Source organism: Cnephaeus nilssonii, assembly GCF_951640355.1.
Source record: "Cnephaeus nilssonii genome assembly, chromosome: 12".
NCBI lineage: Eukaryota > Metazoa > Chordata > Mammalia > Chiroptera > Vespertilionidae > Cnephaeus > Cnephaeus nilssonii.
Genome location: NC_137083.1, coordinates 23,196,183 through 23,340,361, shown reverse-complemented (window position 1 = coordinate 23,340,361; position 144,179 = coordinate 23,196,183). Strand labels below are relative to the sequence as shown.

General features: G+C 38.8%; 1 protein-coding gene across 2 annotated transcripts; it reads left to right on the top strand.

The window, feature by feature from the left end:
* Nucleotides 1-62,714: 62,714 nt before the first annotated feature.
* Nucleotides 62,715-142,744, top strand: GLCCI1 (glucocorticoid induced 1). 2 transcript variants are annotated; one of them, XM_079785744.1, is made up of 8 exons: nt 62,715-63,444; nt 94,594-94,745; nt 107,427-107,513; nt 122,477-122,590; nt 127,679-127,831; nt 129,385-129,595; nt 138,387-138,507; nt 139,648-142,744. In XM_079785744.1, exons 1-8 carry the CDS (start codon nt 62,994-62,996, stop codon nt 139,994-139,996), a joined length of 1,638 nt encoding a protein of 545 aa, XP_079641870.1. In that variant the 5' UTR covers nt 62,715-62,993; the 3' UTR covers nt 139,997-142,744. The 2 variants fall into 2 exon arrangements, with proteins under 2 accessions (XP_079641870.1, XP_079641869.1); XM_079785743.1 differs by having other exon boundaries at nt 122,474-122,590.
* Nucleotides 142,745-144,179: the final 1,435 nt, after the last annotated feature.

Sequence of the window (144,179 nt, the reverse complement as noted above, 5' to 3'; positions counted from 1 at the left end):
TACTATTAGACACCAACTTCTCCCACTAAGTCACTCAGAATTGACTGATTTCCTTTATTAAGTGAAACTATTAATTACCACTGAAAAAATAAAAATAATAATACAAGACAACTTAGAGTGCAAAGGATGTTTAAGTTGATAGTTTCTCATTTCACAGCCCTCTAGGGGCAGGTAATGTGATGGGGGACCCATTCACACCCAGACCCAGAGACCACCAGCTCCAGAGGGAATGGCTTTGTGGGAAATTTCAGGGCAATGAAAGATACCAGTGATTTCACTCTTAAACTTTATAGCAGATTTGAAAGTATGTGTAATATAAATAATTTAAATTCATGTACTGTCACATTCCATGTTATTATAGAAAAGATAGAAGTTGAAAAGAAACTAAGGTTCTGAGCAATCCAATGAACGGATAATCATGAACTGAAAAGTTACAAGTTGACTCTGAGAATGCCAGTTACAGGCTGGGCTTGTTGAAACCACCTTTGTCCTTCCATGTCCCCTTCCCTCTAAATGGACTGAGTGTCTCATTCTATTTTAGAGGTGATACAGGCTCTGCCACTCCAAGCTCCACACCTTAATCCTCACCCATAAAATTCATACATATCTTCATCTGTTAGTGTTTTTCAAGAGTAGTCACAGATGTGGCCCAGGCTGTGAACAATTGTAGCAGAACAGATTTTTAAAAAGTTTGCAATCCCCTCAAATAAACTATCTGACAAATAGAGCTATATGCCACAGGTTTTGGGGGGTTGGAGGCTGGGGGAATGGAGGTAGAGCATCAAAACCCGAATAGGAGAGAAAGCCAGGGAGAAAAATACAACCTGTAAGTACATCATCTTCCCTTGGTGAGCTAACATGGAAATAAAAATTAAAGGCACTAAAATGCCCCTGAGGAAAGCAAATCTATGAAAACTTATAAAAGGGATATATAATGATTTATATGGCCATGACATCTAGAAAGAACTTTAAGAAACATCTCTCCACCCTGACATTCAAAATATCTAAAAACGAAGGTTAGGACATTAACCCAATTATTTTAACTTTAAAAATACTTCTCCTGAACAAAAGTAATGCAATAGAATATCAGACTGGATGTACAAAATGCTAAAGTTGCTTCTAGCAGCTATTCATAACTTCCTTGGAATGCTGGTGTATCAGCAGGTGTACTTCTAATCCTTTCCTCCCAGGTTCTCTGAGAGCAGGCTTCCCTAACACAAAATGACTCCTCTACTGACTGTGTATAGTTTTGCCCCTTGCTCTCCCTGAACTATGGTATTAATTTTGCACTAGCTAGTGACTGTTTATGTTGACAGATTTCCTGTAGACTATTGAAGAGCACTTCCCTCAAGGAATACCACGTTTTCTCTTCATTGGTGTATTCTTGTAATTTATCATTTTAACCTATGAGTTTACTCAATGAAGAGATTATTTAAAAGCCTACTTGAGATACAGTTTAACATAGCGAATCCAGGTCATTATAATTTTTTTTACCAGAAATTACTTGCTTTTCTGCATAAGTAAAAACAAATGTCCTATGTGTACAATTATTTTGATTTTAAAGGCCATACTTCTTAGATAAAGACAAGCTTAGGATTCTGTAGTTCCTTTTAGCGATCACAAGCTATCTTCCTTATAGTCATGCCTGTCTATATATTCAATTGTATTTATAATAGTTTTATATAGGCTTGGATTTATTTCCGTATATATGTGATTATATATGATTATATACAGTATATATCTAGACTTGGGTACAAATAGACATAAAATAAAACTACAGACCTTGTTATAATACAAACAATTACAGGTAGAATTTAATATAATACGTCTTAAAATCATGCCTAAAAAATAGTAGATTTATTGAAAAAAACTACTGAATTGGATATAAAACATGGTTTCTAGTCACCCGTTTATCACAAATTGGGTTAAGTTACTTAACCTTTTCGAGCCACAGTTTTCTTATTTGTAAACTTAAAATACACACACACACACACACACACACACACACACACACACACACACAAAGATAAATACTTTACCCTTTAAATGGTAATAGGATACCTTGTGCTGGGAAAGCTGAGGCAGAATTTTCCGCATGTATGTTTCATTTATTGACCTTTACAGATTAAGAAAAGGACTTCCACTTCCAGTAGCAATGCCGACAAGGCATTATACTGGAAACCAACTGGATCCTATATTAAACATTTGGGTTTGGTGTTGGATTCCCTGGAACTGGGCACAATAATCTCCAAGCCCTTTCCTCCTCTCTCTCACCCCCCAAAATAAAAAGGAACAAGCTGAGTCAACACTGGAGCTTGGAGCAACAAACAGATAAATATGTTGAGCAAGAAACAAAGGAGAGAAACTATATTATACTAAGAGACAATACCAGTAGGAAACTGAAGCTAGGGTTAACAGCAAGGAAGGGGAATTGAACTTGAGATGCTGTATTAAGTCAGATTGGTAGTCTCCCCAGCTCCTCTCAGAACAGATCAAATCTCTATAAGAAAGCATCCTACGATATATCCCATCAGAGTCCTACAATTATCATTAGGCAAGTATTAGTTCAAAATTAAAGACATCAAGCACATGAGGAGGTAAGCCATCTATATTAGAACTGTCAGAAATAGAATAGCTGCTTATGAAGTACTTAAAGAAACAAAGTATGGAATCAGAAGAATGAGCAAGCAACAGAAAACTACCAGGGATAATCAGGCAGTTCTGAAAAATAACTAAGTGGAATATTTTACGTATTTATGTAAAATACGTAAATGTTGAAAGGACAAAACATGTTAAGAGGCACATTAGCCACATGTGAAAATAGATTTAGTGAAGATAGAAATGGATAAATTAACTAAAATATAATTCAGAAATAAAACACCTGGAAAATATAAGAATAATGCAAAACATTGAGGATAAAATGAGAAGGTCTAATAATGTTAAATGAGAGCCATAGAAGGAGAGAATCAAGCTAGTGATAACAGCTGAGAAATTTCCAGAAATGCTGAAAGCTATTAAACCACAATTTCAGAAAGCGTGCATACACACAAAAATCAATGCCTAGATATCACCTAGTAGTGATCTGTAGAGCACCAAAGACAAAAGTTTTTAAGGCACTTAGAGGAAAGACATCCCAAAGTAATGATCATTTTATGGATAGCAGATTGCTCAAGAATCTCTGATACCACTGCATCTACCTATAACCTCTTCCCCTGTCCCATTTCCCTCTCTTCTCTGAGGCAGGAGCTCTCCTGTATGTTTACCCTTCCTTTTCAATATTCCAAATACTTTTATGATATATGTATATATCCATAAATATATTATTTCTACTTGCTTGTTTTTTTTAATTATGTAAAAGAGATATAATATATCCAGCAGTCCCTCTTTATCCAGGGTTTCACTTTCCAAGGTTTGTTACCCAGAGCCAACTGAAGTCTGAAATATTACCAGTAAATGGAAAATTCCAGAATTCAACACTAATAAAATTTTAAATTGTGTGCTGTTCTGAGTAGTGTGATCAAATCTTGCCCTATCCTGCTCTGTCCTGTTAGGACATGAATCATCCCTTTGTTCAGCATATTCACTCTGTATGCCTTTAGTCGTTGAGTGACCATCTTTGTTAGTAGTTTGATTAGCAGAAACTTATGGGTACTTAGTTCATTTCCAGACTTTTTATTTATTTATTTGTGTGTGTGTGTGTGTGTGTGTGTGTGTGTGTGTGTGTGTGTGTAGGTGTTAGAGAGAGGAAGAGAGCACATTCACTAACTTTATTATTGTATTTTGTTATAATTGTCCTATTTTATTATGTGTTGTTATTCTCCTACTGTGTCTAATTTATAAATTAAACTTTATTGTAGGAAAAAACATAGTATATAGGGTGAGGCAAAAGTAGGTTTACAGTTGTGAGTATGTGAAAGTTTATTCTTGTATTATTATTTATTAATTATTGTATTATTTTTCATATGAACAACCATAAACTTACTGTTGCCCCACCCTATATATAGGGCTCATTATTTTTAATGGTTTCAGACTCTACTGGAGATCTTGGAATATATCCCTCCCAAGAATAAGGGGGTGGGACTCTTTTTCTTCATTCAACTTAAGATTTTTAAATATTCAACCCCATTGTTTTGTGTTATTACAGAACACTCATTTTAATATCATTATTTATATATAATTTACATATAACAAAGCATATATATAGTTCAACAGCTTTCAGTATATTTATAGAGTTGTGCTATCATCACTATCTTCTAATTTTATTCTCCCTCAAAAAGAAACCTTATAGCCATTAGCAGTCATTCCCAAACCCCTCCTCCCCTCATCTTTCAATGCCCTTTGTCTCACCATCTCTGATCTGCAATTGCACCACTATTCTATGTCAGTTTTCCTTATATGTTTGGGCATATTCTCTATTATTTTTATTATTTATAATTTACATATGTTTTACTTAATAGTTTGAATGTATCAAATATTATATAAAAAAGATTAAAAAGACCTTTAAAATTTTAATGATGTAAATATACCAGCAAAAAGTCACTTACAAAGGAGGAAATCAGATAGACCCCAGACTTCCCCACACCACCCTCTAACCAAACAGTGAAGCAGTGTCTATAAAGTTCTGAGGGGAAAAATGCATGACTTGAAAATTTTAAGCCCAATCAATCTCCTGGGATAAATGCAAGATGAGGTAGTACACATGAAATATAAAGAAATAAAAATCCATGAGCTTTTCTTGGAATGAAAAATAAACTAAAAACTACTGTATGACAAGTTTCTAAGCAAGCTGGGTGAGAAAATCAACAACCTATGCAAGAATCAAGTGGAAATAAAGAATGATATAGCTACAATAAAAAACACAATGGAATGTTTCAACAGTAGACTAGAAGAAGCGGAGGCAAATTAGAAGACAGGGCAGAAAAACACACCCAATGGGAGGAGAGTCTAAAGAAGCTTTGGGACAACATGAACTAAAGTAACATATGTATAATAGGGGTGCCAGAAAGACAAGAAGAAGAGCAAGGAATAGAAAACCTATTTGAAAAAATAATGACAAAACTTCCCTGATTTGGGGAAGAAAAAAATCACAAGCACAGAGAGTCCCAAACAAGATGAACACAAAAAGACCCACACCAAGACACATCGTAATCACAATGACAAACGTTAATGACAAAGAGAGAATCTTAAAGGCTGCAAGAGAGAGACAAAGAGTTACCTACAAGAGATCTCCCATTTGATTATCAAATGATTTCTCAACAGAAACATACCAGGCCAGAAGGGAGTGGAATGAAGTATACAAAGTGTTGCAAAGCAAGGGACTGAATCAAATAATACTCTAACCAGCAAGGCTGTCATTCAAAATTGAAGTGGAAATCAAGAGCTTCACAGACAAAAAAAATGCTAAGGGAGTTTGTCACTATCAAGCCAGCAATGCAAGAAATGCTAAAGGGACTATTGTAAAAAGAAGAAATAAAAAGGGAAGAAGGAACACAGGCACAAAGAATAAAAATGGCTACAAACAAGTACCTATTAATAATAACCTTAAACATAAATGGATTAAATGCTCCAATCAAAAGACATCAAGTGGCTGAATGGATAAGAAAACATGACACATATCCCAGTATATGCTGTCTACAAGAGACCCACCTCAGAACAAGGAACTCACACAGACTGAGAGTGAAGGTATGGAAAAATATCTTTCAGGCAAATAGAAATGAAAAAAAAAGCTGGGGTAGCAATTCTTATATCTGATAAAATATGTAGACCTCAAAGTGAAGGCCATAATAAGAGAGAAGGAAGGCCACTTTGTAATACTAAAGGGATCACTACAACATGAGGATATAACTCTGGTAAACATATATGCACACAATGCAGGAGCACCCAAATACATTAAAAAAACTTCTGGAAGATATCAAGGGAGAGATCAACAGCAATACAATCATAGTAGGGAACTTTAATACCCATTGACATCACTGGATAAATCCTCTAGACAAAAAGTCAACAAAGAAACAGCAATCCTAAATGACTCACTAAATCAGATGGACTTAATTGACCATCTTCAAAACATTTCACCCCAAAGCTACGGAATATACATTCTTCTCAAATGCACATGGGACATTTTCAAAGATAGACCACATATTGGGACACAGGCAAAGTCTCTCCAAATTTAAGAAGATCAAGCATCTTCTCAGAACACAGTGGAATAATATTAGAAATATACTACAATAAAAATAATTTTAAAAATTCAAACACTTAGAGGCTAAATAGCAACCTATGCAACAATGAATGGGTTACCAAAGAGATCAAAGAAGAAATTAAAAACATCCTGGAAACTAATGACAATGAAAACACAACAATCCAAAATCTATGGGACACAGTGAAAGCAGTCATGAGAGGGAAGGCCATAGCATTACAGGCCTATCTAAAAAAGAAGAAAAACTCAATAAATTATCTAACTCTACAACTTAAAGAATTAGAAAGAGAGCAACAAGAAAAGCCCAGAATGAGCAGAAGGAAGGAGATAATAAAGATCAGAGCAGAAATAAATGACAGAGACCAAAAAAACAATAAAAAGATCAATAAAACCAAGAGCTGATTTGTTGAAAGGATAAACAAGATTGATGAACCTCTAGCCAGGCTCACCAAGAAGCAAAGTGAGTGGACCCAAATAAACAAAATCAGAAGTGAAAGAGGTGAAATAACAATAGACCCCACAGAAATACAAAGGATTGTAAAAAAAATACCATGAACAACTCTATTCCACAAACTGGTCAACCTAGAAGAAATGGACATATTCCTTGATAAATCTGACCTTCCAAAACTCAATCAGGAATAATAAAAAAATCTGAGTAGGCCAATAACTATGGCGGAAATTGAAGCAGCAATCAAAAAACTTACAGCAAACAAAAGCCCTGGGCCAGATGGCTTCACAGGAGAGTTTTACCAAACATTCAAAGAACTAAAACCTATCCTCTTCACACAAAAGGAATCATTTACCTGAAATTCATTCAATTTCATGTGTGGGTCCCTTCTATTAAATTAAAATAAATTGCATACAGAAAAGTCTGCTTATCTAATGTAACCATTTGTAAGTTAACAAAAAGCATTTGTTTAAACAAGAAATCTGAAGAAATATACATATTTAATTTTTATTTTCATTGTGTACAGACATGAATTTTACTATTTTAACCATTTTTGGCATACAGTTCTGTGACATTAATATATGCGCATTGTTGTGCAACTATCACCACTTTCCATCTCCAGAATTTTTTCATCTTCCCCAGCTGTGTATTTTAACATAAACCATATAAAGAATATTTGCCAATCTTTTGATTTGGGGCCAAGAATTTTTCTTTGAGAGTCCTCTGATTGGAATTCCTCCTGGCCATCTTTTTTGCATGAATTACACCAATAATGAGCTCTCTAGGATTTCCGGTTTCAATTTCTTTAAAATGAAACAAGAACTGAAAAACATTTGGGAAAGAATCTCAATGCAGAATCCTCCTAGATCCCCTGCCCCCACCACCCGGTATTTTACCCCTAATTTGAAAACACATTTTGAATTACCTTACATTTACCAATTTCCTAGCACACTCAATTTATTCTTTACAGAAGCAATTCATTCTTTTGCATTTATAATTTATCAATTTGCATAAAATTTAATTAAGTTATATGATTTAAAGGTTTGGGTTTAAACACAGTTGATTTATGGTAAGTATCCAGCTGAACTGAAGCGAACAAAAGTGTAGGCCCGTGTAGAGAGCTGTTAAGTGAAATAATGTCACTTATGAAATAATCTGGCAAGTTGGATGTTATATTAAATTTTAAGACGTATGTATGCCTGTGATGGTGAATTTGTGTGTCAACTTGACTAGGCCTAGGGGTACCCAGACTTTTGGTCAAACACTATTCTGCGAGTGTCTGTGTGTTTCTGGATGAAATTTACATTTAAAAAAAAATGAGTGGGTAGATTGAATAAAGCAGATTGTCTGCTCTAATGTGGGTGGGCCTCACCCAATCAATTGAAGACGTGAATAAAACAAAAAGGCTAAATAAGGAGGACTCCTCTGCTTTGAGCTAGACATTCTTTTCTTCCCCCCCCCCACCCCCCAGACTTTGGACTTGAACTGAAACATCAGTTATTCTTGGGTATCCAGAGTGGAACTATCCATCAGCTCCCCTGGGTCTCTAACTTACTGACTGCAGACCTTGGTACTTCATAGACTCTAAAATCATGTGAGCCAAGTCCTTATAATAAACCTCTTTCTTATGTGTACATCCTATTGGTTCTGCTCTTCTGGAGAATCCTGATACTACAAATAAAAGTGTTTAGTGCTCACTCTCTTTATCCTCTTATTTCTCCTTTTTTATCTTCTCTTCATCCTGATGACCAACTTCTCCCTTCGACTTTGTTCCGTGGTATTCATAAATTCTCAAGGGAACCATTTCTCTCCCTTTTCACTAACACTGTGCACTCTTTGCAGACAGGGAGAGGCTCTTCTTCACTTCCCTGTCCCCATCACCTAGCACAGTCCCACCCATCAATCATGGAGAAAGTTGCTGTATGAATAACTTTGAGACTGGAGGTGGTGGTGATGTCTATGGGCTTAGTCACTGCTGTAAATGGAATCTGCAGTTTTCTAGTTCCTCTTACTCACCAAAGTTCTATCTCTTTCCCCATCATTTTTCTCTCTCAGCCCTATATCTTCTTGTAAAATATAGCTAGAGCAGTGGTCGGCAAACCACGGTTCGTGAGCCACATGCAGCTCTTTGGCCCCTTGAGTGTGGCTCTTCCACAAAATACCACGTGTGGGTGCACACGTACAGTGCGATTGAAACTTCGTGGCCCATGCGCAGAAGTCAGTTTTCAGCCTGGGCGAGTCTATTTTGAAGAAGTGGCATTAGAACACTCAATGAGCCAAAGAGCCGCATGTGGCTCGGGAGCCGCAGTTTGCCGACCACTTAGCTAGAGGATTATTGCCTTTATTCTGCAAACTCTAGGAGTCATTCTGTTCTTTGAGTGAAGTCAGGTCTTCCCTTTAACTGTGTTTCTAGAAAGTAATACTCTACACTAAGCCCTCACTTAACATCACCAATAGGTTCTGCAACTTTAAGCAAAACAGCATATAAGGAAACCAATTTTACCATAAACTAACTGATACAAACAAGAGTTAAGTTCCCATGGCATCTCATCAATGTTATATTGAAACAAGGTTGAATGAAATGACGTTTATCCAAGGACTGGCTTTGTATACTGTGGTTCTTAAACTTTATTGGACATCAGAAAGACCTAAAGGGGTTCTTAAAACATGAACTGCTGGGCCCCATCCCCAGGGCTTCTATTCAGCTGGTCTGCGTAGGGCTAGAGGATCTGCATCTCTAATAAGCTTTCAGGTGATGCTGAACTGATGTTACTGGTCCAGAGACTTCACTTTAGAGAATCACTAATCTGTACACCAAGAAGTACCAGCCCATTAGTTATCTAATTCCCTCCACTAAGGACAAAAAGGAAGAGATGTGTTCATTGTCTGGAACTTAACCATGAAATAAAAATAACAGGAAGAAAATGCATGTTTTGTTTTAAACCAAAAGTACAAAGGATTTTTTCTTATAATCGTTCTTTAATTCAAATCATTCCATAGTCCATAAGTAAAGTTATGCTAAAACTGCTAAAAGAGAAAAGACTATTGATATTTCTATCAGAGTATATAAAAAGTTAATTATGGTGTGCACATCTTAAAGATCTCTTTGCCGTGTGAGCTATCCCCAGAAATACTTGCCATAGAACTGAAATAGAAATGATTGTATGAGTAAATTAGCACCCACACTCCTTGCATGCATCATTTCATAGCGCAAGCCTTTTCTCTTTTCAGGGAATAATGGTTTTACATTTTACTTTGTGATGGCACTCTAATTGCTAAGTATAATAGGGACATTATGCTACAAAGTTAAAAGATTCCAAGTGAAAAGGTAAGTCAAATATAGTCATTTCATCCAGCTAAGGATTCTTTAAAGTGTGCTCCTCTTTTTTCCCAGCTATCTCCCAATTCTGAACTCTTGATGGAATGATCAAGACAGAATATAACGGCAGAAAAAAACCCACAAAACCCTTTAAAGGATCCTAGGATTCATCTAGTCCAGGCATCTGCAACTATGACCCACTGGCCAACTCTGGCCTCACGCCTGTTTCTGTAAATAACATTTTAGTGGAAAGCAAGCATGCCTGATTAAGTATTTGTAGGGCTGCTTTCACACCACAATAACAGTTAAGTGGCTGTAATTCAGACAATGAGGTCCAAGGCCAAAATATTTACTATCTCATCCTTTACCAAAAAGGTTTGCTGAGCCCTGCTCTAGTTCAACCTGACCACTCAGGAGGTGAGAAAACATATCCCATAGAGAGAACCAAGTACTAGTAGTTCAGGGTTATACACTCAGACAAAAGAAAACAGAACGCCAGGCATTGTCCTCAGCATCTCCCGTAAGAACTTTGGTTCCCTGAGAGTCAAAGCCATCCTTCATGTATTAGTAGAGAAGCGGACGCTGCAGCAAGTTTGTATCTCATTACAATTTTCAAAGAGTCCTCCATATGAGAAACCCAAAAAGAACAGTGTGACAGAAGTGTGCTTTGATGTTAGTCCAAAATGAATAAATGGCATTTTTTTCACACTTGTACCAAACACATGAGCAGCCTAACATTTAGGCCCCGTTTCTAATAATGGAAAAGTCCTTTTTCATTAATGAGAGAATCGTAAGGATCATCTTGTCTTTCAAAAAATATACTAATTATCTGTCATGTAATATTATCCCCATTGTCCAGAGATTGTGCCTGATGGTGTAAATTCTTATTTTCTCAAGTTATTGGATTCACCAAATTGACAAAAGCATATAGGTGAGTGAGTGTGTGTGTGTTTGCATAGTATTTTATGTACTTTATACATGTGTCTAAAATAAAATGATATGATGATGCTAGGTGTCATTAGACTCCCAGTCTCTCTTAATTGTATGTTAAGGAAAAATATGAATATTATAAAAATGAACAAATATGTCTATTCCGTAAATAAACCCAAATTCCTGGTTTCAGGTAAGTGTGCAGCTGAGTACAACGAATTGAAAAGGATTTGAAGGTTGAATTAAAACGGAACCAAGCAGTCTGCATCCCGAGCCCACGGGCATCCATGATTAAGATTGCTTCAGTGAATCAGTGAGCTTCCAAGGGCAGGGCAGAGCTTGTACCTCCAGAGCCTAACACAACCAAGATGGAACTCTGGGAGAAGAGGAATCCAGAGGAAACTGAACAGAAGTAATCAAAGAAATCAGTTCAAAACTAGATGTTGATATCACAGAAACCAAGGGAGGAGAAAGGAAGAGGAAGGATGATATGGCCAAAATAATCAAATCCTAGTTTTTTAATTCTCACCCAAAGATATTTTTTCCACTGATATTTTAGAGAGAGTGAGAGGAGAAGAGTGGGAAGAGGGGAGGAGGAGGAGACAGACAGAGACATCAATTGGTTGCCTCCCGCTCAAGCCCTGACCAGGGTCCGAATGGAACCTGCAAGGAGGTACATGCCCTTGACTGGGAATCGAAGCTGTGATCCTTTCATGCTCGGGCCAACACTCTAACCATTTAGAAACACTTGCCAGGGCTCCTGTTTCATTTTTAATAAGAACTAAGAATGAGCCACTGGATTTAGCAATTATGATAACTCTCAACAGGGTCATCTAAAACTCTCCTAGGCCCCGATATTTGGAGATTCCATTCCTTATTATAGCAAATATTAAAATGTACCAAATTCCACATAAAATTTGTCTTGAGAAATGATGCCTTTGAAAATAGTACTAATTAAATTTCCTACTTTTTTGGTATTTAAGCCAATTACTTTCTCTGTAACTCTCATGTTATAGGTTCTTATAAACCCAGAGGACTTAGGGTCTAATCAATGCTGACTATATTCAGATAGGGCTACAGTGGATCACAGAATAAGTAAGTGATGAAGAGAAGAGAGTAAATATGGACTTTCCCTTCACAGTGTTAACTAGGAAAGCAAGAAAAGATAAAGAGAGGCAAAACCGAGCATAAAGTTCAGGGAGGGTATGATTTATTTAAAATTAGAGCTTTTCACACAGTTTGGAAGAAAAAAAGGGTTAATGATGCAAGAGAGACTAGGAATATTTGATCAAACTGCTATTGGAGGATATGGCAGAGAGCAAGGGATCCCGAACATAAGTAGCTTCACCTTCTTCTTTTTTTAAATTAATCCTCACTTGAGAATATTTTTCCATTGATTTTTTAGAGAGAGTGGAAGAGAGAGAGAAATATCGATGTGAGAGAAACACATCAATTGGTTGCCTCCTAGAGGAGCCCTGACCAGGGCCCTGGCGAGGGAGGAACCTGCAATGGAGGTACGTGCCCTCATCCAGAATCGAACCCAGGATCCTTTGGTCCACAGGCTGATGCTCTACCCACTGAGCAAAACTGGCTAGGGCAGGATTCACCTTCTTGAAAGTAACTATTTCTCTGAGTCCAGATGGAAGGATAGAAGGATAAGTGGATGGATAGGTGTTCTATTAATAGCTATCCTATCTAATAAAAGAGTAATATGCAAATTAACCATCACTCTGCTACACCCACCAGCCACGCCCACCAGGCAATCAGGAGCGAGTATGCAAATTAACCCAACCAAGATGGCTGCAGCCACGGAAGGAGCAGGAGGCTTGGGTTTCCCTGGCGATGGAGGAAGCCAAGCTTTCTGCACACCCTGGCTGGCCCAGGCCTCCACTCAAGGCTACAAAGTTTCAATTATAGAAGATAAATAAATCCCCCAAAAAATGGCGGCAGCCACGGAGCTGGAGAGAGCAGGAGGCTTGAGTTGCCCCCAGTGATGGAGGAAGCCAAATTTTCCGCACATCCTGGCCAGCCCTGAACTCCACGCAAGGCTACAAAGTTTCAATTATAGAAGATAAATAAATCCCAACAAAAATGGCTGCGACCACAGAGCGAGCAGGAGGCTTGGCTCCACTCAAGGCTACAAAGTTTCAATTATAGAAGAGAAATAAATTCCCCAAAAAATGGCGGCAGCCACGGAGCTGGAGAGAGCAGGAGGCTTGAGTTGCCCCTGGCAATGGAGGAAACCAAGCTTCCACAGCCCTGGCCTGCCTTGGCTCCGCTCAAGGCTACAAAGTTTCAGTTATAGAAGATAAATAAATCCTAGATACCAGGGCCTCTGCTTGGGTCACCGGGAGGCGTGGCCAGCCTGCAAACCATCACAGGCCCCTCGCCCAGGCTGCCCCATGCCCCAAGGGAACCCCCACCCTGATCCGGGACACCCTGAAGGGCAAACCAGCCGGCCCCCACCTGTGCACCAGGCCTCTATCCTATCTAATAAAAGAGTAATATGCAAATTGACCATCACTCCAACACACAGGATGGCTGCCCCCATGTGGTCAAAGATGGCTGCCCCCGTGTGGACACAAGATGGCTGCCACAAGATGGACAGCAGGGGAGGGAAGTAGGGAGAGACCAGGCCTGCAAGGGAGGGCAGTTGTGGGCGATCAGGTCAGCAGGGGAGGGCAGTTGGGGGGGACCAGGCCTGCAGGGGAGGGCAGTTAGGGGTGACCAGGCCTGCAGGGGAGGGGAGTTAGGGGCAAACAGACTGGCAGGGGAGCAGTTAGGCATCAATCAGGCTGGCAGGGGCGTGATTAGGGGGTGATCAGGCTGGCAGGCAGAAGTGGTTAGGGGCAATCAGGAAGGCAGGCAGGCGAGCAGTTGGGAGCCAGCAGTCCTGGATTGTGAGAGGGATGTGTGACCGCCCGTTTAGGCCCGATCTTACCGGTAGGATCGGGCCTAAACGGGCGGCCGGACATCCCTCAAGGGGTCCCAGATTGGAGAGGGTGCAGGCTGGGCTGAGGGACACCCCCCCTCCCCCATGCACAGATTTCATGCACCAGGCCTCTAGTTAATAATAAAATGTTAAAATCAAGACAATGACATTAACTCCAGTACCACCATTCAGCATTGTTCTTCTAAAGATCGGAGAATAACAAGAGGGGCAGTGGGAGGTCACAGCAGTTAAACCTACCAGATCTGAAGCCCTGAACCTAACTGTCCCCTATACCTGGGCTCCTGAGCATTAAAGAGAAAAAAATCAACATGATATAGAAAAATGTAAGTTACATGCAAACAAGTGGTTAGAATACAGTGGAGACATTGTAGAAAATAGGTCTAGGCAAAGTACCAAAAATTAGGTACAGCGGTATAGCGGCAGATTCGGAAATTACCGAAAAAACGGTACAGCAGTCGGGTAGGGTTAATAACTCTGTGTTTCATACATAATCCCAAAGTCCTCTGTGTAGAGGACTGTATAGATACCTATTGGGGTTTGGCTCTGGTTCTTTCATGAGTGAAGTAGAGGCAAGTACTGTCTAGGAGTAAAATGCCCACCTGTGTCAAACAAATTGACTTGTCAAAGGCTCCATCTGATGAGTTGATTTACACAGAGAAAGCAGGAGGTATATGGAAGGTGCATTAACTCTTTGGGGCCACTGGGGCAACATTAGTAAATCACTGCTACAGTTCTAAATGGTTCCCCTAATGGCCCCAAAGAGTAAGTGCATCCCCCAAAGTCTCAGTCCTAGGTGATCATTTGCCCTCTGAGACTCCTAGTGACTACAAGTGCTTTTCAAGAGCTGGGTCAGTGGCCCAATTTCCACTTTCCAAATAAGGAAACTGAAGTTTATTCTAGGAGTCTTGACCAGTTAATAACAGAGCTTAGATTAGCTATTAGCCAGCTAAAGTGGTTAGCTAATAATTAGGACTGCTTTTCCGTGATCATCATAGTAAAAGTTTGGTATTCAAAATGTAATTATTCAGTGTGAAATACTCCACCCCCGCTCTCCCCATGGAGTAGACAAATGGTTCCAATAAGATGGAAGTGAATGGTATTCTACTGCAAAAAATGTTATTTTAGTTGTGGCTTTTTGTTATTAGATGGTTGTAACTTTTAGAAATAGAAATGAAAACTCAAGTTAATAAAGGAGGTAGGAAGTTGTTTCATAAAAAATTTAGGGAGTAGGTCCCAAGTTTGGTGAGTTTATTGGGCTCGGGCATTGGATAAATTAGCTCATCTTTGAAGGTGTTGCTTGAAGAGCCCAGCTAGGCCTTTTCCCTGAAGCATACAAAGTGAGAAAGCTCTGTGCCCTGAAGACAAGAGAGAAAAGGGGCCAGGGACTCCCAGGACTTTCAGAGGCCACTTCCAGAGAGGTGAAGAAAGATAGCCTTGCGCATGGTTGTTATTACAGCTCAGGTTTATTGTGAAAAAAGGTTACCAATTCTTTGCAAAGTGTGTATTCAGATACTAGGCCTTCTTCTCTCCATTCAAATAAAATGACCAAATATGTAGGGGAGAAAAAGCAAGAAAAACGAATCACTAAATGATAAGCATATAAAATTTGAGTTAAGGAAGTTCTATGATAGGACTTACCCACATCTACATTTCAAAGCTTACTTGCATGGGCAAGGGCTTCTAGGAATTTCATGTCCAGATGCCCAATTGTAAATTTTCTAGAAAGAGAAAAATAAAAGCTGCAACAATAAATTGTGCTCTGGAGCACAATTAAATCTTCATTATTTTTATGATACTTCCTAGTATATTATGTGTTATTCTAAAGCTTACAGAGAAGAGCAGTAATCTGCGTAATTTTTACCTAAAATGGAGACTTTTTGCTCAGTGGACCAAGGATGAGGGCAGCTCAGGGTTCTGGGGTTACATGGAATGGGACACTGGTTTTGTTTCTTTTGTTTGTCTTGTCTTTTGTGATTAGATTTAGGACTTAACTGCCAAAATAACAAGGACTTCCCTGTTGATGTCTTGGCTGAGTTCAACGAGTTTTGCAAACACAGGAAAAGCAGACTTGAGTATAGGCAGAAGGATGACTCAAAAAGGAAATGTCACTTCTTGCCCAAATAAGAGATGCATGTGGTTACTAAAATAAATATAATGCTCAGATAATTGTAATTGCATTAATCGCTTTGGGGATTTTGGACTCCTCTAATATCTATAAATTAAGAACTGTTATTAACAAATTAATTTATTAATAATAATAATCCCTTGAATTTTGTGTGTCATTTTACACATTACAAAGCGCTTTCACCTGTTATGACTTTGATGTTGACATGGACAGGGCAAGTGTAACTGTGCCCACTTAACAGATTGAGTCAACTGAAGCTGCAAATGTCCAGGCCTCTTTCCACAGACAACACTAAGGTCCTGTTAGCAGTCCCTCTGTGATGAACAACTTCTCTGCTCAAGTAAGAGCTGAGCCTTCCAGTGCGATTGTCATTAATATAAATGTTGACTAGAGATGTGCCCATCCTGCCCTGTGCGATTGTCATTAATATAAATGTGCCCATCCTGCCCTGAAAACATAAGAAGTGTCCCAGTGACATATCTTTAGGAAATTCAAGTAGGCTACCTTTTTGTAACAATGAAGATTGCAATAAATTAAGGAGAGTACAGATTAAATATATGTTTTCAGTTGATGGTAGGAACTTAAAGAGAATCCCAATTAGTGAATTTGTTAGTGGCTTGTCCCACTTTGCTGGATGCCCAGTTATCAATGCCCATGAGTTTCAGCCTTGGGCCATAACATTTGCCTGTTTCTCCAACAGCCATTTTCATTCATACTTGAGCTAAGGTTACCCAAGTTGCACAGTGCACTTTGGCCAGCGTGGTGGAGGTTCTGAGTGTCTGCAGACCAGTGCTCCCTAAGAATTTGTAAAATCCTCTCTGCATGCCAGCTGGTGTGCTCCTGTAAGCCCCCATTTACATATGGTACATTACTCAACAAGAGAGGTTTTTCTTTCTGTTTCACCACACACGCAGGTGCACAATCATTCCATGAGAGCGCTCATAAATTACCCCCCAAGGTCCAAGGACTGAAAAAATCGATTTTTCATAAAGATAATGAAAACCCACAATATTTGTACTTTTTTTTTTTTCAGTCCTCCAAAAAAGTCTTCTTCCTGCTTATAGCAACCTCACAAATGGTGCCAGTCATTGGGGGGAAAGGGGAGAGTTAACTGGCTTAGATTTGCAGAATTTTTTCCCAAAAAAAACCGTAAATAAGTAATGAAATGAAATGTATTGGCTCACTTTGCTTTCTGAAAAATCCCACCAAATTCCTGTTTTAAAATATTTACTTTAAAATTCTTCCTGGATACTTAAGAAGTCTTTTCAAGCATCATTCTTTTCTTCTGTAGCCATTTTCTCTAAAATGTATTCGTCTCGCACCAAACTGAAATATTCAGGTGGAAAAAAGTTTTCTTTCTTCCTCAGTTACATGTATGTGAACAGATGCTAACTGGAGTAGAATAAAGGAACTGGAACCTTTAGACATTATAGAAAAGTTGGGCTTATTAAAATATAAAGTGCCTTTAGACTTAATTTAGTATTACTGTAACCAGAAGCCTTGAGGATATATAAAAGACCAAATATGTATCCTATGTGCAAATCAGACCCCAGTAATAAAAGTTTATCCTATAGCGCTTTTAAAATGTCAAAAATTATGTCACATCTCATATAAAGAAAAATGTGTGATTTTCATGCAAACTAAGAACTTCATTAATAATTCAGATTTCACTCACCATCAAATATAAGATGATTTTGAACTTACTATTTCTCCATTTAAAATAATTAAACTTTCATTAATGTGAATTATTGCTTTACTCCAAATTTTCAAAATCATTAAGTAAAAATATAAAGAAGGAACAAACATTTTCTCCAAATGACTCCTTTCATTCTTAAGCTTTGTTCAAAGCTCGGGCAAATACTATGAAAGACAAAAAAATAAATAAAGTCTTCTCTCCTTTTTCTTTTAACTTAGTTTCCAAGTCAAATTTTATAATCACATTAAGGTTCACTGAACTTAATGTACACATTTTATATTTTTTAAAAAAGATTATAATTGGTATCCTTTATACTCCAAATAAAGCATAGTAGAGCCTTAAATTACTTGCAATAATAGTTAGATCAGAAGGAAATAAATCCTTTTATATTTTATAGTATTCTCTTGGCTAAACTCCAACTGTCAACCTCACATCACCCCACTTCAGCTAACTGGGTGGATCATGTCTCTTGATGTTACATAGTAGCCTGTGCTGGCAGAAGGAGGTACCCAGAGATGAGTGAACTCAAGCACCAACTTCAGGGTCAGAAAGACTCTAGTCCCAATGGGTTCTGCAGAAAAAAAGGAAATTTTGTGCCCTAAACACAAGCAGTTTGTCCAATTCTTTTATCTTAAATATAGCTTCTGGTCAACTCTCTTTACTCTCTACTGATCAGGCCATTGGGAGAAATACCAGTAAAAAGGATATTTGCAAAGTTTTGTCCTTCAAGGACACTGCATTCTGGATATGAGAATATAATACCCCCATCACCTTTCCTAAGAGCCACCAGTGGTCTTCCCTCCCCATCCTTGCCTGGAGCTCAAGTCCCATTTTCCTTTTAGTCACAGGACTGGTTTCTTAGATTATCACCATTACTACTACAAATCACACCATTTACAATTTGTAGTACTAATGGTGATAATAATAAATCTTAAAACACCTAACTAATTCCAATGAACTCTGTGATGTCAAGGCTATGGAACACATGGTTGATTAACAGTGATAATGACTGCAAACAAGGTGATAAATTACTATGCAGATTGCCGAAGGCCTAAAATTGTCTCAAAAGGAGGACATTTCATAACAGACCAATCCCATTTAAACAAATATGTGTGTGGCATTGTAGACATATAGGACTGCATCTGTACAATTTTGACAATAATCTGCTTCATAACAGCGACACCAAACAACCTAGACAAACACTCCTGAGGTCAAGGGTCATGGGAGGTGAGAATTAAGGTTGTTTTTGCTCTTTCTTGAATGCTGCATTGTTCCTGGATCTGTAAGCATAACTGTAGAGACTCCACCAATATAAACACAAAACTACCTAGTTATGAGCCTGTGTTTACACAGCCCGGATCAAAAGCACAGACACTCAACTTAGGCTCATTTGCATTTGCTGCCAAAAAGCCCTGATTCTTCTTTTGAAAAATAGCAGTAATTCATATTTTGATGCCACTTAATCTCAAGTAAATTTGTAAATTTTATAAAAGGCCTCATATTCTTTGCCATGTTGCCAGTATTTTCTTTTCTCTTGAGTAGCATTGTTCTTTTGTAAGGCACTGATTGTGTGGCAGATCATGGATCATTGTAGGGAGCACAGATGAAAAGCCTATTATTCCAAAGGATTAAATTACAATTCTTAGTGAACCACAGCCAAGCTATTTTTTTTCAAACCTGGGGAGGATTGGAAATAGGAAATGCTGTGCCTTGAAAAGGGGTGGGAACAGTTGAGTGGAGGAGGAGGGATAACCATCCTCGTAAGTGTTATTAAATTATCTTCAAGTAAAATCATGAAACAAATAAAAGATAGAGTCTGTAAAATATCCAAGTGATCAGGAGTAATAAGCAACTGAGTTTATTAGAAGTAATGATATCATGGGATGGGTTTTTATTGAATTAGGAAAATGAGTAAGGAAAAGACTAATAGATGTAAGCATATACATATGAATACACAGAAACTATTGAGATGCCAACTTCACTTCAGCATCTTCAGTGTCCAAGGAATATGGGGGCAGAGGATCGAAGATTTGTAAATCACTGCTAGACTACATATGAGCTCTCTTGGGAAGGATGATAAAATGCAGTGGGAAAATAAAGTGAAAGGGAATCTCTGCCAAGGGGTACTTGGAGCAGGACAAGCAAACACTTTCCCAAAAGTCTGACCTTCTAAAACCAAAGGAGAAGTCACTTCTGTTTGATATTCCAAACACCAATGAAGTAGCATGGCTGGGGAGGGGGTGAGGATAAATATTTGGGGAAGAAAACACTATTGAAAAAAAGATGTTTTGAAACTCAAGTCCAACAGCATGGAGGGTCTGAAGGAGAAGAGAAACTGACAATTTAGCTGGGTGCTGTCATTACAACAGGGAGTCTACAGGATGTCACTGTGGTTTCTGCTAGTGTGTCACTGCAAGAATCAGGAACAAGCTCCCCATGAAATGCTGTAATAAAAAGTTTGAAAATATGCACTGGGGATTTCCCATGTTTCAGGCGCATATCAAGTATGACGGTAGATGCTTGGGATAAAAAGGTGGGTGAGATACAATCCATGCTCATTAAGAGTCCGCAGTATTTTGGAGAAAAGAGAGACACTCAAGCAGATGATCCCCAATTAAAAAAAAATGGACCAAATGCAACAAGCATATGTAATACAAAGGAAACTGAAGAACTACAACGTGCTTGCCTGGAGAAATCATGAAATACTTTCTTGATTTGAATTGGGTCTTGAATTGGATCTTGAAGGATGAGTAAGAGTTCTCCAGGCACAAAGAAAATAGATGCAAAGAACAAGGTGCATGCAGTGGGATGAGTTCTGGGTGTGTGAACTGAGGGAGCCAGCAGATGAGGTTATAGGAACCTGATGGGGTCAGACTGGGAAGGGCCTTCTGTACTGTGCTGAGGGATTTGGCCTTAACCAAATGAGTAAAAGAGAACATCATCAACTTAAAACACGGGGATGGCCTGATGCAATGTGTGTCTCAGAACCAAAGCTCTGGCTTTAAGTGGTAGGGTTAAACTCAAGTCAGCAGGTAGCAGTCCGGAGACCATCTCAAACAGGCACAGAAGGGAGAGAAGTTGGATTCCTTGGATGCTTTGAAGATGGTATAAATGACCTTCATGAGCTAGTAAATGTTAGGGGTGAGGAAGAGGGTAAGTTGAAGGGGACCCCAGCCCCAAAAATGATGATGACATTAACTGAGATCGAGAATACTGCAAAAGGAATATACCATTTATGCCTACAGCAGGGCAACCTGGGGGAGAGGGGTGCGGTGGAGGTTGGCAAATCTGTTGTTAAAATCCTTGTATGTGGAGGAGACTGCAACTCAGAATCAGCTAGAAATGTGTCCTCACTCTGCTCCACCTTACTGTGTCCTTAAGGAGACTAAAGGGGCCAGAAAACATTGCATTGGCATTTTACTTAATTTTTGACTATTATAAGACTATATTTTTCAAAACAGGCATTTCAAGTGTATCACATACCAAATGCCATTGCACTAGAGACCCACAACATGTCTCTCTGTCTCACCAGATCCACCGTGTAGGTGCAGCCCTCAGAGCACGTGTCGTTCCCTCTCATTACTTATAAATGGAATCGTATCCTGAGATAGCAAGGCAACTTTTTAAAAAAACTATGTTTTTGTATTTGTTTTTTGTTTTTTACCATTTCCAACAGCTTGTCTTTGTAATCAAGAAAATCCTGATACTATGCAAACAATTTAAAAAAATCACAAGAATAAACGGGCTGCTGAGCCTCATATAAGATGGTAATTGTCATCTAAGCCCCAAATATTAATTTTTGGTGTTCATCAGAATAGCCTTGTTTTTTCATTAAATTTGAACTAATGAAATGTTTACATGTTGAACATGTTTACTAAAAAATACTCTTCCTATCTATTTTATATATTCTGCTTTATATATTGTGATTCTTTATAAGATTCCTTCTGAAAGGGCATTCTACTTCTCAAAACATTTTTTTAAAGACTGAATGTAAGGGTATTATACTACATCTATTTCTCTTGACTTACTTTGAGATTGTCAAGCAAGTCTTCAATTTATTGGATACATTTAAAATTATAAGAACTCTCTTCACACACATCTTTTTTTCTCCATCTGAACTTGATATTTGTGTCAGACAATAACAGGAACAATCTGATTTGGGAGGACAGTAATCAACCAAAATGTGTCTCTTCTGTTTTTCATTTTACTTGATTACAACATTAAAATTCAAGAATGGTTGAACTATTTTGAAGTCTGGGCTTTAAAAACACCTGTTTACTGATGTGGACATGTGTGAACTCTCCTATTTAACAATAATTGCAGCTTACTGTCATTTTCACACTCTCATTGCAAAAATAGTGGCCTGGACACGGCCTGGCAAAATACATTCAAAGGTTGTGGCTGCTGTTAAAATTTTCATGGGAAAATAAAAGTGTACATTAATATAATTTACTCTTATTTTATCAGTTCATATACTCTTATGTAGCAATGATCAACTCCTCTGCCATACATAACTTTTTAATGTGCTATTTGAACTTCATCAACAGCCTCTTGATTGGGTTTCAAGCACTAATCAGGCCCCTCACAAGGACCATCAGAGGCTTAAACATCTTGCATCCATCATGAAGAGTAAGTGAGATCATAATGACTAATCACATTAGCATAATTTAAAAATGCAGAGCGTGAATAGCATCTTCCCCAACATGTGTAGTAAAAACATACGCACAACAAGACTGCAGTGATTCGTTATGCCACTGGCTTGTTTATATTATAACATATTTATATGCCCAGCAAAATGAAACTATAAAACTGCCATTAATGAGTAGAGGAAAGAGGTTCTTTTTTAAAGTGAATTACAAACATTCAGGATGAGTATATCTTTAAAAAATTATTTTAAGGAAGGGAAACTGCTATCTTCTTATGTCCTCCTAGGACAGTGGACGGCAAACTCATTAGTCAACAGAGCCAAATATCAACAGTACAACGATTGAAATTTCTTTTGAGAGCCAAATTTTTTAAACTTAAACTTCTTCTAACACCACTTCTTCAAAATAGACTCGCCCAGGCCGTGGTATTTTGTGGAAGAGCCACACTCAAAGGGCCAAAGAGCCGCACGTGGCTCGCGAGCCACAGTTTGCCGACCACGGTCCTAGGACACTACAAAACCCAGTCTCACTGTAGATATTTAGTAACCTATATTTTGTACTTCTGCCCAAACAGTGAGTCGCAGGTGAAGTCACTGCATATCACAGAAGCACAAAATTAAGGGGGGAAAAAAATGAAAAAAAATCACCTTTTGTATCTTGCCACCTAAATTGATATAAATCACTGGCTCCCTCTCAGGGCTCTGGAGTGTCTGCTTTAGACCCGAATTGGTGTCTAAATATTAGCTACCAAGGGCCAGGCACTGAGCAAAGTACTTTAGATGCAACTATGAAAATTGGCACACAGTCCTGCCTTCCTAGGGCTTACATCCAGTGACATGAGCAGAAAAGGAAAGAGACATTTCAATTACAGGATCAAGCGTTCTGTCATGGAGGAATTAACAAGCAAGGTGTCCTGGAGGGTGTAATGACAACGTTGATACCTGGAAGATAAGCAGGAGTTGGCCAGGTGAAATGACAGGAGAGTGCCGACAAAAGTACTCCAGAAAAGGACAGTAGTTTATGTGGAATGTTTAAGGAACTGAGAATAGTTCATTATAAGATAACTAGAAGCCCAGTGCATGATTTAATCATGCACGTGTAAGCTGTCTGTCCACTGGTCGGCAGCTCCGAAGTCCCTGGGCCCCTAGGGTGAGGCGGGGCGGGGGCATGGTCCTCCTGCGGCCGGAGCCCAGGCCAGGGTCTTGCCTTTGCCTCCCGCCCAGGAAGGCTGGGGCCGCCACCACGTGCTCCTGCGGCCCAACTGCCGCCAGACTCCTCCCCGGGGAGCCGCGCCGCCCGCCCACCCCCCGCCGCCTCCAAACCTCCAAAACGCCGGCTCGGCTCGCTGCCCCAGAGGCCTGTCTGTGCCGCAGCACAGCCATGGCGCAGACGCTGAGCTTGCGTTGCCGCTGGCAACGCGAGCTCAGCGTCCTGCCGGCCCAATCACCACCCCAGCCACCCCGAGTCTCGCCCCCTGTCACCCGCTGGCCCAATCATGGGCGTAGCGGAGTGATGGTAATTTAAATATTACCTTTTTATTATGTAAGACTAGAGGCCCAGTGTATGATTAAATCATGCATGTGTAGGTCCCCTAGGCCTAACCTGCCATCCAGGCCATATCCACTGCCCCGCAAAGCCTAGCACACTCCGTGGACACTGCTGGCAGCCTGCTCCCCGCTTTTGATGGTAGGGGGTCCGTTGGTGCCGGAGCGGACACACAGCTCCCCGCTTTCGATTGCAGGGGAGCTGGCTGTCTGTCCGCTGGTGCATCAGGCTTTTCAAAAGCCTCTGGCGGAGGCTTTTGGCCTGGTGCTGGAGCGGACAGACACCCAGCTCCCCCGCTTTCGCTTTCGATCGCGGAGCTGGGTGTCTGTCCGCTGGTGCTGGAGCGGACACCCAGCTCCCCGCTTTTGATGGTTGGCGGCAGGATGTGGGCTCGCTGCCCCAGAGGCCCCTTCTGTGCCGCAGCACAGCCATGGCGCAGACGCTGAGCTCGCGCTGCCGCTGGCCAATCATGGGCATAGCAAAGGTACAGTCAATTTGCATATTACTCTATTATTAGGTAGGATTATTAGGTAGGATTACCAAATACATGTTGACTTCATACAGCTGTAGATTACAGGGGAAAGTAGTAAAAGATGAAGCTAGAAAGGATTCAGGGAGCCAGACGTTTTTACTTATCAAATATTCAGGGGCAAGGGATTTCTCATTATACCAGCGAGACATAACATTTGCCCTCAGGGAGCTTAGCAGGGGAAGCATACTCTTCTCAAATTGTGATCAGAACAATGAAGGAAACAAGGTGCTAAGAGAGAATAACAGGAGGAACCTACTTTAGATAGAATCAGGGGAGACATCTCTGAGGAGGCGACATTTGAAGAATGAGAAGCTGTCAGATCATGAAGGGCCTGGTGAACTTAGGGAGTTGGGTTTTATCTTGATGTTATCTGTGTTTCAAGGTGTTAAGCAGGGAAGAGATGTGATCAGCTTGCATTATAGACAAATTATTCTGACTTCTATGTGGAGTCCAGTTGAAAGAGGCAGAAGGTAAGATGAGTTGGATTGCTTTTCCAGTAATCTGGAAAAGAGAAAAGTTCCTAGCATGGGAATATCTTAGTAACAGTAGCATTAGGCAGGGATGGAATTAAAATGCTTAAAAGTTTGTGTGGCATGAGCACTGATCCATTAGGATGGATGTAGCCTCAGTGCTGAGTAGGGTCTGCAGGCCTCTGCTGGGCCAGGCCAGATGGGACAGGTGGATCCCAGAGGTGAGGCCAGCAGGACAGGGGTGTAGGCCAGCAGCCTCTTTACCATCTGTATCAAAGTATTTCCGTATTTTGGCAACAGATGCAGCTGCACCAGCCTGGAAATTAATTATACAGAGGAAAATATTCAGGAGATGATAAGGAAAGAGAAGGCTTACATTTGGGTAATGCTTGAAGTGAGCAAAAGGGAGGAGGAGTTAGTGATTAGGCTCTGCTTGGGCAAACAAATAAACTCATTTATTTATTCAATCGTATTTATTCAGCACTTTACATTTAAGACACCTGAGTGACCTGAAATGTCAGGTGAGCAATTGGGTATATAAGGAGAAAGATTTGGGCTGAAGAAATAAATTGTGGAGTTTTCAGCATAAAGATGTCATTTAAAGCTACAGGATGGCAGCGCTCCCCTGGGGCGAGAGTAGAGTGAGAAGCAGGAGGACCCAGGATGAAGCCCTGGGAAACTCCAGCATTTACAGCTGAAGAGGAGGTGAGGCTTTTTTTATTATTATTATTGATTTTTTACAGAGAGGAAGAGAGAGGGATAGATAGTTAGAAACATCGATGAGAGAGAAACATCGATCAGCTGCCTCCTGCACACCCCCTACTGGGGATGTGCCCGCAACCAAGGTACATGCCCTTGACCTGAATCGAACCTGGGACCCTTGAGTCCGCAGGCCGACGCTCTATCCACTGAGCCAAACCGGTTTCGGCGAGGTGAGGCTTTAAGGACTGACAGTAGCTCCTGCTGCAGGAGGGAAACCAACTGTGTCAGGTGTCAGGAGCTAAGAGTGTTTCCAGGAGGAGGAGGGAGTGATTTGCTGTGTTGAAAACTGGAGAGATTGAGTAAGAAAAAGAGACTCGAAGGGATTCAGCAACTTGGACATTGTTGGTGACCTTGATAAGGGCATTTTCAGTGGGTGGCAAGCAAAGAGGTGGGACTGTCTAGCATTAAAGATACATGAGAGGTGGAGAAGTAGAGATGGGGAGTACAAGACAACCTTTTGCAGTGAAACAGGACTTCTTTGATATCTTTAGGGAAGAGACCTAAGCAAGTTTGGCTGCTAGTGGGGGAGCCAGTAAGATATTTTGATAGACTCCAGGGATCAGCAAACTAGGGCTCCTGCCTGTTTTTGTAAGTGCAATGCATTGGAACACAGCCACTCCCATTCAGCTATGTATTAGCTCTGACTGTTATCTGCTGCAGCAGCTTACTTAGTTTAGTAGTTATAACAGAGATCCTGTGGCCCACAAAAATAAAAATTTTCTGCTCTCCCACCCCTTATAGAACATGTTTGTCAGTTCCTGGTTTAAACTAAAATATTACATGCCTAGCTCATTTAATTTCCACTGAAACACAAAAATACATACATATATAAATGCATAACTAACAAACAATTTCCCAATTTCCCAAATCAATGGTGCTATGAAAATTTCCCCTAATCAGTTTACCCACTTGTCAACAACAACAACAAAAAGGCTTAGCTATTGCTCTTCTGTTGATAATACAGTAAGTCCTCACTTAACATTGTGGATAGGTTCTACTACTGTAAATGACATAGAATGAAACAAATTTTACCATAGGCTAATTGATATAAACAAGAGTTAAGTTCCTAGGCATTTCATCAACAATGAATAAAATGACAATATTCTAGGCCCTGCTATATATACCCATTATTTACAATATAAATAAACACATTTTACTCCCTCCCACATACTTGGTACCTGACACATGGTAGGTGCCCAATAAATATTGGCTGAAGCAAGGAAGTAAAGGAACCAGAATCACAGGAGCAAGGAGCAGAGGATCTTTTTTAGATTAGCAGAGGACTCCCTGGGTCAATGAACTTACTGTATATGCAACCATCCCAGTGCAGTTTGTGGAGAATGGAATAAGTCACAATGCTCTAGAATTAATCTGGGAAGTGAGGGGGAATGGGCTGGGGAGATCTGGCGAAAGCTCAAGAACATCCTGGATGTGAAAACAAAGTCACACAATGGCAGTTTGTCATTTGGCAGCAGGAAAGGGCAGACTCGACGGTTCTTTATTTGTTGTGACGAAAGAGAAAGTTGACATGAACTGGATTTATGTGCAGCCCAAGCCAAGCCATCCCTCAGGAGCCGGGAGTTGGTCTGCTAAAAAGTAGGTTAAAGCAACAAAATTTGAAAAAATGATATTTGCCACAAACATTTTGCTTCACTGAAAACAAATCGGTCTATATCAATTGGCCAATCTTTTGACAGAGGGTCAAGGCCTTCCCTTAGGGCATTACTCTTAAATAAAGCACCAATAACATTAACTGATATTTAAAGTCTGGCTAACTTTAAAGGAGAGTGAAAACTTATAGATAAATGGGAAGTGATCTGAGTGCAGAATCCTTCAAGATTTTTTCCCCCACAATATTTTTTTTGGTAATTAAATATATTTTTATTGATTTTAGAGTGGAAGGGAGAGGGAGAGAGAGATAGAAACATTAATGATGAAAATCATTGATGGGCTGCCTCCAGCAGACCCTCTACTGGGGATCAATCATGCAACCCAGGCATAGGATTGGTAATTAAACTGTGACCTCCTGGTTCACAGGTTGACATTCAACCACTGAGCCACACCAGCTGGGCTTCCCTGCAATCTTTTGTACCTATATCACTCATAGTTTATGAAGCTTTCAACTTGTTTTCATAGAAACAGCTCTTTTCTTTGTCTCGATATTTCATCTATTTATGTAGTATTTCATAAAAACACATCATTCTGAAAACAAAATACAACTGTCAGAAACGGATTAGGAAACAACTGATTCTCAGGGAGCATACAATTCACATGAAAGAGAAACCTACTAACTTGGTTCTTGTGTGTGGGAGCGTCATGATAGTCAGTGACTGTGATGAGTCCAGGAGAGGGAGAAAAGTGCAGAGTGTTTCTCTGTGAGGGGGGACAAGCATGTCATGGGGCCCCAGCTGGTGCTTCCTCAGTCACTGATAAGCTGCCAGCAAGGCTGGATGCCCTGAATATTGACTTGAGGCAGCTGTCCCAAGTCATCACACTCTAGGGACCATGGGGTATTGTGCACTGGGAAACACCCCTGCCTTAGCTTCTTCTGGAATGTAGTATGTGAATAATAGGTGACTACTCTCCACAATGCAACTTTTAGAGAATTACAACTGATGAGACACTAGACATATATCCCATAGCGACTTAGCATAATTAACATTTCCAAGCTACTGAATCTAGATAGAGACAGTAAAATCTTGGTGAGCATATTCTGGCAGCATGTTGCCTGGTAACTAACAAAGAACACCCCAAGTAGTAGGCAGATATCACTGAACAACATAAAGGATGGGACTCAAAAGCAGTGGTTAATGTATGACTGTGACCTGAGACTGGGGAGCCTTCTGTTCTGCAGCAAATACCTAGCCAGCTTTCTGATTTATTTTATGCTAAAATTGGGTTGATAAAAAAATGATCCTATTCTCTACTGTCAATACTTTGGAAACTTATTTCCAACAGTTTGGATGAGGGAACTAAGATTGCTCTTTGAGAGTTAACTATAAAATCAAGATGATCATTGATCAAATATAGAGATGCACTATCTCTAGGGAAGACAGAATATTTCCATTTTGAAATATTTTGTAATATTAAATTTTCTATATCAAGACATTAATGTGGAACTTAAAGGGCCTAAATGGTCCAAATATTATGACTCAGAAAGTTTACATGATTTGTTCAAGGACCCAAAGCCAGTTATGAGCTAATCTAGCCTACAATCCAGATCTCCCCGGTCCTAGAGTCTACTGTTTTTCTCATTATAATACCATCTTTCTATACGAAATTATCTGATTAATTGGTGTCACTCCATCCTTAGTGATCTTGTTACTATAGCTGGCTAAGAAATTACCCTATAAGTCAATGATGTAAAACAGCCATTTATGATGCTCCTTGAGTCTGTGGGCCACATATTCAGCCAGGGCACTTTGGGGATGGCAGAGAGCTGGGATTATCTGAAGTCTCATTCACTCACATGTCTGCTGATTGCTCGTAGCTACTGCTGGGACCTCAACTGAGACTGTGGGTCACAACACCAACAAGTAGCCTCACTCTATAACCTGAACTTCCTTTCAACATGATGACTGGCTTCCAAGGGTGGGCATGACAAGAAAGAGAGCCAGACAGACGCCATATTGCCATTTATAATCTTGCTTGGAAGTCATGCAACATGCCTTCCACCCCATTCTATTTTTGTTGAGGCATTCATTAAGTGCTACTCTAGTTCAAGGGCAAGGGAATAGACTTCACTTCTTGATGAGAAGTAAGGTCTTAGAACAGCATGGGGCGGGGGGCAGAAATATTGCTGTAGCCACTTTTGGATATTACAATCTGCTATAATTAGGATGAAAGACATTCTTTTAAAATATTTTTTAATATATTTTTGTTGATTTCAGAGAGGAAGGGAGATGGAGAGAGAGACGGAAACATCAATGATGAGAGAGAATCACTGCTGGGCTGCCCACTGCAGGCCCCACAATGGGGATCAAACCCACAACCCAGGCATGTGATTTAACAGGAATTGAACCTAGGACCCTTCAGTCTGCACTTCGATGCTCTATCCACTGAGCCAAACCGGCTAGGGCATGAAAGACATTCTTTACAAGAAGAAAAGGAGAGGGAGAAAAGAGGCAGCAGAACAACTAACAAATCACATCTGAAGGCTGAGTGTGCTTGCTCCCATTTCTTTCCCTGTGCTTACTGCAAATTGAACGGGAATAAAGCATTTTAACTCAACATGACTTTTATTTCAAATAACTGTCTAGTTGGTGTGTTGGAAAGTGTGTTTATGGGATGTGTTCCTAGCATAAAAGCCTTCACAATGAGAAAAAGGGAAAAGTTATTTTAATTGAAGAAATTATTTTTTAAAATAGATCATGTACTAGACTATAAAGAAAACATCAATAAATCTCCTAAAGCACAAATTGCACAGACACATTCTCTGACCACAGAACAATAAAACTACAAATTAGGAACAAACATTTAAACAAAAATTTCCCACCCACTTGGAAATGTAAAAATACTCTCCTACATAGCTCTAGGGCATAAAAAAGGAAATAAGACAGCAAATACAGAATATTTAGAAAATAAGGAGAATGAAAACACTACAAATCAAAATGTATGAGATATGGCTAAAGCTATATTTAAGAGGCGTATACATTAGTAAGGGATGAGTAATGACAATACCATCAGCAGCAGCAATGGCTGACACTCAGGTGGTGGGCACTATTCTGGAGCTTTACATGTATCAACTCATTTAATCCTCGAAACAACTATAGATATGCTGGAAGCTATCCATTGTCTACACTATCATGAAAGTGCAACAGGGAACTTGGAAGGCTGATGGACCTTGAACTTTAGCAAGGGCTAAAGCTATGCACTGATTGTTCTGTCGAGACAATGGTGGCTCAAGCAATTTCCTGACCTAATAGTCTCAAAGTAATTTTTACTAATATTTACTGACCTTTAAAATAGGATTGCCTGCCTAACTAAGGGCAAGATGTATATTCTAAAACTGAATAAAAGCTAACAGGGCCTGGGCCCCCGTGAAGCCTTTTCACTAGAGAAGGGTTTTCCTCCTGGCCCCCCATGATTTCTAAATTCATATTTCTTGTCTAGTGTCTTCATTTGTGTGTGGCCTTTTTCCAGATCCTGAACCCTAGCCATGCTGGTTGTGGCTTCACATAAGCAGATTCTATTTCTAGTCTCATTTTTCAGAGGAGCAAATTGAGAAAAGAAGAAATGAGTGATTTGAGGAAGATCATACAATTTTCCCTTATCCTATGCAAAGCAATGCTCCAGGCAGGCATTGGAGCTACAACAGTGACCTAGATAGGCAAAGTCTATGCTCTCTTACAGCTCCTCATTACTGCTGGGTACGAGTGGAGTCAGGCTCACTACACAGCCTCCGCTGACACCTTCCTGTCTGGGAAGGGCAGAGGCCTCCTTGCTGCTCCAAACATGGCCTCATTACTGCTGAGTGGTGGTGAAAGCCCTGAGGCTCTACCAGCCTTCTCTGACAGCACCCCATCTGGGAGGGGAAGGGGGCCCTGTTACTGCCAAGTGGGGGGAGTACAAACTCCTCAGGGGTCCCCACCGGTTCTGTGAAGGGGGATGAGAGGAGTGTGTGTGTCATTACTGCCTGGTGGGGATAAAAATCCTAGCTTATCTACTTATCCTTCTCTGAGCCACCTCGGCAGGTGTGCTGGGCGCCTCGGTACTGCCTAGCAGAGGGGTGAAGTCTAGGCTTCCCACTGTGACTCTGCTGGTGTAGCTGGGAGGGGACCACAGTTTTTTTCTGTGGTTTTGGCTGGAGTAGAGCAGTTCAGATAATTCTAAAAGTTTTCTATTTTGCTAGGCCGACCTTTTCCTGGTTCTTTGGCTTAACAACAGGCTTTTGTTGGGGCTCTTTTAGTCTGCACCTGTTGGTGTGTGCAGGCTGCCAGCTTCTTCAGCGCCACGTCTAGGATATATGGGGCGAACAAAGAAACAAATAACATAGGAAACAAGCCACTGTATTTTTCTTCAGGTCCCAAAGACCTTTGTTGGTCTGCCTTTCTCTCTTCACCTTTCAGTCTTGTTTTGTTTTGTTTTGTTTATGTGCAATGTCTAAGGGTTTTAGTTTTACTTAGCTGGAGGAATATGGAAAAGTATTTGGACTTCATCTTCCCAGAAGAAGTCTCTTTTTTTTTGTACTACGAAAAAAAAAAAAAGAACTCTGACAGCATGCACCATTCTTAGAGCAGGAGGAGAAACAAAATGACAGAGAATCAATGGTAGTGATCGGGAGAGGGGAGAAGAAGAGGCAGGATCCTGTGCACAAGTGGACAGAGTAGCCTTAAATATGAACGTGGATAGTTTGTCCAAAGTCACAAGAGAGAACACAGAATATATTACAAATGCAAGGAGTTTGATGGGTTTGGAGGTGGGCGGGGATGAGGAAGCTTTCTAGTGTTAGATTCCATCGTCTCACTGAAATACAAAGGGAAGCCATCAACTGAGCAAGGGGGGCGAGGTCAGGATGGGCTGAGGGTTTGCAGAGACGGTGGTAGAGTTAATTGACTAGAGAAATATACAGTAGTAGAATTGCTGACCATACTGAAGCCATATGAATTTAGAAGGAAACCAGTTGGCATAGTTGCTCATTTTCCTCCAGAATCAGGTACAGAGCAGGCAGATAGATGTGAATTTAATCAATAACAGTTGCCAGCTCAAGCCAGATGTTAAAAGGGGAAAGAAACAAGGACAAGAAGTGTATAAGAGAGTGATTAGAATGATGGAACACAATAGCATGGCACAATGGAAGGCACTTTTCATAGTGTATTTTGTAAGACAGGACACTGCATAGACTATAATCTGGATGAGGATGAACCTGAGGAAATGGACAGTGAACATTTGGGGGTGACTGGGTTTGAAATCCTGGTAGGGTTGAAGAATTGTGAAAGTAGGACTGAAAAACCTGAGAGCTACTCAAAGACATGAGATGATGGCCATAGAAAAGATATCTGAAATTGAGCTTTAGGAGGTGAACCAGATATTGGAAATAAAAATGAGAGGGCATAGCTGAAGTGGGGTGGTTGGAAGACCTGGGCAAACCAGATACCCTTAGCAACCTTCCCATTGACAATACATAAAATTAATGAATAGAAATATGTTTTTAAATGCATCAATACAGTGGTAATAAAGAAAAAAGTAAATTCAAAGCAAGGCCCCAGGGAGATGTCCTAGATGCTGATGCTGGCTTTGGTGCTGAGGACTTTTGACAAATCAGGGGATCTTGAATTCTAGTGTTCACAGACTGGTGACATATGGATGATAGATGACAGAGCCCAGATCCAGCCCAAAGACAACATCTTGCATATAGCTCAAAAGGGTATACTAGAAATAAAATTGCCCCACAGCAGACAACAAGACATTTGCTTATCTTAAAATATGGCACTGGCTGGAGGAGAAGAAAAGTCTTCCTGAAAGTCTCTATCTAAAAGCAGACCCGATGCCCATTTTGCTGCCTGAATTTCACTATTTAGATGCTCTGGAAAAACATCAAGCTGATAGTTTAGTTTAAAATAGCCCTCCTTTAGCCCTCGCTGGTTTTGCTCAGTGGATAGTGCTGAGCCCATGGATTAAAGGGTCCCAGGTTTGATTTCCAGTCAAGGGTATGTACCTCAATTGCAGGCTTGATTCCCAGCTCTGGTCAAGGTGCATGCAGGAAGCAACCAATTGATGTGTCTCTCTCACATCGAGTTTTTTCTCTCTCTGTCTCCCCCTCTCCTTTCCACTATCTCTAAATAAGTCAATAGAAAAATATCCTCAGGTGAAGATTTAAAAAAACAAAAAATAGCCTTCCTTTAGTAGTTCCCAAGGGCACCTAGCCTTTTTAAATGAACTCCCTTCAATCTAGGTTTCAAGGAATTCCCATAAAAATATGAATAAACTTGGCATTTTAATTATGATGATGTGTCTTGGTGTGGTCCTCTTTGGATTCCTCTTGTTTGGGGTTCTGTGCGCTTCCACACCAAAACACACCATAATTAAAATGCCAAGGGCAAAAGACAAAGAGAGAATCTTGAAAGCAGCAAGAGCAAAACAGTTAGTTACCTACAAGGGAGTACCCATACGACTGTCAGCTGATTTCTCAACAGAAACTATGCAGGCCAGAAGGGAGTGGCAAGAAATATTCAAAGTGATGAACAGCAAGAACCTACAACCAAGATTACTCTACCCAGCAAAGCTATCATTCAGAATTGAAGGTCAGATAAAGAGCTTCACAGACAAGAAAAAGCTAAAGGAGTTCGTCACCACCAAACCAAGATTACATGAAATTCTGAAGGGTATTCTTTAAGAAGAGGAAGAAGAAGAAAAAGGTAAAGATAAAAATTATGAACAACAAAAATACATCAAATACATACCTACCAACAAGTGAATCTAAAAATCAAGTGAATAAAAAGTCTGAAGAACAGAATGGACTGGTGAATATAATGGAATCAGGGACATAGAAAGGGAGTGGACTGACAATTCTCAGGGGGAAGGGGGTCTGAGGGTATGGGAAGAGATCAGACAAAAGTCTTACACCTATGGATGAAGACAGTGGCGGGGGGTAAGGGCATGGGGTGGGGTGGGGAATCAGGTGGAGGGGAGCTATGGGGGGAAAAAAAGAGGAACACCTGTAATAATCTGAACAATAAAGATTTATTTAAAAATAAAAAAAATAAAAAAGAAATATGAATGAACAGTTTTTAAAAAAAAGCACCATGACTGAGAGCCAACGAAAGTAACAAGCAACTATCACCCACAAAAACCTGAGTCAGGTATTGGAAATATCAGATGTCACAAAATTTATATACAATTTATAATTATTAGAGAAGCAGAAACAAAATAATCATCATTTGCAGGAGATAATTTTTACATAGAAAATACAAACGATTCTATATATAAACTAGAAGCCCGGTGCACGAAATTCGTGCACGGCGGGGGGTTGTCCCTCAGCCCAGCCTGTACCCTCTCCAATTTGAGACTCCTGGAGGGATGTCCGACTGCCCGTTTAGGCCCGATCCCGGGCAGTCGGACATCCCTCTCACAATCCAGGACTGCTGGCTCCCAACTGCTTGCCTGCCTGCCTTCCTGATTGCCCCTAACCGCTTCTGCCTGCCAGCCTGATCACCCCCTAACCACTCCGCTGCCAGCCTGGTTGATGCTTAGTTAGAACATATAATAAGAAACAGATTTCATTTATGGAACTATCAGAACTATCAAACATCTAAGGATAAATTTAACAAAAATATGAGTAAGACCTGTATTCAGAAAATCATTAAATTATTGAGAAAAATGAAAGGAAACTTAAGCAAATGGAGTGGGTAAGAAGACTCAATATTATAAAGTTGTCACTCCTTTTAAAATTGATCCATGGATTTATTTATTACATTTAAAACCCAACACGGTGTTTATTTTGGCATGTTGGCATTGAAGAATGGAGAGTAGAACTTGGAAAGTTGATTCTCAAATGCATCAGAGATGAGATTGAAAATCAGCTGAGAAAGTATGGGCTTTAAGTAAATGATTCTGAAAATAACTGCTTATTCACATAGAAAAAATTAATCTGAACCCTTAGCTCACACCACATGTCAAAAATCAAGTCTAAGTGGATGAAAGACTCAATATTAGGTAGAGCTTTTAAACTGTAGAGATGATATAGAAGAATGCCCTCTTCAATTAAAGGAAGGGAAGAATTTCTGTAGTTATAAAAGCAGACATCAAAGGAAAATATTATATCAAGTTTCTTGCTAAATGACTAAATATAATAAACATTTCAATTTACAGGATTAAAACAATCCCAAACAAAATGCTAATGACGTTTTTAAAAATTGAAAAATGTTTCTAAAGTTCATCTGGATAAATAAATGATTGTTATTGATTCTGAAAATTAGGAATTAAGAGGTTAGGCTTGCTGTAATGCATATTAAAATATGTGATAAAGCAACAACTATTGAACCACTATGATACAGTCAAACAGGAAGCTCTTAAACATCCAATAGGAAGTGCTCAAACATCTCTTAGTACTTTTTAAAACAGTGTACGATTAAGGAAATGAATGGTAATAGAAAAAGTGAACTGTTTAATCAATTTTTAAAATAATCGCTAAGGAAGAGTAATTAATTTTCACCTTAAACTGTATCCTAAAATAAATTTAATTGTATTTATCTAAAATAAATTCTAGATAAATTAATGTAAAAAATTAAAAGCATGAAAAGAAGGGAACACAAAATATGTAACAAATACACGATAGTGTAAGTCACTAAATCCAATGACTTCGCGGGACCAATTGATAAGAGTCTTGACTACCAACTCCTTTTCTTCCCTTTGCTTCCTCTGGCTTCCTATGACAGGCATGGCCCTGATTTTTCTACGCCCACTTTGGCTACCACTTCTCCAATTCCTTTGCAGAATTACCTTCCTCTGGGGGCTGTTACATGTTTGAGTTCCTTAGGGCCCATTCCTTCCCTACACTGTCTCCCAAGGTATTTACATTTGTACCCATGGCTCCAATTACCACATCTACTCAGGGAACTAAACTTAACTCTAGCCCAGTTATTTCTTTCTTATCAGTATATTACTCAAGGTCCCTAAAAGAAACAGGTGGCACACTCAAAATAGGTGATTAAGGAGATTTTAGTTAAGAGATTGTTTACAAAGGATTTGGAGAAAGCAACAGAGGATACTGATCTCAGGGAGCTATTACTGCTTTAGGCCTAAAGAAGTTAGGAAATAGAAATGATTACTGGATGAGAGAGAAAAGAGGAAGAAGTGGGAGCAAGAGGGACGGGAGGAGGAGGAGGCAGAGGAGGAGGATTTGAAGGTGTGGTGGAAAGAGGAGGAATTAGGGCAGGGAGGCAGGAGTGGAAGGGGAAGAGAGAATGTGGGATGTAGATAATATGGAATAAATAGGCAGCCTTCATTCCCTTCAGTCTGCTGCCTGTGCCTCCTATTGGCTGAACCCAACTAGATGCCAGAGGACATGGGAGCCAGGTGTTGGGGAGGCATGGGATCTTGCTGCATTCCTTACAGGTCAGTCTCCCTGGACATGGAGCAGAACAAAGAACGGTGAAGAATGGTTTTAAATGGGTAAACAGAAGATATCTACCTAATATTCACCTCTACTTGGCTTCTTCTCTTAGGACATCACTAGGGTATTTCAAACTCAATTGGTCCAAAATTAAACTTAAATGCCTAGTCCACATCCTCTCCTCTCAAAAAACAAACAAACAAAAACTGATCCACTGCCAGTGTTTCAATGTCATCAAATGGTATCAGTGTCAAGTCTGCATTCTCATAACCATGCAGGAATGGATGAGAGTGGGGCAGGGGTTGTCGCAAATAGGTCACTGAGGAGGCTATTCCATTAGTCCAGGAAGAAGTGGGTCAAGGAAGCATTGGTGAAGATGGACACAAGTGGATGGGTTGAAGAGGTATTTAGAAAGCAATATCTATAGGACTTAGTATTGAATTGGATGTTGGAGGTAAAGGTAATGTGGTTGTCAAAGAGGACACCTTTAATGGTTTCCCGTAGATCATAGGAAGGAGGCACAACTCCTTAACATGTGCTTATTGGCTCTGCATGGTCAGCATGCCCCCTTTCCACCTTCATCTTATACCAGGCCCTCCTTAGGATAAGTGTGGGCCATTTTGACATTCTTTCAGTCCTTCATATATCCGGTGCTTGCCCCTGAGCAGGACCTTTTCACTGAGCAGAACCTATTTCTACTGCCTGGAATGCTCTTACCCAGCTACCCACCTTCTCTTTACTTTCCTAGGTCAATCACCACTTTCCCAGGAAAGCTTCCTCTGACTTCCCTAACTAGATATAACCCTCCTTTTAAAGCTCTCAGAGACTATGTCCTTCCCTTTGTAGGATCATTCCATTAGCAGCTCACACTCATTTGTGAGGCTTTTCAGGTAATCTCTAACCCATTCTCAACCCCTCACTAGGATATAAACTCCACAAGGACAGGAGCTGTGTCTTTATTGGCTCATTCTAAAGTCTCATCGTCTCTCATAGTTCCCCCCATCTAGTTCACTCACACACACACACACACACACACACACACACACACACACATTTTTCTCTCGCGCGCTAGCTCTCTCTAATGGATGAATGAATAAAAGTAAAAGCAATGGAATATGTCTATACCATAAAGAAAAAGACTGATAGATTTAATAGATTTAAATTCTAATCTTTATATTAAATAAGAGTAAAGAGCAAATGATAAGTGATAAACCTGGACACATATTCATGATATAATGATAAGATTATATGCTCAGTAGAGTTCTTGTCACATCAACAACAGCAAAATACTAGTAATACCCAACAAGAATTGACAAAAACAAAACATCCCCCACAGAATAGAAAGCATTATGACAACTTTTTACTGTAAAAATTGAAAGTCCAAGTCAAACTAACCTAAACAATAAAGACATGGAATCAGAAGGACAGAATGATTTCTCTCAGGAATAAGATAATACCTAGCAGCTACTGGGGGCAACAACTTTCCTGTTCATGTCGAACAGGAGAGAAATGGTGTCTCTTTCATAGAAATGAAATGCCAGTCCTCTTCAGCTGGATCAAATCTGCATTCAGAGGAATGCCATGTTCTGATTTTGAACCCTTCACTAGCAGGAGAGGTTGGATTGCCATACTTGGTGTATGCTAAGCAGGACCCATTCCTAGTGCTGGAGTCAGTTCCAGAAACATTGTTGCTGAGGAGTAATTACAACATCCACTAATATTGGCCACACCATAGGGGAGAAATAGTCAACCTTAGGAATTGGGGGGGGGGGGGAGGGGAGAGATAGCAGGTAGGCATCATTGGTCAACTCTCACATTTTAAATTTGTTTGCTTTTCAAAAAAATACATTATTAATTGAAAATGGATTATAAATTGATACAACTTTATGAAGGGCAATTTGGCAGCATATGAAAAACTCTTAGAATCTTTATGATAAATTTTAGAATGTATATGTATGTGTGTGTGTGTGTGTGTGTAGAAATAAAGAAACACACAAAAATGTTCATGGGGTTGTCACTGGCCGGTAAGTTTATGGGCGATTTTTATTTTCCTTTAAATATTTTCTAAATATTACTTAACAAGCCTAACTTACTTTGTTTAAACACAAAAAACATGAAGTAACCTGTTATTTTAGAGCATGGACAACTTTCAGTCCGAAATATCCTCTGGAAGCTTAAGTAGCGGGAAAAAAGTAGTTTCAGGGATTCATTTGCTCTCTAATAGCGATAAAAAGAAAACAAAAATCTATCTGAATCAAAGATTCTGAATTATGGAATCCCTGTTTCTGGAGTTCTAGTTTAGCCCAATTGGTCTGGAATGGGGGTGTGGGTGTGGGTGTGGGTGTGGGAGATGAGACAAGGCATAAAATCCAGCAGAAAGATATGTTGTTACAATAGACCATTTCAAATAAACCTTGTTTTTCTAATTCAACCTGTAATTCAGGTCCATAGATCCCAGTGAGTAAACAGTTGAGCCACATGACCAGAATTAGCTTGATTTAATGTCATTTTAATTGAAGGGAATAGGTTGGACATTTTTACAAACATGAGCATAAACCACATCTGAGCTCACTTTTCAGTTAAGAGCCTGAACACCTTGAATAAAGGAATGTGTGTTACTGAACCGGAATTACCAACAGATTCAGTCCAATGTGAGCATCTTAATTAAATCAGTTATAATCAATGATGATGTTCTTTCTCCAGATTTAATTTGAAAAATCCCTCCATTTATTCTCAGACTACTCCCTTAATTCTCTTTCTGCCTCTACCACCATCTCTGAATATCCTTGGACATTTTACCTCTGCTGTATCCTTTCCGAAACGGGCCTTTGTCACAGATTTCCCTCTTTTTAGACATCTCTGAAGTCTCATGTAAGTGAAAGTCAGTAAAATCCATGAATTTAGGATAGCTCTTTGGCTAATGAGGGAGTACTGTGTTTTACACAGTCATCCCTTTAAACACTCAAAAAACAGATCTTTCACCTAGATAAGAAGGGAACTTGCCAGGAACAGATTCTATCCCGGCTGTCTCCCAGCAGTGACAGCAGCCAGCAGCTCAGCCTGAGCCTAAATTGGCCCTGAATAGACAAGTGAGGAGAGCAGAGAGGCAGGAAATGGGGTTAGGTTGATTTCCATCTATTAGCAGCAGCTTAAACTCGTGTGCCGGGCAGCTCTGCCTCCCATTGGTTACAGCTGCCGAGAGCAGCAGGATGAGGGTTGACCTATATCTGTCTGGTGTTAAGTCAAACCCTGAATGTGTAGCAAACGTCAGTGTTCCAGAACGCCACGTTTTAACTTACACCCGACCACATACAGTGTTTTTATCAGGAACTGTGATAGCCTCCACCTGCGGAGAACTTAACAGCTGTGGGCTGCCCCCCCCGCCTACACTAGATTCTTTTGCCTTCTCCCTCACTGCCTCTCTCTCCTGTGTCCTCTGACCATTTTGGTCCCTGGCTTCTGCCATCCTCTGGCTGAGGGGGGTGGTTATTGCCTGAGCTGTGTTCCTTCTAGCAGTGCCAGTAACACCGGCCCTCCTCTGCCTGGCCCAATTTCCATCTGACCAGGTTGTGCCCATCACTGGCAGTTGCTGCCCCAGGATGGCACTGCCTCATGCCCACAAGTGCCCTTCTGGGCCATCGAGAGTTTCAGGATGTGTCAGTTGCTAAAACGACCGCAGCTGTGGACAGAAATACAGGGTAAACACATTCAAAGACGTGGGTCCCCAAGTTCCTACACAGTAAATGTTCCTTAGTTTTTGAAGGCCAAATACTTTTCTTAATTTTTTTTAAAGATAGAGTTTAAGGGTTTGGATAATTTATTCTCCTAGATTAGAAAATAAACCACTGGGACTTTCGTGTATGCAGCCACCATCCAGTTGCGGCAGAGCGTCCTTTCCCTTTGTCTTGGGTCTCCATCAATAGGTGTGTGTTGTTTGGGTCTCGAAATCAGCATGTGCATGTGTTTATTCACACTGACATCTCCATGCAAAACACAAGCCAGTCAATTTCACCTTCACGCCACAGCATCAGTACACTGTAGACTTCCATTTATAACGCAGAACCGTCTCTCCATTACCTATTATCATTTCTTCACCAAGGCCCGCAAGTAACAGAAAGAAGCCCAGATGATGGAAAATTATTTTAGCAACTCAGGTCCCCATGCGTACAAGCCACACTGCAGTAATTTGAGATGGAAAAGACCTATTAAGTCATCCCTCTGATTCTCTAAGGGCATGTGGTGGTTTTTTCCCTCTCCAATATGCTGATCTACTTTTTAGTGCCTTTTCCAATTGTAAATGGCAGAAGTGATGGGGCTTCCACCCCTCCCGGGGGACGGGGCAGCACAGTGTATAATAGAGCTCTCCATTAGGGCATGAGACTTGCTCCGCTGCCTAAATCATCTTTGTTCTGACTTTCATTTCCATCACTCTTCCTGCTGTCCCCTTGGACCACACTAAATAATTCCTCTCTGTCCCTGCTATTTACACCCTTCAAGTACTTGTGGCCGATGAGCCAATCCCTGTTAGTTAGAGCCAGTGGTCATGCTGGGAGACTTGTCTCTTTCATCTTCCCTCTGAAGGCAGTCAGTCCCTCCAGGATTATATATCATATTTGCTGCTCTTTGATGAACACCCATCAGTTTTTCAATAATTTGCCTCATTTTTTTTTTGTCATTCACACGGCTCAGGAAAATCCCCTTTGTTTGTCTCTGTTGCCACAAAATAAGATGCTGATGGTAGTAGGTAGAATTTCTGCTTACAGAAAACAGAGCAGATCTTTTCAACCAACAGGCATCTTTCTATGCCCTGGACACAGGATTCATCTAGTCTGTTATCTTTAACTCTTATTTGGGGTGTGGTACTACTGTGTTCACAGGACTTGGATGTATACGTAGAGACAGAAAGACTTGATCTGTATTTCATCTAGTCATTAGTTAACACCCAATAGCTGTTTAAATCGTAGCTCCTGCCATCTCCATTCCCAGGTGGAAAAACTTCCCTGAAGTCCCTCAAGAGAATGCTAACCCCTTTATTTGCATTAATATTCCCACCTTTACGGGTGTTAAAGTGGACAACATCAGCTACATCAGACACCTTCGCCAGAGGAGGAGTTCCTTTGCTCTGAGTGGCAGAGTGGACCTTTTTCCTGGGGGGTGGGCGTTGTAGTGCCAGGGTCAACAGTGTACAGCCTATTCTACACCTCTCTGGTTAAGCGGCTACCCGCAGTGCTAAAGCACCAAATTTTACAAGGTCTTTCCGAATGTGCTCAGTGCATCATATTTATGCAGTAATAACCAACATAGTGCCTTATAAATTTTCATATTACTACACCATCCTTCTTAATAGTCACAATCACCCTGTGAGGAAGAAATTGTCTTGTTTTACCAGGGAGGAAACTGAGGCTCAGAGAGGTTCCACTGCCCAATTTCACTGTCAGTCAGTTCTCCTTTTCATTCCCTTTTGTTCTCCCTCGGAAATCAATGGAAAGCATGTTCTCTGAGCAATATGTGAAGAGGCTCCATACATACATACATACAGGATCCAAAAGTAACTGAAATGCTGTCTATCACAATGTTTTCCTCTGCTCTTAGTAACCAGACATCATTCACAGTTTGATGTGAGTCCTAAGGCTTATCAGCAGGACAATTCAATTGTTACTTAATGACTGAAAGGATACATTAAAATGTATAGGACATAGCCTGCTATCTTTCTCTACACAATAATGTAATGTTATTAGGTGTGAGCTAAAAGTGTGCTTATCTGCTCAAATACAAGTTCAGACCCTAAGGGTATCTGTTTTTCCTGCAAAACTGATAAAATTATATACACCTAAGGTAAAAGAGGAAAGAGCTATATGTTAATAAATGTTAATAACACAACTTGAGGGAACAAAGAACCTGAATAATATTGACCTTTTGTTGAGTAACATAAAAATCAGAAATAGAATTTTCTACCCACTACATGGTACAGGCACGGCATCTAAAAACTGTGTTTTTAGCTAAGCAAAAGAGGATGCTTGGTTTAGTACTGCATCACTACTGTTCAAAAGGTGCTTATCAATATTTTTAATTTGGTTACAGTGGGAGAAAGATCTGTACTGAAGGGGTTGTATGCTTTAAGGGACTGAAGTGACATTCAAATAAAAGACTCTTCAGCTCTAGCATTTTGAACAAAATCCAGATCAAGAGATTTATCTTTTAAGTGAATTGCTGCCTTCTGTGGCCGGGCCAGAGAAAGCAGATTGCACATGCACACTGTGCTGTCAATACAGAGAAACACGCAGAAGTCTCCATGTCTGTCATGGAGGGCAGGACTGCTCCTTCCACATCAGCTTGCGGGCTCTTTGTCTCACATATGACAAACTTTAAATTCAACTTTGTGGCAGGACTGGGTGGTCACTTTCTGGGAAGAAACTAGTAAACAAATGCATCCTTGAAGATGCACCTTTGAAGGTTCTAAGCTGCACTTTATAAAACCCATTATTTAATTGTAAAAAAGTAAAGCCCCCAATTGCTTTTTTAAAAACCAGCCACCAAGAATCTTGGTTTTTATTTGAAGCCAGGCATCCAGCCATTGAAAGGTTTTCATTAGAAGGATGATACCATCTACACTTTATTTATTTTTGTTAATCCTCACTGAGGATATTTTTTCATTGATTTTTAGAGAGAGTGAAAGGGAGGGGAAGAGACACAGAGAGAGAGAGAACCATCGATGTGAGAGACACACATTGATTGGTTGCCTCCTGCACGGGACCCGACCAGGGGTGGGGATGGAGCCTGCAACCGAGGTACGTGCCCTTGCCCAGAATCAAACCCAAAACCCTTCAGTCTTTGGACCAATGCTCTATCCACTGAGCCAAACAGGCTAGGGTCCTATTGCTTTTCTATTACTGCAAATGCAATACATGTTTGCTGTGGCAAAGTTTAAAAATACAGGTAAGGAAAAAAAGAGCTCTTACAGTTTTTGTTCAGAAGTAACCACTTCTGATACCCTCTTCCACAGCCTTATCTACATATCTATATGTGATACATGTAATATATTCATCTTTTTAAAAAGTAAGTTGTTAGTTTTAATAATACTGACTGTTCAATAATACTGACTGCTTTGCTGCTTTCTTCAAGTTAAGACCTCTGAAGCCCTTATGGAAAAACTGATGCTGTGTTTTTGTGTTGTTTTTTTAAGTTTATTTTTTTAATGAACAAAATAAACTGATGCTGTTGAGCCGATCGAAATGGAGTGACAAAAATGCTTCAATTAAATATTTTTAAAAGTATGTTTACTTTATATAAATCTTATGAAGATCTAAACCTTTTGAAAGTGTAAAACACCTTAACCTTGGAGAAATGTAACACATAGGAAATGCACTATGCATACTCTTCTGCTGTTCTAGGGCATATGGATCTTTTCCATGGGTTCCAGCTTTCATAGCGATCACGTGTCAGTGATTTCCAAGGCAAAGTGAAGGGACTAGCACTGACTAGACCCAGCTTTAGGAGTTTAGGGAACGAGGCAAGAGAGACCTAGCTGAGTTTGATGCCAATCACTGATGTTGCTCATTTTCTTTGCCCACCCACCTTTTTCTAATCATACATTTTTGCTTCCAAGAATAGACCTTCTCACAGGCATTTCTTTAGCATTTTCCAGCTTCTCTTCAAATAACTTACATATACTAAAATATCCATGCAGTCCTTAGTACACTAGACAGAATTTTGTTTAAACTGTATTGAATGACTACTGTACTTCATCAAAGCTAAGACACCACCTGTGTAAGTTGTGACATTAAGTAGTGCTACGAAAAGAGAGGCTGACAATTAAACCATGACAAGACATTAAGTTCAGATATGTTAGGATGTGAAAAATATCTTATCATAAATGAACTATGGCATGCATTTAACACCTACACATTGTTATATAGAGAATATTCAGTCACATACCATGGACAGATTTTTACACCCAGTATATACTAGGTTTTATACAGAGAATATCTTTGATATTTAATTCATTTATTTGTTTTTGGATTGCAATCCAAGTAAAATGCTTATCTTTTAACATTTATGTTTCTATAGAGAATATTCCTTTTCTAGTCCTTCCTTTATAGCCTCAGAGTGGAGGCAGTGGCCTTGCAGTTGATTTTGAGTCTCTATCTCTTTGTAATTTTTTCTCAGAGACAACAGAATTTTTCGTTAGAACACTCTTTACTGCAGGAGGCATGACTGGCTTCTTTCCTTTCCTTTTCAAGATTACAGTCAGTCACTTAATTCTGTTTTTAATGTGCATCAGGCTTGGAAAATGCAAATTTATTCCAATCTATGTTTATTCTATCTTTCTCTTGGCCTGGTTAATCACCAGATTTTAAAGTTGAAGACAGTGAAATTCAGGCCACTTAACTGAGTTGCCCCTCAGCGTGCATGTGGGTTCTTTCCTGTCTAGGAAGTCTGTCCAACACAAAATACAGTTTTCTTCAAGCCCTTTTCATTTTGCAGATCCAAATATGTTCTCTCTGTTGCTTGAGATATCTATTCTCTTCTAAACCTACTGTTAAAATAAGTATTTTCTGTCCCTTATTGGCAGCTTCTGTCTAGTATCCAAATCTAGAGCCATGTAGTTTTTCTCTTGGGGAGAGAAAAAGACATTTCTTATTTATCCACAAGAATAATTTGCTACCTGGGATATAAATGTAAAACCGCCCATTCAGTCAAATAGGAATTTGCTTTAAGTGGGAGAGGGTGAAGGAACTTTTCATAGGCTCCCATCCTTTCCCCCTTTGAATTTTACTTGTATTCTATTTTTCTTGCTTTAAAATTGATTATCTTCAAAACACATGATAGAAACACAAACATTAAAAAGTTTAAAATGTGAAATTTTGATGTTTTAAGAATCCCACTGAGCATACACAAGGAAATACGGACACCTGTGTTCTTTAGCAGAATTAGTTTACCCAGCTATATACTGAGTGGTGATGGTATTTTGAGCCCCTTCTCTCTCATTAGCCTGCCTTCTGGAGCCAAAAATAAATCTCGTATCTGAAAAAAAAGTTATGAGGCTGGGCAAGGGTTGACAAATATCCCCTCGGACAAACTTTTCCCTGAAAAAGCCTCAATAGCTAGGAGGAAGGTGGACCCCAGGAGGCATTAATTAGCAATGATCCTGGAGGGAATCAGACAAGGGGCTTCTAAGAAGATGGTCAGAGAATGAGGGCTGAGACAGAAAGGGGCAGGGTTGATATGTGAGATAGAATCCTTAATTGCATTTGGTAAAAGACATCCTATTCTCCAGAGAACAAATACATTTGCCAACAAGTCACTTGGATTTGTTTGTTCCCCTAAATAAATACCTCTATTCTCGATCGAAGTGGGAGACAAACAAGTCTAAGTTTGATTGTTTAAAATCCTACTCCTATTTCTGAACCACTTTCTTACCAGTTATAATTGTTGCATCTTTCATTTAGTAGGTAACTAAAGGTTTTTATTCTTGATTTTGAAATGTGAAAGACCTAAGCTGTACTCTTTGAAATCATTGGATTAATGTGTCTTCATCTAGAAATGTGACCCCTACCAAAATTATTTTCCTTAACAATGTGAACATTTAACCATTTCAATTTTACCTAACATAGATGATTAACATACGTTTACACACGTGTGTGCATATCTCTGCTACAGATTGAATGTTTATGCCCCCCAAAAACCTCATATATTGAAATCCTACCCCCCTAGGACCTTTGGAGGTGATTAGGTCATGAGGGTGGATCTCTCTCCTCTTCCCCTACCATGTGAAGACACAGTGAGAAGACAGCTATCTGTGAACCAGGAATCAGACTTTCACCAGACACCAAACCTGTCAGCACCTTGACCTTGGACTTCCTAAGCTCCAGAAAACTGGGAGAGATAAATGTTTGTTGTGTAAGCCATCCATGGTGTTTTTGTTACAGTAGCCTGAATTGACTGAGACAGTCTCCAAATGGATGATGGTATTTTTAAAGAAGAATTTTAGGTGTGCTTTCTATTTGTATTACATAGTAAAGGACATAGCTAAATTCAAAGCTGTTTTTAATCACAAATGAAAATTTTTAGATGCAGACAAATAATATAATTGTAACATGCTAATTCTTTTTATATTTCAATCATTTTTTGGTAATAAAAACATAAGCAAAATGATTAAAGAAAAATGGAATGATATTATGGCTTCCTGTTTTCTTGACTTATTAAAACTTGGTAAGTGTATTGAATGTAATGTACTACATAATTATAATGTGCCAGAGATTCCTTTGGACACCACCTACATTAATTGTAAGGCTATTTAAAATGAAATATTTGTGCCAGGTGGCTAATATGAACTTCTTAGATCAATAACCATCTTCAACTATAGAATTACTCTGTTCTGTAGCTTATCAGTAAGAACGTAACTACCAACACAGTAAACACTCAATAAATGTTAACTATGTGCCAGGCACTGTGCTAGGAGTTTTAGAAGTATAATTTTATTTAAATCTTTTTGAGAACCCATTGAGCTGGCTGTGATCACTACGTCTATTTTACACACCCAGTGCCATATGCTTAGTTGTTTTCTATGTGGCTTCTGAGTAGAGGGCCAGGGGATAAAAGAACACTGGTAGTAATCCTATATAATAAAAGCATAATATGTAAATTGTCCCCTCAACCAGGAGTTGTCCAGGAGTTCGACCAAGGGGCAGGGCTGGCTGGGGGAAGGGAGGGAGTACCCGGTCAGCAGTTGGCAGCTGCTAGGGACCCTACCAGTGCACGAATTTCGTGCACTGGACCTCTAGTCTATAATAATTTTAGCTTAAGAAATTATATGAAGGGCCAATTTTATTTCCATTGATGGGTACACTGACAGTTTGCTGCCACCAATGGGCTTGATGCTGTTTATAAATGTTCCTTATCCTATACATATTCCCATTCATAATATATTGTTATTCTATTTTAAAACTTTTGCAAAGCATTTTTTCTAGTAATATATATGAGACCTGTTTGTTTTAGAGAAGCTCAGAGATGAAAATAAAAGTCCAGTTCCCACTCTTTAATACTTTGGTATATATTCTCCCAGTTGTTTTTAATTATGCATATATAAATATGTATTTAAATTCAATTGGAAAAATAGCTTAGTGTTTTTTTCTTACTGATTTAAAAAATTCATTTGCTAATATATAAAAACATTTTCTGATATCATTAAAATTTCTTCCACTAAGTCTTTGACATTGCTCTTAATTTTGGATAGGTTTCCTTGCACATAATTCTAGCCACAATATAGAATTCCACTGGACCCATTCCCTATTGTTGGACATTTAAGTAGGTGGAGAAAACTTTATGTACACACACCTAAGTCCTACTCATGCCATAGGCCTCAGATATTTAATGATTTTAAAAAAGAATAATAATGTGTCCAGTAAAAGCCTTGGACTAAATCTCTACTGATCTGAATTTTAATCTAAAATAACTGCTGCTAAAGGTGACCTCAGAGGAACTGAATTCCTTTCCTATTTCTAGATAGGAACACTATATCACTATCCCAGCTATGTCTCCAGAAACTATTCATGAATTGAGAGGAGAATTGCATAACCCTACCCAATGTAATATTACAGATATAGTGTCAGGAGCACAGGACTTGGAGGGAAATAGCCCTAGAACTGAATACCAGATAAAGGACTCTGACCTCTGTATTATTACTCTCTCTCATCTCAGTTTCTATGATGATTCAGTGCAGTGTTTCTGTGAAGATTCCATGAGAATGTACACAGAGTATCCAGCACACTGAACATATGCTAGTTCTATTTACCCTTTCTCAAAACTATGACATTTCCTTACATTCTTTCTACGATGTAAAAATACCCACACCCCAATATTAATGGCACAAAATATACCTGAAGACCATTACTAAGCCCTCTGGACTGCTTCTCCTAGTCAAATAAAATGGCATAATTCATAATTCTACTTTCATAATTCTTTAAACATTCAGACCCTCCTAAACTGTGGAACCCAAATTAGACAGGACATATTACCAATGGTCTGGCCAGTGATACATATGGTGGAAAATTCCACCATACGTTCTATAGTTCTTAAGATTTATAGGCCATATGACAAGGACAACCACTTTTATGTGTTGTATATGTGTATATATATTACAGAGAGGAAGGGAGATGGATAGAGAGTTAGAAACATCCTTGAGAGAAACATCGATCAGCTGCCCCCTGCACGCCCCCCACTGGGGATGTGCCCGCAACCAAGGTACATGCCCCTGACCGGAATCAAACCTGGGACCCTTCAGTCCGCAGGCCGACGCTCTGTCCACTGAGCCAAACCGGTCAGGGCTGTACTTATTTCTTGATACTGATTCTTCATCTTGCTTAGAAGCAGTTCCTTCATTGTTTCAGGTTAGTTTCATTAACTTGGATTCAATTTCCAATGTCAGATTACTGCATTTGGTTTTGATCATATGGCTTGTCATCTACACACATACTGCAGTCTATTTTTAAGCCACTAATTAAATTTAGAAGCAAATGAGTTAATATGCACCCCCATAGAACAATAAGACACAACTGCACATCTATGTAGTAGAGCATGGCCATGACATAGAAACAAAGGCTACCTTTTTTGTAAGTAGTTTTGTGTGCCATTTTTTTTAAAAATGTGAATCAAGTAGCACTGAAATTTCCTCCAGCCTTACATGTTTGAGTAGATTTTAGGGTGTCATCTGTGTGGCTTATGGGTTTGTAGGTTTTGGCTCTGAAAGTTGTAATTACCAATGTTTGAAAGACATCTGTGAGAGTAAGGATATGGAGAAGATAAGCCAAAAGCAAGATATATAATTACCACACCCTGACTTCCTATCAGGAACTCTGGATGTTTAAAGCAAATGAGGACCTTTAGACAGGTCCTCCTCCTATCAGAGTGCATCATCAGGTTGCCCTGAATGTAGGTAATCAATCTCTCTGGCATAAGTGTCCTCTCTCGAACACACTATTAGCTCACACGTCTTTCAAAGACTATGGATAGAAAATCTCCATGCTCTCTATTACTGAGGGATCACATCCCTGACTCTCTTGCAATTAAGGCAATTTTTCTAGTGAGGGAAAAAACACTGGGCCTGAAATCAAGATACCCGATTTTCAGTTCTGAATCTCTCATGTATGCCAGCCAATGCTGCAGGCCTCAGTTTCCCCATCTGCAAAATGGAAATAGTATATGTGTTCTAATTACTTTATAGAATTGTTGCATATAGAAAGGTCATAGGTACGAAACTGCTTTAAACATATTATGAAATGTCTATAAAAGTCAGGATACAGAAGAGAAAAATCATGTAGTCACACCATTTTGTTGGAATTTTGAACATTTGTTTCTGTTTCATCTATGGCTACATGTTATGGCTAATTAACACATGTTTTCAATATTTACAAAAGTGTTAAATGTATAGCTACACCTTGAGTTACCTATAGGCCATGTGACAAGGACAACCATTACTTGGAAGTGCTGAGAGAAATCACAAGATTCCTCGTCATTGGTAATTAACCAAGGAACCAATCCTTTCAAAGGTAAAAGGCACTTAGGCCTGACTTACAGTACTTGTGCTCTGCCTGATTTTCTGTAGAGAAAACTCCTTAAGAGTTTTCTAAGAACAAATGAAGTGAGATTGGCCCTTGAGTAAGGAAAGTGGGCAGCTAAAGCTTCTTTCCTCAATAACAAGTTTAAATACCTTGTTTATTCTCGTGTTATTAAGTGGCGCTTGTATAAATACCTTGTTGAGTAATGGTGCTGAGGCAAAACTGAAGTTTATTTAGGACAGTGCTCCACCCAAGGTGAGCAACCGAAGCACATATGTAAACTACGCCCCCTTTGGCGCATCCACTCAACCCATAAGTAGTACTAGAAATGAAAAAGGGTATGGGCATAGGGCATGGCTGGAGGTGAGAATAAATAAAAAGGGCAGGAGAAGTCCCCCTGAAAGAATGAAGAAAGTGTGAAGGGTGGTAGGGAATTTGTAATAGCTGAAAATGGAGTCCGACTATTGATATCAGTACATCAAGCTAATGCAAATTAAGGTGGCATGAGATTTGTTTAAAACCCTTTTCCCCATGGCGCACAGTAACACCCACCTTATTTAAAATGTAGCCAGGAAGGGCTATGTTTGCTCATGTGATCAGGTTTCCACACTTCCCACACCTGGGGAAGTATCAGCTAATACTGATTTAGCACTAATCTATACCTCATGGCCAGAGCTAACTAGAATAGAGGAAAACTGGTACAAATTAGTGGGGCCCTGAAGTCCCAGCAAGTGGTCTGGGGGCTGACTGTTGTATATCAATACAAATCGCTCTTTCTAGGAGGGAATGGAAAAAATATATATTTAAACTGGATCTACTCTTAGTGGTTCTACTGCTAGTGTGCTGAAGATCTCCTTTAAGAATGTGAGGAATGGATATGATCAAGTTACATTCTTAGATTTCATAATGTTTAGTTTATTAATCTGGGAGCTAAGCAGAACAGGCTTTAAAATATCTGACTCGTTATCTTATAAATAATAACTGTTAGCCAGTTGGTTCCATTTACCTTTTCCTCAATGAAACGCTCTACAATAAAGAAGTATCTATAAACTAGTCTATATTTTTAAATATCACTGTAGATTATTTAGAACCATGGAATTAGACACCAATTCTTTGAAAACTGTTCTCTGGGTTTGAATTGATTTCTGTTTCTATGAATTGATTTCAGTTAACATTTATTTTCCTCCTTTGGCTTGTAGACAATATCAATAGATGTTTCTTCCCTATTCTTTTAATACTAAACCAACATATACTTTCTTGGACTCTGTTCAACCCTAAGATCCCATTTTACTTCATGCCTTATTTTTACTGTTAGATTTCTCAAAAAAAAAAAAAAGAAAGAAAGAAAGTTCTACATTGGTTGCATCTACCTTCAGACCCTTCTCATCAATCCAACTACAATCTGGCTTCCACAGGGCCACATTTTACAGACACAATTGCCTTAGAGATTACCAGTGATAAGATCTCATGACTTTTGCTTAGCCCTTTACCTCTTGCCCATTCAACAATATTTGACATTGATAAAGTTTTTAAAAGGATGAGGTACTCAGCAACCAACCGTTTAATTACAAGAACAGAAACCTGTACATTAAACTGAAACAAGGAGGATTTTAAGATAGACTGCAGGAAACTCCCCCACAGAAATTGTAATAGGGCTGCACAAAGATTGGAATGAGGACCTAGGAAGTTCTCAGTAACGAATAAAGTTTTAACAAACTCTTGAAGAGCTCCTGCTCTATTCTAGGCGCTGGCAAGGTGTTACCTGATCAAGTAGTGAAGAGAAGAAACAAGGTCCCTGCTTTTGGAGACTTTGCAATCTAGTGGGGAAGGTTTACCATAGGCACATAAACAAATGTATATTTACAACTTGTAATGAGCACCACAGATGAAACAAACTGGCTTAATGATAGATTGTAGGTTATTAGTGATGAGTGAGGACTCAAAGGATACTCTGAAGACATGACATTTAAACTGAAATCTGAAGAATGTGGGGAAGCCACTCACAGAAACTAAGGCGTTTATGCTGAGGATACACCTGTGTGAAGGCCCTGCAGTGGTGTCTCAGGGGAAATGAAAGGAGGTCACTGTGGCTAGAACACAAAGCGGCGGGGGGGGGGGGGGGGGGGGCGGGGTTGGTGGAGGGAAACATGGAGCAAGACTAGGTAAAGAAGGAGGCAGAAGCCAGAGCAGGCCCGGCCTTTTAAGCTATTTTAAGGAATTTGGATATTATTGCAAAGTAATTAGAAGACACTGAATTGATTTAAGCAGGAAATGACATGCTTCAACACAGTTCCAGGTTTTTCCTGACTGATAAGCAGAAAAGATGAAGGGAGGCAAGAGTAGAAGCTGGAAGACCAGTTGGCAGCTGTAGCAATAGCTCAGCTAAGAGATGATGGTGGCGTGGATTAATGTTAGCAGAGGAGATGGAAAGAAGTTGATGAATTAGAAATCTATTTATGAGGCACAAATGATAGGACTAGATGATGGGTTGGAGTTGAGGAGGAAGGAGAGTGAGGAACCAAGACAATTGCTCAGGTTGTCTTGTTTAGAACAACAGTGTGGATGATGATACCATTCGCTGAAGTGGAAAAAATATAGAATTTCTTTTTGATGGAGAGAAACACAGGAGTATAGAAATTAAAGATTTAGCTTTGTTTCAAACATTAATTTCAGACATTCATGGAGACTTGCTATGTCAAATAGGCAACTGGATATCTGAATACAGAATTGGAGAAAATGTCTAGACTGAGAGATAAATTTGGGAGCTGCCAGCATGTTATGCATTGAAAGCCATGAGAAGGGCTGAGATTACCAAGAAGATGAGTTTATAATGAAGAAAACAGAACAGAGCCCAATTTCTAGAGGGGACTAAATAAGAAAAACTACTGAAGCACACTGAATAGCAGTGGTTATAGTAGGAGACAGACCAGGTAATTGCAGCGTCCAAGACTCCAACAGAAAATACTTTTTTTCAAGAAGTTGACCCTGCTAAAAGTTTCGGTAGAATGAAGTCCAAGGAACATCCATTGAGTCTGGCAATGTGGAGGCTGTTGACAATATTGATTAGCAGTTTTCAGTGGCATGGCGGTGTGGAAGCCAGGTTGGAGTAGATTGACTAGGAAGTCAGGCTTGTAGACAACTCTATCATAGATACAGAACAAACTGACGGTTGCCAGGTGGGAGGAGGGCTGGGGGGATGCGTGAGAAAGGTGAATAGACTAAGAAGTACATATTGGCAGTTACAAGATAGTCAGAGGGATGTAAAATACAGTCTAGGGAAATAGAGTCAATAATACTGTAATGACTATGTATGGTGTCAGGTGGGTACTAGACTTATTTAGGGGATCACTTTGTAAGTTATATAAATGTCAAACCACTATGCTGTGCACCTGAAACTAATGTAATATTGAAGTCAAATGTAATTGAAAAGGTTTTTAAAAAGGAGTGCTGCTGTGAAGGGATCAGAGATTTAGAACTGCAGATGGGAAGGGACAGCACGAGAATCTTTGGTTTGCTATTTTTAAATGTTAGGATGAAATACGTTCATACATATTGGGAATAATAAAAAAAAAATGTGATGAGCTGGAGGAAGGGAATAACTGAAGAAATGAAGTTCCTGAGAAGGTAAGAGAGGAGGATTTGTAAATTTGTTGGTAGGAATAAATATACTACGATTGTATCAGGGGAAGGCAGGTGTGGGGATGGTTTTAAGTACTGAAGAAAAAGGATAAGATGTAAAATAGTCATCATGAAAAAATGAACATATTCTCAGGTCCTCTCCCTCCTCCTCCCTGCCTCTCATCACCTGATCTCATTCCTATTTCCTGCAAGGCACTTCATTCTTCTCTCTCAGAAGGCAGGCCTCCTGTGCTTCCCTGTGCCTGTGACAGAGGATGGCCACCCCATGCACAAGTTTCTGTGTTCACCCAGGTCATGCCCTTAATAGAAATATATTGTATTTCTTAATTCCAAATTCCCAGGGGATAAATGTGATTGGTCCAGCTTTAGTCAGTTGTCAAACTCAGGTCAAACCAACCATGGCCAGAGGAACAAGGTCATTTTGCACAAACATAGCCATCAGGCCCAAGCCCTCTGCGTGTTGGAGGAGGATTAGTTCTTAGAGAAGGGGGACATGAGCTGCCAGGGACCCCACAAGGCATCTACCAAACTTTTCTTCTGAGATGCCAGAATCTACTTTATTAAAGAGTGCTTCCCTTTGGCCTTCTTTTCTAGGTGGTTTTTTAACTCTTCCCTCCTCCCACTAACGTATAATTTCTCAATTTTTTCCCTTGTGCCTCTTTCCCTTTATTTATATGCTTTTCTCCCTTGCCAACTTCTTTTGTGTCCATGCTTCAATGACCATATGTATGAGGATAATTCCAAAATCCATATCTCTGCTCTTCTCAACTTCACTATCATTTTAAAACTGCCTCCAAAACATTTTTTTTCTTTTATCTTTACTAGAGGCCTGATGCACGAAATTCATGCAAGAGTAGGCCTTCCTTCCCCCGGCTGCCGGCACCATCTTCCCTCTGGCACCCGGGACCCCGGGCTTCCCTCCGGCCCAGCTTCATCCTGAAGGTCGTCCAGAAGGACATCCGGTCTAATTAGCATATTATGCTTTTATTATAGATGAGATTAGGGATGTTACTAAACTTACTGTGGTAATAATCATTTCACATTAAATGTCAGTCAGGTCTTTATGCTGTATACCCTAAACATATACTGTGCTATCTGCCAATTACATCTCTATAAAACAAAGAAAACAACCCTACCCCACTGAAATATCCTCTGGTGGACCCAGAAACAAGGAGGCATGGATCAGACTGTCGGGCCTCAGAGGGAGGGGAGGGGAGGGTGAAATAAAGGGGAGAGATCAACCAAAGGACTTGTGTGCATGCATATGAGCCTAACCAGTGGTTAAGGACAACAGGGGGGTGGGGGCATGCGTGGGGAGGGGTGTGGGATAGGAATGGGGGGGGATGAGGACAAATATGTGATACCTTAATCAATAAAGAAATTTAAACAAAAAATAAATAAATATCCTCTGGTGGTTTTATTTCTTTTATTTACTATCTTCTCCCCAAACCGACTCCTTCTCTAAGCTGCCCTGTTCCTGTTAAATCCACCACAATCCTCTCAGGCACCCAAGCCTAGAGCTTCAGAGTTGCCTGACCTCATGCTATCAAGTCCATCAGCTGAGAAGGAGCATCACTCACATCCTTTCCTCCTCTCCATGTCCTCTGTCATCCCCCTAACTCTTGTTCCCTAAATTCATGTGGACTATTCTCAAAGCTGATAAATTGTCCTCCCATTTGCAGTCTCCAATCCAGGCTGTAACCTATTCTTGCATTAATATTCATAAAGCACAGCTCCACTCATGTTCTCCCCACCCACTCAAGAATCTCAACAGCTTCTCACTGCATACTCAATAAAGCACAAATCTTGTCTGGCAATCTCCACAACCTGTCCTCAACAGACCAAGACGTATCTTCCATTAACCATCAGTCAAGGCAGGCTCTTGGATCATCTCCTGACATATCCTATGTATTCCTAATGACAAACTTCTTTATTCTCTTCTTCCTGAAGCCTTTCCTCAAAAGTTACCTTCCCCTCCCATCACTTCCATATTAGTTTATTTGGATATCTCCTATGAACGACATATGTTTAGATATGTTTTTTATCTTTTTTTTGTAGATATATCTTGTTGCTTCTGATGGACTACAATTTACAAAAGTGTGAGAACAGGCATGCCCTACAAAGTCCTCAACAGTGTACGCTATGAAGACATTTAATAAGTCACTTGATGCGGAGTTAACTAAGGCCTGATGCTAGTAATGTTGTTGCTATTAAGTAAGGCCTGATGCTAGTAGTGTCGTTGCTATTAAACTCCCATTCAGGCCTATTAGATGTATTACTATGGACTTTTTCAATAAGATGCTGAGTAGAATACTGAAAATTGTGTGCTACAAAAAAGTTTAAAATAAACAGAAACTTCTCTAGTCAAGCACTGGTGAGGAATTGATCGCACTTTAACAGCAGTCCCTCAACACACTCATGTGCCAAAAAGTAAAATTCAGCCATCTAGGAGGAAATTAATCCATGACACATTTAGTCACTCTAAACTCCCATCTAAAAAATAACACCATGAAAGGAATAGAAAACCTGTTAGAAGAAATAATAACAGAAAACTTCCCTGATATAGGGAAGAAAAAACCCACACAAAAAAATAAAAAATAAAAAATAACACCATGAAAATCAAGCATACTCTCTTCATAGGACTACTACTGCTCTCATGTACTGTTGACGTCATGTTTGGAACTAACAAGTGGAATATCACAGCCTGGAAAGAGTTAGAACATTTGCAGTACTTTAGCCCCCACATCTCCAGCCTCTGAATGTGTTGGCTTTGTACAATATAGTCTTTCAATTAAGTGATAAAAGTCTATTTATATATCAGCTAAGAGGATATGCCCCTGGCATCACAGCTGGCAACAGGAATTGCCGTAGAGATAGAAGCCAAAAAAACTGGTGGTCCTCCACGCTGTCTTCTATCCTTGTAGAAATAATGGGATATTTACTCTTCTAATATTTGTGTTACAAATAAAAATGCCCACATTTCTATTGCTTCTTCTGAACTTCTTTTAGAAACAAATCATGGGAAAAGCTTCTTGACATTGGTCTTAGCAAAATTCTGTGGATATGACACCCAAAGCAAAGCAACAAAAAGCAACAATAAACCACTGGAATTACATCAAACTAAAAATAAATTATCAACAAAATGAAAAGGCAATCCACAGAAGAAATATTTGCAAAGCACATATCTGATAAGGAGTTAATATCCAAATATATAAGAAACTCTTACAATTCAATAGCAATAAAAGCAAATAGTCTAATTTAAAAATTGGTAAAGTATCTGAATAGACATTTTTTTCCAAAGACGATATTCAAATAGTAAACAGGTACATGAAAAGGTGCTCAGCATCACTAATCATCAGGGAAATGCAAATTAAAACCACGGTGAAATAACACCTCACAGCTGTTGGAATGGCTGTGTCAAAAAGACAACATATGCTGGTGAGAATTTGGAGAAAAAGCAACCCTTACACACTGTTGGTGGGAATGTCAATTGGTGCAGCCACTATGGAAAACAATATGGTCTTCAAAAATAGAACTACCAGCAATTCCACTTCAGGTATACTAGTATATTCGAAGGAAATGAAGTCAGTATTTTGAAGAAATATCAGCACCTCCATATTCACTGCAGCATTATTTGTAATAGCCAAGCACGTTAACAACCTAAATGTCCATCAACGTATAAATGAATAAAGAAAATGTGGTAAATATACAATGGAATGTTATTCAGTCATAAAAAGGAAATCCTGCCATTTGTGTCAACATGGATGAATCTTGAGAACATTATGCTAAGTGAAATAGGTCAGATGGAGAAAGACGAATACTAGATGATCTCACTTATACGTGGAATCTGAAAAAACCCACACTCATAGAAACAGAAGAGATCAGTGGTTGCCTGGGGCAAGCAGGTGGGGAGTGGGTAAATGCATGAAGGTGGTCAAAAGATACAAACTTCCAATTATAAGATGAATAAGTTCTGGGGACATAATGTACATCATGGTGACTGTAAGCTAACAATACTATGTTGTATAGTTGAAAGATGCAAAAAGAATGTTTTAAAAGTTCTCACCGTAAAAAAATTATTTTAACTATGTGAGGTGATAAATATGTTAATTAACTTTATTGTGTTAATCATTTTGTACTACAACCTATATCAAACCATTACATTATATACCTTAAACTTGCACAATCTTATCTCAATCATATCTCAATAAACCTGGGGGGGAAGAAAGCAAAATTTTTATTATTTACATGAAATGTTCCCTTTCTACTTAATTTTTTTCAGTTCCTTTATACAGGCCTCTTGAGAATAGGTGTTCCTACCAGTGAGATGGAGCTAACTACAAATCAGCAGATGTTACTCCCTAACTGATCCTTTTCAACTGTCCTTCTCTGTCCATTTCAGGTGTTTTGTTTTTTTTTTTTTTTTTTCTGAAAAATTTAACTGCCTTTTCTTCATTACCAATTTCATTTTCTATTTTTCAACCTCTGATGAGCCTCCAAAGACTAATATTTTTCACTTTGTGGGTATAAGGACCACACTACAAGATATGCTTTCTTTTTGAATGCCAGCCCCGATGCAGCTATCTGTATAGTTTACAGAGCCACATGGAACATTTTTCTGCTATGTGGCTATGCCTTTGCAGCAGAAACATACCTGTTATCACATTTTTTTTTCTGACAAAAGGCAGTTTTAGTTCATGAGACAAGCACTGGATAGAATTTGCTACTCTTTCAACAACGTTGAACAAATATTGATTGTCGACCATGCACTGAGCACTGTTGTGGAGATTCAGAAGTTATAAAACAGGTAAAAAGTCTTACTTTCATGGCCCTTATATTCTAGACAGACAGAACAAAAAATAATTATAATATATAATATGTTGCATGGTGATAGATGCTCTGGAAAAATAGAGAATAGAGAATGCCTAGGGGTGCCTGCAATTTTAAAAAGGTACCCAGCCCAGTCGGCGTGGCCCAGTGGTTGAGGGTTTACCTATGAACCAGGAGGTCACGATTCAATTCCCAGTCAGGGCATATGTCTGGGTTGTGGGCTCGATCCCCAGTAGGGGGTGTGCAGGAGGCAGCCAATCAGTGATTCTCTCTCATCATTGATGTTTCTATCTCTCTCTCCCTTTACCTTCATACCTGAAATCAATTACATATATATGTATGTATATAAAATAAAATACAAATGTTTTCAGAAAAGCTGTCATTGTGAAGGTGGTGACATCTGAGTAAAGACCTGATGGAAATGAGAAAGTCATGTGGATATCTGGGGCAAGAACTTTTCAGGCAAAGGGAACACCTAGTGCAAAGGTGCATGTAGGCTGTCACAAGCTGTCAGAAGTTTTACTCTAAGCATCTGCCAGGGACAAAAATTCAGGCAAGGCTTTTCTTCTTGTTGCTATAAAGAATCCACCTACATTGAGAGCTTAATCAGCTTAAGATGAACATCAGTGCGGATCTGTTTAGTGTTTTCTCTCAGCCATGACCTCACTGCTAATACTGACAGACTCTTAGATTCACATGGGTCTTGGATGGACAGCCTGGCAAATCTGGATGAAACTAGAAGAGACGTTTTAGTAGCAATGTAGGCCCAATGGTGTTTTTTTGTTTTTGTTTTTGTTTTTATCTCATCCCCTCTTCACATGGGGCTGCATATTAATCAAATGTAGCCAATGATTCCAAGTTTTCATTTAAACCTAAAATGTAGTCCATTACCATTTATGAACTAGGAAGTATGCATAATATAATTTTACCTCAGATTAGCTAATGGAGGATTCTTGTCCCACAGACAAGACATGGGCTACCGAGAACAAAGGTATTTCCATTGCCACCAAATTGTGCTTTCAATGTTGTCTTCTAGTCAGGACAACACAGTAAAGAGATCTTACTAACATTAAGTCTTCCTAGTATGTAGACTTCCCAGAGATTGTTACAACAAACAGATAATGTGCGCTGGGCCTATCTATCTCACAGCTAGCATAGTAGTGTTACAATGCTCTTCGAGCCCAGCAATCCACACCTCTTTCAAAGGGGTTTCCAATTCACTGAGAACATTTCCCTAAAGTTTCTATTATCTCCCTGGAGGTCCTTAATAAGAATAAGATATTAAGAACTCAACAAACAGTTATTTGAAAGCAGACAATGGATTTATTTTAGCTCACTTTTGTTTGTTTGGAGACTGGATTTCTTACACATGAAAATCAGTACTTATTTCATGAGAATATAGATTAAGAGACAACCAAGGTGGTTGTAGCAAAGAGAAGGTGGTTGAACACCCAGATAGGTCATGATGACTTATCAGTAACTGAAAATAGTATTTCGTGATCATACTACAGGGGCTGGGCAAAAGTAGGCTTACAGTTATAGAGTACACAGAACAGAGTTTATTCTTTTATTATGATTTATTAATTATTGTATTATTTTCCATATGAACAATTGTAAACCTACTTTTGCCCACCCTGTAGTTCTCTGTGTGGGTCGTTTAGATTCACTTTAAATGTCTGACTTAAGTTAGCTCTGGTAGATTTGAACAAACACAGAAAGCCTTTAAAGTGTGGCCAGGTTGTTGTTTTAAATCCAAATCAAGTATTGATCATTATGATTCTGGCTTGGTGTAAACTTAGAATTATTGTAATCTAATGTGTTGAAGTTGTTCCATACTTATTTCGGAGTGGCCAGAGATGACATTTCTACAATGAAACCACGATGTAATCAACCCAACAACTTAGAAAGTTGCCAGCATTTTATTTTACACCTTTACATCTGTCCAATTTTTTGTTCATGATATGCTGAAAAAGTCATTGGAAACAAGCAAGCCATTTATCATTCTTTTTCCTCAAGAAAGAATGCACTTTCCTAATTAATGAGTAACTTTAATTTTAGATGGAAACAGTGACAACAGGTCAATTATACCGAATTTGAAAGAGTCAAGTCTTTTCTCTGTTTATAATTAAAACAAGCTATTCTGGAAAGCAGATAACATATATGCAGTGGGCTGTCTTCACTTGTAAAATTTCTTTTGAACTAATGGGAACTTATCTTACAGATGAGATTTGCGGACTATTGAAAATACAAACATGTACTCCACAGCTTTGGGCAGGGATGTGCTAGAGCAGAGGGCTTACTCACAAACTCAAGTTAGTCCACCTGGGTTAGATGCTTCGCTCCCCACTTACTAGCCTAGCAATCTCAGGCAACACATTTAGCCTTTTTGCGGCTCAGCTGAGAACACAATGGGGCCAATAATGGTGTCTACTTGTGGATTATAGGAGGACCGAATGAGTAAACACATAAAAGATTCTTAGAACAGGGACTGGCACATAGCGAATGTTCAATAGATCTTAATTATTCTAGTGTGTGATAGACTGAGGAGCTATCACTAGTCTTTTAATAGGATGAAGTATTGGATGCAATTCTAGTATTTATATTAGGTTTGTTTCATGCACTTTTTTATAGAACCAAGTATGCTTTCTGGTCTGACCGCTTAAGGAAGCGGAGGATGGCTTCTCTAAGTGAAACTGACCCCTGCATCAAGTGCCTGAAATCAGAGGAAGCTTGTCAGTGTGGGCAGACACAAGTGTAGACCAATGTGACTTCCCACTTCTCTCTCTTTTTTTATCTCAAGGAAATTAATAGAGGGTACTAATGTACACCCTTAAATTAATTGTTCCGGATTAATTAAGGTTTAAAACCTTGGTTTATTGTGTAGAGTTTTTGACCGTCATCTAAAATCACCGCGGTCATCCAAAAATCTTTGTATCTCTTCTAGTTTCACTGCAGAATAAAAACTAAATTTATCACAGTGGATTGTTACAGTAAGTCTGGTATTTATTTCTCCCAAGAGGCCATTTGCTTCTGGGGAAAGGCAACAGGGTGCCCTCCATTCATATATCTAACTGATGGTGTAATGACGTACAATTCCTTGTTGACCCCTGCAGTTCAGCGTTATTGTCTCGGAACATAAAATTTAATTACCTCATTTCACTGTATAGCTACCAATGCTAGGATAGGTTGTGTGGAAGTTATCAGCCCCTTGTTCAACCCAGTCTTTCAGACACTGCTGCTTCTTTTGATCGGTCTACTCGCCACGAAAACTAAGATATTAACTAAAATTAGAGGGGAAAGGATGGATTCTTCCGGTTCTAGCTCCAGAACATCCTACCAGCACAGGTGCACTTCCACGGAAAGTTTGCAATCAGTCTCAAGTTGTACAATCGGCCGCTGGAGGGTGGAGTCCTCGCAGCCTGCTTTACCGAGGCGTGCGCCCGTCGGTGGGTGTCGGGGCACGCGCAGACACGCGGGGACCCACTTTCCCAGGGCAGCCCAATCAAAGCCTCTCTCTCACCTCCGAGGCTGTCAACTCTCACGCCCCGCCCCGCGCGTCCAGCCCCCTCCCCACTCTCCCACCGCCCCGCCTTCCAGGTAGAACTCACCCCTGTCATTGGTCGGCGCTTCTTTCACTCCTGTTCTGGAACCAGTCACTCGAGCGCTGATGGGGGCGGCAGAGCCAATGGGAATGCCCATTGTGGCCGCTGCCGGGTCCCCGAGCACCGGGAGGCGGGTCCGGGGGCGGGGTCCGGGTGGGGGAATTAGTTGCCATTTGGAGTGAGCAGCGGGCTGAGGCGGCGGCGGCGGCGTTTGCGGTGGCGCGGGCTCCCCGGAGACTGGGATACCTCCGGGCCCTTCGCCCCTACCCGGTCCCCAGAAGCAGAAATCCCGGCCCGCCCTGCAGCCGCGGGCCTTTCCTGGGCGTGCAGCCCGCCTGGCTGCCGGCGGCCCCCGGGCTGCGGGATCCGGACGGTTGCCTCTCTCCCCTGTCAGCGCGATGCCCCGGGCGGCGGCTGCAGGCTCCGCGCGGCCCCGGCCGTGACCGCCACGCCGAGCCTGACCGGGCGGTTGGGGCCGTTGGACGTTTGTTTTCGCAGCCTTCCCCTCCCCCTCACCCAGGCGGCGGGGTGCGCGTTGGGAAGGGGGAGCCGAGAGACTCCTCCCCCTCCCGGTACCCCCGCCCCTCCCCCTTACACACTCGCACGCACCGCCGCGCCGGCTCCCACACGCTCGCGCGCCTCCCGCCCCGCGCCTCCGTGTTCGCTGGCGGCGTCCGGGGCCCGCGGAGCCACCATGTCCACTGCCTCCTCCTCCTCCTCCAGTTCCTCCCAGACCCCTCATCCCCCGCCGCAGAGGATGCGGCGCAGCGCCGCCGGCTCCCCGCCTGCCGCCCCCGCCGCCGGGAGTGGGAACGGTGCGGGAGGCGGCGTGGGCTGCGCCGCGGCTGCGGGAGCCGGGCGGCTGCTGCAGCCCATCCGCGCCACCGTCCCCTATCAGCTCCTGCGGGGCAGCCAGCACAGTCCCACGCGCCCGCCCGCCGCCGTAGCCGCTGCCTCGCTGGGCAGCCTCCCCGGGCCCGGCGCGGCCCGCGGTCCCAGCCCGCCCAGCCCGACGCCGCCGACGCCGGCCGGGGCCCCCATCGAGCAGGCGCCGCGAGCCAAGGGCCGCCCGAGACGGTCCCCCGAGAGCCACCGGAGGAGCAGCTCACCTGAGAGAAGGAGCCCGGGCTCGCCCGCGTGCAGAGGTAGCGAGCCCAACCCTTCCGTCCTCCCGGGCGGCGTCCCCTCGACGGTGCCCGGCGCGGAAACGGCAGCCTCTCCGGGCTCGCTAGGCTAGTGCATTAGCCAAAGGTGTGAACGCGGCTCGGGGAACCTCACCCTCTGCGGTCGCGGCGGGGATCGGCGGAGCGGACTGCGAAGCAACTTCTATTTAACCCCCCCTCCTGCCGCCCCTCCGATTTTTATCTTCCATCCCTCACCTGCGTGCAGAGGTTTTTTCAATATACGGAGCTGATGAGCTCACTCATGTGTTTGCTGTTTGCAGCGGGGGATGGAGGAGTTGGGCGAAACTCGTAAGAAACACGCACACAAACTCTCCAGCAGCCTCTTTGTGCTTTCCTTCAAAGTTCCTAATGTCTCTGACTCCCGGGATGCTTCTTTTTCTTTCTTTCTTTACTTTCTTTTTCTTTTTGGAGGGGTGCTGGCGTTAGTTGTGATGTAAGGATATTTTTTGTTTTTGTAAGGGGACAGTTTTGGGATGTGCAATTGCAGCGTATAGTGTTTGGTTTTGCTAATCCCCCCCCCCCCGCGCACACCCCCACACCCCCACACCCCGTCTCTTATATAGTCATATGCATCAGAGCAGTAACAGCTTATGCCCAGTTCAACCTTTTCATGGTAAATTGTAAAGACCTGTTTGTGAAGTGTGCTCAGTTTTTCCTCCCATTTTTTAAGTACACTTCACAGTTCAGTTGAGCTGTTAAAGGATCTCAAGTTTCTTTTTTTGTTGGGTGTCAAAGGTAATGGTGAGTTGGATGCTGTCGGCTTCCCTGAAGGTTTTCTGTTTTAGTTCGGTTTTGCTGTATGTCTAGGGACACTGTTGCATGAGGTAGTGGAGTCACCGGGGAGAGAAGGAAGATTAGCCAAAACAGGGAGTTAAAGCTCATAAGGGAGAGGAGAGCAGCTAAATATTATTAGATGCCAGGCTTAGAGCTACAGATGCCGCCGCTGCTGCATTGTGGAGAGAGGAGATCAGACTAAGTGGAAAATCTGCTGGGAAGAGAAACACGGTGGAGCTCTCTGTGCAATGTTTATGTGGTATGTGGAATATTTTTATGGAGTTTCCTTGATGAGGGGTCTTAGGCTTGGAGAAAGTGGCTGTGTTAGGATAGATTACAGTTTTGGTATTTTTGTTTTAATATTTCTGACCTGTAATTAACATGTTGCTAAGGCACTTGTGTTCAGACAGACCACTTGATGGTGAGGCAAGGTAGGGTGCAGTAGCACTGCTATGTGTACATGAGCACCAAGAAATACATCCTGTAATCTGTATGCACCAGGAGGAATTTGCTCCCCCACTCCTCCCCCAGGTCAAGCCAGCTGCTGCAGAAACTGACATCCTCCAGCAAATCCTGAATGAATGAATGAAAACAACGTGATCTCCCTAATAATGACCACCACTGAACACACATCTTTGGTTGTATTTTATAGAAAAGGCCACCATTTTCTAACAGATTAATGCCATATGCAACTCTTGCACATTTTCTAGAGCTATATGAAATGAGAGGTAACAGAATGAAAAGAAGGCAGCAGTTACATATATTTTTTGAGTGATCTAGCTTCAACAGGGTATAGATTGAGTTTTGGGATTTTCTTTTAGGCACTAATATGAGAGCCATAAAATAAGCATTCCAGACAGATTGTGTACAGAGGGTTTTGTGGGCAGAGTAAGAGTAGTTTCGGCAATTGCTACAACAATATAATGGCCATCTAGTACCTCCTCCTCTTTTGTTGATAAACACTAACATCTTACAACAGATCGTAGTACAACTTGTTTTTCTGCATCCTTCAAAAGCCTTAATTGCTTAGGAATTACATGGTCCATCATCAGGCAGTTTTAATGAAATTTGTGATCAGGCTTAAACTATCCTCTTTGTTGTTTGTAGTATGGCACATCCAAGTTTAATGCAATTTTAATGCAATCATGATGAAAACACTTCTGAGTTTGGGTGTTCGGTAGACAGATTTGCATCATCAGAGAGCTTGTACTGGGAATGGAAGAGGCTTTTCTGCTGGTTTTAACACCGGTAGTTTTTGTCAGTTTCTTACATTGAAGTGATTTTGAATGCAGACCCTTCTGCTCCCAGAGAGCTACCCAAATTAAAACTACAACTATTCTGTTCTGTTTACTTAGCCATTTAAAATCCTTACTATGAATAGTTGGACAATTTCTCAAACAATTACTCAGTTTCTTTTGAATTCTGCAAGGTTCTGACTTCAGTGGATTTTAGTCTTCACAGGTCAAGGTTCCTGCCGCTGCCTCTGCTGCTGCAGACACTGACATCACTATACTGCATGAATGAAAACAGCGTGCTCCATCTCTTCTCTGCACCTCCTTCCTTTTCTGCACACTGCTCTGGGGGTGTGTGTGTGTGTGTGTGTGTGTGTGTGTTTAGATGGTGTTATGCTGGGTATGAAACTACATTTAAAAAGGTTAACTAATGTATTTACTATAGAGGCATATTGTTTACAAGAAACTTTAAGTGCTATGAGCATTTGGACTCGAGGTGACATAACTGAGCATTCAGTATTTTTTATCTGGACTGGTGGTTATGGAAGAAAATATAGCTTTAAATAATTTTCTTTGGAATTGTCTTACCAGGAAGAAATTATGAAACAATATAATTTCTAAACATGTTAGCTCATTGTTACATCCCTCTCAAACATTTTTAATATGCATCGTTATAGGATTAAGGCTAGAGTTATAAAAAATGGTATTTAGACTTTTTCACTAGGCTAAGGAAAAGCTGATTTTTTTTAAATAGGTGCATTCGAATTTCATATGATATTATTTTATAAAATATGGCAAGAAGATGCTAATTTCCTTTATTTTTATAGCAGTTTTAGTCTATTTAAATGGGTATTATAACAGATACATAAATTTCCAAACACACCTTGCTTCTACAGAAAGGACATGGAGTTTTACAAATTGAAACTATCCTGTTCATGCACAGGAATCATATTTTTGTATTTTTAAAAATTTGTATTTTTAAGCCTTCAAGGTTTTTTATTTATATTCATCTCTTTACTTCTGCCATTAGCAAAATGTCACCCTCCCCTTGTTTGGTTCTGAAGGGTCTTGAAGTGGTGAATGACAAGCTACTGAATGCATCCTCAGGCTCCCTGTGATGTGTTTGTAATAGATGTAAAATCATAAAGTATTATGCAAATAGTTATTTTTTTGTAATGGTAATACATAAAGTCTACCTTTGAGATAAATAGGACAACAAATGAGAATATAACAGGATGTAGTGTTAAAATTAATGATCTTTAAGCTAAAATCATCAGTGACAACCAAAAGAAAATATAATAAAGTTGTTTCTTTCTGAAACCTCATACAGTAGAACCTATGGATTTAAAAACAGAACACATACAGTTTTCACTGTGCTAGATAGTAGGCAGCAATTGCAAATCCTCTGGTGATTTTTATAAAGATTGAGCATTAGAATGAATTATAAATTCTAAAAGATATGAAAACATTTGTATTGGAGTACTCTGGATGGAGAGTACTGCTCATTTTTAAGTGTACCAAATCTAGTTAACAAAAACATGGAAGAGCTTGTCGTTCATACAGCTCCTGCTTTGGAAAATAGCATGTGTTGATTTCTGATTTAACATAACATTCATTTAGGCCTAGTTGTTTTAGCAGATTACAAATCCTAGAGTGAAATTTGACTAGAATTTTTCATGAGTATCTTGAGGGCCTTATTGTCTTATACATTAAGAAGTTACAATTATATTTTACAAAGAAAATGCAAAGCCAACCAGCATGTAATGTTGAAAGACAGCATGCAATGTGTGTGTCTGTGTGTTTTAATCAATTAATTTGCTTTCAGTTTTTTATATCTTCATTAAATTTCCTTTTATGAGTCATTTTATGCTGTGCTTGGTGTGTGGAATGCCAATATTTTAAATTACTTTTTCCTCTAGATTTTAAAAGATACTCATTCTCTTCCTATAAAGTTACTTCTCAGGTGGATGTTCTCGGAAATTAAGGTTCTCCTCCAGTTCCCTCCCCCCCCCCTTTTAAAATTAAATTTCTTCGATTACTTAGATGAACCTGTTTCAAAGCGTTCCTATACTAAAGTGAAAATAAAGTTTTGGCTTTTTTTCTTCTGAAGTGACAGGTTTCAAATACTCATTTTTGGAAAAAGTTTTCAACCTTTGAGAACTACAATAAGTACCAACAACATTCATTATTTATATAATTTTCTTCATCAATTATAGTGCATAAAATTTCTAGTTCAGTGAGTGAGTAGCAAAATAGATAATGAATTTATAGAAGTTATTTATTCTTAAACTACTATCTTATGTTCAAAGATTATATTCCTTTCAAATAACTATTACCCTAAACATACCGGTACTGAATACCATATACCTAAGGTATATCAAAGCACCTAGGTAATTTTCACTCTATGTAAAGTTTTGTGTGTATATATTGAACTAAAAACTATTTCATCATTTAAAGTGCTTTTTACGGAAGGACATTTCATTTACTGCAGTGTACATTTCTTCAAGGATTTAATGCAAATTAGGATTTATATATTGGAGAAAGTTGAAGTTACCAGTAATGGCATCCTTGTGATTTTTATTTTGTGATAATGGGGACTAAATGTGAATTAGAAAACAAAGGAATAATTGGTCTCCATGGCAATGAATAACAATGGAAATAGTGACAATGTTCACCAATGGCTAATAGGAAAGGGTTTTACTTAAATATTAAATTTAAAAAATTTTAAAACCTGTTTTATCAAAACTTTCACATGTAACTAAAACTTTCACATCTGTTAAGGAGTGTATACTAATGACTTTGTTATTCCTAATTTTAGTTCAGTTTTTTCTCCAGAGCTTAAAATTCCCAGACACCACCAAGATGGGCCTTTCCACAGCACCTGTCCTAGGCCTGTGCCTGGCGCTGTTGTCTTTTGTCTTCAATGTAAAACTTTGATCCTGGCCAGTATACTGTTTACTTTAACAAGGGGTTGAGCTTATCTATCTGCTGATGGTCTCAAACTGGGTTTTCCAAAAGTAAGTGGAGGAAAGAGAGAACAGTCCTCATCCACTGAGACAGAAACCTGAGGGACTAATGGAGGAGCCAGAAGCCACCTCCCTTTCCCACTACCCCTCTTCTGGACCCCCTGGACTCCACCCATCAAACAGCCCATTCGAAAGAATAAGATTTGTGTTTATTTTGCAAAATAAACTATAATGGGTTAGTAGTAATTATGAAGAAAATAAATATTTCACTTATGCCATAAACAAATTGTGGAAAAATACTTTTCTAGTATTTCATTTTAGTAGGAACAAACACGGCAAATACCTTTAAGCAGTGTTATTTACTTCAAGTGAATGCTACTGAGGCAAATACTGAGGGGCAAGTTTATGAATACCTCAGTAACTCCCCCTATATTATGTTGTGTCTCAAGTTGTATATGGAAAGAAAATATTTGAGTGCTTACTATATACAAGGCAATGTATACTTTGATTCAGCAGGACTGAAACTCAAATTTCTTATTTCGGATCTACTGTTTATTCCACAAGACTATCCAGTTGCTCCTAATTCAAAATACTCTAATGTTGGTGAACACTCATGATTTCTGAGCTAAAAATTGCCAAAGAATAGCTTTTCTATTGTTTCCACAGCACTATTACACTGAGCTGGGATATGCTTTGACATTTTCAGAATGTCTAAAAATGTAAGACCTAGAAGGTTGAATGTAACTGAAATAGAAAATGGATGGATGGTCATATTTCTCCATTTGTTTTTTACATAAAAGTGAGAGTGTGTGTGTGTGTGTGTGTGTGTGTGTGTGTGTGTGTGTGTGAGAGAGAGAGAGAGAGAGAGAGAGAGAGAGAGAGAGAGAACACAAAAGAGGAAGGATTACTCAAGAATATGAACTTGATTGTGTTTGGCCTTCCTTACACCTACAATCTGCTATCCTTGCATCTCGTTATGGTGAGCAGAAGTACTTCTCCCCATCAATATTAAGAGATAGTTATACATGGTGGTAAACTGATGAATGACTCAGGAGTCGTTCACCAAGCAGAAACTCTGCTCTCAAGTGAGTGTCCCAGCAACTGGTGCTAGGTTAACTCAGCCCTCCCAAGAATAATAGGTGTATTGAATGTGTGGGTTTGAACTCTGCGTGTTTGCAAGTTAGTGAAGTGCCACCATGGTACACCTTAAAGATGGCTCACCAAAAATAAGGATTAACGAGACTAGTGAAACCCATTATTGCCTGGCAAGGTTAGTGTCCAAAATTGTCTTCCAGTTACTAGAATTAAATCCGCTAAACATCTGAATGCGTTTCGTAACAAGGAGGTAATAATTGCTACAACTTGCTGCCTAATGTTTCTAAAGATCAAATAAATGCCTATCAATTACTGACAGTAATAGCCCTTATTTAGCCAGCATGACCACAGGGAGAACTTTTCTAAATAGTCCTATAGCTAATTTTAACTCTTACATTACTAAAAAATTAACTATTTGATGAAACATTTTCTAAAATTATACAATTATTTTGTATTATTTTACAATCAGTAATTCTTTTTTTTTTACATTTCTCCTCCAACTTTACTGAGGTATAATTGACAAGTAAAAAATGTGTATATTTAAGGTGTACAACGTGATGATTTGATATGCATATAAATTGTGAAATGATTACCACAGTGAGGCTAATTAACACACCAGTCACTTCACACAGGTACTGTTTTTTTATGGTATATGATGAGAACACTTACGATGTACTCTTAGTAAATTTCAAGTATATGATACAGATACAGTATTATTAACTGTAGTCACTATGCTATACATTAGATCCCCAGAACTTACTCATAACTGAAAATTTGTACTCTTTAATGAATACTTCCCCATTCCCCTCATCTGCCACCCGCTGGCAATTACCATTCTGCTCTCTCCTTTTATGAATTTGACTTTTTTAGATTCTCTATGTAAGTAATATCATGTAGTGTTTGTTTTTCTGTGTCTGGCTTATTTCACTTAGCACAATGTCTTCCAAGTTCTTCTATGTTGTTGCCAATGGCAGGATTTCCTTATTTTCAAATTTTTATTTTATTGATTTTGAGAGAGAGACAGGAAGGGAGGAAGGGAGGGAGAAACATTGATTTGTCATTACACTTATTTATGCATTCATTGGTTGATTCTTATATGTGCCCAGACAGGGGATTGAACCCACAACTTTGGCATATCTGGACAACACTCTAACCAACTAAGCTACCTGGTCAGGGTCAGGATTTTCCTTTTTAAAGGCTGTATAATATTCCATTGTGTATGTATACCATATTTTCTTTATACATCCTGCCATCAATGGACATTTAGGTTATTTCCTTATCTTATTGTGAATAATGCTGTAGTGAACTTGGGGTGTGTATTTTTCTTCAAGATACTGATTTCACTTCTTTGGATATATACCCAGAAGTGGGATTGCTGGAATGTATGGTAGTTCTATTTTTAAGTATTTGAGGCATCTTCTCCATACTGTTTTCAATTCCCACCAATTTACCTTTCCAGCAGCAGTGTACAGGGTTACCTTTTCTCCACATCCTTGCCAACACTTTTGTTGTCTTTTTTCAATAATAGCCAATCTAACAGGTATGAGATGGTATCGCTTCATGATTTTGCATTTCCCTGATAATTACAGATTCTGTGAACCTTTTCATGTACTGTTGACCATTTACATTTCTTCTTTTTTAAAAAATGTTTTTTATTGATTAAAGAGAGGAAGGGAGAGGGGGAGAGAGGTAGAAACATCAATGGTGAGAATCATTGCTCTGCTGCCTCCTGTGTGACCCCTACTAGGTAGGGATCGAGCCTGCAACCCAGGCATGTGCCCTGACCGGAATCCAGCTGTGATCTCCTAGTTCATAAGTCGACGCTCAACCACTGAGCAATACCAGCCGGGCTATATGCCTTCTTTGAGAAAATGTTTATTCAGATATATTGCCCACTTTTAATTGTGTTATTTGTTTTATTGCTATTGAGTTGTATGTGTTTCTTATATTATTTTATATTAATCCTTTACCAGATGTACGGTTTGCAGATATTTCCTCTCATCCCATAGCTTGCCTTTTTGTTTTGTTGATTATTTCCTTTGCTATGCAGCCCTTTTAGTTTGATGTAATCCACTTTGTTTCTTTTTGCTTTTGTTGCTTGTGCTTTTGGTATATCCAAAGTGTAACTGCCAACACCATTACCAAGAGCTTTTTCCCTTTATTTTGTTCTACCAGTTTTATTTTTTCATGTTGCATATTAATTAATCCATTTCAAGTTAATTTTTTTGTGTGGTGATAAAGTTTCATTTTTTTGCATCTATATATCCAGTTTTTCCAACACTATTTGACTATCCCTTTCTCATTGTATATTCTTGACACATTTGTCAAAAATTAGTTGAATGCATTAGTGTGGGTTTATTTCTGGGCTCTCTATTCTGTTCCATTGGTCTTTGTGTCTGTTTTTATGCCAGTAGCATATTGTTTTTATTATGATACCATTGTATAGGCTAGATGATTTTTAATAAAGTGATTATCACTTACTGAGCTTTTATATCAGCCCTTGTCTCTTCACTGGAACCCAATGTAGAGTACTTTTATAATCCCTCATCACAGATGAGGAAATGACATCTTGAGAAGTTATGTAATTTGTCCAGTGTCAGGCCGTATGCACAGAGGGCCCATGTAATTCTCTAAGTCCTGACTTCAAGTGAGCTGAAAGTTACTTTTAGAGCCCAGTTAATTATGAGGCAGGAAAGCATGCACAATGGGTTATCCCATTGCTTATCCAGTTAAGTCATGGAAAGGGCAAAAATAGCTTGGGGGGGGGGGGGCGGGCGGAGTATAAAGAGAAAGCTAAATGGGACTAGAGTCCAGGGTCCATAGAACTTAAAATAGTTGCAAGTATTCCAAGTGATTCAGGCCTCAGGTATGCATTTAAGAATACACTTCAAAACCTTATTATGCCAGCCTTTCCCTTGGTGTTTAAAGGACCTACCACTATGCTAAGACAGAATGTAAATTTAATTTTTAAAAACTACCTTTCCCATGAAATTTCTAAATATGGGTATATTAAGGTCTTTTGTATTTCCACATTTGAAAAGCTTTATACTTATAATAGAGAATCATAAGGCTTCATTCAAACCTAACATTGATTCTTTACATTTAGCATCCTTTGATTTTTATTTTATTTATTTTATTTTATTTTATTTTATTTTATTTTATTTATATGTCACTCTCAATGGCAAAGCAACAAGGTTCACTATCTTCTCAGTTTATTCCTGCTTGGGCTCTTTCACTTGTTCTGGGTTTGCCAATGTGATGCAGAAAAGATACTTTGGTCTCCATTGTAATAATTTCTCCCAGGGTGTTTTGGCCCTTTTTCAGTGTCACTTTTGCTTACCACAAGCTCTCTTTAGCAGTCAGTGTGGAGCATGAGCCCCTCCATAAGTAACATGAGAAATGGTGTTTTTATTAAGTAAAGATATATTGAAAATGTTCTATAGAGTCTATGTGATAGGAGTTTACTTTTCTAGTTGAATACATCCGTTTATAAGTTGAATTAGTGAAGTAAAAGTTGGATCTTAGAAGGTAATAAAAACTAGTAGGGCTTTAGTTGCTCAGGATTACATCAGGTCTTACCCATAAAAAATTTTACTATTCTTATGTAAACCAGTGAAGATACTTATTTTTTTTTCATGAAGGTACAAAAAGATCATAGTAAAATGTAGATTTGTTTATGTATTAGCTGGTAGTCTTTAAACAAAATGCATTCATAATATCTTTGAGAGTTCTGCGACAGTGTCATTTTCTTTCTGCTCAAGTATGTTTGAGATAATCTGATGAATCACCCTGAAAAGAATCAACTGTCCTTTTCCTGCTTAAAGTCAGGTTATTTATGTGCTCAGTACTTACTAAACAGGGGTTAGCAAACATTGCTAAATGTAGTTTCTTTGGTATTGTAAAATCAGGGAGTTGGACTGTGCTCAGAAATAAGGTTTTTTAAAAAGCTACAATATTCTATTGTATTTTGATAAGATCTTTACAAAATTTACAGTAAAGCCAATTATTCATTATATTCATTATATGCCATTATTAAAAAACATTTGGTTCAGTCCATTGCATTGTCCACTCTTTGTCTTTTTGGTTTATATATGGCCAAAGATTAGTGTAGCTTTAATGTAATTCCAGTGATAACTGTTCATTCATTAAATAAATGTTTGTTTCTGGTATTATACTAGTTGTTGGCAGTATTTTAGTGAGTAAAACAGATGGATTGTTCCCCTCTTTCACAAAATATTTATTGAACCCCTATTATGTCTGAGGAATTCTGTTTGACCCATACAGAATACATATTTCAGAATGTGGTATGTTCACATTCATATTTCTGAGCAAGGTCAGTTCATTTAAAGTCTGCCAAGAATTTGACCCACTATTTCTTCTGAGCTTTGGATTTTATATGAATTATTATTTTCCTTTGTTTACCTTCCTAAGTTAGATTGAGCTTTTTTGTATTCTTTTTGAATATTAAATACTCTGTTTATATGTTTTTCTTTCATTAGATAAAGCTTAGGAGAGCTTTATCCTATGGCTTCTGTATTATATCAAGGTCTAACCTACACTGCTGCCTGGACATATTATAATATTCTGCTATAGTTTGGCTTAGGACGATGTCACTGACCCTCTCTGTACACGCGCGCACACATACACACACCCTCTCGGAATTCTAAATTGTATTGTTGGATGTGGTTTCTTGTGTAGAAATGTAGTACGATGTAGTAATAATGTTGTGTGGTAATACCTGGACAGTGGTGCCCTGTGTGGCTATTGAAATGAGTAGGACTTGGCTTTGACTAAATATCTACTATTACTTGATATCTTGGTTGAATGCACAGTGACTTGTCTTTATTATACCCAGAATTTGCTTATTTTCTATTTTTAGTTTTCACCTTAAAGAATTACTAGCATTATAGCCTTTAGTATTACTATTCAGTTAAGCTTTAGGATAGTTGCCCTGTTATACTTTATACTAAGCCATGTGGTAAAAAAAAAAATGTCTTTATACAAATACTCCTATTTAATGGAATAAGTGTTACATTTAATCTCATGGTAAAACAGATCTTAGGTGAATCTTTCTGGCTTGATTTTTTTTTTTAAGCATATATATGGAACCTTGAAAAAAGCGTATAGCCCCTGAATATAACATATAATAAACCATCTAAAATTGCATATAGGAATTTTAGGAAATAGGAAGGCATAGGAAAAGTAATGAAATAAATTATTGCTGATACTTGTTTGATCACGTAAAATATTTCATTCTTGAATTAAGTGCCTCATAATGTAAAAGAAAGTAAATATATAATACAGTAGCTGAATCTTTGATTTGATTCACTGTATTATTCCCATCATTAATACAGCAATTCTAGAGACTTTAACAGTTCAATTATGATTTTCTTAATCTCAGTTCGTCTTAATGTTTCTATAAGTCTGTATTCAAGATCATTTAGGTGGATGTGTGTACTTCACCAAGTAGCACTTTGTCATTTTTAGCGTTCCAGCATCCAGCATGGTGTCTGGTGCTTAAAAGGCCCTGTGGTAAATATTTATGAAATCCTTACATAGAATTTACATAAAGATTTCTGTTTTAGCTATGTATGTAGCTAGGTTCAAATCACTGAACAGTGTTTATTATTGGCATGCAGTCCTATAAATATCTGACAAAAATGCAAATTAATAGCTTTTACTTGTGTGGCTCATTTTCTAAAATGCCTAATGGTTTAGGTAACGGATGACTGTTATCCTCATTTAGGGCCTGTCATTCACTAGTGATGTGTAAGCTTGGAAAAGCACTGATTTAGACCTTCACATAAAAAAGGAGCTGGGTCCTTTTTCTGCTAGAAATAGGTGGAACAGGAGATGGCTGGTGTCAGGATAGTCAACCTTTTGAAGATACAATTCTATAAAGTGTGTTTCTAAGTTACATTTAGAGTTCTGCTAAGTGAATTTTGGTCTAGTGAGGCTCCATGGAATTAACTTCTGAAGCTGTTATATTTAGAGAAACTTAAACCATCATGCTTAAAGCTTGGTGGTGGATTTTTCAGTTAAAAATGTAAATGTTTTTATAGTCTGTCATAAAGATTATGATTTATACTAAGCTTCAAGAAAGGAGAAAGTAAATTACATATTAATTTGTGCTTCATTATATGTAAAAATTTTAAATTGTAGAGCAGATTTTGCAGTGGTTATTTGCTTTAGAATGTCTAACTTATGTGCAAGTAAAATTATTCAATTTACCAAAGTGTTATTTACACAAACTTTTTAGGAAGTCAGTTACACAAGGTTGAGGTTTATCTGAGGTTGTAAAAACACATTACTGAATAGTGTAATTTCTTATTGCTGCATGAAATGTTTTAGTGGCATTTAGTAGAATTAACTAATATCGTAAGTTATTATAAATGAGCATGAATCGATCTTTTCCATTCCCTTTCTAGTCTGAGTTTAATGATTCTAAGAAATTTGGTATTGAAAGAACCCCTAAAAGAGAAATGCCTCTTATGCACTAATGATTTTATTTCTCACATTTCTCTATAGAAAGATATGCTTTTAAATTAGATAAATATTCCAAAGTTTTTTTCTAGAATATTTTGCTCTTACAAAAAGAAGTTATTACTTCAGTTATAATTTCCTAGCAAACCGATTCTAACCAGCTTCATGAGGATGTATTTCTTCCATCATGAAAAACTTTCACAAAACCTACTGTTTTTGAGATCAGGAGGATAAAGCAATAACTAAGCATAATTAGGCTAGAAATATGATTAGTGCTATGAATTATGATTTTATTTATAATTGTATATTCCTACCATCAAGATTTAACTTAAAGTTTCTGTATAAACTTAAGGACCAAGGGATTAATTGGCCAGCTAATCTGTATATTCCCAAGGACTAGGTAATGGGGGTGTGTATGTGAGTATAAGAGGAAGAAGGCCCTAAGTTTATATTCCTTTCTCAGCCATCACTGGCTCATAATACTGTAAATAGTTTTAATATGGGAAGTGGTGGTGACTTAGGGATTTTGCTTGTTTCATTAAGGTAAAACCAATAGACAGCTAACTAGATACAATTCTGAACATCTTCCTTGTGACTATGGGAAAATTTACTATTTTTAATATTACAATTACTAGTATATTTCCTTCCTGAAGGCATGTCTTTAGTTGAATTCTTTGATCAAGCAGTTTACTTCAGAGTTGTTGTTTAGTAAAAAGTAAGTTTGTTGGGTGGATTTGGACAAACAAAATCAGTTTAAATATAAATTTTCTTTTCTGAATCATCTAACACAGCTTAAAATGACAGTCCATTTGTCTGCTGTTTAACTTCTTAACAAATGTATGATAATTTTCTCTATTGGAGTTAGCTTTGTGCTTTTTGATCAGGGGTTTATGTTGTTATTTAAATTCAGAATTGAAATAAGCATTGAAAAGTATTGTTAATTGCATTTCTACTGATGGAGTGTGTATTTTTATAGGTGGTACCTGTGTATGCAAATTAAAGCAGACATGATCTTTACATTTTGCAAGTTTAAATATCTATATTTTAAAATATTATTAGAACTGTCTCTTGCATGTTTTGCTTATGCTCTTTACCTGCTTGCTGGTTTTGTTACCATCTGTACAAAAACTTTTAATTTAAAGTGTATTCAGCCTGTTTCACAGAGTAGAATATATCATATTCCCTAAGTTAACATACTTTGAAAAATTGGCCTAGTATATTTTTCTATTCTTTGGATAAAAAACAATAATTTCTTAATAAATTTTACCCTATAAATTCAAAATTTGGGTCATGTGTTTTAATTATTCATATGTAAGAAGATATGAATAGAAGTACAGTTATCAAGATGAGTATCAGATTATATAAATTTAAACTCAGAGACTTGGTAGAAATGGAGTTGAATGGTTTCTTTTATTTGCTTATTGGCACTATGGAGCACAGCCTTGATTAAGACTTTCAGACCCAGAGCATCATTGGGTTGGGTTCTTAATTTCCTGCCAGCATAACCTTTGACTTTTCTTCCTCCCTCGTTTCTCCCATCCTGCTGATCACTGTATCTTGTCCCATCTCCTCAGAATAATCTTCTGAATCTAGTGGCTTTTTTCCATTCCCTTCATGTCTTAATTACTACTTGTTGCTTGGACTGTTGGAACTACCACCGCTGAAGTGGTTTCCCCTACTGTCAGTCCCCCATCTTTAATTTAGCTATTGCACTGCTATAAGCACAGTCTTTCTATACAAAAAAAATCTGAAATTCAAAATCTGTAGCTTGACATAAAGGACAGCATCCTCCTTTGTGTACCTTTCGTTTCTTGCAAACTAAACTCACTTTTTAGTTGAAAATGCTATTACTTTATAGATCCATATATCCTTTGAATACATACATAGTCCTTGTCAGGGTAAAGTAATATCCATTGCTTTAAATTTGGTTACGTTAGATTATCCTATCTGTGGTGACAGTTTATGATAATTCAGTGAGACTTACTCTAAAATCTGGCTCAAACTACTCCAAGGTAATTCAGACAAATGATAAATGAAGTTAAGCCCTTCTCTAGTAGAGACTTCTATGTATTCACCAAACCCTGTTTTCTCTCCCTCTTGATCCCATATCTATTCTATATATACTTCCTTTGCAGTTAGGTAAGGCTAAATGACATACAGCACTTTCATCCTTGTTCAATAAAAAAAGCACTAGTTGATCCTCCTTATTTTCTCTTTCCTCATCTGCCAGATGTATGTGGAGATTCTAGCAGAGGACTCCAGTGAAGGTGGAATCATAAGATGAAGGAAGTTTGAACTCTCTGAATGATCATGTAGAAGGCCATCTGTCAGCCATGAAGATACACATTGTCATTTTATTATGATAAGGCACTAATTTTTAAAAATTTTAGCTGCTAGCATTAGCAGCTTTACTGCACCTCAGAATTTTAAAAAGGTGGTTACCAGCTGCTCCTACTGGAGCTACTTTGAAGTTTACCTTGGGAATCCCACTCTTTCTTCATCTGATCCATCACATTGGCAATTGGGTTCAGTGCTTCTGTCAGTACACAAGAGACACTTTATCAAGTTGATTATATGAACTTGGAATATATTTATTTTTATACAATTTGCAATTTAGTCTAACTAAATATGCTATTTACTCTTTTATTAAAGACTAGAGGCCTGGTGCACAAATTCGTGCATGGGTGGGGTCCCTCGGCCGGGCCGGTGATCAAGGCCTATTGGGGGGCTAGCCAGCTGGGGGAAGGGCCCCCGGGAGGTTGGCCAGCTGGCCCCCCGATTGGGGCCTATTGTGGGACTGGCTGGCCCAAGGGAGGAGCTGCGAGAGGTTGGCTGTGGGAGCGCACTGACCACCAGGGGGCAGCTCCTGCATTGAGCATCTGCCCCCTGGTGGTCAGTGTGCACCATAGTGACTGGTCGACCTGTCATTCCAGTCCTTTGGTCATAAAGGTTGCTTAGGCTTTTATATATATAGATTTTAAAAAAGTTCAGAGCTGTTTTAAGCAACAGTAAGTAGCCTGTGGAAATAAATCCATGGTCATCCAGAATGCCTGGCAGGACTAGAAGTTTATGTATTTGTTAAATGGTCTTATTATTTTATATAAAAAATGTTAGGTTTCTTGAATATGCACTATATGAAGAGTGCTGAGGCTCTTTGAAAAAGTGTCCTTTGGTAAAGAGGTCCAAAATACCTGCCAGGTAATAGCTAGTTTATGAGCATTTGCTTCATAAAGACTAAGGAAAGGATAGGCAAATGATATCCACAACTTTAACAAATGTTTCTTGAACCTCATGGATATGGACAACAGTGTGGTGATTTCTGGGATGAGGGTGGGGAGGTGTAAGAAAGCATAGAGGGAATGAGAAATGAGGAAAAAAAATGTTTCGTGGGTAGTTGTGCTAAGTGTTAGAGAAACAACTAAACAAAAAGATAAAAGCCTTAATTTTAGGAACAACCAAACAAAAAGGCTTGATTTTATGAATGAGCCCACCCTCTGGTAGATAAGTCTTAGATTAATCATTTATTTATAGATAAAACAGATTAGTAAATGCTGGTGGGTTTTTCTTTACTATTTCATTCTCAAGAAAAAAAATTGCTGAGGTTTCTAAGATCTACAGTAAGAATGAATCTTCTGTTTATGAAATTGTGAAGAAAGAAAAAGAAATTTGTACTAGTTTTGCTGTCGCACCTCCAACTGCAAAAGTTATGGCCACAGCAGTTGATAAGTTCTTAGTTAAGATTGAAAAGGCTTTAAATTTGTGGGTAGGAAATATGAATGGAAAGTGTGTTCTGATTGACGGCAGTGTGTTGTGCCAGAAAGTATTGAACCTACGCAAAGACCTCAGCAAAGGATCACCTGAAACAAGTGACACCAAGCAAGGATGGTTCCACAGATTTAGGAATAGGTTTGGCATGTTATTTCACATCATCACAGTTTATTTTTATAATTGTTCTATTTTATTAGTTATTATCACTAATCTCTTACTGTGCCTAATTTGAAAATTAAAATTTATCATAGGTATGTATGTATAGGAAAAAACAGAATATATAGGGATCAGTACTATCTGTGGTTTCAGGCATCCACTGGGGGTCTTGAAAAGTATCCCCCATGGAGAGAGAGGCATATAAGTGAGTTATTTGACATCTTAATGAAAAATAAGCAAACTTTTATTTATAATGTTTGGAGATAAATTGTTTAGTATTTTCTCTATCCTAGGTATTGTTAAGAGTCAAGCTATATCCAAAACTATAGTCTGGTATTTGTTCACTTTTATCATATAAGGAAAAAACATTAACTTAGATGCCAATAACAGTAAACTCTGGAATTTTGTGACTTTAGTACATTTGTAGCTCCTTGGGCAGTGACATTTTGACTGCAGTACAGTTCAGTCAATACTTATCAATAAACTATTTTTGACTAAGATTATAATTGGCCAGTTCTGTGGCTGTTGTAAAGGAATAAGGTGTGATGCTATTCTAAAATATTTTATGACACGTTTCCCCTACATTTAGTCGTGCCACTAGTCATTTTATTTTTTTATTAAGTTGCTTTTTTAGCCCTTGGCAACGTTTCCTGGCAACCTTTTATGCACAATATTTGTAGAATTGTTGAGGTGGAAGGTGTTCTGTGTATGCAAACACAGAACTGGATTTTTTTACCATGTTCTGTTTTACTCCATGGCCTCCACAAAGATGTCATTTGTGTAGACTTTTCCTTCAGGATGTTTTCTGCAACTTTGGCTATTTCCGACTTTAATGAAGCATTCAATTTTGGATACACGTCTACTTCACAGCTACATATTTGATTCTTTGGTGTCAATATTTATAAAAGTAAATGCTAGAATAAACATCTGTGCTTACTTATTTCTGAAGCCTTCATTCTGTTGAGTCTTTTGATTTTGGCTTTATTCTAGAGCAGTGTAGTTCGTTGTGTATTTTCCAGTTAACAACATGTTCACCATCGCTGGATTTAAGAACACAATGTGAGGGAAAATACAGCTTGTAGGCTGGACTTAATTTACTTAGGTTCTTAATTAGGTTCTTTTACATTAAGCAAAACAGTGGTACCTAGACATATTTCAGTACAGATTTCTGTTTATAATTTGTCTTGCAGTCATATCTTACTGAGGTTAAGCAGTTGTTACTCTTTTCCTAGGCCTTTCCCCTTAATCTCCTCCACATTTATAGAATTAACTACTTAACTCTATTATTATGATACTAGAAGCCCGGTGCACGAAATTCGTGCATTGGAGGGGTGTGTGTGTGTGTCCCTCAGCCCAGCCTGCACCCTCTCCAATCAGGGACCCCTCGAAGATGTCCGACTGCCCGATCCCTCTCACAATCCAGGACTGCTGGCTCCCAACTGCTCACCTGCCTGCCTGCCTGATTGCCCCCTAACCACTCCCCTGCCAGCCTGATCGACGCCTAACTGCTCCCCTGCAGGCCCGATTGCTCCTAACTGCCCTCCCCTGCCGGCCAGGTCACCCCTAACTGCCCTCCCCTGCAGGCCTGGTCACCCCCAACTGCCCTCTCCTGCAAGCCTGGTCACCCCCAACTGCCCTCCCCTGCTGGCCCGGTCACCCCTAACTTCTCTCCCTTGCCAGCCTGGTCACCCCTAACTGCGCTACCCTGCTGGCCCAATTGCCCCTAACTGCCCTCCCCTGCAGGCCAGGTTGCCCCCAACTGCCCTCCCCTGCAGGCCAGGTCACCCACAACTCTCCTCCCCTGCAGGCCAGGTCACCCCTAACTGCCCTCCCCTGCTGGCCTGGTCCCCTGCAACTTTCCTCCCCTGCAGGCCTGGGTCCCCCCCAACTGTCCTCCCCTGCAGGCCTGGTCGCCCCCAACTGCCCTCCCCTATAGGCCTGATCGCCCCCAACTGCCCTCCCTTGCAGGCCTGATCCCTCCCAACCGCCCTCCCCTGCTGGCCTGATCGCCCACAACTGCTATCCCCTGCTGGCCATCTTGTGGCGGCAATCTGTGTGTTGGAATGATGGTCAATTTGTATATTACCTCTTTATTATATAGGATTATGAGCTAATCTGTAGTTATTATTACCTAAGCAGAATGTTTATAGCTTTGAGTTAAGTTTGAATCTTACCATTGTTTATAAATTGTATGTTGTTAAAATATATTTGGATTTAGAATTCTACAAACTTCCAGTATAGATATTAGAACAGATGAGTACTTGTCAGACTGTTGTATTTTCTGTGTCATATTAAGTCACTATTCTTTATTCAAATAGAGATAAGAAAGATTATGATTTTTTTTAAGATTCTTATTCAGAATCAAGAACTGTAGTTGTCAATACAGATTTCTAAAGCTCTCCTTTTACAGAGTATAAATTGTCCTTTTGGAGTAGTGGTAAGACCTTTATTCCATAATATTAATAGTCATAATCAATTCTATCCTGGCCTTGAAAATTATTTTAGGACTCTTTGTCTTTAGTGACATGTCTAGTACATGATGGGATGATGTGGAAAGAGCCTGGTTATTTTTGTCCCTTCAAAAAGAAGGCCCTTTTAGATTTGGCCCCTTGCAAGGTGAAGGTCCTCGTCAAGGCTTCTTCCCATCTAGTCTTATCAACATAACTCTCCAGCCTCCCCACCACCGCGCCACCCCCCCCCCCCCCCCCCGCACTCCCGGGTCCATTGCCCTACCGTTTCCCATGGCAGCTCCACCTTTCCTCATTAAAGGAATTCTTCCTTGATCCCTTCCTCGTTCTTGTTGTAGGCTTCCACAGGATGCACTTGGAAACTGCTCCATGATTTCCAGCTCTAGTGGGAGGGGAAGGGCAAAAATTCTACTGATGGAATGATTATGAAGCATCCACTTCAGTTAGTTTCTCCTATAGATTAGGCAGGAACTGATTCCTTTACCTGGTTATCTGGGAAGAAAGTATACCTCTCTAAAGCTAACATTTTTTTCTAAATCAATATAATAAAAAACATCAAAAGGATAAAAATTTTAAAAATAAATATATGTATCTGATTCTAGAAGGAATTTAATAACCCACATTTGGTTATCAGATAGTTTGGAAATTCATAGGCTTAAATTCACATGTACTGAGAGGATAACTATGAATTTTCTATTCTTCTCTGGTCATTTCTTTCAAATAGTGATGGAAGACTTGCCTTAGAGATACTGAGCTGCTGTCTTCTTTCAAAGTTATTATCTGTATAGCTCACACCTCCCAGCAGTCCTTACGTGAATTCTTTTCCAAACTGTTTGTTCCATGATGCTTATTCTCTAGTAGATTCTTCAGGAAGGACTCATAGGAACAATATTCTTTGAGTTCTGCATACTTTATGAAGCAAAAACTCAGATAGTCTTTATCAGTAAGCTCTTATACTTGAAGGTCACTTTAGCTTTATTCCAATGTGTTTGATATAGGCTGTTCTAGATCATTTTACTTAAATATATGTTTGTTCTTTGAATATGCAGTTTTGAGTTATCTTTTTATGATAGTTTTTTGTATTTTTGTTTTTTATTACTTTGGTCTAGAGGGATTCCTATTAAGCATACATTGGACTGTCTTATTTATGCTACATACTAATAATTTTATTTTGAAATATTTTTCCATCACCATTTATCTCCCTTATACTCTCTTCCACTTTCACCAACACCCCTGAAATCTTTGTATCACTTTTTTAAATTATAAAATTTGTATTATGTTCCATTTTTATTTTTGTTACAGCATTACCCATTGTGTTTCTTGTAATTTAGTCTTCATTCCTAAAATAAGTTTTATCTTTTATTTCTGTATGTTTCCTGAGCTTTGTCACCTCTCTTTTAATATTTTTGTTGCCCTCAAACACATTATTTCTAAGTTTTTCTAATTCTGAGGTTTTTCATCACTTCTATCATATAAAAAAGATTCCTAGCTTGTTTTGAACTGTGAGGTTACAGGTTTCATATTATACAACATATCTTTCTGGTATTCTTTTGTTATTCACAGAGACATCATTTATTCCTTTTGTCCTTTTATAATATAACTAGAGGCTAGGTGCATGAAATTCATGCATGGGGGTGGGAGCGCAGCCTGGCCTGCACCCTCTCCAATCCCGAACATCCCTCTCACAATCTGGGATCTCTGGCTCCTAATCGCTCGCCTGCCTGCCTGCCTGCCTGATCACCCATAACTGCCTCTGCCTGATGGCCTGATTGCCCCTAACTTGCTCCCCTGCTGGCCTGATCGCCCCTAACTGCCTCTGCCTCAGCCTCCACCACAAAGGCTTTGTCTGGAAGGATGTCTGGAAGGACGTCCCGAAGACGTCTGGTCTGTCCGGTCTAATTAGCATATTACCCTTTTATTAGTATAGATAATGTGGGATTAATTTACTATTCTTTCCTGTTATTCACTTTTTAAGTGAAATGAATTTTCCTATACTTTTAGGAGGGAAGGAGAATTCAGGATACCTTTTCTAACTTCAGAGCTCCAGTCCTCCCACTTCCATTGTTTTTGTAAAATGACGTTTAAAAAAAAATCTCTTGCTTCTGTGATTAACCTCCTTGATTCCCTTCCTCAACTTTATCTCAACTATCTCTTTTCTTTGTTGCTTTTATTACCCTTGTTCTGTTTAGTTTGGATTCAACTCCCAGTAATTTCTCCTCAGCATTGGACTCTGTATTGCTAGCAGCTTTTGTTTGTGAGATTTGAGACTAGCCATATTGTTACTTCTGACTTTATTCAGGTGGGGTCCTCTTGTACTCACTTGAAAGTTGGATCCTGTTGAACCCCCTACCAATTTTGACTACTATTCTCAGAATCCCCCTTTACATTTACCCATTACTGATCATGTTCTTGGGACTATCAGAAGCTTCTCACTAATTTTTGATGCTTTGTCCCTACTCGCTTATATTTGACATTTTTGCGGGGCAGCTTTATGACATTGATATGTTGTAGATATTGATCTTGAGTCTTTGGTTTGGCTGTCCTCATTGCTCTGTCTGTCTTTATGGGGAAATTTAAAGTCTTTTCTGTTACCATCTTTCTCACTTTCAGAATATTTTAACAAAACTTGTATGTAAGGAACTATCTCAAATATTGAGTTATTGTTCTACTTAGTGGATAAATAATGCTGTGTATATTAGAAACTTGCCATGATATAAAAACTAAGAGACAGGTTAGTATTATGAACTGAAACTGCTACTGGGAACAAAATAGAGGGGTGTGTGTGTGTGTGTGTGTGTGTGTGTGTGTGTGTTCATGAATTTCTGTTTGTGGACATATATCAAATAAAAGCAGCTGATATTTTTAGTAGTACCGTCTACTAGAAGAATTTTTTTCTATATTTAACTTTCTTAATTCTCATTAAAAAGTAAACTTTGAGGGGAAAATGCCTTACTATAATCACAATTCTGGGAAAATTATTCCCTACTTTAAAAAGCAAGGACTTTTGCCCTGGCTGGGTGGTTCAGTTGGTTGGGGCGTCCTCCCATGCACCAAAGGGTTGTGGGTTCAATTCCTTGTCAGGGCACATACCCAGGTTCAATTCCTGGTTGGGTGCGTATGGAAGGCAACTGATTAACATTTCTCTCTCACATCAGTGTTTCTCTCTCTCTCTCTCTCTCTCTCTCTCTCTCTCTCTCTCTCTCTCTCTCTCTTGCTCTCTCTCTGTCTCTCTCTCCAATCAATGAAAACATTGCCTCCAGTGAAGATTAAAAAGAAATCAAGAACTATCATTAGTAATATTGTCATGCTATGGTGAAGATACTGCCCATTCTGTAGCCTTTACTGTAGCCTTTTTTGTTTGTTTTTCTTTTTAAATTGGAATATAATAGTGAATCAATATCATTTTGGTAAAAATATCTTCCAGCCGTGAAACAAAATTTTGTGAAATATTTTGTCTTCTGATTAAGGGATATTTGCTTTCCTTTCACTTATAATATTGCCTTCCATCTTTGATCCTCTTGTTTTGATAGTTTTATAGTTTCTAATACTCTGTGATTATTTCTTCAGCATTGAGCCCTTTATTCCTAATGTATTTTAGATGTTTGGAATCTCTATTAATGAATTAATTGGAAGTTTATAAAGCTTATGTATGGAAACTTCTACTAATTACAGCTTTGCCAGGGCTCCTTAAGGTACTACCATTTTGCAACCAGAAGAAATGAACTTAAAAATCTTTAGCTTCTCATCTGCCATATGTGTAAATTTTTTTTGTAGATGTATTTCAAATGTCAGAGCATCATTTTAATTTGTTGTGCTTGTCACCAGGCTTCATAGCCATTTTGGTGAAGTTAGCTTTACAACCTTCATCCAAAAATATACTCTTGGGTTTTCTTTGAAAATAGGGTAAAGGCCTTCCTCCAAATGTCTTATTTCAACTTATGTGTCATTTGACACAGATTTAATTGAGTGAGCTGTACCTAAAGAATCTTTCCTAAATGCCTGCTTGACTACATTTTTTTAATTGTTTTTCTTAACAGACCTCAAGTTACTGGCTGTGTCAGGCCTCATTTGGTCAAAAGCATGTTTGTTTCTCTTGTCAGCTTCTTGATTGGTTCCTTTCCAGATTTCTGTAGGGCAGCCATATGGTCATTTCTGCATGTTTTCTAGATTGCTGCTGTGGCAGGATTCCAGGTCTGGTTGATTAGTGTTTCACAATCTACTCACATTGAGATGGCTTTAGTTTTTGCCCTTTATAGTTTTATTTTAGAGAGCGTATTCCTATCTAGTGTCCTTCCTGTCTCTTATCTAAAGTTCATTTGATTTTGATGATTTTATTTTACGTGGCCCATGTATTTTGACTAGCTTTTCATCTTCCTATATGTCAAGGAAGAAAGACCTATAAAGGCCATTGGTAAAGTGCCTAGATTATGCTAATTTTGGAAAGCTGAATCTAGTAATAATTCTACTAGATAATCAATATTAATGTATATCAGACTGGCTAAGAGGTATATTAGTCTCCTTTCTACAGTTTTTCTTAGTTGTACAGTCCTTAAAATTTTTTAAAATTGATTTTAATAGTGATATTAAAAACAAAAATTATCCATGACACTTATTAAAGAACTAGAGGCCCAGTGCATGATTGAATCATGCACATGTAGGGTCCCCTACACGCTTTCGCTTTTCCCGGTAGAGCTGGGTGCCTGTCCGCTGGTGCAGGAGCAGACAGGCACCCAGCTCCCACGCTTTTGATGGTCCGCAGCAGCTGAGGGGGGCTACCCTACGGCCACTGAGGGGGGCTGCCGCGGACACCTGGCTACCCTGCCGTTGAGAGGCGCAGCTGGGTGTCCGCGGCAGGCCCCCTCAGCGGCCGCGGATCTGGCCTGGCCGTTGAGAGGCACAGGGGGCGGGAGTCCCGCCCCCTGCGCCTCTCAACAGCAGGGTAGCCCCCCTCAGTGGCAGAGGATCCGTGCCTCTCAATGGCCGGATAGGCCTCCCCGAGTGCCGCCCCTCAGCCTCCCGCCGCCCAATCGTAGGCGTATCGGAGTGATGGTAATTTACATGTTACTCTATTATTAGATAGGATGGTAAGGCAGACTTTCTTCAGGGTGACTGTCATGATAGGGACCATTACAATGGGGTTTTGCAGTCGTGGGGAGAAATTGGGCTCAAACTGTGAATACAACATGGAAGTTAGGAAATTATATCTAAGGATCAGAGTGTATCTGGGGGGTGGGGTCGGTGGATGGAAAATTACTAAGGGGAAAGAAACATTGGGATAAGGGAGGATTCTGTCTAGAGAGACTTAACAGGATTGTTTCTGAAGGCAGGCCAGTGGATGATGGAGGAAGAAGAACCTAATCAGAGATCAAGGATGATCAGATCTTGAGGGTGGGGATTTTGGTCAAACTGACTTAGTAAGATTCTTGCCAAAATTGGACAATGTGGAGACAAACAGGAACACTCAAAAGTTGAAACTTAGTTGAGAAGAGTTCAGAGGAACCTAACCAAAGTTTGGTCAAGGAGAGACTCTTTGTCAGTGATACTGTAGCTTTCAAGGAAGTAGCTCTCATTCCAGAAATACTGAGGCAAATTCTTGATCCCTGCTAGATTAGGAACTGTATCATTTCAGGGTATTTTGAAGTTGAAAAGCAACTTAATGTCTTATGTTCAGTTTCTGCTCAATGAATTTTTATTTTGATGATGAAGGTTGAAATTATGTGAATGAGTTAATTTATATGTCATGAATAACTCATTGATTTTCTGTTAAAGATAAGGTTGTTAATAAATTATCTATAACATAATATTTTCAGACTCGGGCTAAAATTTTTAAACCAAGTTAATTATTAAAATCAAAATTTTACTTTGCTCATATGTTTAATTTAATTTTGCTCTGGCACTTTCATTTTATAGAGGAACCTACTTAATATATTTTTTCATACATATTTTTCAGGAAGTAAATTAATTATAGTTTTATTTGGATGCAAAATGCTCTGTTTGGGTGGGAGGGTCTCTTTCTAAAAGGGGCTATATTGAACTTTGTCTTTGTTACCTCATTTTTCTACTGTTCCTAACCAATCTGCCTAGAGTGCTCTGTATTTAGGTTTGAAGGTTCTAAGTGTCCTGGCTCGCATTGATTTTAGAATGGGACCTTTTGAAGAAGATAATAATTAGATGTTTGAATTTATTAGATCCTAGAAGTTTAGCCACTAGTTGCAGTGGGATTTTCTTGGGTGTATAGTCAAACTTCATGCCTCTAAATGGAGTAGGTTATTCTCAGAAAGAGATTTATTTTTGAGCACCTACAATTTTTGAGGCTCTAATTCCAATCTTCAGACATCAGTTCTCAAGCTTTTAGTAGTAGCATTAGAGTCACCTGAGATGCTTATTAAAAATGTGTTTTCTTGGTCCACTACCAGAGAGTTAACAAACATTTCACACTTTGAAAAACACTGCTTTTAGACTTCATTGATTCCCAAATCTGGTGATGCATCTGAATTAATCTAGTTTGGTCTTAAAAATATGTTGCTACCTGGTTCCATCCTATAACTACTTAATTAGAACCTCTGGGAATGTAGCTCATTAACTTGCGTTTTTAGCAAGGTACCTGGTGATCCTTATACAGAAAACCACATCTCAGGATCTCATCCTTGAGATCTATTGCTTAGACCACTGGTTGGCAAACTGCAGCTCTGTTGACTAATGAGTTTGCCGACCACTGATCTAGACTCTCGATTCCAATAATTACAGGCTGTTGTTGTTCCTTGTGATTAAGCCCCTATCCCAGTGGTCAGCAAACTCATTAGTCAACAGAGCAGCAAACCTCGGCTCCTGAGCTGCATGTGGCTCACAAGCCGCAGTTTGCCGACCACTGGCTTAGACTATATGAGTTGCATGAGGGCCTTGTGCCTTTATGTTCTAGGATCTCCCAAGATCTAATTTCTCGGTGAAATATTAAAAATCTGTTTCTATTACTTCTCAGACATGCCCAGTTGTTAACATTTTTAATGGCTAAAAAGTATTGCCATTTTTTAAAAAACATTCTTTAACATTCTTCTAAATCAATACCAAGTAATTTAAGACATCCACACACGTATGCATTTATGTTTGTATTATGGATCTTAATGACTGTTTTCATTTTGGAGATTAACAAAGTTAGGTTAAACGTGATTTTGCTATGTTAACTGTTAACGAATAAAAAGATGATACACACTTTAGGAGCTTAAATTCAAAACAAAGTATTACATATGTGTGTTCTGATACTATTGGCTAACTGTTAATGTGATGTTTTTATATTCAAACTAGTTTTCTAATATGAGTTTTGTGTGGTAAAGTACTGGAAAATTTGGTATTAGTGCTTAGTTAAGCATTTTACTGAATTGTATAGCTTGTGGATTCTTTACAGTCATAATCAGTGGTGGATTTTGAATAAAGTAAGAACCAGTTCATTCTTGGTGGTGGTGTTATAATGGCTAAGTTTCATGCAGTTATAGTCCTTAAACAATAGTTGAAGGAGCAATAGCTCTTTTTTCAAAATGTTTAGATAAATTATTATTTAAATGATTTCTTTAAGTTTAGATGTGCCTTGCTTATGTAATCAATGTTAATAGAAAGCTTTGGCTAATAATCATTAATTGATAGCTAACACAGACAACTGACCTTTTCTATTTGCTTTTGCAAACTAAAGTAGCTATTTCATCTTTATGAACATAGGATGAAAAGATTATAGTGCAATAAAGTCCAAGAAAAGAATGTGAGCACTTGTTTTATTATGTGTGTTGGTTTACACTCAGTATGGATACATTATGGCACTCACAAATATTGCATCCTCTTTACCAGTTGGTAAGTTTGGATTGGAAAGTGTGGTAGCTTGTTTCATATTACTTTGTAGCTAAAGTCCTTAAAGTTTCCAACATTCAATAACACTTTTTTAATTGCATAAATTTTATTGAATTTTGTTAATTTTCCACTACAGATTAGCTTCTTACAGAGATCAGATTTCCAACCTCACTAACTTAGTCATCTTCAGTCATTGCCACTAAAGTAAAATGGCTGTTGGGAACAAATTAATTTAACATCGTATTACATTGTTCTGGCAGTTAGTTATTAAGCACTTATTGTCTGTTTAGAACAAGGCTTGGTTTGATATTCAGACTTCATACAGCTTCTTGTTTTTAAAGCTCTTTTACTATTATTACTTTAAAGTTGAATTTCCAATTGGCTGTTAGAGAGCAAGAATTATTTTGGATAGTTCTCAGTTAGTACCCCAGAGGAGCCCCAGGCCTACCAACTGCTGCTGCCATGTGGTTTTCTATTCAGGGAAGGGAATAGGGAGGGAAAGCACAACGTGTAGATGAGTGTAACAAGGAGGTCTTTTTACATACTGCTGCTCTGAACAGTCATTTTCTCCTCCTAACAATGGTGATCATACTGGGAATAAATGAGATTTTTCAAACTGTCATTTCCTATTGCTGAATTTAGTTATTCTGTATTTTACTCTCATTTAAGAGATGTTATCAACAGAACTGCTAAGTGGCATAACAAGACTACTATTCTTACTATCTGTTGCCTAATTTTGCCTTGTTTGCTTTCCCGTCCTTCATTGATGTGCATGTGCCATACATACTGCTGTATATTACAGTTTAATGATATATATACTAGAGGCCCAGTGCACGAATTCGTGCAAGGGTGGGGTCCAGCCGGCCTGGCCCCAATCGGGGCCTGATTAGGGCTGAGCTGGCTGGGGGGAGGGTCCGTGGGCAATTGGCTGGTGGGCCCCGCCCCCGATTGGGGTGGGGGGGGTCAGTCGGGGAACAGAGCAGCCTGGGGGGAGGGGCCGCTGGCCAATCAGGGTGCTGGGGGCTGAACAGGGGTGGGGCCGGCTATCGGGGGCCAGCTGCCTGGGCAGGGGCCATGGGTGGTTGGCCAGCCAGCCCTGCCCCTGATCGGGGTGGTGGGGGCCCATCGGGGGCAGGGCCAGCTGGGGGGAGGGGCCGAGGGAGGTTGGCCGGCTAGCCCAGCCCCTGATCGCCTGGTTCACTGGCCACAGTGGGCATCATAGCCACCGGTCGTTCTGGCGTTACAGTTGCTGGCTTTTTATCTATATAGATATATCTCCCCCAACCAGAATGTAAACTCCTTGAGAGGAGTCTAAAATTTATTTTGTAATTCTTCTTGGTACATGAAACAGTGCTTTGCATATAGTAGACATTCAGCGAGTTTTACTTAGTAGTAATGTTTGAGTTTTGCCACTTATGAAGGTACCATTTTCCTGGTGCCTGGTTAGCTTAAGTAATGACAATAAGTATTTATTTTATTGATTTTATTTCATACTTTTCATATATAATTATTTACTTTAGCAATTTTGTTTTTTCAAGCTCTTATAAATTAATTCAAAGATGGTTTGACTATACTAATATGTGTTTCTAGTTGATAAGGTGTTCTCTTATTTGATCTGTTTGAATTGAGGTCATTATGTAGTAACTAGAGGCCCGGTGCATGAATTCATGCACGGGTGAGGTCCCTCGGCCTGGCGGGCCATCAGGAGCCGATTGGGGCCGGCCAGCCAAGGGGAGGAACTGAGGGAGGTTGGCTGTAGGAGCACACTCACCACCAGGGGGCAGCTCCTGCATTGAGCATCTGCCCCCTGGTGGTCAGTGTGCATCATAGCTACCAGCCAGTTTTCCGGTCTTTTGGTCATAATGGTCACTTAGGCTTTTATATATAGAGAAGATTAGTAGAGAAATACTGTGATCACTCAATTCAAAACTAAATACATATTCTGATGACAACTTTATGAAATAAAAAATGTGTGTTGAGTATATAAATAATGCAAAATCAGTTGATTTTCCTTATTGCACTAAATTATAACACCTGAATTGGTAGGTGATAATACTACAAATTAAATAAATAAAAATTTGGAAGCATCAAGGCTTAGATGGTGAGGCAGTTAAAAACTAACTCATTGCTATGATAGTTTGGGTATTAGGAACAAATTATCTTGTTGCCATAGAATTGAAAATGAGAGAATAGGTATACCAGGCAAGTTATAATAAAAAAGAAAGCCAAAGGGGGTCATAATGTTTAATTTGACAGAGTTTAAAAGTAAAACGTAAATGTAACATTAAAATGGTGAAGTATATTCCATTAATGATGATGTCATAAATTAATATGAAGCAAATTATACAGAATTAAAATACAAATGATAAAAATAGCAAAGAATAAAGGAAATTGTTAGATCTCAATAGTAGTTTAGAAACTTAGAGTATTTTTCTAAATCTGTGACAGATCAAGCTGATAATTATATTATTCCCATATTCTGTATTTTTATTTTAGTTGATGTACAAGACAAAGAACTGTATGTTCTGAAAACAGAAAGTATATCTTCTCCATGACTCATGAAATGTTTATAAAAGTTTACCATGTTTTTGGGTCACAAAGAAAATTTGCAGGTAATTCCAAAGAGTAGAAATAGGTCATCCTAGTTTCTCTGCCTATCTTACCTAATAATAGACAAACATGTAAATTGACCGTACCTCTGCTACACCCACAGCCAATAAGAGTGAGTATGCAAATTAACCCAGCAAAGATATGCAGGCACGGAGAAGCCGGGAGGGGCGGGACGCCTGCTATGAGGGGTAGGGCGGGCGGCAGAGGGAGCTACAGGAGTGGTGCTCTGGACAGAAGCGAGGACTTGCTGGCTCCCGACTGGGCCGGGAGCGGGGATGTGCTGGCTCCCAGGTGGCTGGGAGTGAAGCCAGGGGAAGGAAGGCCTATTCTTGCACGAATATCGTGCAACGAGCCTCCAGTGGTGAAATACAATTTGAGCTAAGTAATAAAGACAGGGAGGAAATTTGGTAATTTTCGAATCTTTTCTACCACTCTTGGGTCAAAGAAGAAGTCAAAACTGCAATTGTAGGATATATAAAAGTATGATAACATCAGAGTATACTGCATTTTCTTTAGAATTATGGTTTTAAGAAGATAAAGGACAGCATTAGATAACAATACTTCTTGACCCTCTGTAATGTTCAAGACATTTTGTTTGATGTGAGATATAACTCAGAATAAGACTGTGAGCCTTGGAGTTTGTGACCCCCTGGATTTTGTTATAAAATGCACATTAGAGTAAATTATTTGGGATGTATATATGAAAAATCCTCTATAGTTTAGTTGAGTATGATCATTCTAATTTTCAACAGAGCTACCTAGGGTACCCATATGGAGAGGAGAAGTAGTAGATTATTATAGTGTTTGGACTGAATTATGTATAATGTCTGGAGAGCTTGATTCCTTTTTACCTTTGTCACCTGTTAGCTGTTCTGTTTCATTGGATACTTCAGTTTTATCCCTCTGGGCTTCAACTTATTCATCCATAAATGAGGAAGTTGAATTATAGTTTCATTATACATGCTATTTTTATGTAGTTGTAATAAATTCATTAAGTAAGTATTGAGCATCATTGAGTTTGTAAGGATTAAACTTATGCTCTGGTGGGGGAGAGAGTTCAACTCCGGGTTCTATGCAAGCAGAGGAGGGTGCATATATCTTAAGTAAGAGTTTGCCAAGTAAACAGAGTAGGGGAGAGTTCTAGGCTGAGCAAGTAATAGAGGCAGAGAAGGAAGTGTTTCACATTTGGGAAACTGCAGTTAGTTTGTGTGGCACTTAGTAGTTAGCATGGGTGTATGGAGGAGTAGCAAGACATTAAACATTGAGGTACATGGGAGCCATATTGTGAAAAATACATACTTTAAGTTAAAGAATGAATAACTATGAAAATGTTTTTTTAGCATTGGAAGGAGGTGGCACTATAACAGTTAATTGAAATGGATGCAGAGACAACAGTTAGGAAAGTGGCAGTCCAGGTGAGCCAGTATGGAGTCATAGTCAGGGCAGTACAGATGACGTGTAGATGGTAGAATAGGTCTTTAAAATGCATGGCTTCATAAGGTCTGTGACAGCCCTGCAAGTGTATGCAAGATACAGTATGTGAATGCATTTTTCTTTGGAGAAGGTCTATAAGTTTCATCAGATCATATAAGGGGGCTATTAGGATAAACATATATTGTAGAGAAAATTGATAGGATGACATTCCATATACTATGAAATTTAAATAATTATAAATTTTACTTTATTAGTGACTAATCTGATTTCTTTTTTCGCTTTTTATAGTGGACAGACCAAAATCTCAGCAAGTTCGAACCTCTAGTACAATAAGGCGAACCTCTTCTTTGGATACGATAACAGGACCTTATCTCACAGGACAGTGGCCACGGGATCCTCATGTTCATTATCCTTCATGTATGAAAGATAAAGCTACTCAGGTAAAATAAGCAAATCTAAACCAGTTTTACTACCCTGCAGTTATTCTGTTTTGATCACAGTAAAGAAAATGTAATTTAATAAAATATTCCCAAATTTGATATAATAGTACATTCAACCAAAGAAGAAAGCCATTTCTTTTAATAAACTTTAGATTAATTGTTTCTTGTCATCTGGGTTTTTAAAGTTTTAAAATTCTGTAATATTTTAAATATATGACAATTTTTTTAGACTTATAGTTTTAAGAATTGCTTTCCAAGAGAAATTAATATAATGACTAGTAACTATATTATAAAATATAAGTAATTTTTGAAATTACTTATTTCAGTATTGGAAATAATTTATAAAGTATTAACACATGGCTAAGGAAATTCGTGTTAAAGGTATTCTGGGTGTTTTTTCTGATTAAAGAATGACGCATTTAAATGTGAGAGAATTCAAAGGAATGAGAACATTTTCGGCTTTGTAGGTTAGGAAAATAGAAGGATTAGAGTTTCATGTCTGAAGAATGAGGGAAGAGAAAAAGGAGCAGGGGGGAATTTTGGACATGATCTATGAGGATCTTCTCAATTTTTCTAATTTTCCCAGACAAGCTTGAAACCATGAAATTAGCTTCTTTATCATCCATCCTATCAATTCTGCCTTTGTAATATTTCATGCCACCCCCAGTCTTTTGCTTTTCATTCTTAGTTTTGTGAGCAAAAGGATCAGTTTGATATGGTTGGCAGTGGGATTCTCAAGTGGAAATAACTAGCAAAATTTAGAGATGTGGGCCTGGATACTTAGAGATGGACACAGATAATTCAAAACCATCTTTCTGAAGGAGTTGGGTTCACAAGTGTCCTGATGTGTAGATGTAGAGTGTAAAGAAATTGGGTCAAAGGACTGAGGACTTAGTTTTTGGAAATGCACACAAGGGAAAGAGAGAAAACTAATGTATTCACCTGGAAGCAATAAGAGAAGGGAATTAACATTTACTGACTAAGTACCATGTGCTATGTGTTTTATGTCCTGTGTTTCATTAAATTCTCACAATAACATTGTAAGACTACACAGGTGGAGAAGCAGAAACTCAGAAGTTAAGTGACTTACTATCATAAAGCTAGAAAGTGTTGGAACCAGGTTTTTAAGGCAGGTTAATTTGTCAACCAATCTGAGCTCCAATCTTATGCTCTTGGTAGGATAAATGGAATAATGTGCATGTGTTTGCGTATCACCTAGTAGAATAGCTGGCACTGTACTTTAAAATAGTGGGTGTTGCCCTAGCTCGTTTGGCTCAGTGGATAGAGAGTCGGCCTTTGGACTGAGGGGTCCCAAGTTCAATTCCAGTCAAGGGCACATGCCCAGGTTGCGGGCTCGGGCTTGATCCACAGTGAGGGGTGTGCAAAAGGTAACCAATCAGTGATTCTTCTCTCTCATCATTGATGTTTGTATCTCTCTCTCCCTCCGCCTTCCTCTCTGAAATCAATAAAAATATATATATTTTAAAAATAGTGGGTATTCTTTTTAGATTTAAAAAAACCCTACCTTTTATTGAATATGCTTTATGCTCACCCTATTCAGGAACATTTTCACAAAATGAATAACATAATTTATTCATATTTCTTCTCTGAGAAAGAAGAGGAACCAGAGAAAGAGCAAAAGCTAAGAGAACAGAAATAGTCTAACCTTAGAAGCCAAAGGGGATGCTGTTTTAAGAAAGGAAAATTTTTAACAGTATCAGGTGCTAAAGAGAGGTCCTGGAGAATAAGGACTGGATTTAGGGGTTAAGGGCATATTGTTTTGGAGTGTATAATATTGATGAGAGGGTAGAGGAGGAAACTCAGATATTTGGGAGTTAAGAAGAGAGTGATATGGAGATAGCGTAAAAGGGTGCTGGACAAGTTTAAACCTGTCTGTTTCTTTGTGTGATGGGGTTAATGTAACCAAACTCATGATAATGTTATATGACTAAATATGATGTTTGAAAGTGAATGTGGCAATACACATGTGAGGTGATTAGTGGCAGAAATACACAGGCTCAGTTGTAACATTTGCAGGGTCTGGAGCAAATATAAATGAAGACCCACATACCAAAAATGTTTAACTTAAACTAACAAACTGTTACATAAAATATATTTATCCTTCTAAGTTGACAAATAAAATTTTGTATGGATCTTGACGTTCAGGTTTGAGCTAAGATTTCCTAGGTTCCTCTGAGTTACATGCCAGAATGTATCTACATGGGCCAAGCCCACTTTACCTTCTGAGCTTAAAACCCAAATCTCATTTTACCCTGCACACCATTCTGTACCCTGAGGGGTGGTTTTACATAGGTGTCCTCCTCACATTCAATTTTATCTACACTCTTTGAGGAAGTGAGACCAGGGAATAGATCCTTGCAGACCGTGAAAGCCAGGCTTGCTGCTGTTTGGGCAAGGAATTCCTAGGTCTGGGTTACCCAGAGCATAGTCTGTGGCAGAGGTATGGGTTCATGGTGAGCATATCTCCTTGGTCCCAAGGTCTCTTCACCCTGTGGGGAGGGGCGTAGCTTGGAGAGGGCCAGTGCTGTTCCCCTAAAGCTTGAGGTCCAGGTTAGGGGCTTTTCTTGCCTGGTTCTGCATGTAGGTCATTTGAGACATTGAAAGGAAGGCAAAATATAGGCCTCATTTTACAGGTGAGATACTGAAGCTTAGCAAAGTTAAGTAATTTGTACATGTTTATATATCTAATAAATAGGGAGAGATTTGAACCCAGACTTGGTTGATTCACAAATCTTTTTTTTCTTCAGTTCCCCACTGCCTCTTGAAGTAACCACTGAAGTATACAGCATTTAATCTCATGCTTGCCTAAGAAGCATACAAAACGGTTTTTGCCTCAAGTTTATATTAATTTAATTGAAGAGATAAGAGATAAACATGAGATGGTTTTTATTGTTATATTCATCCCTCCTGGATTCACTCTTGAATTCTTGGGGAGGGAAGTAGAAGTTTTTGTTTATTTAGTGGGAATTAGTGGAGGGCAGGTGGTACAGTCAACTTGCCTCAGATCTTATTAAACATCTGGGCTCACTGATATTTTCTTCCTGTCATATTTCAATATTTCAGCTACCTTAATTATTGAGGATTAGAAATAAAATTCTTTATGTTTAATATATTTACACTTTGGGCCTTTAAAAAAGAAGTAGCATAGTGTCTTTAAAAAGACTGTGGACTTTGGAGACAGATCCTGTGTTCAAACCAAGGCCCAATGTAAGAGAACTTTCTGGGATGGTAGAAATGTATATCTTGATAGTCGTTGGGTACATGGGTGAATGCACTTATTAAAATTTAGATCTAAGTATATACTTGTGCATTTTATTATATATATGTTAACTTTAAAAATATAGAACATAAATATTGAACTCTCATAAGATGTTTAGGGGTGAAGTATATTGCCGTCTGCAATTAACTTTGAAATGAATAAAAAGTAAGTTCAGTTGATGGATAGATAAGTGCTAAAGGAAATATAGCAAGGATTTGACTATAGAATATAAGATGTTGGCTTTTTGAGTACTCACTGAGCAGTTTTTTCAGCTGTTGTGTGTGTTTGATTTCTTACAAATAAAATGGTGGGGGGAAAAGTCATGGCCCACTGAATCAATCACACAATGGAATATTGTTCGTTTATAAAAAGAATAAAATCCTGTTATTTGTGACAACATGGGTGGACCTTGAAGGCATGATGCTAACTGAAATAATTCAGACAAAGAAAGACAAATACCATATGATCTCACTTATATATTTAATCTAAAACAAAACAAAACAAAAAAACACTAAGCTAATACACACAGAGAATAGACTGGTGGTTGCCAGAAGTGGGAGGTACAGGGTGGGTGAAATAGGTGAAAGATGTCAAAAGATGCAAACTTTCAGTGATAACATATGTAAGTCTAAGGGCTATATAATGTATGGCCACGAAAGTTAATAATACTATACTGCATATTTGAAAGTTACTCAGGATAATTATTAAGTTTTCATCTCAAGAAAAAAATAATTTTGTTGCTATGTATGGTAACGGATGTTAACTGGAATTACTGCGATGATCAGTTCACCCTCTCTAATAAAAGAGTAATATGCAAATTAACCATCACTCCACTACACTCACAAGCCACGCCCACCAGCCAATCAGGAGCGAGTATGCAGATTAACCCAACCAAGATGGCTGTGGCCACGGAGTGAGCAGGAGTCTTGGGTTTCCACGGTAATGGAGGAAGCCAAGCTTTTAGCACACCCTGGCCGGCCTAGGCCTCCACTCAAAGCTACAAAGTTTCAATTATAGAAGATAAATAAATCCCAACAAAAATGGCGGCAGCCACGGAGCTGGAGAGAGCAGGAGGCTTGAGTGGCCCCCGGTGATGGAGGAAGCCAAGCTTCCTCCGCTCAACGCTACAAAGTTTCAATTATAGAAGATAAATAAACCCCAACAAAAATGGCTGCGGCCATAGAGCAAGCAGGAGGCTTGGCTCCGCTCAAGGCTACAAAGTTTCAATTATCCTATCCAATAAAAGAGTAATATGCAAATTGACCATCACTCCAACACACAAGATGGCTGCCCCCATGTGGTCAAAGATGGCTGCCCCCATGTGGACACAAGATGGCCAGCAGGGGAGGGCAGTTGGGAGGCATCAGGCCTGCAAGGGAGGGCAGTTGGGGGCAATCAAGCCTGCAGGGGAGGGCAGTTAGGGGTGACCAGGCTGGCAGAGGAGGGAAGTTGGGGTGACCGGGCCTGCAGGGAAGGGCAGTTGGGGGGGGACCCAGGCCAGCAGGGGAGAGCAGTTGGGGGGGACCAGGCCTGCAGGGGAGGGAAGTTAGGGGTGACCAGGCCTGCAGGGGAGGGCATTTAGGGGCAAACAGGCTGGCAGGGGAGCAATTAGGCATCAATCAGGCTGGCAGGGGAGTGGTTAGGGGGTGATCAGGCTGGCAGGCAGAAGCAGTTAGGGGCAATCAGTAAGGCAGACACGTGAGCAGTTGGGAGCCAGCAGTCCTGGATTGTGAGAGAGGTTCCAGATTGGAGAGGCTACAGGCTGGGCTGAGGGACACATACCCCTGTGCATGAATTTCGTGCACCAGGCCTCTAGTCTATAATAATACAAGAGTAATATGCTAATTAGACCAGATGGCCAAACAGTAAAACGACCATCCAGACGACCTTCCAGACAAAGCTGGGGCACTGCGAGGGCCAAGGCAGCCGCTGCGGCTGTGAGGGCTGAGCCCCTTGCACTAATTTCATGCATCGGGCCTCTAGTAATATATAATATAAAATCCTTATATTGTGCACCTATAATTGATATAATGTATTTCAGTCATACCTCAAAAAACAAAAAAGCCAGTACACTCATTCTGACAAACACACATGCTTATTTTAGTAATCATTTTGCTTGATTTTCAAAATCAGGAGTGGTTTTTTATAGGCCAAATGTCATTTCACATGGAAATGAAGACCTTGTTTTGACTCATAACCTATAACATGGTGAATTTCTTTGATAGATTATTTAATAATTAATTATGATTACATTTATGGAATGAAAGCTATTGGTTTATGGAGTTCTTTTTTAATAAGATATTTAAAAATCAGTGAAATAAAGTGTTAACACCTATTATATTTTTTTAGAAAAAAGGTCTGCAGTTTGTTCTTTTTTCTAAGTAATCCTTAGATTGGTGATATACTTGCTTCATAAAATGATTTTGCAAGATTTCCTTCCTCTGTGCTCTGGCATGGTGTAAATATTACCTCAGTTATCTGTTACTTGGGTCTGAAAGAATTTTACTTATGAAGTTGACTAGACTTGTAAATTTGGGTAGTGTAGCTCTCTAGTAAATCTCAGTTTTTTCCATGGCTCTTGGTCTCTTTCCTTTTTTATTTTTTAGTTCAGTTTTTAAATTTGTTTTGCTAGAATATAATCCAGATTTCAAATATATTTGCATAGAGTTTCACAAAGTGCTTTTGTATAATTTTTTAAATTTCTTTCATATCTGTAGTTTTTTCTCATTTTTAATATTGCACATTTGTGGTTTGAGTGGTTTAACGTATTAGGTTATATAGTGTTTAATTTTTTAAGGTGTTGGACTGATTTTTCCTGTTGTTTTTGTTTTCTAGTTCACTGTCCTCTGACTTTGTTCTTTCATTGCCTTTCTTCTGCCTTCCTGGAATTGTTCTTTTTCTAGATTCTGGAGATGAATGCTCAATTTTGGTATTTGTGATATTTTGGTATTTGTGTTTAGTAGTATATGTATTTTATGCCAAGACTTACCCACTGAGCTCAGCATTGGCCAGTTTATGTTTCCATTATTTATATATTTAAAATATTATGCAATTTTCCATTCTTAATCTTGTTTAACATATATATGAGAGCTTTTTGTTTTCGTTTTTTAATTTCTAAGTGGTTAAAGTTTCTTTCCTAGTAATTTAATTTCTACTTTATGGTATTATAATTAGAGAATAGAATTATAGATCTTTGGAAACTTCTTTGAAATTTTTTGTGTGGCCTAATATATGATTCATTTTTTTTCTTAATGCTCAGTATTTGAAAATGAGGTACAGTCTTTTAGATATAGAATTCATTAATTCAGTCTTATTAACTATATTATTCAGTTTCTATATAGCACCCTTTTTATTTTCTATTTTATTTTATTTTTAAAAATATATTTTTATTGATTTCAGAGAGGAAAGGAGAGGGGGAGAGAGAGATAGAAACATCAATGATGAGAGAGAATCATTGATGGGCTGCCTCCTGCACACTCCCTACTGGGGATCAAGCCTGCAACCCAGGGATGTGCCCTTGACCAAAATCAAACCCAGGACCCTTCAGTCTGCAGGCTGATGCTCGATCCACTGAGCCACACCGGCTAGGGATATAGCACCCTTTTTAAATGTTTGTTCTGTCTTGAGCTGGCTGTTGTCGAGTTAAAATTTCTGTTGTCTGTTTTCAGTGGTCATTGTCTGATATGTCTTGATAATATTATAGATGTTTAAAAATGTATGTGCATTATATCTTCCTATGATTGGCATTGTTTATTGTTATAGAATACTCCTTGTCTTGATGGTTTTTCCCTGAATATAAACTTTTCATGATATAAAAAATTTAGTTGCTTATATTCCTAATGTCCAGACAGCCATTTTTAACATTTTGATGTATATACTTTTATATTTTAATTATTTACATTTAAAGAATTAAAAAACATCTTAAAAACAATTCAGATGATACTACAGGTAGTTTTTAATAACCTTTTTAACCTAATAAGCCATAGTATTTTCCCATCCATTAAATAGTCCTAAACATGATAAGTCCCTTTTTTCCTGATTTTTTTTTTTTGCTCATACAACTGAAAACAAAAAAATTATGGATTTACTTTAGAATTATTTAGAATTCCCACCACTATTCATATTTTGAAATATCTCTTTCTAAAGTCTTTTTCTTGTTGTATGTATTTGCTTACTAAAGTGGGATTGTAGCCCTGGCTGGTTTGGCTCAGTGGATAGAGACTTGGCTTGCGACTAAAGGGTCCCGGGTTTGATTCCGGTCAAGGGCACAAGCCCAAGTTGTGGCTCGATCCCCAGTAGGGGGTGTGCAGGAGGCAGCCATTCAGTAATTCTCTCTTATCATTGATGTTTCTCTCTCTCCCTTCTTCTCTGAAATAAATAAATAAAATATTTTTTTAAAAAAGTGGGATTGTAGTCCACGTGCTGTGTGTTGTTGTTGTTGTTGTTTTGTATTATAAGAATGTGCCACAATTTTAATTTCCCTATTGATAGATATTTAATTTATTTTCTCTGCTTCTTTTGGTGTGCATCTCAGGTTAATTCTTGAAAATAGAAATACTGTGAATATGTTTATGGTTGTTGGCACATTTATGATTGCTTTTTCTCAAATTAACATTTCTTACAGAGTGAGGCAAATTATTTCTTTTTATCATGTCTAACACAAATGCAGTATTTGATTTCTGTGTTATTTCCTGTTTTCAAAAAGTTGCAGTCCAGAAATTTACCACCAACACCCTCCCTCCCCCTCCCCTTGAGATCTGGATATAGAAATATAGCTACTGTGTAAGTTCCCTGCTTAATAATCTAGAAAATCACATATAGTTACTACACAGACCTTCATTCAGTTGTGTGGAACACACTGAGGGCTAAATAGACATGGGTATTATACATTTTACTTATAAATACTCAGACATGTTAGTTCTTCCTAGGGATTGCTGTTTAATGTTCCTCATTAAAGAAAAACCTCTCCCTCTGGAAGGCGGGGGAAGGTGGGTGGATGGGAGGTAATCAACCAAAGACCTTATATGCATAGATGCATAACCCGTGGACACAGACAATAGGGTGCTGAAGGCCTGGGGTGGGGGTTGGGGGCTGGCTGAAGGGGGTCAGCGGGGGAAAAATATTTATTTAAAAAAAAGAAAAAAAGTTGTCAACATACTATTTAAGGACTCGTGTATAACAAATTCATGGACAGGCAAAATGAGGAAATCTTTTAATAAACATTATGTTCTTAAACAACTGAAAAATGTGAAATATACTGCATGTTAATAAAAAATTTAAAAAAAGAAAAATCTCTCCCTCTCAGTACAACTTTCTACGTGTCTCCAAACAATATTTATGTTAGCTTATGTTAATTTCTAAAGATGTAATTAGATGCAAATTGATGTTATACTTGTTAATGATATTAGCCTACAAGAAAAATGAGTGGTTATGTATATGGTCAGCATGTCACCTTGAGTGCAGGATCTGTTCTTATTCATCTTTATTTCCTTAGTCTAACAGTGCTTTTCAGACCTTCGCTTGCCTCAGAATCATCTGGAGAGCTTGTTAAAATGCTGGACTTGATCTAAGAATTCCTGATTTAATAATTCTGGGATTGAACCTGAGAATTTGTATTCCTACCATGCTCCTAGATGAGGACAATTATGCTCAGCCAGGGACCACTGGATGAAACTAGTCTAAAGTAATAAGCACATAACTTGGCATAGAGATGGAGCATGCAAAAAAAATTGTTAAGTGTTGCTATCACTGAATTCCTCATGCTGTTTTCAACTGAACTGTTCTTTCTACACTCTGTTTTCAAGTGAAGAGGCTGTTTATATTTATACTAGAGGCCCGGTGCACGAAATGCACGAAATTTGTGCACGGGGTGGGGGGGGGTGTCCCTCAGCCCAGCCTGCACCCTCCCACCGGGATCGGGCCTAAACGGGCAGTCAGACATCCCTCTCACAATCCAGGACTGCTGGCTCCCAACTGCTCACCTGCCTGCCTTCCTGATTGCCCTTAACCGCTTCTGCCTGCCAGCCTGATCACCCTGTAACCACTCCGCTGCCAGCCTGATTGATGCCTAACTGCTCCCCTGCCAGCCTGTATGCCCCCAACTTCCCTCCTCTGCCAGCCTGGTCACCCCTAACTGCCCTCCCCTGCAGGGTTGATCGCCTCTAACTGCCCTCCCTTGCAGGCCTGGTCCCTCTCAACTGCCCTCCCTTGCAGGCCTGGTGCCTCCCAACTGCCCTCCCCTGCTGGCCATCTCGTGGTGGCCATCTTGTGTCCACATGGGGGCAGCCATCTTTGACCACATGGGGGCAGCCATATTGTGTGTTGGAGTGATGGTCAATCTGCATATTACTCTTTTATTAGGATAGAGGCCTGGTGCACGGGAGGGGGCCAGCTGGTTTGCCCTGAAGGGTGTCCCGGAGCAGGATGGGGGTTCCCTTGGGGCATGGGGCGGCCTGAGCAACGGGCCTGTGGTGGTTTGCAGGCCAGCCACGCCCCCTGGCGACCCAAGCAGAGGCCCTCCTGGTGTCTGGAATTTATTTACCTTCTACAATTGAAACTTTGTAGCCTGGAGCGGAGCCCAGCCTCCTGCCTGCTCCATGGCCGGCAGCCATTTCTTTTGGGGTTTTTGTACCTTCTATAATTGAAACTTTGTAGCCTTAAGCGGAGGCCTGGGCCGGCCAGGGTGTGCGGAAAACTTTGCTTCTTCCATTGCTGGGGGAAACCCTTGCCTCCTGCTCTTTCCAGCTCCGTAGCTGCCGCCATTTCTGTTTGGATTTGTTTACCTTCTATAATTGAAACTTTGTAGCCTTGAGTAGAGGCTTAGGCCAGCAAGGGCAGGTGGAAAGCTTGGCTTCCTCTGTTGCCAGGGAAACCCAAGCCTCCCTCCCGCTCTCTGTGGCTGTAGCCATCTTGGTTGGGTTTATTTGCATATTTGCTCCTGATTGGCTGGTGGGCGTGGCTTGTGGGTGTAGCGGAGTTAGGGTCAATTTGCATATTACTCTTATATTAGGTAGGATTTGGTTATAGGACTATATGTATATACATTTACTAGAAAAACAAAAGGTAGTAATATTAGAATCATGTTTTTGTGCTGCTTTTTAAAGCATCATCAGGATAAACTTTTCAAAATTAGCTTTTAAATTAAAAGTTTTTAAAATTTTTATTAGTCAAGCAATGTATTTATAAATAATGAACAGTTTGTCATTATTTATTTTAAAACTTCTTTATAAATGAAAATTAGTCTATAATCATAATTAATTACTAGTTGAAATATCATTGATTCTCAAGTAATTCCACTCATTTCTTGCCAGGTTTATCAGTACTTTGCTACTAAGGGTCATATATTTAAGTATGGTAAAGTAAATAAGTCAATAATTATATTTCCACTATAGATTTTAAACTACAGTAAATTTCAAGGGTAAGGATGAACTATACAAAAAATATATTTAAAAGTTTTATATAAGATTTTTTAAAAGAGTTAAATAAGATTCAGAGAATTTTGTGAAGTCATTATTAATTCATTTGTTTTTGTAAGTTTTTTTTGGAAGTGGCTTTAGGCTCTTACATATTGACAGTCAATATTGAAAAACAGTATTTTCTTGCTATGAGTTAGCTTGACCTGTTTTGAAATTGGTAACCCAGGGAAGCAAAGCTGCCTTTGCTAGTTTATGAATAAAGATAAAAATAACAAAAGTACCCAGGATTCATATCTGATATTTGAATACCAGATTCAGGTCTAGTATTCAAAATATATAAAGAATTCATTTTTTATGGCCAAGTAGTATTCCATTGTGGAAATGTACTGCAGCTTTTGTATCCACTCATCTGCTGATGGGCACTTGGGCTACTTTCAAATCTTGGGTATTGTAAATAATGCTGCAATGAATGAATTAGTGTTTCAGGTTTCTGTGCATGTACTCCAAGATTGCAACAGCATGGGTGGACCTGGAGAGTATTACACTAAGTGAAATAAGCCAGTCAGAGAAAAACAAGTACCATATGATTTCACTCGTAAGTGGAATGTAATTAACCAAATAAACTAACAAAGTGGAGACAGACTCATGGGATAGAGAACAGCTGTCAGAGGTGAGGGTGTTGGGGCCTGGGTGAGAAGGGTAAAGAGACTGAGCAAAGAAAAAAATATTCTCATGGACATAGACAGTAGTACGGTGATTGCCAAAGAAAAAGGGGGGTGGGGAGAGGTAGAAGAGGATAAAGAGGAGATCAACGGTGTTGGAAGGAGACTTGACTTGGGTGGTAAACACACAATATAATATACAAATGATGTATTGTAGACCAGAAACCTATATAATTTTATTAACCAATGTCACCTTTATAAATTCAATAAAAAATAAATTTAAAACATACAAAGAATTCTTAAAACTCAACATAAGAAAACAACCTTTAAAAAAAATGGGCCAAAAACCTTGATGTGTCATCAAGCAACATGGCAAATAAGCACCTGAAAAGATGCTCCACATCAGATGTTGTCAGGGAAATGCAAATTAAAACAGTAATGAGATACCACTTCATACCTGAGGTAGTTTGACCTGTTTTGAAATACAAACACCTACAACACCAAATGCTGACCAGGATGTAGAGCAATAGCAACTCTCATTCATTGCTGGTGGAAATGCAAAATGGTGTGTAGCCACTTTGGAAGGTAGTTTGGCTGTTTCTTAGAAAACTAAGCATGCTCTTACCACACAATCCATCATTCATACTCTTTGGTATTCACCCAAAGGATTTGGAAAATCTGCACATGGATGTTTATAGTAGCTTTATTCTTAATTGTTAAATCTTGGAGGCAACCAAGATGTCCTTCAATAGGTGATTAGATTAATAAAGTGTGGTACATTCAGACAACACTGATGGCTTTTTCATAAGAAGTTATATATTATGTAAAGTCGTGGGTGCAGCCTCAATATAAGTGGTGATTTTTTTAATGTGTAAGAAAAATAGTTTTTAAAGCCATATATATTTACTGTGATAATCATTACTATTTGTCTTTAAGTTGTGGTTTTTACTTTCCCTAATTTACATTACACCAAGAGTCCTCTCATGTAGTAAGAATGATACTTTAATATTGTTAGTTTTTTTAAATATAGCTACTAAATGGTCTTACCATTTGGGACTTAATGTTTTGTATTACATTTGGATGTTTCATTAATGTTGATGTGAAAAACAAAATGTTTTGAGTAACTTAGAAGCATCTTTCATTGATCATGTCTAACTCAGAATATGATAGAATGTTTTAAACGTTACCTAGGGTCATGAAAATCTTAGCGTTTAAAGGATTTTAGTAGTATAGCTTCTTAATTGGTTTTCAAGAAAATTTTGAAATATGTTTGAGTTGCTGTGAGAATAAGGAATAAAAACAAGATTTCTTTGTTTCGTTCAAGACACCTAGTTGTTGGGCGGAAGAGGGAGCAGAAGAGAGGTCACATCAGCGTTCTGCGTCATGGGGGAGTGCTGATCAACTGAAAGAGGTAAGGTATTTCTGATTGTAGTCTATAACCTATTTTTATCCTAGCAAATTACCTTATCATTTCCTGAACATAATGGTGCTTTCTTTCGGAGTTTAAGAGTTGCCCTCCACGTTTTGGTGAACAAATCCGAGTTTACCTTAGTTGTGCTCTTCATGTTCTTTATAAATGTTTGTTCTGCAAACTCTCAGCTTTTGCCTTTTCCAGAATGAATTCTTATTTTACTTATAATTGCTATATCTTCTTCATTTTGGTTGTCTTTTGTTCCCACTTCAGCTTTCTTGTTTTTGAGTTATAGCAATGAGAACTATAGATTATAGCTTTGTACAATGGTAGGAAAGTGTTTTCTGCTTCTAATAACTTTTTCATGATAGCCAGCATATTGTTGTCCTTTGAGACCCAGTAGTACAGTGGAATTCATATCTTTTGTAGTTTTTATTCTCTTACTCATTATGAATAACCCAATTTGTGATAATCTTTGTGTATATTTTGGGTTATTTTTCCTGATCGTGTTATCTCTTATCTGTCTAAATTCTTTTATTTTCATAGAAACTGAGTTGAAAGGTCATCAAGTTCAGTGGTCACCAACCTTTCGGACGTCACGGACCACCAGTGGTCTGCGGACCACCGGTTGGCGACCACTGATCTAGTCTATCTCCTATGTAAACACTGCTTTAAAAAATGGTCATCTAGTCTATTTTGATCATTCTTGGTGAGAGAAACTCCTCACTTTGCTAGAGAACCAAACTAGTTCAGTTGTTTCAGCTTAAGTTGTTAAATAGTTCATGTTATATATTGAACTCAGAATTATACCCCTTAGTTTTGACTCTGCCCTCGGTATCATTGTGTAAGTCAACTTTAAATATTTGAAAGGCTAGCAATATGTTATTTTTCTCCAGGGTAAACATTGACATTTCTCTCAAATAATTTTTATATATGCATGCCATAGTTTTCATAATTTTAGTATCATTTTAATATACTATGGCTATCAGTATCTTGCATATACTATATGGTATCTAGACTGAATAGTTTCTCTATAATATTAATGTAGAGAAATCCTCAACTTCTGTCTGCTCTACACACAAATGCATGTACACAAAATCAGTTTTTCATAGCAGCAAGGAAAAAAGAAACGAAGGGAGGGAGGGTGAGAGGGAGGAAAGGAGGGAGGGAGGAAACTGGTTTAATATAGCTAAAGTAGCTACATATCTATGCATAAAATACAAATACCAAAAAAGTAAACTTTCAGTTTTATCTCAGAAGTCAATACAATCTCAAAGCAATAGCCAAGATTTGTTATGATTGAACTTGGAATTGCAACAACATAGGATATGCATGATTGAAAAAGGAATGGCTAGCATTTATTACTGAGTGGGAGATTTGATTGCTCTCCCCACAAAACAACCATAACACTGGCTAAAACAAATAATTCAGTGTTCTGGAAATCAGACAAACAAATTGAGAAGTTTTGTTCATGAAAAGTACTGAACTCAAGGCAAGAATAACACAAGTTTGTGGTGTTCTTATATGGTGCTACTCCTTTCCCCCTTCTTACTCATCCCCTGCTTGGTTGGTATGACATTTCAACCAGGATGGAGCAGGCCTTGAAAACCAGAAGCTTTGCTGCCCCTACTGCTGATAGAGTACTTGATAGAGAGTATTGAAGATTAAAATAGTGATCTTAGTTGCAAATGAACAGGGAGAAATAATGGCTCCGTTAGTCTGAGGTTGTAGTCTTGTTTATGGCAAGCAACAGACTTACGGAGCAGTGAGATTTTATCAAGTTGTAAGAGGCAAGACAGCCACAGGGGCTTGATAAGTTCACCACATCTATCCCAGCTTGACCCGATATGCACAGCAGAAAATGAAGTGGGCCCAAACTATCCATGCATCACTGGTCAGTGGAGCTTATAAATACATAGAGAGGAGATTCAAGCCGCCTAGCGATAATAAAATTTGGGGCCAACTTGTAAAGGGCTCAGACTTTGCACTACTCATTCTATACTCAAATTACATCTGGGAGTAGAAGCTTTACTGGATTGTAGCACTCAGTATCATTATTAAGATGGTAATTCTCCCAAAATTGATTCACGGTGATCACTGTTAAAATGTCATACCTTTTGTTTTGGGCAGGAATTAACAAGGTAATAATCCTAAGATTTATGTGGAAATGCAAAGGACCTAGAATGGCCAAAATAATTTTGAAAGCAAGTAAAATTTTGGGAGGACTTACATTACACAATTTCAATACTTCTTATAAATGTACATTAGTGCAGTTGGCAAAGAATTAGCGTAAAAGAAAACATACAGATAAATGGATCAAAATTGTGAATCCAGGAGTAAACCTTACATTTATGGTCAGTTGATTTCATTCAACAAAGTTGCCAACACAATTCACTTGAAAAGGACAGTTTTTCCAACTGTGGTACTGGGATAATTTTATATCCATATATAAAGAAAAAAATTTAAGCCCTTAGCTCCAAGGATAGAAAAAAATGAGCTCAAAATGGATCATAGTTCTAAAAATAAGTTCTAAAATTATGAAACTTCTAGAAGACCTTAGATTAGGTGGGGCACTCTTAGGTGTAAGGCCATAAGAGAAAAAAATATGAATTGAACTTTATTAAAATGAACATTTACACATGACTAAGAGCATGCACAGACAGACAAGCCCCAAACTGAAAAAAAATATTAGCAAATCATATATTTGATATAGGCCTTATCCACAGAATATATAAGGAACTCATACAAATTAATAATAAGACAACCCAATGGGTAATACACTTGAATAGGAGTATTTTCACCAAATATTTATGGGTGCCAAAATGTGTTCAGCATCATTAGTCATTAGACAAATGCAAATTAAACCATTAAATACAACTACACACCAACTATAATTAATTTAAAAGATAACGTTGAGTATTGAAATGGATGGAGAGAATCTGGACCCCTCAAACATTGTTGGGAATATAAAGTGGTATAGCAACTTCGGAAAATAGCCAGTTTCTTTAAAAGTTAAATCGTCAACTTAGCATATAATCCAGCAATTCCATTCCTAGGAATCTGTACAATAAAGATGAAAACACCTGTGTACTTTAAGACATACACTGTTGTTTATAGCAGAGTTATTCAGAACAACTAAAAACTGGAAATTATCGATCAGTTGGTAACTGGATAAATAAAATGTAATATATTCATGCAATAGCATACTATTCAGCAATAAAAGGAAACAATGTACTGAATACTAATGCATGCTACAGTGTAAATGAAACTCAAAAAGATTTTACTAAGTTAAGGGTCAGCAATATTTTTCTGTAAAAGGCCAGATAGTAAATATTTTAGGGTTTGTGGGCCATATTATCTTTGTTGCCACTACTCAGCTCTGCTATTGTAATGTGAAAGCAGCCATAGACAATATGGAGTGGGTATGGTTATGCTCCAATAAATTTTACTTACAAAAACATGTGGCAGGCTAAATTTGACCTGCAGATTGTGTTTTCTAATCCCTGTTAAGTGAAAGAAGCCAGATGAATAAGACTACCTATGATATGGTTCCATTTATATTGAAATGCCAGAAAAGGCAAATTTATACGGGAACAAAAGCCCATTAGTGGTTGCTTGTGGCCAGGAGTGGGGTTGGGGGAGTGGTGATTGGCTACAAATAGACTCAAATCAAATTTGGGGTTGATGAAATAACTCTAAAACTGCATTATGATTATTGTTATAGAACTCTGAAAAGTGATTAAAAATTACTAAATTTTACCCTTCAAATGGATGAAGTTAAGGGAATGTAAATTATATCTCAGTAAAGATGAAAGAAAAAACGGGAAAAAATATAAAAGACTGGTGGCTTTTTCATGATATGTCATGAAGGTATTAAATTCTATATGATACATATAACTATGACTAGAAAAAGTATAGGAGTATATGGGTGAAGACTAAAAGTAAAAATAAGAATTGGCATTTGAGAAAAGTAAGAGCTATTATTGAAATAGTAATATTTTTAAAAGTTATATACTATAGTGTTTTTTAAAAATGACTTGAGCCCTGGCCTGGTGGCTCAGCTGGTTGGAGCATCATGGCATACGCCAAAAAGGTTTCAGGTTTGATTCTTGGTTTGGGTGCATATGGGAGGCAACGGATGGTATCGATGTTTCTCTCTCATATCAATGTTTCTCTCTCTCCCCCTTCCTCTCTCAAATCAGTCAAATGGATGGATGGATGGATGGATGGATGGATGGATGGATGGATGGATGGATGGGTAGGTAGGTAGGGAGGGAGGGAGGGAGGGAGGAAGGGAGGGAGGGAAATAAACCTGGGTCATATTGGTTTGGGATTAGGGAGGCTTTTTAAGCCAATTTTAAGAGAGTGTAGATTTCTACACATTTTAAGAGCACCAAATGTATCTTACAAATAAATGGTGGGAGATTGGAATGGGGCTGTTTGCATAAATAGAGACCTGGGACTATGTTTGTAGGCAGTAAAACTGTACCTCAAATAACCCCATGTGACATTGTTGGTGTTTTCCTGTGGGCCAGAGAGACAGCTATGTAAAATGGAAATAGTAACCATATGTTGTGTGTATATATGGCATCTGGAATAGAGCTCTTCCAATGTGGGACCAAGGCCCCAGTCATACTAATTTAAAACCTGCTCTGGAGCTACGCAACTCCAGAGGCCAGTCTGAGCAACCATGAAGTAACATGGCAGGAAAGAGCTCACCAAGGACAACACTCCCACATAAGGTGACCTTGCAGACAAGTATTTTAGGGAATGTAAGGAAATCTATTACCATAACAGACAGCAGATACATTAAATAGAATCCTGTACATCTGAAGAAATAAGGATAAGAACACAGTCCCAAAAATAACTTTAAAATAAGAATGTTTAGAATTTCAAATGACATAGTAACTTGCAATGAGAATAGAAATAAGTAAGAACAGGCAGAATGATAAAGGTCAATTTGAAAATCTGTTAAGTAACAAAAGTTGGTGAAATAAAAAACTGTTTACTGGATCCAAAGGAAATAGCAGAAGAGAATTAGTGAATCAAAAGACTCAACTGAGAATTGAAAGTCAGGATGAGCAAATCATCTAAAATATAGAACAAAATGATAAAGAAGTTTAAACATGAAAGAGAAGTTAAGAAACATGGAAAATAGATTTAGGAGTTCCAGAAAGTAAGAATAGTAAGTATCAGGAAAGAGAAATTTTTTAAGGATGAAAATTTGCTAGATTTGAAGAACCATGTGTATCTTTATATTGGAAAAGCCCACCAGTTCCAAGGAGGAAAAACAGGACAATGAAAATATTAGGTCTAGCCGAAACCGGTTTGGCTCAGTGGATAGAGCGTTGGCCTTCGGACTCAAGGGTCCCGGGTTCGATTCCGGTCAGGGGCATGTACCTTGGTTGTGGGCACATCCCCAGTGGGGGGTGTGCAGGAGGCAGCCGATCGGTGTTTCTCCCTCATCGATGTTTCTAACTCTCTATCCCTCTCTCTTCCTCTCTGTAAAAAATCAATAAAATATATTTAAAAATAAAAGAAAATATTAGGTCTAGTGTACTGGAATTGTAGATCAAGGACACACACACACACACACACACACACACTCACATTTGGAAAAAGGGCAGATTACCTATAAAGAAATGTCAGATTATCAATATGTTTATCACAAAATACAATTGATGTCAGTATACAGTGAGTTTGTGGTTTGTGTCTATGTTAAGGAAATGAGTTCAAGTGAAGCATCATTTTCCTTTAAGAAAAGATTGCTTTTCTTCCTTTAGATTATGTTTATTGAAGGGTTGTTGATCCAGCCTTTATTTACATTTTGCAAACCTTTAAAAAAAGTACAAGTGTACTTTTCCATTGGTTCCCTGTTTATATAAAACAATTTAAAATTAATGTACACAGCATAACTAGAGTTTAAAAAGTCTGCTAAGTAAATGACAAAGATTTAATACTTGTCACTTTTTATGATACTTGATTTCTACCATTTAGTAGAGGTAAAAGAGCATAAAGGTAAATTTTTATGATTTTTTTTTTTTTTAGCAAACATCATCAGCCTTTAGTGGCACTGCATTTATTCGTGGAATAATGTCAGATGAATAAGACTATGTTCAGTATTGTGTAAAGCATCTAGAATTTCAAAAGAAACAGTAGATAACAATCTACTTCTTAAATAGCTTAATTACATATTAGGACAGTGGTCAGCAAACTCATTAGTCAACAGAGCCAAATATCAACAGTACAATGATTGAAATTTCTTTTGAGAGCCAAATTTTTTAAACTTAAATTTCTTCTAATGCCACTTCTTCAAAATAGACTCGCCCAGGCCGTGGTATTTTTGTGGAAGAGCCACACTCAAGGGGCCAAAGAGCCGCATGTGGCTCGCGAGCTGCAGTTTGCCGACCACGGTATTAGGAAAAGCAGCTGAGACTTTAAGGAATAATTACAAAAGGACTTTATATTAACTCCTATTGTCCTTGTTCAATGAAAGAAGAAGGCATATAGTTTGTGATAAATATATTTGTTTCCTGCCCGTAGTATAAGACTAGAATCTGATCACTTACACTCCTGCAGTCCCTCCAGGTGAGCATGCTTTCCAATCTCTTACCATAGTCAACGCTTCTTACTTCTCTCATGGTTATATTGCTCATCTTCTCCCAACTAGGGCCTTCTACAGCTGGGTGCCTTCATGGGGAAGGGATCCTGGAGGCTCCTTTTCTGTGTCTTGCTCACCTCCTTCCTAACTCCCTAGCTCCTGTTTCCGACCCCTCTGGAGTTGGAGCGTGGGGGAGAGAGGGAAAGGTAAGGGGAATAGATATGTTCCTACTTGACTGGTACTGTTGTAAGATGCCTTGACATTCCCTGGGCTTGACAGATTCTTAAAACTTCCTTTTGTGACTTCATGGGTTCTTTGGAATTCCTTGTTGCTACACCTCTCTTACCTTTAGTTCTGTCTTTAAGAGTTAGTGAGTCTCTTACTCTCTCCTTGGCCTCTAGAATTCTATACCTAGATTTCACATTCCCAGCTGCTGAGCTCCTTCACCCTTCTAGGCAGCCCTCTTACATGGGACCTAAGATACCCCTCCACAATGACTCTCACCCTCATTTCCCAAATGGTTCCTGGAAAACTCACATATTTTTTGTCTGGTTAATGTCTGGAGCTTATGCTGATTCAAATGCTACAGTAAAACTCTGTTATACTAGCTTCACATTTTGAGTATCTGGAGTGGGTATCAGATACGAATTCATCATGACCCCTTATCTGTGGGGAACATACATCAGTCATTCAAGTTGTCCCATTAAAACTTGTCTCCATTTGAGGCAAAGGAGAAAGTATACCCTTTTGGGTCTTGGATTTTATTTTTTTCCTACTTACAGCCTAAAAAGCTGCTTTTACAGTTTCATGGATGCTGGCAGAGTCATGAGACTCCTGGTTTAGAGACAGGGGACTTCAGCACAGCAAGTATCAAGGTTATCAAGTTTGCATTTGTTCTGACCCTGAAGTCACATGGGGAGATGGGGAGGGCCCAAATGGATGCCTGCCCATGCAGTAGATCCCATTTCAGAAGAGAGAAACAGAGCTGGGGGAATCCACTGTTTTTATAGTAAGCAGTAAGCAAACCTTTTGATCCCAGAAGGTGTCATTCCCAGAGAAAACAAAGATGATACATGTTGTATTATTGTTTTATTATTATTATTTTTACTATTCATGATTTTGATAAGCATAAGTTGAAAAAGGTGGGTTTACTATTCATAAGTCCTTCAGTGGAAATAAGGAAAAATCATAGGTTGCTTCTTTATCTTAGTCCTGCTCTCATTAGAAAGATAGTTTTTCTTAAAGGGAACTATCTGTGGAAGTAAGGAAAATGATTAGGGATGCTTCTCACTTCTAATAAAATAACAATTATTAGATATGATTTCATTTTATTTATTTAAATTTTTATTTATTGATTTTTAGACAGAGAAACATCGATTTGTTATTCCACTTATTTATGCATTCATTGGTTGATTCTTGTACGTGCCCTGACCAGGGGATCGAACCCACAACCCTGGCGTATCAGGATGATACTCTAACCACCTGAGCCACCTGGCCAAGGCCAATTATTAAATATTACTGATATGGACTTCTCTTTTTACATAAGAAAAATAAAAGTTTCCTTATAGTTTTACTAAGAGTATACCTTTTGCCCTAACATTCTTTTAGTATTGGTATTTAAAATTTTTTTTATCATACTATAATAGGCAAAAATATTGCAATAATATTTTCTCTGGACCTAAAAGACAACAGAATGGAGAATTTTGATTATCCATTTGAAAGCAAAGGAATTGGGTGATGAACCTTTTAAAACTATATATTTTTAATAAAGTCTTTGTTTCAGTCCATATTGAGTTATAAAGATGTTTTATAATTTTTTATTATTTAAAATTGTATTCAATAGGCACAGTTTTTAAGGTCCTAAATACTGTTATCAGAAAAATAGAAACTTATCAGTAGGTTAGTATGTAGTCAGTTAATTGCTCCATCACATTTTTGTTCATCTTTATTCTATTTTCACATCTTGCAATATCTCCAACATTAAGAAAGGAAGTTACTTTGCGAAGTGGTTGAGATTATGAGCCAATACATAGTAACTGGTAGTTATTGCAGTTGAACATTAACCTAGTATTACTTTCAGCACTGTTGGTAGGAAATAGAAAGAAGTTATGAATTAAAGACTGAAGGACTAGGCCTGCCATTTATTTGCTGTGTTACATTGGGAAAGGTATTTTTATTTTTAGTGTTTCCTGGTCTGTAAAAGAGATACAATAAATCTGTGGGATCAAGTAGGTTTGTGAACTAAGTGTATTTTAAATGTTAGTCTGGTATTGTTAACATGCCTCTGTTGAAAATTGTGCCTTGTAGGTAGTTGTAAATACATTCTATATTAAAACTTATTTTATATGTATAAAACTTGTCTCAGAGCTGGCTGTATCTTTGGGGATGAATTTGTGTGTGGGAGTATCTTTGTCTGTCTGTTCCTGGGCAGGCATATCTGTGGGTATGTAAGGGTTGATGTTTGTGCAGGTAGCCTCTCCCTATGCATGTGTGTGTGCTCCTTTTATATTCACGTTTGTGCATGCATGTGCCTGCATTTGCTCATTTGATTATCATGGGCTGAATAAATAGCAGAGAGTTCATTTGGGTTTGCCTGTTGGCACTTTAAAGAAAAACAGGAAGACAACACTGAGTATGCACATTTATGGAAAGACAAAGTTTTAAATTTTTATCTATCTTTAGTGTTAGATTAGGTGGTGTTGTTGCATTTTAAATTCTTCTGAACACTGTCAAGGCATATAATATTAAAAATTTGTTTTCGACTACAGGACCTTTCTTTTGAGACACTTGATCTTTACAAGCACTAAAGTTTGTCACATATTCCCTTTTTTTTCATACAAAAGTGAATAACAGCTTGAGATTCATGACCTCTCGCAACATTTTCAAGAAAATTTCTTAGGTAAATAGCTTTAATAATTTTTTTTTTTAGTTCAGGTGTCAGATTTTCATTTCCATTTGTATGTTTGTCTTCACTTTTTATAAGATTTCTTTATCTCCTCGTGAGTTATTAACTTGATTCTTTAAACAATAGTGAATAGTGGTTAAGATAGCAAACTCTGGAACTACACTTCCTAAATTTAAATATTTGTTTCACCACTTAACTGTATGACTTTTAGCAAGCTCTTTAATCTTTCTACCTCTCAGTTTCCTCATCTATAAGATGGGGATATTAGTAGTACCTATCTCATCTGCTTTTATTGAAAAACTAGAGGCCCGGTGCACGAAATTCAAGCACAGGTAGGGTCCCTAGACCTGGCCAGCAACCAGGTCTGATTGGGGCCTTCTGGCTGCTGGCTGGGGCCTTCCTTCGTTCTGCACTGCCCCCTCGTGGTCAGCACACATCATAGCAAGTGGTCGAACTCCTGGTCTGTCTAACTCCTGAGGGGACAATTTGCATATTAACCTTTTATTATATAGGATGAATGAGGTGATTCCCATAAAAGCACGTGGCAAAGTAAACTAGCTTGTAAACTAGTTCTATTTTTTTTTTCTTTCAAAAAGCCTTAAAATCCTGCTTTTACTCCTATTACCTTTTAAGATTTCTCATTTCCCTGGCCTGTGGAATAGAATTCATTCTGACAAACAGTGCCTGAGGCAAAAGTACTCAGTCAGTTATTTGAGGCTGAATTTAGTTTTATTTTATTTTTAAATGCTAACAAAAGTATGTTGGAGGAGGGGAGGCTAACAAGACACAAATAGCAAATAAACAAGAATGATGTTATCAGGTTTTCAAAAATTTACAATAAAATGTATTCATAATTCTCAGATTTTAAGTGGGGCCAATCCTTGATTTTTGTTTATCTGATTCCACAAATGTTTTAGTCATTTCTTTGTATGTATGCTGTTTCTTCTGTCTACAATGATTATTTCTTCTTTTGACCCAGGATCACTTATTCATTAACTTTTTAATACTTTGCACCTTATGTGCTTGGGACCCCTTTCATGTTGGGATGTCGGATTACCATTTTCTGCCAGATTCCCCACAGGCTAGGCCAAGAGACCCCACCAGTGCACGAATCCATGCACCGGGGCTCTAGTTGACATATAACATTGTATAAGTTTAAGGTATATAATGTAATCCTTTGATATATGTATAAGTTGCAAAATCATCACCTCACACAGTTACAGTTTTTATGTATAGTGAGAATTAAGATTCCACATACTAGTATAAGTGAGATCATACAGTATTTGTCTTTCTTTGTCTACCTTATTTTACTTAGCATACCCTCAAGGCCCAGTCTTAACTTTTTTTCTTAAGGTCACAAAATAGCTAATGAATATTTAGAAACACAAAGTCAGATTCATCTATAGTTTCGTTTTAAAAATCCAATCAGTATAACTCAGTAAAGAAAAGTTGTATGGTCATTTCATCATAGTAACCAGGGTAGGTAGGCTCAGCAAAGTGAGGACCAGGAGCTTCTGTGTGATGCGATGGAATGTAGGCTTTAAGGAGGCTGTCTGAGGCAGAGGATCAGAGCTGTGCATGAGGGTGGGAGGGGTGTGTGTATGTGTGTGTGTGTGTGTGGGGGGGGGGGTGGTTGGAGTTACAGTTTCCTTCTACACCTCCCTCCCAGAAGACACCTTTGTGTCTACTCTCCACTGGTGCTAAGGTCAGGGAGAAGAGGTGGCTTTGGCTGTCATGCGGTCTTGAGCATCAAAGGGAAAAGAGAAGACAAAGTCTAAGTAAAAGCCCTGGAAGGTGAGAACATTGGCAGTTTTACTATGTAGGTCTGCGCCTCTCCTGAATATGGTGTAAATAACACAGGGACCTCCTGTACTCTGAAGCAAAGGAGGATTTATGGCATTTTGCTTTCGTTTCACATAGTTCTTGACAAAAAAATGTGTAAATGTTCTGAGTACATATATATATTTAGGAAGATGAGCTTCACTTTTACCTAATCTCTGCTGAATTGTAAACAAGAGCATCGCTATGTTATATTCCAAAAATAAACAGTATTGTGTGAAAACTATAAGGTTGCATAATTTAAATTGGTATTTCTAAAAAGTAAGGTGTGTACTGTGATGTATACATTTTGTTTTCAGGGGTTTGTTAAAGATGTTTAGGACAAGATGTTTTTTGGCTTATTTTGATGTTTCAAAGGCCTTTATTTTTGTTAGTTTATTTTTAAAGATATTTTTTAAATGGAAAAGCATTAATTGCCTTGATTAATCCCTAAGCATTATGGGCTCTTCTATTCAAACTCTTGGTTTCAAAATACCAATAAACATCATTGATACTCAGAAAACACTTAATTTTATATCTCTATCCTAATTAAATGACTTGTATGATTTGAAATTCTATATTTTTATCATAGTGAATAAACTGTCTTGATTTAGAGTAATTATCTACTAATGGTTATTCCTTTTCCAGTGAAAATTAATGTCTTTTAGAAGAAAGTTATCTCATTATGACAGCACAAGGAACACATAGACAATCTTATTTGTATATCTTTGCAAAGACGTTGCATGAAAGACCATAAGCTACAGAGATTTAGGAAAAGTAAAGGGATAAATGGATATTAATATAAAAGAAAGGATATAAATTATTCCTTTGTTTAAGTGCTATGTTTCTTTCCATGTTGTTTCTCTTCTATTTGCCACATGTAAAAATAAATTTTCCCTGTAACCTATTTACTTTTTCCCTTGAGCTTTAATAACAACTGTCTATTTTGCTTTTTATTGTCATGGTTATTAAAGGTAAGTATTTAGCTAATACTAAAATATTTTGTATTTTTGCTTTACTGTATATCTTAGAGGAAATATATTTTACAGACTTTACTTTGTATTTACACTTCAGCTAGTAGGTAACATAAAAGTGGTTTTTCCAGGTATAACTGTTAATTGATATAATATTTTCATAAGTAATACCAATATTAAATAACTTCTCTCAGATTGCTAATGATACCCTTTAAAATGCTCAGGAATATTTTATTCCTGGTCTAGCACATTTTAAGCAGATTGTACTTCACCTAAAATACATCAGTAATTTAATGATTTCCAAGTCATATTGTAGTCAAATGACTTTTCTTTAGCCTGTGAGTGTTACCATTACATTTAGGGGAATAACCCTAAGTTGTTTGTTTTTTAAAAGTTGTGTGATTAGAGCCAAGTGTCTGTCAGTGAATGAATGGATAAAGAACATGTGGTATATACACAATGGAATATTACCCAGCCACAGGAAGGAAGGCAATCCTGCCATTTGCAGCAACATGGATGAACCTTGAGGGCATTATGTTAAGTGAAATAAGTCTTATAGAGAAAGGCAAATACTGTATGATATCAATTGTATATGGGACCTAAAAGAGCTCAATTCATAGAAACAGAGAGGAGAGTTGTGATTATCAGAGCTCGAGGGTGGACAAACTGGGGGTTGGTCAGAGGGTCAACACTTCCAATTATAAGATGAATGAATTCTGGGGATCTAATGTACAGCATTTTCATTATAGTTAATAATACCGAAATACATACTTAAAAGTTGCTAAGAGAGCAAATCTCAAATGTTCTTGCTACAAAAAAGAAACCGTAGTTATGTGATGGGATGAAGGTGTTAGCTAATGCTCTGGTGGCATCATTTTGCAATATATAAATGTAGCAAATGAACACATTGTACACCTTAAACTTATGAATATTTATGTCAGTTATATCTCAATAAAGCTGGAAAATAAAATGCCATTTGTGTGACTAAAGAGTAATAAATAGTAAAATATTAAGTACTAATAAAATACTAACAAATTACCTAAATGATTTGATTTTTCTTATCACTATGGAATTTAAAATTTTCAAGTATTTATTTAGTAATTGATAAAGCAGGTTGATTTTGTTTACATAAGACTTAACTAATATTGTCCCTGTATTAAGAGATTGGGTTTGACTTTAATCCCTAGGAATGTGAAATACTAGTTTCTCACCTTACAAAAAGCATTTTAAAGAGGAAGATATTTCTGGTGTTACAAAGGTAAAATCTGAAATAATCTGGGGAAATTTACTGTACATGTTTACCAACAACATTATTTAAATTGTGCAATTGAACATTTGTAGCATATATTTATTATTTCTTTTTTTAAATTTATTTATTTTTTATTGTCTAAAGTTTTACATATGTCTCCTTTTCCCCCAATTGACCTTCCCCTCTCCAGCCATTCCCACCCCGGGCAAGCCCCCACTGCCCCAGTGTCTGTGTCCATTGGTTATGCTAATATGCATGCATACAAGTCCTTTGGTTGTTCTCTAACCCCCCCTCCCCTACCATTTGTCTCTGGATCTGTTCTTGTTCATCAAATTATGCTGATCATTATATACCACATATGAGTGAGATCATGTGATATTTATCTTTCTCCGACTGGCTTATTTTGCTTAGTATAATGCTCTCCAGTTCCATCCATGCTGTTGCAAATGGTAAAAGTTCCTTCTTTTTTTTATAGTGGCATAGTATTCCATTGTGTAGATGTACCACAGTTTTCTAACCCTCTTATCTGCTGTAGGCTGTTTCCAAGATACTGTAAATTGTGCTGCTATGAACATAGGGGTGCATATATCCTTTCTGATTGGTGTTTCTGTTTTCTTGGGATATATTCCTAGTAGTGGTATTACTGGGTCAAATGGCAGTTCCATTTTTAATTTTTTGAGGAAATGCCATACTGTTTTCCACAGTGGCTACACCAGTCTGCATACCCACCTGCAGTGCACGAGGGTTCCTTTTTCTCCACATCCTCGCCAGCACTTGTCAATTGTTGATTTGTTGATGATAGCCATTCTGACTGGTGTGAGATGGTATCTCATTGTTGTTTTGATTTGAATCCCTCGGATGATTATTGATTTTGAGCATGTTTTCATATGTCTCTCGACCTTCTGTATGTCCTCTTTCAAAAAGTGTCTATTTGCCCATTTTTTGATTGGATCGTTTATCTTCCTTTCGTTAAATTGTATGAGTTCTCTGTAAATTTTGGAGATTAAACCCTTATCTGAAATATCATTGGCAAATATGTTTTCCCATGCAGTGGGCTTTCTTGTTGTTTTGTTGATGGTTTCTTTTGCAGCAGTAGAGGCTGCATGGCCAGGGGAGCCCGGTCCGCCGGTCCCCAACAGTCCCTTGGAATATAGCTGCCCCTCACTCACAAATACACTCCCCGCACGTTCACGCACTCTCCTTTCATTCTCTCACTCACACACTATCTTGCAGCCTGCTGTCCCGTCGGCAGCCATCGTGGATCTCTCCTATTTATTATTTCTTATTTTTTAAAGTCTTAATCATTAAAACTTGGAAGAATGAATCAATCTATTATCCAAAAATTAAAGAAAGAAGTACTTAAAAATTGGTAATCACTTTTGTTCTCTTTCTGCTTCTGCTCTCTCTCCAAAGCAGATTGCCAAACTGCGGCAGCAACTACAACGTAGTAAACAGAGTAGTCGGCACAGTAAGGAGAAAGATCGTCAGTCACCTCTCCATGGCAACCACATAGCCATCAGTCACACTCAGGTAGGCAACTGTTTGTTAAAGGGTTCATTATAAAGGGAGAATCTTTATCATTTTAGGATTAAAAATTAATAATGTAAATCCCTAGATCTACTAAATTAGTACCATTTGCTAAATTGTATAAGAAGTTTTTTTTAGCCATATAGCTAATCTTTTTAATGGCAGATATACCTGTGTGTAGTGGTCTCAATGATAATTGATACTGGCCTGGGCTGAAATTGTAGCTCAGTCGTCGGCAAACTGCGGCTCGCGAGCTGTGGTTTGCCACTCTGTTGACTAATGAGTTGGCTGACCACTGACCTAGACTCTCGATTCCAATAATTACAGGCTGTTGTTGTTCCTTGTGATTAAGCCCCTATCCCAGTGGTCGGCAAACTCATTAGTCAACAGAGCGGCAAACTGCGGCTGCGGCTCTCGAGCCGCAGTTTGCCGACCACTGTATATAGCTCATTCACCTATTAAGCAACTATGGGCATTATCTCATTTAATCTTCCTAATAGCACTGTAACCCATCTATCTCTGTATCTCATATATTTTACCCCTATTTTACATATGAAGAAATTGAGGATTATAGTTTTATTAGGGTTTTTCCCTCCTAGGAACATATACTAACATAGCCCAATGGAACAAAATTTGGGAAAGGCTAGTCTAGACCAAATTAACTTATAAATATTTATGTAAATTTTAGTAAAGAAAATATAGTAGTTATGGCAGAAGAAACCCAAGTAGTATATAAAAACAAGTCCAGCCCTGGCTGGTTTGGTGGTTAAAGCATTGGCCCATGGGCCAAAGGGTCTTGGGTTCAGTTCCTGGTCAAGGGCACATGCCTTGGTTGCAGGTTCCCCAGCCCCAGTAGGGGTGCTTGCGGGAGGAACCAATTGTTCTGTCTCACGTAGATGTTTCTCTCTCTTTCTCTCTCTCTCTCCACCCCCCCCCTGTCCTCCCTCCCTTCCACTCTCTCTAGAAATCAGTGGGGGAGGGGGAGAATCCTCTGGTGAGGATAAAAAAACAAACAAAAAACCCAGGTCCAATTAGGGATTGTTTCACAAATGTGAGGATGATTCAACATTACGGAATGTATTAGCTTCATTCATTGCATCAGGAGGTCAAAATAGATGCTAAAAAAACTCTTGATAAAAACTCAGTACTCATATATGATAAAACTTATTTAAAAATAGGACACATCTTAATATGACTAACTGCACATATTGTGAGATTTTACCAATAAAATATTGGAAGTGTTTTTGTTATAATAAAAATCAATCATAGATGTCTATAATTATTGATATTATTTGCTAATAATATAGATGCTCTAGACCAGTGGTTCTCAACATGGGCACATGCCCCACAGGGGAGCAATTTGATTTTTAAGGGGGGCAATTCGAGAATGAGTTATTAACAGTGAATTTTTTGCATTTCTTATGGTTCTGGAGGTCTCATATACAGTATATATACACTGAGTGGCCAGATTATTATTATCTCTGAACACATAATAATCTGGCCACTCAGTGTATATCCTATATAATAAAAGGCTAATATGCAAATTGTCCCCTTGACCAGGAGTTCGGCCAGCAGGCAGGCCGGCCAACCGCCCATGTCCCCTGCGCCCCCCTCGGCCAGGCTGGCCAGACCCCACCCATGCATGAATTCATGTACCAGGCCTCTAATACACACACACACACACACACACACACACACACACACACACACACACGTACTCATACTGAGTGGCCAGATTATTAATGCGTTCAGAGATCATAATAATCTGGCCACTCAGTGTGTGTATGTGTGTGTGTGTGTGTGTGTATGGTGACCTACCAGTATTTATGCATTTCCGTTCTCTATTATATCTTTTGAAACTTTATTTGATACGTTTTTCATATCACTTCATATTATTATGTTTTTAACAATTTCATAGTGATTTCTTCCTCAATATTTCACCTGTCCTTTTGTTCTTTTATTTTTCTCTTTCATGGATGCCATGTTCTTTGGAAGCTTGTTTAGACCAAGTTAATGGCCTTTTAGGCTTCTTCCACGTGAATAGGAGTTCACTTTTTGAATAATATGTCACAGGGGGGGGCATCAGGATTTTAGAGATGCTTAAATCCTGATGGGGCGTGGCCAAGAAAAGGTTGGGAACCATTGCTCTAGACCAGCGGTTTGCCGCTCTGTTGACTAATGAGTTTGCCGACCACTGGACTAGGCTAAATGTTACCGTGTAGTTGGAAGCTGTGAGGATTAGGCAATTGTGGCATATTGTGTGCAAAGAAGTAAAGGGTAGTATATGACAGTGGTCGGCAAACTCATTAGTCAACAGAGCAGCAAACTGTGGCTCGCGAGCCACATTGGCTCATGAGCCGCAGTTTGCCGACCACTGCTCTAGACAAAGCAGTGAAAAAATAATAATTTTGATATCATTATTTGCGTACAATATTATATATTTAGAAAATCAAAGTGAATGAACTAAACTATTAAAACTAATAATAGGACAGCTAAAATGGAAGATAACTGACAATACCAAGTATTGATGAAGATGTGGAACAACTAGAAGAGCCATACTTTGCAGCGGCAGGCGGCGGGGGGGGGGGGGCACAAAATGGTACAGCCACTTTGGAAAACAATGTGGCATTCTCTGCAAAAGTTCCGTACATACTGACCATACAGCCCAGCGATTCCACTCTTTAGCATCTGTCCATGATAAGTAAACACATATGTCCACACAAAGACTTGTACAGCAATGTCCATGAAGACATTATTCATAAGAGTGAAAGAATGGAAACAAACCAATATCCATCAGCTAGTGAATGGATAAACATTTCATCTATCTATACAGTGTAATACTACTTAGCAGTAAAAGGAAGGAGCTACTGATACTTAGATGGTTGAATCTCAAAAACATGCTAAGTGAAAAAGTGAGGAGCAAAAGACTGCATACTATATGATTCATTATATTAAATACTCAAAAAGGCAAAATTATAGAGACAGAAAGTATTAGGGTTAGAAATTGACTACAGAGAGGCCCTAGGGAATTTTTCAGAATGATGGAAGGTTCTAAATGTGATTATACTCATAATTGGATGGCTGTGTATATTTACAAAGCTTAATGAACTGCATACTTAAAATGGGAGGATTTTATTGTACGCCATTTATACTTCATCAGAGCTGTAAAACAAACATGCAATTGCCAAGCAAGCCTCAGACATTTTAAGTGAAATTTCACATATGACTTCCTTTTTCTCCTTAATCTGATAGAATTAAAATATTATTCTTACTTTGTTTATTTCAAGCATCTTTTCTGTAAGATCCCAATGCGTTTATAGTAGATCTGTTGACTTGTTGACTTAACATAAAAGAATGATGTGCTTGTTCCCAATTTACACAGAAGTTTTTGGCATTTGGTTATGTGTAAAAATAATCATCTTTTGCTATACATACTGAACTTTTTGTAGGTGAGAGGTGAAGTCTAGAATGTTCTTTAAAATACTCTAAGAACAGAAAATAAAAGGATTTTAGATAAAACAAAATTGGCACTTGTTATAATTTTTGAAGCTGGATGATGTGCACCTGAGGATTCATTATGCTATTCTGTTTAATTATGTTGATGATTATATTTTTTCACAATAAAAACTGAGAACTTAGTGAGATGATTACATAAAATATAAACATAAAATCAGTAGTTTTCTCTTAAATGTGAACTTCTGTACCCTCTGCTATAATGTTTCTACCAAATGTGTGGGGTTGTTTTCACACCATCCAATTCTCCAACTCTTCAAATACAAACTAAGAGTTTCACAATTCCATTCTGACACTAACTGCCTGGAGTTGGCACAGACTCTGCTGGTGAAGGGCTCGGCCTCACCAGCCTGCCCCCACCTGCAGATGCCATTGGAAGTCCCAGATTATCGTCGGTACTTCTACCACCTGACTATAAAGAAGGGATTCCCACACCCCTTCTTCAGTTCAATAATTGGCTGTAATGACACACAGAACTCAAACACATCTATTGGTGTGTTTTAATGGTATAATAAAGGATACAGATGAAGAGGAACATAGGGCAAGATCTGGAAGATCCTGAGTGCAGGCACTTATGTCCCGGTGAAGTTGGGGTATGTCACCCTTTGGTGGATATGGATATGTGTTCACCAGCCTGGAAGGTATCTGAACCCATAGTTCAGGGATTTTTTATGGAGGTTTCATCACATATGCTTGGTCCACTATTAACTCAATCTTCATCCCATCTCCCCTCCCGAGAGGATGAGGCAGGGTGCGAGTTTCAAGCTTATAATCATAGCTTGGTCCTTCTAGTGACTAGCCCCCATTCTGAAGGTATTCAGGAGCCCACCAAGAGTTGTCTCATTAGAACAAAAGACTCTTGGCTCCTATCACCCAGGAAATTCTAAGGAATTTAGGAGCTCTGTGTCAGGATCTGGGGTCAAAAAATAAATATTGGAACAAAAGGTGCTAATTGGCACCCCTATCACTCAGGAAATTACAAGAATTTTAGGAACTTTGTGTTAAGGACTGGGGCAGAAACCAAATACATACTTCTGGCAATAATGTTATATAAATAATGAAAAATATAACATGCCTAAAATTAAACCTAAATGGCTGAGGTTTTTTTAAATGACTGACAAAATGGAAATGAAAAATACTTGCAGGTAATTGTCTCAGTGCAGGAAACAGGCACACACACACACACACACACACACACACACACACACACACAATAGTAGAGTCACATGGTACACCTAACTTACATAATTTCAACTATGCTTTATTCAGTAAAAATAGAACAGGGTAAAAATTTAACAGTGCAGAAGATTATGTCTGCTATTCTACCTTACCAGGTAAAAGTTTATACATTATACATACAGTCATACCTATATATTTGCATAAAGGATTATTTTGATTGTGATTTTTACATTCCTTATTTTAGAACCTAAATTTCTGTATTGTATTTGAACTTACATTGTTTTGAAAGGTGAAAATAACTATGCTCATTGTGTTCATAATTTCAGATTTACCATACTCTTTAGTTTTGATTTATTTGACCACAAATAATTTGATACTACCTTATCTTCTGATTTGTAGGCTACTGGATCAAGATCAGTCCCTATGCCACTGTCAAATATATCAGTGCCAAAATCAGCTGTTTCACGTGTGCCCTGCAATGTAGAGGGAATAAGTCCTGAGTTAGAAAAGGTATTCATTAAGGAAAATAATGGAAAGGAGGATGTGTCCAAGGTAAGTTTACATGGAATGTTTGAATTCTTTTTAAAAAAATATTGTTAACTGTCTCAAAAGTTCTTTTTTGGTAACAGTTTTAAATGTAATTCACATACCATAAAGTTTGCATGTTTAAAGTGTACAATTCGGTGGGTTTTAGCATATTCACAGAGTTGTGCAACCAACTGTACAATTGATTTTGCAGCATTTTCATCACCAAAAAGAAACTCCATACCCTTGAGCAGTCGATCATCCCTCATTTCCCTCCAATGGTCCCAGCCCTAGGCAACCACAGATCTACCTTCTCTGTTTATGGACTTGCTTGTTCTAGACATTTCATATAAATGCAAGCATGCACTATGTAGCCTTTTGTAACTGCTTTTATTTTTCATTTGTCAGAAATTTCACTTCTGTTTTAACATGTATAAGTGCTTCATCCCTTTTTATTGCCAAATAATAGTCAGTTATGCATGGATTTTATTTATCATGTCATCAATTGGTGAACATTGGTATTGTTTTTACTTTTGGGCTATTATGAGTAATGCTGCTATGACATTTATATACAAGTTTTCATGTGAGCATAATGTTTTCATCTCTCTCGGGTTTATACCTATTGTTGGTATGGTACCATGGTAACTTTCGTTTAACCTATTGAGAAACTACCAGACTGTTTTCCAAAGTGGCTGCACTGCACCATTTTATATTCCCACAAGCAGTGTATGAAGGTTCTAATTTCTGCATCTTCACCAACACTTGAAATTATCAGTTTTATTATAGCCATCCTAATGGATGTGAAATGGTATCTCGTCATTGGTACTGATATGCATTTCCTGATGGCTAATAATGTTAAGCTTCTTGTCATGTATTGTTGACCATTTGTGCATCTTCTTTGGAAAATTGTCTATACTTTACCCCATTTTAAAATTAGGTTATTTTTAATTATTTAATGGTAAAAGTTCTTTGTAATATTCTTTATTTTCTAAATAAAAGGCCCTTATTAGAAGTATTATTTGGAAATATCCCACATTCATTATTAGAAAATTTGGGTAATTTGCAAAGGAAATAGAAAACATTGTTCATGGCCTTCAAAATTAAAATAAGAAAGAACCAACAGAAAAATGTATACTGTGAATATTAGATTTCAGTTTTCTTATTGGCAAGTAAAAGAGATTTCTTGAGCAGTTTGATGGATTCATTCAGTATATATTTACTGAATGTCCGCTGTGTGCCAGACCCAGTACTTGGCATTCGGGATTCAGTGTTACAAGAAGCCTCTGCCCTTGGGGGACAGTGTGGAAATGCTGACCTATAGTACATATAGAGAGCTGTGTCATTTTAAAGACAATTTACCCTTAGTACTTTGGACCCTAAAAACTTCGGGATATGAAAGAAATTTTTTGTTCAGTAAAGGTAACATGCAGAATTTAAGACACAAGATTGGTGTCTTTATTTGTGTAAGAATCACTGATGCTGATAGTGGAATATGACATCAGATGAAACGCCGTGTGTTTTCTATGTGAATCGAGAGTATGCACTGTCATTCACATGTTTAATGGTTATTCCTCCTACAGCCTTTGGATATTCCGGACGGCCGAAGAGCTCCGCTCCCTGCTCACTACCGGAGCAGCAGCACACGCAGCATCGACACTCAGACCCCCTCTGTCCAGGAGCGCAGCAGCAGCTGCAGCAGCCACTCGCCCTGTGTCTCCCCCTTTTGTCCCCCGGAATCCCAGGATGGTAGCCCTTGCTCAACGGAAGATTTACTCTATGATCGTGATAAAGGTAAGAATGACACCACCCACCTCGATAGAGGGTTTGTTATAGGGCCTTGCTCATACTTTCTTTGCCTTAGACCATTGCATCATTTTTTTTTTCTTTTGTTGAGTGGTGGGATTGTGAAGGATTGGTTAACCTAGGGTTGTTTGTTCATTGGTTTTACATATTCCCTTCTTTGTGACTCTTACAAACATCTTCCATAAATGTGTCAGAGAAGCACAGCACATGATTCTGAGAGCCAATGAAAGCTGTAAAATGGACTGTGTACAGCTTCATGTCATATGACACAGGTTTTTCTTTGGTATTGCCCAGAGTTAACGATGGTTATGGTAGAGTCTATATTTCTTGTGCCTCTAGTTAGACTGCATAATCAGATTGCTTTGGGAAGAAATAATTTCTAAAAATACTATTGGAAGAAAGAGTATATTTTTAACCAAGTAGATAAAGTTTAATATGTTACCTATAGGACATCAGGGATTAATTATGTTATATACATGAATTATTGATAGCACCAATAAGAGGGCAGAACCTCTGGGATTTTTTTTGTTGCTTGTCAGGCCCAAACCATTTCCCACGTTCTTGTGCTCACTCTCTTGTTTCAGTTTCTGGCCCTCTCAGACCTAGAACAGAAGGCAACAAAGACTGCCCAGCTTCCACCTTCCTAGCTACTTTCAAAGAAACACTGAAATTATTTTATAACACGTTTATTGCTTCTCACTGTAGAAAAATAGATCCTAGGCAATAAAAATTTAAAAACATAGAAAAATTAAAGTTTAGAGAATCTTAGAGGATTTTTATGGTCCTCGTCCTGACTTGAGCCCCCACCCCCACTCCCTTTAATGGGTTTCATTTTGAGGTATTTTTACATGTAAAGTGCCCAGATCTTAAGTGCTCAGTCCAATGACTTTTTGTAAGTGGATGCAGATCAAGATTTAGAATGTTTAGCACCCCGGAGCCTCTCAGCCCCCTTCCCAGACGGTGTCCTTCCCCTCTACCTGGAAGTCACCACCATTCTGACTTCCATCACCATAATCGAGTTTGTCTGTGTTACTGTATTTCATAGAAATGAAATGGCATTTTGTGTCTGGCTTCTTTCATTCATCATTATGCCTGACTATCTGCTGAGATTTAAATGGAACCTACTTTGGACTTTGTCCTCTGCTCTTATTTCTGTGGGTAGATCCCAGTGGTTCTCTCCTTTCTTTTTGCCCTTTCCTTTTCAAAAGCCTTGTGAGCTCCCTTACCCCATTAAGGCTGTATTGAGCAGGATAGCACTTAAGGCATTTCTTTGCTTCAAGTGGGCAGTCTTCATTTGGTAGGATGTTAGAGCAGGAAACTTTCATCTTACTGAGGCATCCTACCAGAGCAAATATCTTTAATCACCCCCTCATAACATTTTCAGTAAAACAATCAAGAAAAATGTTCCTACTAGAAGCAAAGTGTTATTTTGAAGGTAAATGGAAATGTGAAATAACGTGAACTTGTTTTAAGCTACACAGGTGGTAAGTGGCAAAACAGGTCTGTCTGATTGATGCCAAAACCCATATTCTTTGTTACACCCATCTATATTATAAAAGTCCAGTGGTCGTAATGCTGTCACGACCAAACAACTGGTCACCAGGAGGTGCATGGAGCACCTCTCGGTCCCTCCCCCCGGCCTGCGAGCTGCTCACAGCAGCGGCGGGGCAGGGCTTGCATGGTGCAGAGGGGCTCATGCGGGGCTCGTGTGGCGCAGAGGGGCTTGTGGCGCGTGTGGCAGGGCGGGGCTGGCAGCGGCGAACTACTCATGCATGGTTGGTCTTGGGTCCCCCAGTGTGGTGGGTCTGGGGTCCCACCAGCACAGTGGGTCTGGGTCTTGCGCGATTTCACATGCTGGGCCTCTAGTAGAAAAGAAAAGTATGTTTCAGATTGACCACTGACTGCTTATTAGGACTTGTAGTTGGGTTAAAATGAAAAGTTAACATAATAGTGATAGTATGACTAGACAACGCTCGAGTTTTGTTTTCTTCTTTTTAAGTTTAATAGTCTAAGTAACTGAGAGACACTGACCCAAAAAGGAAATATTTTAAGAAGTTGACAGATGAGTTCCATCTTGGTTCACTGGTTGTGAGGTTGCCTTCAGGACTCTTTAAGTGTCTGTATTCCATGAAACAGATAAATCTGGGCTCTGCAGTTCGATTCTAAGTTTAAAACCGTATATGTTCTTTAATGCCTTTTTTCCTGAAGACTTATAATCTGTGTTCTTATGAGAAGGTATATTCATGCCACTCTCCTGCACTGCAAGGTCTTCTGCAGGGAGCACTCTTAACACCAGAGTTAAGAGCTCACTGGCTTCGACACACAGGAATGGATTTGAGTCCTTAAAGTTTTGGGCATAAAATTTGCATTAATCCTCAAGGATTCCATAAATGGTAGCTGCTGCTATAAAAATAATAATCATTATTATTACTTATCTCCCCAGTGCAAACTTTTTCTCTACAACAGCAATTTTCAACCAGTTTGCTACAAGAATTTTTAAAACATGCAATACCTGACTATTTAAGTCAGGGACACTGACCTCTTTTCCCTTAGATTGTCAAATAAAAAAATGACAACAGCCAATACAACAATAAACATCTGGTGTGAATGAGTCAAAATTATACCTTTTTTGGGGGTGGTCAGATCTCTATGTACAGTCTAAATTCTGGGGATTTTTTTAAAGGTACTTATTTTATCTTATAATTGGCATTTTTTTGTAATAAAACATAAATTGCTCTTTTATTTCCATATATTTGCAGTAAAGAAAAACGTGAACGTTAATAGGTTTCTAACAGGTTTGCATCATTAACTATGAAAACAGAATTGATCCTATAATGTTGTAGTCAACTAGGATCGATTTAGAGCACCCCATGCTGTTCAGTTTTGTGGGAGACTAGCCAGTTCAGACATCCTGGGGCCCTGGGTAGCGTTCACAGGAGGGGAGGGCCAGCCACTGGAATTGCGTTCTAATGAGAGGTGTGCTGGTGCTGCTTCCGGTACTCCTCTATTCAACACTTATTTCTGCCTCTTTCTAGCATCTATTCTCCATGAATCATGTGTAATTTGAGACCTCTAAAATAATTTTAGTTGATTAGCCTACTGTTTTTTTCTTGGGCTATTGCAGCTGCCCAAGGCAGAAACACTCTGACTATTGAGAAAGGTCCAGCCGGGAAGAGACTGCTTTCAGGTTTTGGTTTGTGTGTGTGTACAATTCAGGGATCCAGAATAAGAGCTCTCATCTTGACAGCCTCAGACTATATCCTAAGAGTCGGCTAAATTCTTCCACATTATCATGCCCCAAATGCAAGGGAGGAAAACAGTCATTTATATAATACAGATGGCAGCGTAAAAATATTAGTTCTCTTAGCAGCTCTGTCAGTGTTCCTTGATGGTAGCCAAACTGGTGCTGGGCAAGCCACAAAATCTAGACTTCAGTCTGCCACTTATAGTTGGTCTTTGGCACAATTCATGTAAGCAGTTGTTATAACATTCTGCAGTTTTGCAAGATATAGTGGAAACATTGATTATTGTAATCTAAGTCGACTCAAAAGTTCTACTCAATCCAACTATGGAGAGCTGTATTCCAAGAGCCCATAAATTGGTTATTTGGAACATAAACTATATTTTCCCACAGGAACAACATATGTTATGTGGATGGAGTTTCCTAAGACCAATGCATAAAAGCCTATTTAACTCATACTGTGATTTAACTCATAAATATTAATATTGCTAAAACTTTTTGGGTGTTAGAACTGAGCAGCCCTTATTCACAGGAGAGAAGAGAAAAAAAGTATTCTCTTGTCTTTTCAGGGTCTTGGGTTGACCCTAGGCAGACTTTGAATTTTTAACATCTTCTAATTCCTTTCTACATACATTTTAACTCTATTTGATTGATCTCTAGGCTCTATATTTCTTAACCTTTTTTGACCTTTACCCTTACCATACTTTAACCCTCTATCTTCCAGATAGCCTAATCAGCCAAGATTTTGGAGCACTGTTCTTTTTGTGGTTTATATTGTGAAAATAAATATATTGGATATACTTCTTTTAGCTCCTACATCTTGCCAATCACTGCTTTTGAGCCTGAATCGGTTTTTCTATGAAAGGAATCTTCCCATGTGGTTCCAGGATGCTTATTATCCTAGAAGAACCTCTTGGTGGTGAAATTCCAAGGAGTGTAGAGATTCAGTTCCAACAAAGGAGTTATCTCACAGGTTAAAGCAGATCTCTTCTAAAGTAACAGAACAAACAAAGCAAACAAACTCTTAGACACAGGCAATAGTATGGTGGTTACCCGAGGGGAAGGGAGTTGGAGGGGGCTGAAGAGAGTAAAGAGGGATCAGTGGTGACGGAAGGAGACTACACTTTGGATGGTGAGACACAGTGCAATATACAGATAATGTATTATAGAGTTACACACTTGAAACATATATAATGGTATTAACCAGTGTTATCCAATAAATTTAATTTAAATAAATAATAAATAAATATTAGCTGCTGTTTTTAAAAATTGATCTGTTTTAGAATTATGTCTCTGAGGTCATCTTTCCTATTTCTCTTTTTCAAGATAACATCTAAAATTACGTATATCCTATTCTGACAGCTTATAGGGAACATCTAGTAAATAAATACCTTTTCCCCTACTTTCGGAAAATGTTCACAATTGTAGCAATGGCAGATGCTGTGCTAGCTCTCTGGATAAGTTACTATTCATAATTTAAAACTAATAAATATATACAGCTCAGTTCCAGCAATTACAATCCAGAGTCTATAATAGAAGCAACCCAGAATTTATCATGCCTGCATGTGTCTTTCACCTAATCTCCTGTTACACATTTAGCAGAATGTGAGCTCCAGCAGGAACAGGTAACTTTATTTTGCTTGTTGCTTTATCCTTAGCAAATAGAGTAGTGTCTAGCAGAGTGGTGCTTAGTGGAGATATTTTGAGTAATCCTTTAAGAGCTTTCTTGGTGGTATGTCCATTTTTAAGGATATATTTTTATAGCTGTGTTGAAATTATTAGTGTCTTTTTTGTTAAGTTCTTAAATTGTATGTGTTTGGCTTTTGAATGTTCAGGAAGAGTGTGATACTCTCTCTCCCCACCTCCCCACAAACAAACAAACAAGCTAAGATTATGTGAACCTAGTGATAGCCCTTTGGTGGGGAAGAAGACATGAAGCTTCATTTCCTGTTGAAATTAGGGGAAGGAAGTACCTTTGCTAAAACCCGTCGCATCTTCAACTCTGTTCATGACTGGAGAGAAAATAGGGTATCAGCCAGGCTAGAGGAAAAGGGGACCTGTTGGATTTTTGTCCCATTATCTTTTGTTCTCCTCTCAGAATAAATATCAACACACAGAGGCCATTCCTTCCACTGTATCTCTTTGTGAGGCTAACAGAAGGCAGACCTAATAAAGCTGTTACCTGAGCTGTAAGATTTTAATTAGAAACATAGAATGCTAGACTGGGAGGAACTCGATCTTCTGGTCACCTCATGTCTCTAATGAGGACAGTTGAGTTGAGATAGATCAGAACTTTGGCAGAGAGCCTAACGGTAATGAACTGACTCAGATTCACCGGTTGAATCCCTGCTCTGCCACTTACTAACCATGTGTCCTTGGGCAAGTTACTCAACCTCTCTGTATCTCAGTTTCCTCGCCTGTAAATTAGGGATAATGATGGTACCTGCTTCATAGCATTGTTAAGATGATTAAATGTGCTCAGGTGAGTTTACCTGTGTTATCTCCTGTAATATTGCCATAATCCTATGAGTAGGGATGTTGTCTTTATATTATCAGTAAGAATGGAGAGTCTGAGGCTTAGAGAAATGAAGTAACTTAAGTTCTATGCAGTCCAGATGCCGACAAAAATCTTGTACTACTTGACCCTACTTCTTGCTGCCTTTGCAGGAGGAGTACAGGCATTCAGCCTGAAAGGGCCTGGTGTGTGGAGGACAGTAAGAAGTTGTGTGGCTGGAGCACAGGGCTGAATGGTGGGGAGTAGTTAGAAAGCAGTGCATGTGGAGAAGTAGAGAAGCAGCTACTTTATAAAGGGCCTTGGAGGCCTTGGGAAGAGAAATGAAGAGCCAAGCAAAGATCTTTTGTCAGCTAACGGACATGACTAGCTCTATCTTTTGGGACCATAACTCGGGTGGAATTACAGAACTGGAGAGAGACAGCAGAAGTACTAGCTAAGATGCTATTGTAGGAGCCTAGTCCTATGGTCTCCAAACTTGATTTGTTACATACACTTTTCAACCATTTTTAATCTGTGCCCGTAATATAAATTCATATATTTCTAAATTATCTATGTGTAATCCAATCCCTAAGCTGAATATGTGCTGGTAAAACTTCCTTTCATATTTTCAAAGTTTAAAGTAAATATATAAATGTTCTAATATTTTCTTCTTGCCTGTCAGCAAATTGTGTTGTGCACCTCAGTTGGGAAACCACAGGTGTAGGGTGAAGTCGAGGAGGGATGGCAGGGGCAGAGGACTTGGAAGAAGGGATGGAAGAAGGATCAGCAAGCAGCATTTGGTGGCTGATTAGATGTGTGAGGTGAGGGAGGTGTACGAGAAGGAAGATGAGGATAAAGGCAGAGCTCTAGCTTGGGAGTTGTGGAAAATGATTATCACCGCTAATAAGGCAGTGAGTATCAGAGAAGGAACAGGATTTTAGGAATATAATGATACACTTAAGGTTCCATGTGGCTTTCTGCCTGAAGATGTTATAATACCATTTTCATGCAGCAATTTTTAGAAATTGGAAATTAGAAAAGTTTCAAGAAGAAAAACCATTTAATTCATTATAGATAGTTAACAGGAAGATAATCAGTTTTGTAGATAATTCAACTCACATGTAACTTTCAGTTCTGGGAAAGTCCCTAGCCTAGTGATGTAATAAGAAATAGAACACAGATTGTAACTGTGGCCAAGATGATTTTTCTCACATGACAATAGGGTGAATCCTTGTTTGCTACTGACAAAGTCACACCCCTGCTGATGGCAGAAAGGCTTTTAAAGGCATGGGGCCCATAGTCTTGGGCCACTTCTGCACACCAGGAAGGCTCTGTTATTACCAACAGTCATCTCCATGGAGGCATCCCATGCCTATCTACTTTCTTCTGTATTTCCTTTGTAAGGCTTGCTGTTTGGATAGCAAAGCAAGGTCCAGCTATATTTTTGGTATTACAGGCCTCATTCTCACCCGTTTTCTACTGTGGACCTGTCTTTTTGGTCTAGCCTAGCTCAAATAGAGAGCAGCAAACTCAGACTCTAATCAGGTTAATGACGCTTTGCATCTTCCTGAGAGAGAAATTCATATCCTCTCCCCCACACACACACACACACCCACTGGAGATTTGTTTAAGCAATATAGTGTAAGTGTTGAATCTAAGACAATCCGCAAATCTGTGTGGTATGTGAAGAAACCCAACTTAATGCTAAGACTTGATTATTTCCAAGAAACTCCGCATAATCTGTAGGGACACGCATAACAGTAGTGATGGAGAAACTATGTGCTTCTTTAGGTTTCCCAATAGTGTGGCCTTATTTTTCAAAGCAGTGATTTCCCAGCCAGAGGTATAGCCACATTCAAATGCAAGCACACATCTTTGTTCCCAGGACTAACATAGAAGCTCTTTAAATCGCCCACCAAATACACTGTAAGTGTGCCTGAAGGGTCTACTTTCTAAGCATGTACTATACTTCATTAATAATGATAAAACATCCCTAGTACTCAGATTCTGAATGTTAGACTGTGTTCTATATCCTAAACTAAAGCAACTTATCAAAATTGTGACTAATGTAATTATGGTGCAAATGCCATCTTTCAGAATATGTATGAAAATAATATATTTCACTAGATCATGTGCTTAGTATTTTAGCAGGGGGGATTGGGTTTGCATTAAGTCAGAATTTGTTTAAATGGGACTATTGTATTTATACAAGCATGTTACTGACTTTACAGCTTGGCATCTCACGGAGATAATGACACATTTTGGTAGGTTTGAATTTCCAAAATCCTTTGCCAGATAGGAAAGGAAGAAATTACATATAGATTTTACAGCATTTCATGAATAAGACCATTTTCTTTTTGGTCAAAATATGAAGAAAACGTGTTAGTTAGAGATGTTTTTAGATTTCTCATGCTTCCAGTAGCAAAAATACAAATTGTGCTAAGAAAGTCCTTTTATACAGGCATTTTCAAGGCAAAATCCTGAGCAAATTACTTTTTCATGGTGTGCTGAAGGGAAAAGACATTGTGTTATAAACTCGTGTTTTTCCCTGCATACATATTATTCATGATGTTTAGTAAAAGTAACATTTCTGCTAAGAGCTAGTGAAGATTATTCCACATACTAAAATTTCCAGTTACATTGGTTGGACAGTTAGAAAACATAGAGAACCCTGTATTACAATCTCTCGTAATTCTGCTGTATGACTTACACATATTACGCCATTCATTTACATTTTGCAATACATAATAATGCATTTGTTTTCAGGACTACAGCTCTACTTTATTCAGAATGCAGTTTTCTAGACCCAAATATCATCCTTTTATGTTCCGTGGTGTGGCAGATTACTGTGGCATTGAAGCTTTTCTGTATAAGAAATGTACTACAGAAGGGTGTTAGAAATAGCTTTGCCATAAAGGAAGCTCTGTGGTGGAAGCAAAGGGGCCACAGTGGATAAACTGTGCAAACGGCTGCTTGTTTGGAAATCAAATTTAATTGAAAAGAGCTTTCAATCACTAGTTAATATAACTGCTTTAAATTTACAGACAGTGGGAGTAGCTCACCGTTACCCAAGTATGCTTCATCTCCCAAACCAAACAACAGCTACATGTTCAAACGGGAGCCCCCCGAGGGATGTGAGCGAGTGAAGGTCTTTGAGGAAATGGCGTAAGTAATGTCTTTTCTATCAGCTGGGATCTGCAAAGCTGTAAAGCTTTTTACTGAGACCAGTTGATTACAGATGAATCAACTACTCCAGCCAGCTGATAATGTGTTTCAGAATTATGAAAGGAGAATCGAATAGGCAAAAGAGAGCTTAATAAAGGAGAAGTGGAGGCTGTATGCTGGGAATATGTAAGCTAATACAAAAGGAACTTAGAAACTCATCCTTACTAGCTAAAAGATCCATTTTTAGTCATTCAGAACGTTCCCTTCCGAGGCCGTGTGGATGTAGGTGGCTAACACAAAGACTCTGAGCAGCAGCGTTAGTATTAGTACCATGCGTGGTGCATCCAATGGCAGTGGCCACCAGCCAGAGGAAGCCAGTCTCCTTCCCTGTGGGCACATGTACCATGTATAGTCACTGGACTTTCTGTTTACAGATTTTTTCTTTCTGAAATTTCAATATGTACACATTAAAAATTAAAAGAAGTTCATACTGAAACGACTTGGCAGAATAGCTAAAACAAAAAATCAACAAAAACCCAACGACCTGTGTGGATCTTGGGCAAAAAAGTACAACAATCCCTGTGCCCAGTGCAGGTGTGGGGCGGAGGCCGCTGCGCTCTTGCATGTAGCAGGGACAGCCCGGCCTGTAGGGGAGGATGGCTTAGGTTCTGGGCGTGGAGGAGAGGAAGGGCTCGCAGACTTGCTTTGTTGGGCTGACTGGCTCTTTGAGAAGCTACTGAAACTTTATTTTTCTGATCTGTGTTAGTAGAACGCATGTATAGAGATGCACAAAAAGGAGGAAACGGTGGGGTAATCCTCTCCCAGTATACTTTTTCTTAAAAGAAAGAGCTTTCCAACTGAGCATGTTCTTCAGCTATAATGTGAGAGGTATTTCCACGTCCCTAAATGCTTGAAAGCAAACTAATGAACTCTGGGAAGATTTGTCTGCCCAAATATCACTTCCGTGCTGTGTGCATCAGGATCTGCCAGCTGACTTTGCTATGGAAGATGTTTACCCCTCTACACTTAACTCATCCCCTGCCATTCACATTTTAGCTGTTTTAGAGACTCCAATTAGTTCAGAAAGTGTTTAACTTTTTTGTGATTGTAAGTAAACCTCATTTTGTTTTATGGTTTTAGGTCTCGTCAGCCTCTCTCAGCCCCTCTCTTTTCATGTCCTGACAAAAACAAGGTTAATTTCATCCCAACGGGATCAGCTTTCTGTCCTGTGAAACTCCTGGGCCCTCTCTTACCCGCCTCTGACCTGATGCTCAAGAACTCTCCCAGCTCTGCCCAGAACCCAGGCCTGGCCACCCTGACCGTGGAGCAGCTCTCCTCCCGGGTCTCCTTCACGTCTCTCTCTGATGACACCAGCACGGGCTCCACGGAGGCCTCCTCCGTCCCGCAGCCATCCCCGCAGCCCCCGCAGCTCCTGCAGGACCTGCAGGGCGAGGAGCACGTCTCTGCGCAGAATTACGTGGTCATCTAACGCAGCAGGGCCTGGCCCTACTGGACCTTCCACGGATTAGGAACCAGGTCTCAGACGTCTACCTGCATGGAGTGACAAACTTTCTGAATGCCACCACCGACAACAAGCTACTTAGCAGCATCGTAAAGTATCTCTTAACACTGATCTTGGCAGGGATGGAACTCCTCTTCAGCAGTTTTTGTGGAAAGCAGCAATGCTTGCAAAATGTGTGTGTCACTGAGCATTTTAAGTGGAGACTATGCATTTCATAGTATGTTTGACAGATTAGTACTGTGTCCTGTGTTTTGTTCCAAATTCTTCAGTATAAATAAGCTCTATATCAAAAAGTTGCCTGTCTAAATAGAAAATGTCTTGCTGTGTTTTGTCCTATGGAAAATACTGTACTTCAGGATTATGTTTACGATCGATCCAGGTGTTTGTTTCTAACTTCGGTAATACATACAATGCAAAAAATAAAATAAAACAATGGCCACAACAGTTGCACAGTGCCCACCCTATGGCCTAGCTTCAGGTACTTCAGTTGAAGTCTAAACTCAGGTAACTTGGAATGTATATCATATTGGGATATTAACTATTTCACAGCTAAAAAGCTAAAGAGGGAACATCACTCTTTGCCTTTCCTTGTTTTACGCATTTCCCTTTCCTCATTACATTCCACTTCCTTAGAATAAGAAGTGCATTCAGCCCTAGGAGAACGGTCATCCTGGACCTGGGGGAAATGAGGACCAGCAAACCCAGGGTGTCTGACATCACTCTTGTCATGTGGTTACCAGAAAAACAGCTGTTGCATTCACGGTCACAACGTGTGTAAACATGGCTTTTTTTTTTTTAACAAGTTCAGGTGTTGCTCAGTTAATGACTGTCCAGTGTCGCATATAAAGTGTCCAGAACCAGGCTGTGCACAAACATTCCACATTGTGTGTGATGGAATTTAAAGGCAAGAATGTCTAGGTTGAAATTCCGAACGAGTGAAGTTTCACAGGGAGTGGTTGTGATTTGTTTGTTTATGTTGGCCACCCAGGTCATGAAATGCTACTGTTTTATCTAAAGGCATGTTAATGTCTAGTTTCCCTTTTGGAAAGTCTTTAATTCGCAGGTTTAAAAAGGACACGTTTGGGGTTATTGTCTTCCTCAAGCAGTTCAGGTGCATGAGTGACATTCATGTAGAGAGGGAATGTGTAGGTCTCAGAATTAATGCCACAGGAGTTAGAGGTTAGTTGGTGACTTACAAAAGCAGTAGTTTGGCGCTGTATCCTTTAAGCCTCTCTCAATAGTATCATGAATAGTTCTGTTGATATTTTGGTCATGCAAAGACCCAAGTAAATAGCCTTGACCTTGCAGACTTGACTTGACTTCTCAGCGCAGTGTGAACAGGGCCCCCAATGCTGCCAACTGCTCAGGGGAAGAGCCCGGCTTTCAGACATTGTTTTCTGCCACACAAAGAGAGGATCCAAAAGCAAAGGGAAGGTTTTGTATTTTCATTGCATTGCTTTTAGTTTAATAAAACATAGAGTTGTTTCCATCTGCACCTTAAGTATAGGGCACAGTTTTCTTAAGAATTAGGGGAACAAGATGTCTACAGCTACTGGAACGTTGCAGTTCCCTTCAGTCATTCCTAGGTTGTTATTTTCTAAGGAGGTTGGAGAAGGAAGAGACGGTAGAGATGAAAGCAACACCATTGATTTTTATTTTAAAGAAATGGCATCTATGTGTATGTGTTTGTGTGTGTATGTATTCTGTGTATTATTTTGTCATGATTCCCATTTTCTTCTTTCCACCAAAGTTTGCAGTAATACTCTCTCCTGAAGGCGCATTCTGGCTCCTTTAAATTAGTCAGTGTTACGTTGTAGGAGACTGTCATGGGAAAGGATTCAGTTTACTTTTGCCGTTTTCACAGGGGAACCTTTTTAAACAATCTCTTCAGCAGCAGACACCTTTAACCCTAATAATCTCAGGCCTTGATGAAAATACTATATTTTGTAGAATATGGTTAAAGGGAGAAAATTATTAGTTCTGTAAGATAAATATGAGCTCCATTAACTTCTGATACCTGGTTTAGCATTACCCATGTGTTGATCTTAATGCTCTGCTTTTGTCCAAATAAGATGCAATAGTATCAATATCAATTTCCAAAAGATGGACTGAAGATGCTTTCCTGGTGATGAAATCTGATGTACGATATTTATAGTGATATGTGCTTTTTATTTTCTCATGATAAACTGAATATTAATTGTGTTGTACATTTATTCTTAGCCTATATGAACGTTTTGAACCAAATGTGTTAAAGCTTATGCTTTGCCATATAAATTTCCCGGAAGTTGTTGAGCTCAAATGTATCCTACATCCAGCTGTAGAAAATTGTCAGAAATTGTTTAAATTTTGTACATAGTTGTACTGTTTAATTCTAGCCACTGCGCTGAACAGTATTGGAGTTACCATCATTATGGCTTTACACAAGGAAATGTGTGGCTTTTGTTTTGTATTTTTTCAGTATAGAAGTTCCTGTGTCTTATTTAAATAAAGTTATTAGTAAAAGTGGAACTGTTCACATCCATCTTTGGAAAGACTGGGGGGCTGGCATCTCAACCGTCACAGGGATTCGGTGCAGGGTGGTGGCCATCTGCGGTGCTCACCGGTTCCTGACCTGTGTCTCTGGGGCTGAGGGAATCTAACTGGATCAGGTTTCCACAGCCTGCTTTCCTCCGGACATTTAATTTACACACTTTCCCTCACAAGGTAAGAAGCTAGATGTCTAAAGTTCCAAGTCTCTGTAATGCCCCCAGCTCCGAGCACCTGAAATAGAGAAAACATTGTTCCCACGTTATTATTTTATACCTAAGAACTGTTGGTGGGAACAGGTTATTATATTAAGTTTGGTGAAATCACCTCAAAAAAAGTTGCCTATTTCTTGCAATGAAAGCTATAGTTTAAAAAACATGTTTATTTTTTACTCTTTTTATTTATGTTTAGATTCAGGATGAGAGGGAGAAAAGCTTTACAGAACAATGGAGTGTTGGTGTTATGTCCCGCCACCCAAATGGGCTCATGATAGATCCTGTGTCCTGAAAGCAAAAACAAACCACATTGAGAAGTAGTTTACCAGCGGAGGGCTCATATTCAAAAGCACATCTTACCCAGGAGATAAGATTTCACCTCTAAAACAAACTTTAAAATGACTACTTAGTGTCTGTGCTTTTGCCTGAAAAAAGGTAAAACACAACATTTTAATGGTGAAGTTTGTCAACTATCTTGAGGATGATTCATAATTCAGACGGTGAATTAGGTACCTTATGCAACTTAAAAATTCCATTGCAAGTGAATTCGAAGGAAAAGTAGAATTCTCAGCCCTATCTCTGCTTGACTCTTATCAAATAACAAGCTTAATATACAAACAGCCCTGAGAAACAAGCAGTATGTCAGTATTTGCAAAATCAAGTCTTGAAAAACAAGGGGGAAATTGGGCCTGAGTTCTAATATATGTTTAACCTTATACTAGCTAGAAATAGCCACTGAAAGTTTATGAATATTGCAAAATAAGTGCCTATCCCCATGCCCCACCCCGCAGGGGGAGGCCCCTTCTCAGTGTGAAGTTTCCTATCCATGCATGTTCCCTACAGCTTCTGCCTTCTCCCCCATCTTCATGCTCAGGGCTCTGGGGCTGCAGGACTTTGTGAAGTTGGATCTCTTCATTCACAGCAGGAGTCAACATCTGAATGCTGTAGTCTAGCCCCACAGTTCCTATCAGACTTGCCTCATCTCAACTTCAATAATTAAGTGGGATGAAGACACTATCTTGTCCCCTGTTGCACCAAATCAGCTCACCTTCTTAGGATACCCCATGCCTGTTTCCCAGAAGACAGATAGGAATTCCAAGTCGTGGAGTTTTCCCCACCTAAATCTCTCTGATGAGCCTTTTCCTTCCTACTGTCTCCCCACTGAATTTCAAGCTGCAGAGGCACGGTGGCTTCAGATCAGACAGCCAACCAGGTGGATGAATTTCTTTGGAAATAGGATTCTGATGGCAAGGAAAGAAAACTAAGTATGCTAGACTTCAGTACCTCTCTAAGCCATAGACAAGGGAGGGGTCAACCAGCTACTGCACATGGGCCAAATCCACCCCATGCTTACTTTTGTAAGTAAAATTTTACTGGTCCAAACCCACCCACACTCATTTGCTTATGTG

Excerpts from the sequence above, each read along its gene's own strand:
- GLCCI1 (XM_079785743.1), top strand. The coding sequence starts at position 62,994 with ATGTCCACTGCCTCCTCCTCCTCCTCCAGTTCCTCCCAGACCCCTCAT. Across the intron at positions 94,746-107,426 it reads TGAAAGATAAAGCTACTCAG|ACACCTAGTTGTTGGGCGGA; the intron begins GTAAAATAAGCA and ends GTTTCGTTCAAG. Across the intron at positions 127,832-129,384 it reads GAAAGGAGGATGTGTCCAAG|CCTTTGGATATTCCGGACGG; the intron begins GTAAGTTTACAT and ends TTCCTCCTACAG.